This window comes from Lepisma saccharinum, chromosome 3 (genome assembly GCF_977018435.1).
Source record: "Lepisma saccharinum chromosome 3, izLepSacc3.1, whole genome shotgun sequence".
Taxonomy (NCBI): Eukaryota; Metazoa; Arthropoda; class Insecta; order Zygentoma; family Lepismatidae; genus Lepisma; species Lepisma saccharinum.
Window position 1 is genome coordinate 27577156 of NC_139231.1, and position 144179 is coordinate 27721334.

At 37.8% G+C, this 144179-nt stretch overlaps 1 protein-coding gene across 8 annotated transcripts; it reads right to left on the minus strand.

Annotated features, from left to right (window-relative positions):
• Positions 1-51392: 51392 nt before the first annotated feature.
• Positions 51393-121160, minus strand: LOC145984945 (poly(A) RNA polymerase gld-2 homolog A-like). Of its 8 annotated transcripts, none has more exons than XM_083118374.1 (11): positions 120840-121160; positions 102047-102872; positions 100286-100462; positions 96691-97039; positions 81845-81946; positions 75587-75755; positions 68369-68512; positions 64345-64473; positions 57918-58098; positions 54679-54794; positions 51393-52276 (listed from the first exon to the last, which is right to left on the minus strand). In XM_083118374.1, the coding sequence occupies exons 2-11, from the start codon at positions 102376-102378 to the stop codon at positions 52134-52136; spliced, it is 1842 nt and encodes a 613-aa protein (XP_082974500.1). In that variant the 5' UTR covers positions 102379-102872; positions 120840-121160; the 3' UTR covers positions 51393-52133. The 8 variants fall into 8 exon arrangements, with proteins under 8 accessions (XP_082974500.1, XP_082974498.1, XP_082974493.1 ...); XM_083118372.1 differs by having other exon boundaries at positions 96691-97042; positions 102047-102868; positions 120840-121159; XM_083118367.1 differs by having other exon boundaries at positions 96691-97042; positions 120840-121159.
• Positions 121161-144179: the final 23019 nt, after the last annotated feature.

The following is a 144179-nucleotide window of genomic DNA, read 5'->3' on the forward strand; positions in this document are numbered from 1 at the left end:
TGTATGCTATGTCATGGTCTCTACAAGCAGCATCTAGGGGATTAACACCAGGATCCCCTCTGTTTAATCTATGATCTAATTTTGTACCGGGACCACAATACTGATAGCCTGGAATGTGTAGTTCAAATGGCAGCTTGTTTATAATGTCATTAACAAGGCCCCGACCCTCAGAAATATTCCAAAATTTAGGTGGTAGAGTATTAATAATTTTTATGAGATATCCAATCCCCTTAGTGTCATTCACTATAAAATTAGACAATTTGGTGCTTATCATGTCCATAATTCCAACCTTTTCATTGTAAAAATTGTGGTTGCCAGCATTTTCCTCCCCAGCTATCACCAGCAACCTATCTACAAGTTTCCTGACATCATCAACCCACACAAATTCTTTGGGCAGGGTGTTGTATTGTTTGATTCCACTGCCAGTCTTGATTTGTGACCATATGGGCTTGATTAAATTATTGTATTTTGCTCCACTCTTTTTTGTGTGGGATCATTGTTCTGGTATAGAGCATCTGATTTTATTAATATTTCTTTGTAATCCTCATAATCTTGATCTGTATAGCTGCCAGGTCTTTTCCTAGTCATCAATTCCCACAATCCAGGTGTTCCAGGATACTTAACAAAAGCACCTTTTTCTCCGAGACGAGATTCTGAATATACAATTATATCATCTCCCATAAATGTCACTCTGAAATTGCCAATTCTATGTATGATGCTCCCGTCACGCTCTGTGTCAGCATATAAGCCAAACACCTCATCTTTGTTGTCTTTAGGTGTGGTTAAATATTTTTGAGCAAGAAGACCCAATTCAATAGGATCCTGAGTAGCTTCAATTCTTCTAGGAGCAATAGGACTAGGTGTATGAATACTGGAAAGTGGGGTGAATGGATAATCTAATATGTTCCTTGCAGCTACAGGTACAAGCTCTGTGATCAAGTTTTGATTTTGTTCTGTAACAGTTTTGATATTTTTACCTAAATTATTAATAGCATCAATTATGGGCTGTTCTTTTTGTTTGTGTTTTTCATAAATTCCACGGTTCTCTGATTTCCATCCCTTAAATCTTTTTACAAGATAATCTCTTAATTTAAGATCATCAATTATTGGCCTTTTCATGGTTATTTATATACGTTTCAACGTCTAGAAAATTGTTGATTTTATTTCTGTATTTGCCACTATTGGGTGTTCTTGTCATATCAATTGTGACAAACCCATAACTGTCCTGGTTCCAGCACCTGCTGCAAAACTTAGAAAAATCATTGTAGCTCAAGTCCCCACCTACATATTCATCATGTATGTGTTTGAGGTTGGTATGATCTTGATGAAACACACATATAAAATTGCTATTGTCTCGGATCAGTTGCTTCGGTATTTTTGAAAAAGTCTGTGCCAGGTAGAAGCAATCAATATTTTTGTGCCGGCCCTGTGTAAAGAAATTCCTAACCTTGTTTTGATTATCCAGTATAATATCATCAAACACAACAACAGAATTATCGAGACATTCATCAAGTGGCTTAACATCTGGTTCAAAAGTGGCAATATCCAATCCATCATATAGCTTCATTAACTGCTGATATTTTAATTGTTCCAAGCTCTTAGAGAAGATATACAAGTGCCTGTTTTTCCAGTCTAACCAGTTGGGGGCCAATAAAAAATTATCAACCATTAGTGTAGTTTTACCACAAGCAGATGTCCCAACAATAAGACACCTAATATTATCAGGTAGCAATTTGCCATTTCTCTTATTCTGTTGTTCAGGTTCTGGCAGCCTTTTTATAACATCCCAGGTGCTCATATTATTATTTTGTTTGCATCGATCCAGCTGTGTTCTGGGAGTCCTAGCCATTTGACAAATAACTTGTTGCCTTTTCTGCGGATAATTTTTTCTATGAGATATGTGTCAGGCTGTTTAGTTTTGCTGAGCTCTTGTTCATAGAACCTGCCTTTGAGAATTTCTCCTCGGTGATCCTTTATTATATATGTGTTAAGGGTCCCAGGCTTAACTTGAACCACTGTAAATAATTCTGTGCTCCAGTTTCTTGTAAAGCCTCTTTTGAATAAGTGCTTATATTTGCTGATTCTTACTTGATCACCAATCTTGTATTTGGCTTTTCTTATTGTTGGCTGATATTTAGGATAATAAACAGTGCTGATCAATTTTTGCTCATCAGATGAAGTTACTTCAGAGGGTTTCATGTTGATTGTGGAATGGACCGAGTTATTATATTTATGTAGAAGTTCTGGAAGAATATTAATCCATTTATAATTACCTTGCAGGGTAAATTGTTTATACATAAGATTTTTTAAGGTTCTGTTGAATCTCTCTACAATTGAGGCTTTGAGATCACTGTAACTTGAATAATGTTGTATTGCCTGGCTTTTAATAAATTGTTGAAACACTGAATTATAAAATTCTTTGCCATTATCTGTTTGCAAATAGCGCGGGGATCTTCCACTCTGATTGATGATTGTCCTAAAAGCTTCTGTAACACATTTTCCAGTCTTGGATTTGAGTGGCACAGCCCAGGCAAATTTTGAAAATGTGTCTATTACAGTGAGTAGATACTTGTAGCCCTTGTTGATTTTGTCTAAGTTTTTCAACTGGCCACTTGCTATTTCAATCAAGTCGCTTTGCCATAAATCATCTATGCCCTTTGTGACTACTGCCAGTCTCTTAAAATTATGTCTGGCCTGTCTGTGTAATTCATCAACAATAATTTGTCTAGACATAATATGTAAACAAGAATATTGCAACTATAGGGTGTTCAGCAGCTGAGACTGCAGGATTTTCTAAATATAATTTGTCTCCAATATGTATTTTAAATTCCAAAAAGCCATCATCTTCAGTATAGGCTGCTTCTAATGTATTGGGGTCTGTAAAATCCTCCAATTCTACACTGGTGATTTTCACTTTGTTATCAGCACTTGTTATTGATAAGGTAGGGTAGTGGTGTGCCTGTGGTTGAAGCCAATATTTGATCTTGATTGGTCTCAATGTGCCCCCAACAAAAAATTGGTAATAAAATTGTGCAGGGGACAGCATATATATTTTCCCACCTGGTGTAAATGGAGAATCATATTCTTTGTTGGGGATGCTGTACAATTCAAGAATTGCTGTATGTTTAGGATTTTCAATTATGCCTGTTATTTCTTTTTCTGCTGTGAGCAATCTGCTTGTTACAGATTCAAGGTGCTCATTGATAGTTCTAACAACATCATCATAGCCTGGCTTAATTTTTATGTCCACAGCAAGTTTCTTGTATTGTTGCACAATTTCTTGTAGCTGGGTGGCAAAAACAGACAGAGCATTTGCTTGATTGGATTCCATGGTCCCTAGCTGTTGCTTGATATTAGCTACAATTTGTTGCAAATTTTCAACAATTGCCAATTTTGAATTTTGAGCAGTAAGATCATGGACCTGTCTTCTGATATCCTCAAACAGGGCATGCAATTCATTAATATGTTGATTGGTTGGTAGAGTGGCCACTGTCTGAGTGAGATGTTTGATCTCTGCTTGGATATTCTTGATATCTTCTGATTTCAATATGCGATTCACTGCCCTCTTTATATTTTTAAGTTCCTGTGATGTGGGCAGATTTGACACTGTATTTTGTAAAAACTCAAGTGCCAATTTCACATTGTTTAATTCAGAAGCATCAGCCACATTTTGCATAGCATTTTGGAGCAGGGCTATATCTGCCTGAGTGGGTGTGGATTGTTGTAAAATTTCAAGTTTTGTTTGGATATCATCTATCAAGTGATGAAAATGAGATAGTTCAGATTCAGTGTTGAGGTTTTCAAGCTTTGTGATTTGTTGCTGGACACTAACAAGGGTATCTACAATACCGGGCAGGTGAGATTCTAGTACATTTGCCAAATTACTTTGCACTGCTGCTATTGTACCTTCAAGATGGGTTATGGAACTTTGAATTTTACCAAAATCTTCATATGTTTCAAGTTGCAGCTTAATATTTGCTACACTCCGAGTTATTGCATTCAAAGCATCAGAAGATGGCAAGTTGTTCATAAAATTTTCAAGTGTCTCAATTTTTTCTTTAACCTCGGCTATGGCATTGTTCAGAGGGTCCAGATTAGGTATTTGGAGTGACTGAATCTGTTCCTTTAGAGTGGAAATCACTAGATCAAAATCTTCTTGTGATTTTATGCTTTTGACAATTGTTTGGAGCTGTGTCTGGATATTATTTATCTGCTCTTCCAATTGTTGTTTCAATTGCTCAGAGTTGTTAGCCTGGGTCTTAAATTTGGCTTGAAGAGCTGCTACAGCTTCTTCTAAACTTTGAAAATTATCCAATGTGGCCAGGTCAGTATATTTCTGAAGCAATAATTTGAGTTCAGAATCAATTTTAAGAAGAGGGTCCATGCATTGTGATTGCAAATTTGTAATTTCTAATTGAAGACTGGCATTCAGTGTGGTTTGTAAAGCTTGTAAATCACTTCTTAATTTCTTGACTCTGACATCAAGCATCAGAATCTCATCACTGTGATCTTCATGTCTTGTATGGCCAAAAATATCATTAGGCATTTTGATTTATTGGTTATTTATTATAGAGTATCTGATTCTTAATTCTATAAAAAAGGGTATAAGCTTATCATATGATCCCGGGACCTCAATATATAAGCAGTCACCAGCAGAAACAGTATAAACAGTGCCAGAAACCATGTTTGAGTGCTTAATTCTGTAAATATTTCTCCCTACTGAAATTTTAACATCACCCTCAGGAGTTGTAATAAATTGCAATTGCCCACCTACAGGTAATTGGTAATGATTTAAATTATTGTTAAATATGTACAATGTTTTGCCTGTTTCATCATCAACATCTGTAAGTATGCTGTTCAGATGAATAATTAACAAGCCACTCAGCTTAGACAGCATATCAGGAGAGGCTTGTGGTGTTGGCAGCTCCATAATAGCCTGTTTTTTGAACCCAAATAAGTTCATAGGCATGTTTATTTATTCCAAATCATGCTCTGTAATTGGGCATTGATTCCCATTTTTCAAATCACAATGACCCCATGGTAAAGTATGTATGCTACATGATAAAATGCATCTCTTATCATCATGTGGGTCCAGAGCCACTTTTCTTACAATATTGCTAGTCAGCAAGTGATCCACACTCTGAATTCTGGATTCTGATGTTTTGGTTGTGCTACATGATTTGAGGCAATTTTTATAATCTTCAAATTGGAGCTCTTTTTCCACAGTTACTTTGCCAATGCCCTTGGCCTTTTTGACAACAGCACTACATGTTTTAAAACTGTACATCTTGGCACTTAACCCAGCAAATTCCACAATAACATCACCAAGTGTCTCATCTTTTAACTTGCCAGGCACTTTTTTGTTGTGGTGGTGTTGAATCTTTGTATGTTCACTGGTGTCAAAATATTTAAACAATTCAGGCTGGGTCATATCTTGATAAACATCTTCTGTTTTAATATCAAGAATAAAACTATCCGTGTCCATGTACATCAATTTTACACGATCCTTATAAAAAGGTTTCAACACATCATAATAGAGCTTTAACATATGTAATTTGTCCAATTCCAATATCGCAGCCCCTACATAAATAGGTTTATCAAACTTGATCTTTGTTTTTTTCATGTTGAAAAGTGCCATGTGCTCATCATAAATTCTTCTGTAATTGAAATTAGGCTTTGCAACCAATTTTTTGCTCAGACTGGGGTCAGTAATTATTTTAACATCGGTATGTTTTCTGACATTTTCAATTGTTTTGCCATATACAGAATTGACCATCAATTTAAACAAGCCCTTATCAAATTGGCTCTTTGCAGATGTTCGAAGCTCCGTGTTTGTATTAATATATGGTTTCAACCATTCTGAGTGCCTGAACCTCAAAACTTTTCTAACTTTGGTTACTTGAACACCATGTTTCATCAGGAACTGGAGGTTTTTGTAATATGTGACATAGCCTTGTTTTGGCTCCAGTGTCATCATGAGCTTCTTCTGTTTAGAGCCAGGTGAGCACTGAACCTCAGGAATTGGGGGCAGATCAGAAAATTTGTTGTGCAAATCATCAGGAATTCTCACATCAACCTCTAAGAAGAGGCCATAATTACTGTCATCAAAATTCTTAAAACCTTCAATATTGAAATCTTCGAGCCATTCAAGCCCTGCATATGGCAGTTTTTGCATCATGGCAGAACCATAGAGGCTGTTTGCATCCACATACACTATATAATTTGATGGCAATTCTGGATCATAATCATGCATATATTTGTTATTTGCTCTGGCATATCTCTGAGAACATTGCACCATCCCTCCTCTTATACATTGCTCCATAAACAAGTACATATCGTGATCTTGGATCAGATCCAATTGCTTTTTGGTGTTTAAAAACATTGCAGCCCATGCTAGGCCTGGGGCACTGTAAAAATACACTGGGTCCAGTCCATAATTTTGCATAGAAGATTTTCTGAATGCCTGCAATATATCAGCTAAGAGAGTGACATCAAGTTTCAAATATGCCATGTGATAATCACCAAATGTCTGGCATTTTAAATTGTTCCACATCAACTGAGCATGGTGATAATCTTCATCAGTGATTCCAGATCCTCTGATTTTGCTGTAAAACTCTTCTTGTGGTGGCAGAGAACACTCATCAAATTTAGAAAAATCTGTAACATAGTCATATGGATATACACCCTTCCGCCTAATTAATTTCAGGTCCTGATTTGGAAACAAGGCACATGTGATTTTGAATTGATCATCAGATAATTGAGTGGCCAGTGTAGCCAGGCTAGCAGATAAAATTCTGTAAGAATCAAGAAATCTTATGTGAATAGAAACACCATTAACTTTAATTATCTTGCTAATAGATATATATTTCTCATCATTTTCAGCTAAAATATTTAAATTCTGCTTGTCGAACCCCTCGTACCTGATCAAATGATGGAAATCATAATTGGATGCTCCATGGCAAAATATGGGGACAAATTTTGGTCTCTTGATCTTAATATTACAGCTATTACACAGGGCCATTAAGAATTTACCATCTGTATGAGAATGGTGTTTCACCTTGATATTTGTATCTGAAAATTCAGAATCACATACCGGGCATTTTTCTGCATTGTTGAAATCTTCAATCTGTTTCTCTGTTAAAGGCAACATGGGTTTTGATTTTAATAAGATGTTAGATGCTATGTCACGGCACTCATTTTCTATTCTATGTGCAAATATTTTGATGGCATCTGGTCCCATGTATGAATCTTTTTTAGTAACAACACCATCCTGTACAATCGCATAACAAAAGCTGGAAGGTTCATGTAGCTGGTATGGTGTAATTGAAGATTCTTCAGGATCTGGATTGCAGAATGCAAGATGTTTGAGGATTGATTCAAAATCACAGACAATATATGCTGGGTGTTCCAACAAGGCTTCAAACTTTTTGAATTTGCAATTTTCACTTGGATTAGGCATCACCATATGAACAGGTTTATGGTTCCCACAGTATTTCAGATGCTCAATTAACTTGTTTTTTGCAATTTCTGCACTCTCTTCCCGAACCCCATTCACCATTTTTTGACCATAAAATACAGTTAAACATCTTCTGCACAACTTGAATATTGTATTGGATTTGTCTAATTGTGTTCTGACTAAGGCTTCAAGATTATGTATCAGAGTGTAATGATATGTGCCATCCCCTTCAATTAAGAGCAGATCAATCGGAACAGCAGAATCATCATCAAATGTACTGATTCTGAGAGGTGCTATCAAGCAATTGCCAGTGGAACAAATAAATACATTAATAGATAATTGTTTGCCATTGATATCCCGGGCCCTTTTTTCAAATTTATCAATATTCTGAACTAACATTGGATATTCCAAACCCTCCATTGCATCGTCAAAAAGATGTTCATGTTGTTTGTAATAAGTTATTCTCTCGGGATGTCTTGAAACTAGAAACAAAGCAGCTAATATACACCACAAAAAGCATTTCTGGTCGGTATTTTCTATATTAACCACGGCTCTTCTGTTTTTAATATTATCAGGTAATGGCAGATATGTAGATCCTTGTAATGGGCTGAATTCAGAAATATTAACATAGAGCCTGTGTGGAGAGCCGCATAGGCTCCATCCAGACTCTTTTGCCGCAAATTCAGAGTGTTTAATATTCAATTGATCTATCAACCTGCTTATTATTCTGTCTGAATTTGCATTTGAATATACCGGTACAGTTTCTGTTATGTGGGGCTGTGTAAATTTTGTGCCGTTTGGTTTCTTATATTGAGTATACAATTTGAGGGACAGCTTATAAGAGCCATTTTGTGCATTTAGAATTGCCTGCAGATCAGAATTTATACTGTTCAAAAAATTCTCAATGCCACATCTTGGCTCTGATACAAACCGATAATCCCTAAGTTGGGCATTAAAACTGCTATGGATGGGTGCATGGCGTGGCTGCTTTGCAGGTCCAGCATTAAGAGGTGTTTCATGCTTTCTTTTCAGACCAGATGTGGATGGTTGTGGGGGCAATGTTGATGACTGTGCAGAGCAAGTATCTTTATGTTTATATGTGAAATATTCCATGTTATATTTTCTATTGCATTTGGGGCATATTTTTGTGGGAGTTCTGTATTTGTCCGGATTACAAATCTTTTGGTGCTTAGCCCAATTGGGGCTGGATATATTTTTATTACACTGATTGCAATATTTTTGATTCGGCATTTTTGTTGTTGTTTATTATATACAATTTCCTGGGATTCAATTCAAAACTCTATGCTGGATAAAATATATCAGTTGGGTTCAGCACTATACTGTCTGTATGTGTATGTGTATATGTGTGTATACACTTAATATTTTTGGCTTTGGTATTTATATACAATTTCTTGGGAATCAAACCAAAACTCTCATACTGGATAAAAAATATCAGTTGGGTTCAGTGCAGACAAAAAAACTGCATAGCTCTATGTCAATTAGTTCTTGAGATTTTGTATTTAGGAACCACTTTGACCCCCCTGCCAAAAATTGGCTTTTATTGTATCAGTGTATATTGTTTCTATGATCAAAATTCTATGCTTAATAAAAAATATTAGTTGGGTTTAGTACAGACAAAAAAACTGCATAGCTCTATGTCAATTAGTTCTTGAGATATTAATTATTTTGTATTTAGGAACCACTTTGGGCTTTCCCCCCCTGCCAAAAATTGGCTTTTATTGTATTAGTGTATATTGTTTCTATGACCTTACTTGGGTTATTCCGCCAAATTATATGCTTCAAGTCTCCTATACTTTGGTGGAGCCTGTTCAGGTTCTATCCCCCGCGATGTGGGTTCCACTGCCGATCCAGCAATGGTGAAGAATCTGCACTGTGCCCTGGCTTATATAGTCTTTTTGGACCAATCAATACCTTGCTTGCTTTAGCTAATTAGAAAACACCACATTAGCACATTATGTCATAACCATTTAATCAATTAATATTGCACAACATGATGCAATAGAAGTGTGCCGGGAAGTAAATATGTATGGATGTGGGTGGGTGGGGGTGGGTAGGTGTGGGTGGGGGTGGGTGTGGGTGGGGGTGGGTAGGTGTGGGTGGGGGTGGGTGGGGTGGGGGTGGGTAGGGGTGGGGGTGGGTGGGGGTGGTGGGGGTGCATCTTGGCTTAGTTTTAAGTGCTGTGTTCAAAATAAAAATATAATGGCTGGTAGCTATATCCAAGCCCTATTATAATTTTTGTTTCTCTATTCTGTCACTAATTTTGATCCTAGGATAATTATATTTATGGGGGTGATTCTGCATAGCTGGAGTATTTTCTCCTGTGCGTACCTCCCATTTTTCTGCTAGGTGTACATGCAATCAACACGCAGCGCCATGCCCCCGGGACTCTCAGGAACTAATCCATCAAGGCAATAAAACTGCAGGAGCTGCTAATAAGAATTGCTGGAAGTCAATATATTGATCCGATGCTCACAGCGATCCGATGCTCATAGCTCCATGCGGGAATTTGAGGAATTAATGTATTGACCCGATGCTCACAGCTCCAGCGGGAATTTGAGGAACTAATGTATTGAACCGATGCTGATAGCTCCATGCGGGAATCTGAGGAACTGCTCCTCCAAGTATTGATCTGGCAATAAAACTGCTAATAAGACTGCAGGAGCTGCTAATAGAATTGCTGAAGGCAATAGAACAAAATCAATATATTGATTTCCAGAAGCTTGAGAACTGGGTCAGTTGAGAATCAATATATTGATTCTCAGGCCGGTTGAGAACTGCCCGGCTTGGATTAATATGAGCCGAAGCTAAGTTTTTCCCATATGCATGACAACTGCTTGGCCCCCTGAGCAACATACTCAAATTTTGGAAAAAAATCAATAATTTTGTTTCTCTGATATCTTCGGAACCATGAACCCTAGAGACATGGGGTTTGTTGCTTTGGCCTGGGCATAGCAAGATGCAACTTTTTGATCTCTATAAATTTTTCAAAATATCTTGTTGTTCTCTAGATCTTGAATAACTTGCCTATTTTTCAAGATAGAAGCATGGGGGTTGCATATTTGAAATCTAGAGGCTGTTTAGAAGTTTTGTTAAAAAATCGATAATTTCTTTAAATTTGAGATTTTTCAGAAACTATCAATACTGGAGACTTGAAATTTTGTAGACATATTCTAGGCATAATTCTCTATATTTTATGTCTCTATAATTTTCCTGTTATATGCAATATTTAAGCTGCAAATCTCTGATTTATGTCTGTTCTATAAATAGAATTTTCTGAAAAGTGCAATATTAACAAAATTGTTAATATCTTCGGAACCATGAATGCTAGAGACATGGGGCTTGGTGATTTCTCATGGGCATTTCAAGATGCAACTTTTGATCTCTATAATTTTTCAAAAATCTCTTGCCATTCTCTAGATCTTGAATAACTTGCCTATTTTTCTTGAATAACTCGCCTATATCATACAATATCATGAAGAGCATATTTTTAACAAATTTATGGACAACAATCTCACAGAAGTGCCTTTTATAAGTGTAGGCACATCAATCTGAGGGGGTTCATACTTTCTGAGAAATTCCCGAGGGCATTTTTTACAAAACTCTTGGATTAGGCAGGGTTCCACACTTGAGCAAAAAGCTCATATGCTCATGTTGAGCTTGTTTTAAGTGTAGGTAAATCTGCTTGAGGGGGGTTCATACTTTCTCGGGTTTATAATACAGTCAATACCACTACTGACATGTCACGTCATTCACATCAATACAATTACAAGGGTTCGTTCTAGGTCTAATTTGTGACCAGATGAACTAATCGGGACTGAACCTTCAATGTATAATCCATCCTAGAATGTACCTCCGCCAGGAAACGAACCCAGCGCCCTTCGATTCTAAGGGGATAGTATTAGCAGAATTTCCGTCGTCGCATTATAATCAAGTGATTCAGGGTTCGATACCTGCTGGAGGCACATAGTAGTTCGTATCTCTCATAAAATTGTAGGTCCAGTCCCAATTAACCTATCTGTGCATAAAAGTGGACTTAAACTCAATCAATCAATTATTAGTAGAGGTGTGAAATTAAAGGAGTTCTGTTGTATTGGTACTCATATGAAGAATAATTACAGAAAAAAGGAGACTGGCATTCTTGTAACTATCTAGGGAAAACGGCTCAATCATTTTTTTTATATTTTAATATGATGCTATCAATACTTTTCATAATACTTAGTCATCATTTTGGGAGGGGCAAGTGAACCTCCTCCCGAAAAATCCGCCAATGTATTATATACGTACAATGTGCCTGGGACTTCTCGCCGCACATCGCCTCGTATAAAAGTAATATTCGAGGTCTTTGGATTTTGCGTACCTGTTGTTTCTTGACGTTTTTCTGCTAGTTTGGTGTTGCAAGAGGACCTTTAATCGCTTCCCTATTAATTTTGTAAACAGTTTTGAACGAAATTCCAGTCGTTTCAACATTTTCGCTTGCAGTCCAACTAACACTTTTACCAGGATTTTTCTGATATAAGTATACAATAATATTCATTACAACTTGACTCTCTTTACTTGTAAGACTCTGGACACTTTTATGCTTAATAATACCACCCCTTGCCATTTTGCTGTTGTAGAATAATTATAATAATAAATTCCTTCAAGAAATGTCCAAAATGAGAAAGCGCGCACGCAAAAAACAAACAACTTGACCCCGACAGAAGCCTATTCACGAACTTTTGCCCAGTGACGTGCGGTGACGTCGACACTTGGGGTAGCAACCAGTGGCGTGCTCAGGGGGGCGGGGGGGGGGGGGGTTGGTGTGGCTCATACCCCTCCCTCCCTTTAGGGCTCAGAATTCCTAAGAATAGAACGTCAATAACAGGAAAAGATTGCAAAATGATGAATGAGTACTAAAAAAAGTACACGTAACCCCCACCCCCATTCGAAAATAAAAAAGATTTGATTTGACTACTAAGCGAGAGATCCTGGGTTCGAATCTCGGCTTGGTCATGGGTATTCTTTGAGTGTGTCCCTTTATCAATTATATTGTATCATCTTCGCGATTAGACAAAAGTGGCGGAAAAGCGAAGCAAAATAAACCAAATTAAGCAATCAATCAATGATTTGACTTGATTTTTGTTACTTAGCGTCGCTTTTTTCTCACATTTGGTTAATTGCGAAGATGATACGATAAAATTAATGAAGGGACAAACACAAAGAACACCCATGCCCAGGTCGGGGTTCGAACCCGGAACTCCTAGTGTCGTAGCGCGCTGTGATAACCACTCCCCCACGGGTGGTTGATTTGGTGTTTTAAGTACACTTTGTGCACAGAAACAAAACAGGTAAAAAACACTTTCTTGTAGTTTCTTTAATAATATTCATCTGGCTTTTTGAGTTCTGAGATACATTTTTCATTCCAAATTATTTCATTATTCACTGCAGAGTACAACACAGGCAGTGGCGTACGCAAGGGGGGGGGGGGGTTACGGGGTTTAAACCCCCCCCCCTTGAGCTTGTGAAATATTATGAAAAATGCTGTGGAAAAAATTTTAAATGGCCAATTTACCACAGTCAAAGATCTGGGACAATACTATTACTATTACTACATCTACTACTACTACTACTACCACCACTAATAATAATAATAATAATTTGAATTATTATTTCCATGTAGCATGGAGAAAAGCACAGCATTCCAAGCACACGCGTCTTTCAGAGTGATGCCTTGAAAATAAGCACAAGTTCTTGAAAGTGAAATATGAGGGTAACTATGATTTAAAAGAGAAATAAAATGTTTTGTATTTCAGTTGCAACAATGTTCAATACTCTGGGGTACGCAGTTTTTTTTGGGGGGGGGAGGGGCCGGAATAGTAAATGTGGATAACACATGGCTTCGTTTTGGAGGGCAGGATGCATAATAAAATATTTCGTATTTTTGGAGCTTTTCAGTCTATTAAAATTGTATTCAAACACAAAAATGGTAATCGGGACTCACTTTAAAGGAGGTTTCGTAATAAGTTAGCAGCCTCCCCTTAATATTATACCTTTGATTTTTTAAAGTTCCTAACGGATTTTTATTTAAAAATTCTGATTTTCTCAAAATTTTTGTAGGGGCTGTAGCATCATCGGTAGAGGCATGCATATTTCGTTTTTGAGAAAAAGAAAATGAAATTTGAAATAACACATTGCAATGTTAATTTTAAAGGTTTCTGAAAGGTGTGAGGTGCATTTTCCTACCCTGTTTTGTCACGAAATGATGCGAAATGAACTGCAAAATGCGAAATAGACTGTTAAACACGAAATTTACCGTTTATATACCGACGCGACACTTTCTGAAGTTTGAAGTATCCTGTGTGTTATGCAATTCACGGAAAATTGATTAATTTTGCTGTAAATATTTGAAAAGCAAAAATGGACTCCTCTATACAGGAATAAACTTAATATTCTGGTAATGATTTAATGTGCTATTAGAAGGGATATGTTTATTTTGTGTAATAGTGCGATTATATTCACATTTTTAAAACCAAAATGTAATTTTATATACCGCTTTTTCACCGCTATAACAGCGAAATTTCATTTCATTTACAGCTTTTGAACCCGAAATTGACTCTGTTTTTATACTGAAATTTTGCTTTTTTATTTACCAAAAGTATGTGCCTCTAACCATCGGCCATGCCTCTACGTACGCCAGTGTTCAACGAACATGTATTTTTTTTTGTGTGTGAACAATGAGAATTAACTAAAGAAAGTTCTTGGTTCGTTGTTAGAGGCTAATGTATAGACAAAGGCTAGGTGGACAAGAATACAGTCACCAGTCTGCCTTCCCATTGTATTATTTACCGCAGCACGTTTGAATGTATCTCTTTAAAATGTCTCACCTTGTTGACTAGACAATTATTCAAACGACAATAAGCTTAACTATTGCAAAATGTTTTGTTTGTAAGAACAGTGAGACAATCCAGATGTGAATTATCGGGGACATTTATGCGGGGAAGAAGCCGGAAAAATTCCAACCAATTTCGGGAATCGATTCCGGATCTCCCGCGTGATTGTCAGATGCTCTACCGACCAGACCACCGCAGCTTCTTGGATGAGTTCCATACTTTAATTATTTCAATTTATTTTAATATATTTTCTTGTTTTATGGATTTTCTTCACCCTTAAAATGTCTCACCTCGTTGACCAGACAAAAAACAAAAACAAAAAAAATGCTCCCAGGATTTGATAAAAATTGAATGATTAGAAAGTAATTTCTTCCTATTGTTTTCATAAATGGTATATTTATGTAGATCTCTACTACATAATAGTAGTAGTGGTATTAGTAGTATTATTAGTAGTAATTCAGCTAATTAATTAATTATAAATATTATTAATTAATTGTGATTATTATTATTTAATTAAAGTATAATAAATTAAAGGTAATGTGAATTTGGAGAAAGTTTGAGAAATAACCCCCCCCCCCCCCTTGACGAAATCCTGCGTACGCTACTGAACACAGGAACAAGAATGCACGCTCATCACGGGTTCGAATCCCGGCCTGGATTGTTCGAGGTCCCTTCATTAATTTCAACACATCATCCTCATTTTCGCGATAACCAAATATGGTAGAAAAGCGAAGTAAAATAAACCAAACCAACAACAATATGAATATGCGTTTTCTTGCCCAAATAAATACATCCGTCGGAGGCCAAGAGATTAGTATATTTAAAAAAAACACTACTAAAACGAGAGCGATAGAGAGCCTGAGCAAATATTTGTAATTTAATCATTATTTATTCCATATTTGAAAAAAAAATAATAAAAAATAAAGAAAGCATAACATTATTGTCAGCACATAACACGTTCCCATTTCATAAATAATAAAACTACATCCATATTATACATACATATTGTACAACGTGTAAAATGTTGTGTAAATACAGAGAACATAAGTACTGCAGAAAATTTTCCCTTGAGTTCTTTAGAGGATTTACAAAGGAATCGAATGGGAACCAATCCCCTATCTGTCCTATAGGAGATAGACTGGGGGACCTGAAAGCATGGGCTTTCAACCATTGCAGCGGGGGCAAGGGAGGTAAAGCCAGAAATTTTCCCTTTTCCTTCGGGCGGCCGTTTATACCTGGAACTGCTAAGGCGGAACAAGAGGGAGCTAGGCCAGTTTTGTCCGCGGACCACACCGAGGGACGAGAAGCGCTTAGAGATGTGAGATTGATTAATCTATCTCTGCTAGACTAGCTACTCCTCAGGCACGTCACTGCTTTTGCCTGAACATTCCCCGCCCCCTTCCCTCAATCCCTCTTCCAAACACGTGTTTGCAGCAAGTGCCAACCGCCGGACGGCTGTTCGTTTTAACTCCCCAAATCGGGGTAAACACAAGAAAGAGAAACGTCTTGTTTTGATGGTCCGAATTGCAAGAGAAGGTGTAAACCATCAAAGCCTTACATTTCCTCTGGTTTTTGCTTATTTATTATTTTCTCTTCGAATGTTAACGACTTTTGTTTCTGACAGAAACACTCTTGTTTAGGGGTGGTGATCTCAAAAGTAAAAGCCCATAAGAGCCCATACTGAACTCTTAACTTGGGCTCCACTATAATAACAAGTATTTTCATCTTCATTTTGCTTGTTTACTTTTCCCCTTACATGTTGCCAACCCTGAACGATATTTTGTCCTTTCTCGCATATTAAGAACATTTATATGTTTTTACACATAATATTAATATTAATTTGTACTATTTTAACCATATCACACCAGCACAATTGTGTCAATTAATTTGTGTATTCTTGTGTATTTGTTTTCAATCGTTTTTATTATTATTATTATTATTATCTTTAGTATGTAGACGAGCCTTTGTTCTCAATTTTGTATTTGTTCCTTTTGTGTCTTCTTAATGTTTAGTAGGTAGAATGTATTTAGTATGTTTATGTATCCATCGGGGTTAGGTGGTAGAACAGCCGCAGGCTGAACGTCGCCCTTTAATAAAGGAAAATTGAATTGAATATTTTCAGAGGGAATGATTGACTTGGGTTTAGAATCTCAATAAGCGCATAGATATTTGCCAATAGTTCCCCAGAAACACAGTTTTCGATTAATTTAAAATGTTAAACCTTGCATACACCATTTTTTTTACCTATGTAGTAAGTGTGCTTATAATTGAACGTTAATAGTTTCAAATCTAATTTTGACATTGAATTGAATACAAATCAACATTATTACAAGTTGTAATGTGGCCGTGAGAAGAGGCGGCCGTAAGAGATAAAAAAAAGTCGCCCCCAGTAAAACGTATTGATGACTTATTATTGTTATTGTGAGATTGCGAAGAAAGTATCCAATTTTTTTTACTACTCTTTCTGTAATAGTTCCATGATGTTTATATTTATTGTGTAAAAGCAGTTCTTGTGAATGAAATGCTCACGATGATGCGATAGACGACTACAAGGTACCGAGTACTCAAACCCATATGTACACCATATGACGCTGCACCAAGAAACACATGAGAACAAAACAGCAATCGTCAAGTATGGGAACGGATTTACGACAAGCACTGTATCTCATAACCGCGGAATAATCACGTTTTGTTTACATGGTTATATTTCGCACGTTCATGAAACGAAACCAACTGAGATGAACAATCTAGAAACGTTCTTCATTTTTGGTGTGAAACTGAGTTATGTTAGTCAGTTGTTAAGGCCGCTTTGTGTGCTTAATACTATACTTCTTAAACATATTGTTACTTTGCTACATCTAAATAATTTAAATATTTATTCTATTTGGGTGGCAGGCGGGACTGAGACTATTTTAGGGAGGCTAGAGCCCACCCTCGCCCAACCAGTGGCGACGCCCCTGGCCTTGATCCATCTCCGATTCAGTATTGTCACTCTCCGGAAGGCTTCTTTTTGCGATATTTTGCAAATTCATCTTTCATTATGTTTGCCAGTGGAGGAAAGGAGTAGGTTTAAGGTTCTGTGCTCTTCTAGATTTTGTTTTGGACGCGTCAAGTATCTTGAACGCTCAGCAAATTGACGGGTTTAAGGCACAGAATATGACGTTCTTGTGTTTCGATCTCGTGAGATTTATTTATTTAAAGACATGACACTACAGGTAAATGTCCATTTACAGTGTCTTGTATCACATTGTTTGGTACATAGAATATGCACCGATAAAAATATATGTACAATAATATGTGTGAAAGTAACATAAAAATTAATAATAAAATGTAATATGAAAGAGGAATAGAAAGTAGCAACCTGTCAAGCGAGGTTAGATCTTACACAGGATATGACAAGAATAGTAACAGAGAAAAACAAAACAACCAAAGAAGAAACATATTAGCTACGTATTACATATAAATGATGAGGTATAAAAATAATGAAAGTAACTAGCAAAAACTGGTCCTTAGCATTATTTTTTTCACCTGAACAAACCTTAGGGGGCTCGAGCCCCAGCAGAAAGTTTTCGGTTAACACTAGATAAAATTAGGTTTTTGGTTTCTTGTGGTGTGAAATAAAATAATGTGACGATAATTTAAGGAGAGTTATCGAGGCAAGACGGAGAATGTTCTGTAACCCTGTTATTGATAATAGCAAGTATCCAAGGTAATGTAGAGCGGTCTCGACCCCTCCCCAGGAAATTGTTCAGTTTACAAGATAAACTTAGGTGTTTGGCTTCTTGAATAATGTGACAATAATTTAAGAAGAGAAATAATTATCGAGGCAAGACGGAAAATGTTCTATAACCCTGTTATTGTTAATAGCACGTATCCAAGGTGGAAATCAGGCGGCTCGAGCTCAGTGGCACAGGAACGTGGAGCGCAAAGGTACATTGTACCCCCAAAATTTTTTGAGAGGTACAGTACCCCCTATATCCGTAGATCACGTTGCACCCCCTGTACCCCCCTAGAATAATGTGACAGGCGCAAGGTACTGCTGTCAAAATAACCTACTTTCCAATAGTTCAACACAAAAATATTTATCAACATTATCTTCCTTTGGAATATATCTGTAGATGCCTTCCATGTATCACCATGAAAGAAAACTAGCACCACTGGGGATGACGCCATATTGAATACCTTACCATAGAGCTGGAACAACGGACACAGCAACAAATGTGTATATGATACAAGTCCTTTAATTCACTTGGCATTATACAATAATTAAATGCATTTGCACACTGATAAAATACACTAAAGCCCACATCCGACAGGCTAGCTGAAAAATGTCCTTCTCGCTGCCGCGAGCCGACATGCACCTTGCCGCTGTATTACAATATCACGCTCCCAGAATTCCGCATTCTTACTAGAAGCTCCCAGCGGGAGTAAAATAAAAACAAATGAGAAGCAGAAAGCAATACTATAGGCTATACAATCTTCAACATCCCCCCTTCCCTCGTTGGAATGCGCAGCATCCAAACTAAATCATGAAAGTTCAATTGATCTTCCCATCTGGAAGAGGCACAATCTTACTGAGAGCCCTTCGGTACACTCCATCCTTGGTGCGAAGGCTACGCGAACTAAATTGTCTTTCCCTGGAAACACTTCTTCTATAATGCCCATTTTTTCAGGATAATGGGGGTAGGTTGTCTTCTTTCAAAAGCACAAGTAGTCCTGGTTGCAGGTTGGGTTGCGTGGTTGTCCACTTCTGACGCTGTTGCATACCATGAAGATAATCTCGGGACCAGTTTCTCCAAATCCTTTGTTGAAACTGTTGAACTCGTTGCCACCTGGAAAGTCTATTTTCCTTGAGATCAGTTAAGTCTGGTTGAGGAAAGGAAGTTAGGGGACCACCAATAAGAAAGTGGCCTGGAGTGAGGTAATTAAATTCTTCATGAGAGTCAGGTAAGGATGTAAGAGGTCGAGAGTTTAAGCAAGCTTCGATTTGGCACAAAAGAGTTGACAGCTTTTCGTATGTCAGTACATCATTCTTGGCGACTCTACGAAGATGGTACTTCATGGATTTTATGGCGCTTTCCCAGACACCACCGAATGATGGGCTACGTGGAGGTGAATTTTTCCACTGAAAGTTTTCTTGTGCTGCATACCTTTGAATGTTTTCACTGAATCCTTGCGATTGAAATAGCAATTGAAGCTTCTGAAGTTCGTTCTTCGCCCCATGAAATGTTGTAGCATTATCGCTGATAATGATGGAACACAATCCTCGCCTTGCTGTAAAGCGTCGCAATGCTGCTATGAAAGCTTCAGAAGTAAGGCCTGTTACTAGCTCAAGATGTATTGCTCTCGTGGCTAGGCACGTAAAAAGAGCGATGTAGCATTTCTTTGTGATTTTACTCCTGATTGACCCTACTTTGATGACGTATGGTCCGGGATAGTCTATGCCTACATGATTAAATGCCTTGCTAGGTGTAACTCTGATGGATGGGAGCTGTCCCATTAGCTGTTGTGCTTCGGATGCATTCAAACTATAACAAGTTTAATACTGATGAATTATTTGCTTAATAACTTGTCGTATTCTAGGTATCCAGTACCTTTCTCGAATGGATGAGATTAACAATTGAGGTGCTGCGTGCATCAATCGTTCATGCTCTGATGCAATTAGTAGACGGGTGAAGTGACTCTTTGGATGCAAAATGATTTGATGCTTGCTGCTGAATTCCAAGTTGCTATTTTCTAGTCTACGTCCGACACGAAGAATTCCCTGATTATCCAGAAAGGGGTGTAAGTCCTTGAGGATACTCTTGTTGGATACTTGCCCTTTGGCAGTGAGATCATTTATCTCTTGATGAAAGAACGAAATTTGTGTCATAACGACGCATGTTTGAGTGGCATCTTCAATGTCAATTGAATTAAGTGGATCGCATTGTTTGTTACTTGCATTTTTACAATTGCGAATTAATCTTTCACAGAGCGCTACAATCCTTAACAATTTGAAAAATGTAGAAAAAATGTTTGTTATTGCCTCTGATTGCAGATGAGACACCAGTGTGGTTACAGGAAGCTTTCGTTGTTCAGGAACATCTTTCTTGTTAAGACTTGTGTCAGATGATGATGATGGCCAGTACGTTTCATTTTCTTGCAACAAATCTGAACCATGAAACCATAGCGAATGATGATGAAGATCTTGAGGTTTAACTCTACGGGAGATTAAATCCGCTGGATTATCCTTGGACGAAACATGTCTCCATTGATAAGTTTGAGTAAATTCCTGAATTTGCGCTACTCTGTTGGATACAAAAGGCTTCCATCTGCTTGCTGACGTTCTGAGCCATGCCAGAACTATTTGTGAATCTGTCCACAAACAAACATTGTAAAAAAATACTTATACATTACAGTTACTGGTGAAAGTAGTCCAATTGGATCAAATATCTGGGCAATAACTCTGGCTACATGACGTTTGGTTGGTTTGTGTGACATCATGTTTCGGAAATCTGAGATTTGGAAAGTGTTTTCTCACTGTGTCTATGCAACTTGTTATAGTTCAAATCACCTCTCACCTCCGCTTCTTCTTAAATTGGGAAACACTTCCTTCTCCCCTTTTACGGCGTTTTTTTAGGTACATCCATTATTCAAGCTCCACAACACACGTTATACACTGAACTAAGGCCAAAACGCAGCACACAATAACCTCCAAGACGTCCAAGTAACCACAAAGCCAGTCACATGGCGCTTGGCACATAGCCCGTATTTTGATACACAGTAAGTGGCACTTAGACCAAGGTGCATTCTTGTGGCTAAAGTTTGAACTACTTGCAGACTGCATATCACATAGCCCGGTTTTTACGATACTGGCATAGCCACATAGCCCATATTTTAGCAAAAAAATGGAAAAAGATTGTTGTGGCACTTAGCCCGGTTTTTATTTTCAGTCTACAATTGTGCTTGACGTTGAAGCCTCGTTTGTAATTGGTGAAATCGAGTCAATGCAGAGTGTGAGGAATCACCTAACACTGAACGATCCTTACATAATGACAGCCTGACCGTATAACGGCCACTTTCATTTCGTATTACATTTCGCTGAAAATGTTGCTCGTAAGCAATTTCTTCTGGTGATTGCAGTTTCGTGTGGATCTCCTCGGTGATCCAGAACTGTTGCAGTTGCGAGCTGAGAGAATCTTCCTTTCTCGTAAAAAATGACCTAGTAATACTGTTGCTAGAAGATGTTGCTGGAATCTTCCCTGCAATAATCCATCCAAACTCTGTATCTTGAATAATGGGGAAATTTCGTGGTTTTGTTTTCTTTTCAGGATTAATGACGGTAAAGAAAACGTCTGCACCAAGCATAATTTATATTTTGCCCGCGAACAAAAGTTTGGGTCTGCCAAACAAATATCTGTTGGAATGTTCCATTCAGATGCATCAACCTTTTCTGAAGGCATTAGTCATGTGATGGTTGGCAACACTGAGCACGAAATACTTGTCGTAAAATTGCTATTATTAGATCTCAGACGGATCTCTACTGAATGACTCGATTCAGCTGACGAATTGTTGATTCCCTGAATGGGAACTCGATGCTTTACCTTTCGAAGACGATTACCTTGAACTACATCTTCAACAATGAAATTATTCGGACTCGCCGAGTCCACGAGAGCACGACAATTGACCCAATTGCTCGCTATATCTTGTACTTGAACAATTGCCGTAGCAAGTAACCCCTGTGACGCGCTTTTCTGCTTAATTGAACAATAAGAAACTTGAGGTGCTTGATCTGAATGCTGTGAAGAATCGCTTGTATTATTTACCATTGATTGGTTCATTGACCCCCAGATGACGTTTCACGCTGCTGGTTACATTGAATTTACCTTCATCTACGTGAAGTAAAGTACTATGCTTCTGTTTACATCGCTTGCACACTCCATATTTACACTGCGCCGAAACGTGATTATTGCTGCTAAGACAGTTAAAACATAGGCGATTCTCACGTAAAAATTTATATCTACTTCTGTGAAATAGAAGCTTTCTTAAAGGCTTCACACGAAAATAAGCGATGTTCGTTTGCTCTACAAAACATGCACAATGAAGAATCTGTTGTAACATATGACTTCGAGGATTGTTAAAATTTAGCACTGTACTGTTTGTGCATATTTGTAGATGATTTTGTTGCTACCTTGTTACCTTCACTCGTAATTGGATTAATCTTTTCAAGAGCCTGGCATCTGTGCTCTAGAAAACTAAAGAGCTGATCTAATGTGCTAAATTCAGTATCATTACTTTCTAGCTCAAATGCTTTTCTCGTTGCAGGATCGAGATTTGAAACAAAATGCTGAACTAAAATTATATCAGTTAACGACGTGTCCTCAGCTATCATTTTGAGCACTGAAATAGAACTAACTGCAGTGTTTGTAAATGCACGAAATTCCTGACAATTCTCCCTTACAAATGGATTGATATGTAAAATATCATTTACATGTGAGACTGCAATCAACCTTTTATTGTCGTATCGCTCATTGAGTTGCTCCAAAGCAATAGCGTAATTTGCTTCTCTCATTGGCAAATTCTGAATTAGATGTAAGGCCTCGTCTTTCAACGATACATGCAAATACTGAAACTTCTTAACATTTGAAATATCTACATTGTCGTGTATCAGCGACACGAACGTGTCCTTGAAAGATACCCACTGCGTGTAATTACCGCTAAAATGTGAAAATGCAATTGCCGGAAGTTTCACCTGCGTACTTCCTCGTGATGCAGATTGTGTAGTTTCAGGGGAAACTGGCTTTGTGACATGCTTGTCAATCAAAATTTGCATTCTGGTTTTCAAATCAAAGTACATGCGTTCAATTTCTTATTTTGCCGCGTCATGTTCACCTTCGACTGATTGTAGTTCAATGCTGTCTTGAATTTCTTCTAATTTTAGCCAAACCTCGTTTACATGCTCCAAGCGAGTCTTGATTGTTAGAATGTTGCTTGATGCTTCATCGTAAGTATCAACATACGAGGCTATACGTTTGAGTTTGCGCTTGCATGCATTTCTTTCTTTGATAAGACGCTGAATGTCGGCCATGGTTGCAAGGTAAGGAAAATACAAGGAAGGAAATTTAAAATGAACCAGACTTACTCACCGATTTGCTTCTTTGATGCTCGCGTAGAAAGTCAATCTTTCCTCCCACGACGGTGGTGAAGAAACAGAGAATGCATTACCTTACGACGAAACAAGAGTTCCTGAAACAGCTGATTCCACCGTACCGTGACGATTGATGCTACTGTAATTGCAACCGAGTTCAAGGTCACTGCAAAATGCGTTGAAACAATGTTCGTTACGAAAGCGCGGAAAACTTGCATGCGTGCAAACCAAAAACACTGTTTGTTCGGTAACACTATCACAATTAGCCCTACCACAACTCTTGATCACTGACCTCACGAAACAAACTGTCACTATATCCGGAATGCGGAGGACCATAAATGTCTGTAGATTCCAGGTATCACCATGAAAGAAAACTAGCACCTCTGGGGATGACGCCATATTGAATACCTTGCCATAGAGCTGGAACAACGGATACAGCAACAAATTTGTATATGATACAAGTCCTTTAATTCACTTGGCATTATACAGTAATTAAATGCATTTGCACACTGATAAAATACACTAAAGCCCACATCCGATAGGCTAGCTGAAAAATGTCCTTCCCGTTGCCGCGAGCCGACATGCACCATACCGCTGTATTACAATATCACTTCTTCTTCTTCTTCTTCTTCTTCTTCGTGACCCTTACCGCCGGGTATATGGCAGTTTTGGTCAAAGGTCTGCAATGTAGTACACTTGTGAGCAGAAGTACCATTGAATCGAAGTCATAGTAAGTTGTGGTCGTAAAGATATTGTAATATTACACTTCAATGTATTTTAGCACTGATTAGAAGCTTGAACATACACACAAATTTCAAAATTGAATACCATTCTGTCTGGCAAAACTATATAATATCCACATCGTACGAGGTGAAGGAGACGATAATAGGGATGGTATGGATATGGGAAATGGTATTTTGGCTCTGTGTAAACTGTTAAAAAAGAGCGTGTCTGTATTTGCTCCTTAACGGGCAATGGAAGAAGAGATGAACTGGCGTTTGTTTGTTTTCTCCGCAATCACAAGCAGGGGAGGGATTTTGATGCAGTCTTGCTAGGTGTTCGTTTGTGCAAACATGTCCCGTTCGTAGGCGAAGTGTGAAAGCTATCACTTCACGAGGAAGTTTCAGTTTATGAAACCAGGGTCGACTTTCTACTTTTTCTGCGTAACAATTATAAGTGGTCGTATTTGCAATTTGATTAAGTGCCCGAGCTTCCCATTGGGAATTAAGTTTCATTTTAACTCGGGGTAGAAGATCAGTATAGGATAAACGAAGGGGAGTAGGAAAAGGAGTGTTCTTCGCCTTTTTTGCATATTGGTCCACTAAATCCTGATATATATTAAGATTGCTATGAGCTTTTACGTACGTAAATTTAACTCGTTGATCATTTTGGCGGAGATTTAATGTAGTTTGTAAGATCAGGGACTGGAGAATGGGCATGCGGTATGCATCTTTCCCACAACGATCGAGTGTAAATAAAACACTCATTGCGTCAGTTAGAATTAGAGTTTTTTTAAATCCCGCTCCACGGGCATAGAGCAATGCCTGGTGTATGGCATAACATTCTGCCGAAAATATGGAGATGTCTTGCGGTAAGGAGAATTGTCTGATTATGTTTTGGCAGGGTGCGTAGAATGCGCAGCCGACATGTTCGTCATCTTTTGATCCGTTAGTGTATATGAAGTCATAGTCTGGCCAAATTTCTTTATAATATTCATGTCGACCGAAATCAACATAATTGACATTGACAGGTGACTCAGTAGGAATCCTCAAAGTGTAAATCGCCCGACCCTGTGGCCGAGTGGTTAGCACATCGCGCTGCGACGCCAAGGGCCCCGGGTTCGAATCCCGGTCGGGCTAGGTTGTTTTTGAATGTCCATCATCAATTTCATCAATTTCATCATTTCATCACTCATCCCCATCTTCGCAAATTAGCCAAGAGGCACAAAACGCGAAGTAAAATAAACTAAATCAATCAATCAATCAATCAAAGCGTAAATCAAGTGATTTTGTATAGTGTAACTTAAGTGATATGCTTCTCTATCTATGTTGTAACAATAAAAAGAGTAATATCTAGAACATGATCTATCCAAGGGTAAAGTTTCACCCAGTTGCCGTTGTATTGCAAATGCTTTATTGAAAGGATGGGTGTGTCTTTCCCATATTTTAAATAGAAATTTCGTAGTAGAATATTGGCGTCTAAATGAAAGGGCCTGTTCAGCGCTCTTGCTGTAGACACTAATATTTGGACTAGATTTCATTAATCCTAGACAAAAACGGAGTGCCTGTCTCTGTAAAATGTCTATTTTATCGGTCCAAGTATCAATCGTCCCACCATAAACGGGTGCCGAATACTCGAATAAAGAGCGAAAGTAATTTTTGTAGAACAAAGTCATAATGGAGGGGTTTCCACCCCATTTCGTGTTCGCCAAGCCTTTTAGAAGATTGATTATTTGTTTTCCTTTTGCTAGCAGTGTGTTAATATGGACTTTCCAATCTAATTTTCTATCAAAGGAAACCCCCAGGTAAGTACAGGAAGATACTACCGGAATCTGTAGTATATGTGGCAGATTGTTAGGGTGTCGGTTTGATGTATAAGGGTTAAATATTATAATTTTTGATTTCTCGGCAGAAAAAGATAAACCGTGAGATAATAATTGAACACGTAGAGTATGAATCAGGTTGCGCAATTCTAAAATTCCTTGTGCGGTGTCTGATGTACTTTGATAACAACAAAAATCGTCAGCATATTGAATGATGTTGTGAGTGGCCCTTGGTATTTGATGTATATATTTGGTGTAATTGTTAAAGAGGAGGGGACTCAGAGGGGAGCCCTGTGATATTCCGCTCCGAACCAGTCTCGGATATCACGCTCCCAAAATTCCGCATTCTTACTAGAAGCTCCCAGCGGGAGTAAAATAAAAACAAATGAGGAGAGGCTATACAATCTTCAACAGAATATAATTCAAATAAATATAAACTTATCTACATTGTCGTACTAGTTTGCTTTAATTGTGTTCTTGGAATTTTTTAAGGAGATAGAAATATTTAAAACAGAATGAGAAACGATGGAATAAGATAAAGTTTAGTTTCAGGAAATCACGCTGCATGCTAACTCGCCTTTTGTGTGGGGGAGGGGGATACACCTTCCTAAAGAGGTAGTCGATTGATTGATAAGATAAATGCTGTTTCAGAAGAGTATACGATGACCTTCTTTTCCTCCTATTTTTCAAATAGGTTTTCCTACGCTAAATACTTTAAAAAAATGTGGGAATTTTTGTAACACATGAAATTATATAATTATATAAACTTGTTATATTCCATCACTACAAACATAATTTATATTTTTCCCATTTTATACATACATAAATGCATTGAAAATGCTAAATAATTTTATCATATAAATTGTTTGTAAAATACTTCTATTTATATTTAAGCTGTAGATCAAGTTCCGATCACCATATTTGAGCTTAAACTGAATCTAAGACAAGTTTGGACAAACTTCTGAATCGAGACTAAAACAAGAACAAGTACAAACAAGAACGAGAAGAACCTGCTCATACAGGAGACAAGCGGAGACTGTGACTTCATTCGACTTGTCTCATCTCTCTATACCATTCGTAGTTGAAATGAAACTAATGTTTCCGTTTCCTAGGCATTAAAACTGGGCGCGACTTGTAATGTTATCAGGGGAATGGATAAACTTACTGTCTCAATAAGCGTGTAGATGTTTCAAAATAGTTATCCAGAAACACAGATTTCCATTATTTTAAACCTCGCATGCACTATCATTTTAATTTTTATATTAAGTACGGATTGAAATGCCAGCTGTAAAGTTCACGTTAGAACAAATAATTTTTATGTATGACACGTGGAAACAGACTCGTGTCGAGACGTGTGTAAGCCATTTGCACATAAATTCTCTGGCGTTTCACCTCCAGGTAGTGAGACGGTTAGACGTCTTGTACTTACATTACGAGAAACTGGATAGTCAAACCCTTTACTATTGACGAAGTAAAAGACAATTTAAGGGCAGAACTTTTAAGAAATACGGAAGATCTTTTGCACGTGAATCAAAATCTCATCAAACGATGTCAGGAATGTGTGAATGTAGGTGGACATCACTTTGAACAACCCTTATGACACAGGCTAGTGCTCGTCTTGCAATATTAATATAAATATCTGCATGTTAAAGATATGTCCATTGAAATAAGCGAAACGTTACTGGTCGAAAATGTCGACATCTCCGCTAGCGCTGCCCGCCACACTCCTCAGATCTCTTGGCCTTGCAAGGAATTGGACGCAAATGCAAATATGTATATAACACATTTTAATATTATAATTTTAATTTAATTGAACATTTATTATTTGTGCTTAAAACGAGTAAAATTTATTATATTAGTGCAGTGAATTTCTCGTTTATTTTTAGTGTATTTCATTATAAAATTCGTTCATATTATTCTTCGAGTCAGTCCATTTATCACACTAGATTTGATATATTTTTTAATAACAGCAAACGCTCATACGTGCCAGTAGATACAAATATATATATATATATATATATATATATATATATATATATATATATATGCTACTAAATAAGTAGAAGAATAATAGGTTTATGAGTTTATTTTAGAGTGGCACAGCATGTTAACTGATATGAGTACAAGTTATCAATCAATAAAGACAATTTATTATTTTCTGGAAGAATGGACAACATGTATATGCACGTATGGCTATACGTAATGATATTTTTTTGTATTTCTTTTGTTTAAAAAATAGATATCGTGGTATATGTATTCCATATAGCTTGAATGATGCCAAGTATATGTACAGCAAGTCATACTACTACTCAGAATAATTACCAATGTGTTGGTCACTATGGACCATAATGAATTCTCTCCTAGGAATATTTAGTTATATGATGATTTACGTCAGAAGAAGATTTCCTTCAAGAGATCAACAGCTGTCAATAGTCAAGTTCTTGTTTATAGCAGATAATATGATGATAGAGAAGCAAGGAAACAAACCTGCATATTTTCATTTTCTTGGTGCATAATATTTTTATTTATTTGTAATTAATATTCTTCAGAAATATTAATCAAGAAAAACTTAATGTAAATTCTAATTGTATTATGTGTACAAATTAAGGTAAACCGGGGTATTAAGGACCACCAAATTGCTATTTCATTGAAGAAATTCATCAGGAGCTGTTCAAGAAAATACAAAGAGAATGCATTCTGGAATGTATATTTTCTAGTTTACATTAATGGCAACACAAACGAGAAGGAATATAATGCAAATGGATAAACAACAATGAATTGAAAGGTAGGTTGTATGGTCCCAATGCCCCTTTGCTGGGGCAATTAGGACCAGCCAATGGTGTATCAAGGACCGGTCCGCTTTTGAATGGTACGTCCTTCTTTTTCGAAACACAATAATCTTGAACTACGTCACACAAGTCTTGTTTGTTCATTCAAAAACCTCACTGAGGAAATAGAATGAAGCACTCCTCTAATTGTAATTCTTCTGCAGCTGTTAGTGCAGTAGACGTTCCAGGATACGCTTTTAACTTCATACAGCCGCTCAGCAGTTCTTTATGGCGTTTTCGCGCGTCTGCCTTTTGGCTGGTTCCGTTTCCCGGTCTTAAGGCTCCTTCATACCGCGACGAAAACGCGCAGTGCAGACGTTCCGTTTTAAACAGATTTTTCAGTTACGAGCAAAGATAGGACCTCCGGGTTTGTTTTCTATCCTTCAGAAAATATGGCTGCGTAATTCCTACAAAGCAGAAATTCAAAAAAAGACCCTGCTTAATAAGTAAATTGGGCATAAAAATGGGGAAAACCGTAATTTTCACATGCAATTATCTCGTTAACCACACAAGCTTATGGAAAACTGTTTTGTTGGGGTCATGCAATGTTCATTGTACTTGACATTAACATCATCACTGTAGAAGTCAGTTTTCCTATTTTGAGACTGTTTGAGGAAAACGAAACCCTTGCAATACGTAAAAGTGTCCCTGCACTGTGGCGACACCTCGTGCAGATAGTTAGAAGCGTTCTAAACTCCACCCACAGTAGAACGCGGAGGTATACAACAAAATAGCTCGAAGACAAAACACGATCGCAAGAGACAGGGGGAAGTGTGCGTGCGTCAACTGGACGTGTTCAATTGCAAAATATGGGTGACGGGAGCAAGTGTGTTTGACGTAAAATGTAGGCTCCGAGAAAATCGTCTGCTGCAGAAACAACAATGAAGTTTCAAGCGCTACAAAATCGCCGGCAAAATAACTACACAGACTTTCACGTATTGTGGAAAGGTTCAGAATGAAATATAAATAATACCTATCCGTTTACTACATCATCAAATGGGGAAGTGTTTATCGCTTTCCATTACACGTTTACATTGTACGTACGTAAACCAGTAACGTTATTTTGAGTAATTCAATTAAACCGGTCTCCTTGGCAAATATTACGCTATAATACGTAGAACAAGTTAGCTGGGGGTCCGGACCTCCCCCGAAAGGATTATGAAGTACTAAAATTAAATAATGTAAATATAATCCTTTAGCAATTTTTGCATATTCGATGGATAATTTCCTCTGAACGCGTATTGGAAGGAAAGGATTATAGCAATAAATATAATACGGCTTTGAAGTATAGCATCCGAAATACTTATCAAGTACAACTATTTTTACTCTGAATATATTGGAAGGCAATGATTAGGATTCACATCATACGGCTTTGAAAGACATAAGGGATTTATTTGGGGCGTCTGGACCCCCTTCCCCAAACGAAAAGATTACCAAGTAATAAAATAATAACAATACTCGTTTAGCATTAGTGAATTTATTGGAACGCAAGGATTATATTGGGATAGCACGGCTTTGAATGATATTACAAAAGAAGGTTTATGCATACTACAACTCATAACAATATGTATACAATATTAATCAGAAACTTCACTGTATCTAACATTTATTTCGTTATGCAATAGTATTCAATTCTTCTTCTATTTGACATTAATTTCTAAACGAGGTAACCTTTGTATGTAACGTATGCACTGTTTGTGGCATAGTTGGAAGTGGATATTTCTGGGAGGCCTACACATAACGCACAGTAACAGATTTCACTTTTGTAAGTGTTTAGAAGCTAATTTCTTCATGAATTTGATCGTATTTATGTATTGCAATGAACAGGAGGCGTTTTTTATAGCAACAGAGAATATGTTTATCTTTGAGACTGATTTTGTCATATAAATTGTTCGTAAAGTATTATTAGCTTATGTAACGTAATGTACTGAAACGCAGGTCGCTTTCCAATTATTGTGAGAGTTTCGTTGTCATGTATTTGTTTTTATTGTATTACATAGTGTATCTACGTGCACTGCTGTTCATGAATTTTTAAGAAACTCATTGTTTGTGTCCGTATATGATTTTTTTGTAGCCCACTAATTTTTTTACCTGTTTGTCAGAATTTTTTCTTTTCTTGTTATTTGTACTTCAAATAAGCAACAATTGGAATAATATACAGGGTGGCCAGACTCAATTGGGCACTTTTCGAACATTAGTAACCAATAAATCCAACAGCACACGGAAAAATTGGAAAGTACATTTTGTTGTCGATAGATGGCTGCATCATACGGTATGCTGTGAACGAGGTTGATCGCTGGATTGGCCGTCGAGGGCCTGTGGAGTGGCCAGCCCGATCACCCGACATCAACCCACCAGACTTTTTCCTTTGGGGTTACCTCAAACACAACGTGTACGCTAATCCCATTGACAGTGAGCAACATATGCGTGAGGTGATTGTTGCTTTGCGTCTACAAGCCTGTGTTGACTTAGATGGTGCCCAGGTCGACCACTATCTTGAAAATCAATGACTTATGTGTATGTGATTCCATTTTTGTAACAATTTTGTAGCCATTGAAATTGTTAACATTTGTCAATAAAAATAAAATAAAGAAAAAAATAAAAATAACATCTAATCAAAAACTGCATAATTGAGTCTGGCCCACCCGGTATATATACATAAGAAACTGTTACTTAAGCAAGAAAAATAAATGTACCTCGAGAAAAAACAGTCTACTCCGTTCCCTGCGGTGTAGATGGCAATGTATGTTCTCATCATCCCATTCATTACTCTTCACCACGAAATAAACTTTATCTGCAGATAATAATACAGAAAGACTACTAATTCAGTAGCGCACAACTTTGCTCTTCCCGTGTGGGCGTTGTAAAAACAAAGTTGTAAAACTACAATTTTAGCATACGTGTAGTTAATTGTACATGATCAGAATGATATGCGTATATCTTATGGAACACTGCCCATTCAATGAACCTGTTGTGATCACTGACTGGGCAAACGGAAGAAATGTATAATTCGTGGTCTGTTTTAAACTAATTAGTGTCACATCCAGCGAAAATATAAACAGTTCATATTACTAGATTACTATTGTTAATAAATGTTATAATAAAAACAATGTATTGCCGGCCCGCGTGGCGGAGTGGTTAGCACATCAGGTTACGACGCCAGGGGTCCCGGGCTGGAATCCTGGCCTGGTGATGGTTGTATGTGAGTGTTCATTCATCAATTTCATCATATCATCACTCATCACCATCTTCGCAAATTAGCCAAAAGTGGCACAAAAAGCAAAGTAAAATAAAGCAAATCAATCAATCAATCAAAAAACAATATATTGTTATTATTACTATAAATACTAAAATCTAAACAATCTTCAAACACCTCGCGACAAAATTCTGCTTAAGCCAATTATAATTACAAAAATTGTAATTTCTATTTAGGAAATGTAGGTACAAAATAGGAATAGTTTTTGGTTTTCCTTTCATTGCTCTTTATGGAAGATTAAAAAGAGAAAGAGAGAGAGAGAGAAAGTGCCTTTTCACCTCCCTGCCTCTCCCACATAATGATATATCCAAGATTCAAGACAGATGAAAGCGCGGCTGTGTTTACTATCTTCCATTTCATAAATGTTTGAGAATCTTTTGTCATCAAATTACGGTTTTACTATCCATGAAAAATTCGTTACGTGTTAAAAGAACGATAATTCATGTTTGCTTTCTTCGCTCGCCTGCGCGCCAGATGGTCAACTGCTTCACAACAAACAAATTTTCGTCCTTCCACCCTTGCAAGCGATTGTTTTGTTTCCCCTCAGGTACCCACCCCACCCCAACTTCTCTCCCGTCAGCCGTGAACAGTAAACAGCGAATGCCTACCTTCAACTATCTCATATGAAGATCCGTTTCCATGTGTAGGTAATCTTTTATACCTTTTTAAAATGATTTCGCTGTTTCTTTAACATAACTTGTGTAGGTTCGTCAGGGACTATTTACTGTGTCGGAGCTCTACGAGGCAGTACAAACTGAGACCCAAGAGAACTGTGAAGACTGCCAATCTCGTGACGTATTCTGTTACGTCAGAGATACGTTATAGAGTAAGCCACACAAAAACCAACCCACATGGCCCTCCTTTTTTTCCCTTCTTCCTCAGATTCGACTTTCGTCAAATGTATGAAGGAGCCTTAACTACGCAGCTTACACGCCATTTGTACAGCGCCTTGAATAACGTAGTGTGGAAAACGGCACGGTTCTGCGCTCTCCGGCTGGTTCCACTCGAAAATGATACCGCTAGAGGCGCTGGTGTTGTACCCGGTGCTTGGTATTCTTCTGCTTATAATGGAAGTAAATGGAGTTTTCGCTGCAACGCCAGATTCTTTTACATGAAGCATTTCTATGAATGTGATAATTGCTATGATATTTGGTACAGTGGTCGCGAAGATATTAACGAACATTCTAGACAATCGACCACGTCCTGTTATCGTCATACTTTCGTTAATAATACGGGAGAAAAAATACGCGTGGAATGCTCTTGGCAACTAAATTTTTGTGTATCAATTAGGTTCATTATTATTATCATCATCATCATTTCTTCTAAAGATATACACACTGAAGCATTTGTATTTTGGATATTTACTGTCTCTTTTCTTCCGCTTTAAACTAATCGCGGCGATGATGATAATGATGATTGCATGAAACGACAAGGGGAACCCCACAAAACTTTCTTAGTGCCCTCGACATGAGTGTAAGGAAACTTTCTAACCAATGGGACAAGCGACACGGGATGTTCACACTTTCACACTAGTGACACACACTTCCAGACTGTAAAATAGCATTCATTGCACATGAGGGTCCAAACAGCAAACGATACGTTCATATGGCGTATTCGCGTACTACTTGTTAATTCGGTCGGAAAGCTCTTTAAAGGAAGGGTGCTGAGACCGAAGCGACGCGCTAGAGGGGGAGTTCCCAACTAAGTGACAAGCGACATGGTGCCTTCAGTCTATTAGCAAGCGTTGCTTGCGAACAACAGATAGGCGACACTATAAACCGCACATTACAACAGATCTAGGCGACACGATAAGCCACACGAGTCGCTTTGTCCCTCAAACTGGACCATTTCCTCAATAGCTTGCAACATGTTGCCGTGGTTTGTTGTTTGCGCGTACGCGATGCAATGAGTGTCTTGCTTTAGTGAGATTGCGCACCAAAGCGGCACGCGACACTTGTCGCTTGAGGATTTCACCAACCGAACGCTGGCCTGTGCTTTCCGTCATGCCGCTACGATGTGAAATGTTGCTCTTGATTGGCTCCTTTCCAAGCAACATGTGTCACTTCGGTATGAAAGTTTCCTTGGACCGAATGACCCGTGTCGCTTTGGTGTGAAATCCTCGTATCGTTTGTAGCGTGTCGCTTTGGTGTAAAATCTCCTTGAGGAAACGGTGCAGTCAGAGCTTGTGTCACTACGGTTCGAAAGGCTGCATTGATTGCCGACTGCTCGCTTTCAAGCGACACTTGTGGTTTGTCGCCTCGGTATGAAAAATCTCTCTGGATACTATTTATATTCTAATAACATAGAAAAATAAACTCTAATACACAGTCCAAGACCTAATGTCCGGAATCACATTGCGATGTTTCTTCTTGTGTTGCGCACGCATGTTATTTATTAATTTTATTTTACTTTTCTTTCCAAATTAATGTCATTTCGTGACTGCAAATCACTCCACAAATATAACTGTTTCCATCAATTCACGCACCGCCTTTCAAGACAAACAAATCTACATAATATATTCCAAAAACTAACAAAGCCGCATTACTTTCATAAGAAAATTAGCACCGATTCTGATCGCACTGCCATCTATATTCTCATCAGTCGCGGGAACCAGTTTCTTGGGTCGTTTTCCACACTACGTTATTCAAGGCGCTGTACCATTTGTGTGCAGAGTACTATTTACACAAACAAAAAAGGATCACAGGCCGTGCACACGGTTGGTGTGCCTGCCGCTTCGCATTTCTTCGCGCTTTTTACGAAATTGTAGCACACGGTCCTTAATGCCCCGTGGTCCTTAATACCCAGGTTTACCTTACATCTGGTATATAAAAATAAAAATCAAGTAGTTGAGTAAAATGTGCTAACTGTAACATATGCACATATGTAAAAAACTCAATATAATATTACAATTTCAAGTTAATTGAACATTTATTATTAATGCTAAAAACGAATAAAATTTATTATATTAGTGCAGTGAATTTCTCGTTTTTTGTTAGTGCATCTCATTAAGAAATCTTTCAAATCATTCTTCCAATCATTATCACTATAAAATTCTTTCATATTATATTTCTATTCTGCAAACTACGTAATGTCAACATATCACACTAAATTTGATATTTTTTTATAACAGCCTACGCCTGTGAGTAGATGCAAATATTTATGCTACTAAATAAGTAAAAGAATAACAGGTTTATGAGCATAGGCGTGCGCAGACCCTCTGATTAGGGGGGGGGGCAAAAGACTTGATGAAAGTTCAGTCGGGAAAGAAAAACCTAATTCTATCTCACTGTTTTTAGTTTCATTGCATTGATGGGTATATATTACATAGGCCTATATAATGCGACAACATAGAGGCACCATAACGAATTAATAAATTGTCTCTGAAATGTGCCGTACTCCTTTCTCTCCAAACAATTGTGTTCATGAATTTAAAACAAAACAGCTTATCAGCAACAGTCTGAAGTACTTAGTAGCTATAACTTCTCTCTGGTAATTTACAACGCATTACAGAAACCGAACCGAATATTTGCAAACTGAAAATAATATTGATTTAATATGGCACAAAAAAATTCATGGGACGCATTCTCTTTTACAATTATCTTTAATTTAGATCGTTCGGCGCCCAGGGCCAACTCCCGCCGCCCCCTAGCTACGGCTCTGAACTTGACAGAACTGCAAGGAAGGAAGAAGATGCGAGCGAAGCGAGCAAGAAAATTTTCTATCGAGGGTGGCAATTGCCTCTTTATGCCCCCTGCAGCTGCTCTTGGCCGTCTGGAAGAAATAATGCATGAAAGACGTGAAAACTAATTTCATCTTGAGTATCCTTTTGTCCTGCTACTCTTAGATTCTACTAGTTTTGCTTTCTTTTACCTCAATGTTAAACCCCCTTGCCCCCCTAGAATTGATTTCCGTCCAAGGTTGGGGAGGCAAAATGCCTATTGCCCCCCTGTGGTTGCGCCACTGCACCCCCTTTCCCGTAGTTGTTTTGAAATGTAATCCGCTTGAAAATACTTGATTCTCTTTAAGAGTATAATATCTTTTAATAACGGTGATAAAATGCCTCTACACTAAATTTCTAGGTGAAAGTATAATAATGTAGGGACATGGACCTCTGGAAGGGGGCAAGGATGGCCATACCTTCCCCTTAGAAATCGAATGTCAAAATAAAAGTATATATTTCACACGTATAATTTGATTTCAGTCATAGTAATATACGTTTATCCGATAATTTCAACTTCAAGTGGTGCTTTTGAGGGGGCAACACTATTATCGGGGTAATATTACCCATGGAAAAATACCTTGCTTGTCCGTTCGCGGAAAAAATTGCCACTCCACCATGGGAGCAGACGTAAGAGAAAATAGATCGTGGTACAGTGGGATCCATGAGTATTGCTGTGGAAATTGTCCATCACCATTTTCATTAATTTTTTTCTTACATTCTAATGATTTTAAGCTACACATTTTTTTGTGTACTGGTGCAGAAGTTGGAAAGATGAACAACAATAGAATACATTACAAGAGGATGAAGAAAAGATATAAAAACAATAAATTAATGTAAACACTTAATAAATTAAATTGGTGCTCGTATGTACTGTAAATATACCGGAAAACTAAAGAAGTGAAAACACTGATACAAAACCGTGTCTTTTAACAGATCTCGAATCTGTTAGCTTGATTTACCATCCCCTTGGTGGAAATTTTGATTTATACCAGTGGCGGCGCGTTCCAGTCGCGAACCACATTACCTTTGGTTGCGCGTCCCAGCCGTTGTACTTACTTGGATGCGCGTTTCAGTCGTCCGGCACCAAGTATACGCTTTGTTGAACTTTTAGTGTTGGCGCGTTCCAGCCGTTGCCTCAAGGGAGGAGAATAACATCTTTTCCTACATTTGATGTCTTTTTTTTTTTTAGGAGTACTGAGCCAAAGGGGGGTTATAACCCCACCAACCCTTCCCCCCATTGGGCACGCCACTGCACTCAAGATGGGATTAGTCTTTACGTCTATCTTGCATTACTTCTTCCAGACGGTCAAGAGAACCTGCAGTGGGGCACAGAGGGGTAATTGCCCACTCAATCTAAAATTTTACCGGGAGTTGGCCCTCAGCGCTAAACAATCTAAATGAAAGAAATGTAGATGGAATGCCATGGCGCCCCATGATTTTTTTTGTGCCCTACTAAATCAATATTGTTTTCAGTTTGCAAAATTTGGATCAGAAATTTTTCTTGCTCGCTTCGCTCGCATTTCCCTTCTTTTCTGTACTGCATTATAAATTACTAGAAAGAGAGAGAGAGAGAAATAATAACAACCAAGAACTTCAGACTGTTGCTGCTAACAGTATTGTCGTAAATGCAGGAACAATTGATCGGAGGCCAGCACACGTGGTTAGTCGACCTCCGTGGCGAAGTGGTTAGCAGAGCGCGCTACAACGCCAGGGGTTCTGGGTTCGAGTCCCGGGTAAGACATGGGTATTTGTGTTCGTCCAGTTGATGAGAAACAAAGAAAAGTTTAAGAATTGAAAAGTGTAAAAGTGAGAAAAAGAGTGAATGGTGGGGGATACCTCCGTGTAGGGGGTATTTCCTTTAAAAAAAAAAAAAAGTGGTTAGCGCATCGTACTACGACGCTAGGGGTCCCGGGTTCGAATCCTACCCTGGGCATGGATGTTTGTGAGTGTCTATTCATCAATTTCATCATATCATCACTCATCCCCATCTTCGCAAATTAGCCAAAAGTGGCAGAAAAAAGCGAAGTAAAATAAAACAAATCAATCAATCAATTGTTCGGAGGTAAAGGTGCATGCACATTTCAGAGACAATTTATATCACTTTTGCTGTTGATTTGTTATGGGGAGGATGAACTGATTATGTAATGTATTTAAATAATATGTATAATATTTATATATATATATAAATATTTTACATTATATATAATATTATATACACATACACCCTCAATGTAATAAAACTAAAAGAGTGAGATAAAATTAGGTCTTTCTTCCCAGACTGAACTTTTATCACGGCTCTTGTTCCCCCTAATCAGAGGGTCTGCCCACGCCTATGTCAATGATATACTTCGAAATAGATTTCTGTTTTTTTAAAAAAAGAAGTGTAAAGAATATGATAATGGATATGTACATACACCAACAAGCTTCAGGTCAGCTCCTTCCCGGATGTTCACTTATGAAATATAGCAACTTCTAATAATCCCAAAAGTTGGACCCCCCTTACGTGAACCATATATACGCCCATGCATAAGGCTCATTTTCAAATTAATGTTGCTCAAGTGCCTTTTACTTTTATATACATGTGAAAAATTGAAAATATGAACTACACAAGTATAGTACAACCTTAGTGACAATGAAGTTCGACCAGTCACAAATATAGGAGTGCGTTGCGAAACAAGGAGAACACATGCATATGCTGAACATATTTTATTCAGCAGGCTACATGGAACAAAGGAAAACATAAATTTCCGCTGCAACGCAGCAATGTATGGTGTCCACACAAAATAAAACATTTTCGTCCATCTACACGTGACATTGAAGTTCGACCACTGTTAAGCCCCTATCACACGGAACTGGATTTCTAGTTGGAATGCTCTAGTTGACGCTGGACTGGCTACCCATTTGCTAGTTTTCGCCTCACACGGTACTTGTTATACCGTACTTGTCGATAGTCTTTCGTTCCCATAATGGCGGCCGCGCGAGATGTAAACAACGTATCACTTCACACTTTTAAAATACGATAACTATTCAACCGAGAGGAACATCGCATCGCATTAAATGGTTTTAGGTAGAGAAGAACGGCGCTGATAAAATACATACTTTACAACGTTTACTATACACGTATGGAAGAATATTTTAGCTTTTTCAATTGTAAACATGCCTTTCGTGCTGTATGCATTCGGAAACCACAGACAAAAAAAGGCTACTTTGCAAACTCACAGATTATCTTCACATGGCCAAACTTTGCTCTGATTGGCTGTTCCACAGAATCTAGTCGATAAGTTAGTAGCAATTAGAACATGTCCTATTCCTCAAAACCAGTCAAGCAGTCAGCCAGGCGGCCATGATTACTACCTAGAAAGTCAGTTCATCGCCAACAAGGGCATTCCAACTAGAAATCCAGTTCCGTGTGATAGGGGCTTAAGAGGGGATCCTGTTTACCATGGTGTGACGCCGCCCCGTCGGCGAATAACTGTGGCAATGCGTCGGGGCATGCTGCGGACGAGTCGTTCAAGGTATTCCACATCGATGCGGTGCCATTCCTCCTGCAGGAAGGCGATAAGAGCAGCCACTGTCGTGGGTCCCCTCTGTTGCACACGTCGCTTAAGAACACGCCACACGTTCTCAATGGGCGAGAGGTCGGGACTCGATGGTGGCCATGGCAGAGTTCGCACGTGATGGCGAGTCAACCATTCTCTTGTCAGCCGCGCTGTATGAGGCCTGGCATTGTCGTGTTGAAAGATGAGACGCCGCCTGTGGAACAGGTGCCTTCGCACTGTGGGAAGATGCCGCTCCAGTATGCGTGTATAGGCGTGTGCATTCACAATGCCCTCACAGACGTGTAGTGGGCCAACCCCATATGCCGTCGTGCATCCCCATACCATCACTGACGCAGGTTTCTGTACCCGACGTGCATAACATTTTGCTTCATTCTGTTCCTCCTTCCGACAAATGACTGTTTTCCGTATTTTCCCGTACACAACATTGAAAATGGATTCGTCCGTCCACAAAACCCTGTTTCACTGCCGAAATGTTCATCCCCGGTACATTCGTGCCCACCGTAGTCGATAGCCTTTGTTCAACATGGAAAGGAAGTTTTTACGTTTCGCCTTGTACACTCGGTAACCGCATCGCTGTAGGTAACGGCGAATGGTTCTGGTTAACACTTCAATGTGAAAGCGTTCTCGAGTCCACAGTCGTAATTCGGCCACAGAAACATGATTGTTGGTCTGGATATAGCGCCTAAATATCCGTAGGTCACGCACGCTCAGCAGGCGTTTTCGACCGGGGGCCTAACCTGGCTCTGTAGTACCCGTATCTTGGTGGTGTTTGATGATGCAGTGGACGGTTGACTTGGGTAAGTTCAGTTGGCGCCCTATTTCCCGTTCACTGAGTCCATCCAGTTGCAACTCCACCACTCTTCTCCTCACGGTGTTGTCAATAGGTTTGCCCCTGGCCATGGTGATGATGCACTGCTGTTACTCGGTGCACAGCACGCGCTTATATACGGCGGACTCCCTTATCGTGTCCGTGACGTCATGCTTCCGTCGAATGCGCCACTATCTGGAATTTTCCGTATTTGTCTGGTGCCTGGTCGAAGTTCAATGTCACGCGTATAGTTCCCCGTTTTCGTTCTTTACGTGACCTTGGGTGCAACATGCTGGGATCACGATTCTTGCCTGCTCACACGCCTCCTCTTACACACATGCGTCACTTCTGCGGGTCACCCATTCCACCGCCTATGCCTCTGTGCATTTAATCACGTATTCCTTTCTGGTCGAACTTCATTGTCACCAAGGTTGTATATCTATTTGTAGATTACAGCAATTTTATCCATAGTATGCATAGGGTTGGACCCCATGTAATACTTGAAATTTCAAGTGCAAGATATGGAAAACAGTGAGTAATGATACTCTCTAATTTCAGTTCGAGACTTGGTCACATGTGGTAGACTCTACTGTAATTCCTTATAATTCCTGCAGAGGGGCCACCTTGGACCCTCTCTCATCAGTGCATTCTTGTTTCGAAAAATGTTAAAAGTTGTTGGAATACTTGTTTAGTAGTTCTCAATATAAAATAAATTAATACAAACTTATTTAAATTCACTCTAATAAGTTCACGTTTCATTTTTCTGTGCAATTTTTGTTCGCCGTCGATTTCGTCACCTGTCTGGTGACTTTGTCAGCCATGTACTGTCTTTCCATGGGTGGGGTGGTTCCTTTTTCTTCTGCTCGCATTTCTGGCAGCACTAGCTGACGTGGGCTTTCCCGTTTCTGCTCCTCTGGTGTGGATGTGGTACTTCCTTCTTTTGATACGCATCAGGATTTTGGCGCTATCAGTTCCTGGCATCGTTGTCTGCATCCATGTGAAGGTGCTCGTTTTCACTCCCATGTGCAGGCAAGCTTTTTCACAGGCACTTATGGTTCGTCGTTGGTTTTATGAGGTTGGCATTCAGGGAAAATGGTTGGGCGGGTATGCATATTTCTGATGACAGGAATCCAGGTTTTATTGAGAGCCCTGGGCCCCTCATTGAACTTATTAATGTGAATTACCTGTCTCCACATAACCACCAAACAGATACATATATTTAGATACAATGTAAACTTATTTCATTCCATATTACCTTAAATGCTTTGTCTTTAAGCATAATTGTAAACATCTCACAAAAAAATATCAAATAAAAAATTACAAATTAATGTAGTCTGAGAGGACTCCTATCTATGCACTTATGATGAACAATTTCACCTGTTTTTTTCCAACAATTAGTTCTGCAGTTTCTGAATATGGCAAAAGTATTCCATTTAAGATGGTGACACTAATGTGCAATGTGGTTAAAATAAGCTCATCACAAAATGAAGGAACGTTCTGATTTTTAGGGTACTTTGGATGAAAGAAAAGATAAGGAAAAAGAAAATAATAATTAAAATGTATTACTGGCCAAATAATATTATATGTGTGTGTGGAGGGGGGGGTGTAGTGTATAAATGCCTTAATGGAAGAAATATTTTGCTGCTAACTGCTAGTTTGAGGGTTCTGAATGTGCCTCGTATAAATGTTACGTTAATCACTGTAAAAGTATATATTTTGAAGTTTGTTTAAGAAAGTAAAGAAGGAATGAGCAAAACAACGTATAAAAGTTTAAAGGCCCTTTTTCACTTTGTAATGCGATGTTCTGCGACACCAAGACAAGCAGTGCCGTTCTGGCAGAATTCGAGCATGTACCTCCCGTCACATGAAATGTACACTTGCCTCATCAAGTACTACGTTACCCTCCTCCTCCCGAACCGAGCCTCAGCTAAACGAAAAACCACGGTTAAGGTCTCAAGACAGGCAACACTGATTGGAGCAACAGACACAGGTTCTCATCGAACTACTGTAAGGTGGACGTCCTTGAGGTGAAGACTCCTATTGAGAGCAAATTAGCTTTTATTCTCTTTTTTCCTTGCATTGGATGATATCCTATAATAAGTTGCAATTCAATACGAAATACGTTTGCTTTACTTGAGAGCGTGAGCAGTACCAATGCCCGACCCGTGATAGCTATGAAATTATCAGGTGTGTGAATGCGTCAGCGTGGTGTGTTGTGTGCACGCGAGAGGGGCGGGGGTTGAGGTAGGGAGGAGAGAGACATGCACGCGTTCATCGAAATTTCAGATTCGCATATCTAACTCTTAACCAACACTGCTGACATACGTGGAAAAATGGTTAGCAGAAAACACTACGTCGCCAAAGACACGGGTTCGATTCCCAGCCACCTGGGAATGGGTGTTCTTTAAAAGAGTGTCCCTTCATCAATTTCACCATATTGTCACTCATCTTAATCTTCGTGGTTAGCCAATAGTGGCAGAAAAGCGACACAAACAAACAAAAGCAATCAGTCTTAATCCCCACCGACCCTTTTTTCATATGTAGCACCGAAAAACTGTCGACATGAAACCCTCCCGCTAATTGTTAAGCATAACTCAGGTCTTCTAATGGCTGTTAATATATTTTTAAAAAGAGAAGAAGAAAGCACTAATGATTTCTCAATTACATTCGTTTCATGACGAAAAATTTGTAAAAAGTTTATCAAACAACTAACATGCAGTTGTAATATCGTCCCTCGTAAACAAGGAGTTCGGTTTTGATATGTGGAGGCACATAGCAATTCGGTTCCCACTTTAACCTGTAGGTGCAGCCCCGATTAGTCTGTCAGCATAAGAAGTAGACTTAAACAACATCCAAACAAACGAATTTAGCTGCTGTAATTATTAAAATTAATATGTGGTTAAAATTTCAATGAAGAACATTTTAAAATTTCATAACATAAACGAAGTAACACTAATAATGGAATATAATGCAACTCAACATAAAAAAACCAATTTTGATTTGATTTCGTTATTTAGCGTAAAATAAACTAAATCAAGATCAACCAAGTCGATGCCTTCTTACATTTCTGGGGGGAAAAAAAACAGCCTAAAATTTCCAACAGTCCTCCGCGACAGTGCTATCTAAGGTGCTGCATGACGGCATGGGTTCGAGTCTGTCTAGGTTCAGTCTCTGGGTTCTCGGCCGGTGGCAACCCACCATCGTGAAGAAATTGGGGAGCTACGAGTGAATAGTGTAACATAAAAATCTCCTCTAAAGGCTGAGGGTTCGACATGCCGACTCCTCGTCACCCCATTACCGGTTGAAGATCTCCAAACTTCTAAGTAGGATTGTGGGAAGGAGACTGGCAGTCAGAAGATAGACCAAAGCCCTTCCACAGCTGTAGAGCTATGGAATATGTTAAAGTTTCCAACATTTTGTTTTGAATTCATTTTCCGTTTGATTGGTTACCTAGGTATATATTTAAAATTTACAATGACACACACTACTACTATTTACCGTTGACCAGGCTTTGAGATGCCTTCTCTCTCTCTCTCTCTCTCTCTCTCTCTCTAGAAAATGACATTTTTCTTATTTAACGTCGCATCTCTCTGCCAGCCACTCTTGCCCAGTCACAAGAATAAAAATGAACGATTGATGGGTGAGATTTGTGAAAGGACACTCACAATGGACATGCCTATGTGCAAGCTGAGACTCAAACCCAGAACCTTTGACGACAAGATCGTGAAGAGACAACTAAGGCAGCAAAAGTTTTTGTTATTTTATCGTCGCTTTTCTATCTCTCATGTTAATCTCGACTATGAAAAGGGTGAATTGATGAAATGACGATGCACAAAAACATTCATGACTGACCAGGGTTCGAACCTGGGACCTCTGGCTTTGCAACGCATTACATTGTCCATTTGTTTTCAGATGTCTTTATTTGGTTCTAATTCTCCTACATTAGTTGTAATAAACATATTTTTTTATAACAAGATCAACATGTCAAGTGCTGTTTTTGAACTGACACAATTCATCTAAAAGATTACGTGTGTGAGCGAATGCACACTAAAACACCAGACACACACATTTGTCACTATCATATGTAAATCCTAACTCCCACAGATACACGTAGATTCATCGCACTTCTTTTCCTAGTATGGTGACATTACAGTGAAATGATCCTGTAATTAACTGTAGATAAGTCGCCATTAGTAGATCGAATGAAGTTGATGTATTGTTGCCTGCACACATAAATAAAATCAGAACACATTTACGGGTGGGCACACGCAAACTGATATTTATATATGTGAATATATCTGCAACCGCATCGCTAATGTATTTGTGCTTTTGGTTATATAGTCACTTTTCTACCACTTCTGGCTAACGCGACAATCAGGATGGATAATAATTAAATGAAATTGACGAAGGGAACTTTACAAAAAACATCCATGTGCAGGCCGTGAATCGAACCCGGGAACTTCGGTGGCAAGATCGAAAATCAACTACGTAATGCCTTCGGCTGTCGATGGGAAATCCACGCTTCTCAGTGAATATCAGCAAATCTAAACACCCTCTCTCCCCTGTAGGTTGTGTCTATCGAGTTCGTTCAAGGTCTTGTTTGAATCATGTTCAAGCGATAAGCAGGTGGGCAGTGTGGATGGAAATGAGGCCTCGGACATGTTTTCTTACTAGCCAGGATTGCCTTGCGTAGTAGATTAGATGCAGTAGTTTTTTCTGAGCTGGCTGTACAAGGTGCATTCAATATATAACCAGAATTTTGTAATAGCGTCACTCACTGTTGAACAGAGTTGCTACATTCATGTTATTTTTTGAAGTAGTCCCCTTCTCTATCGATACACTTCTGCCAACGGGCCACCAGCGAGTTAATGCCCTTGTAAAAAAAAATATTTTGGTTGACCTTGTAGCGGTATACTTTGTGCTTTTAAGCTGATTCTCTGCAACATACACAATATACACAACCATACATTTTTGAATCCTTGTCCCGAGGTTCAAAACTTGCAGTACCTGAAGTTCTGTGGATGCTAGTTTAGGCAATAGACACGTACCTCTTCAAATTACAACTTAACGCCCATTTCCTTTTAGATATATATAGGTTTATTCATATTATAGTTACAGAAGTTAATTCTTGGCCGTTATTCGCAAAATTACATTCCGGTGTACCCTGTCCCCCTTCCCGAAGAGAGTGTGTAGACTCGCGTAGCCACTGGCTCCACGAGTAAAAAAAAATATAACCTTCAGTACCAAAAAAGGTGGCTGAAGGTATGTGTGTTGTGTACCCGGTTTCCCACATGAAATGAACTATTGGAATAATGTGAAGAGAGCAAGTGTGTGTATTAAAAGAAAGAAAGTTAACATCCCCGCCGTCGGTTCACATAATAAGGAAAGAAAGCTCGCCCAGCCGCTCCCCTCAGAGAAAAAGATACCTCTTACATTGCTGTACTCCGCCAAACATCTGAGGTCGACTGCTCCCCTGGCCTTCCTATTTATAGGCCCCGCTAATGACATAAACCGTTACTGGAAACTTACCGCTCCCCAACGGCAAAGAACCCAAACGTACAGGAATACATAGACATACACAATTTATAGCATTAAAAAGGATCCAGTAATGATCGCATCATTACAACCTGTCAACCAAGAATGTGTGTCACCCTTTGAACTTCTTGATCAGATACAGTGCTGCCTGGAAAGAGCCTCCTTGAGAGGTCCAAAGAGCCAATAATCGCTGGGTGCTAAGTCCCATGAATAAGAGGGATGTGCTATAACTTCCATATGTACGTCCTCAATGGTTTGAACAGTCGCAGCAACAGTATGTGGCGGGCGTTGTCATGTTGCAAGCAAATTCTTATCAAGACAAGTCCAGGATGTTTTCAACTTATTGCTGGCTTCAAACGATCCCGCAGTAAAGCACTATATAATTCACTGTTCAGTCGTACCTTTGGTAAGGTAATCTTCAAGAACGACACCATTCCTGTCCCAAAAAACAGTCAACATATCTTTTCTAGCAGACAGCTGTGATCTCGCTTTCTTGGGCCTAGGAGAGTATGGATGGCGGTATTCCACGCTGACTCTCTTCCTTTCAGGGTGAAAGAAATGGATCCAAGAGCCATCCCCAGTAACTATCCAACCAATGAAGTCATCCCCCTCAGCTCTATAGCGTTCCAGAAGGTGTTGACAGGCATCCAAACATGTGTTTTTCAAATCTTGCGTCAGATGACGTGGGACCCATCTTGTGGAGACTTTCCTGAATCCCAGCCTGTCGTGGATGATCTTGTGTACTGAAACACTAATCTCCATTGCTCTTGATATCTCAGCTATGGTGATGCGGCGATCTTCACAAATAACTGTTTTAAAGGCATTCTGCATGCCTTCAGTCATAACCGTGACCGATCGGCCAACACGTGGTTTGTCTTCTACACTTGTCACACAGCTTTTGAACATATTCATCCACTCACACATTTTGCATTTAGTCAAACACTTATCACCGTAAATTATAGTCATTCGTCGATAAATTTCAGCTGGGCATACACCCTCAAAATGCCTAAAACCTATCACTGATTTTATCTCCGCTTTCGGCTTTCGTACACTCTGTGATGGGCACCATGATGCTAATCTATGGGGATTCCGCAGTTAATGCAGGGATTTTGCATCATGCACTACGGGGCTTCCACGGTTAATAAAGGGGTACTTCTAGAACAAGCGTATGAAGTTTCGTGATTGTGGACCTATTACAGGAGATTATATTCAAATTCTGGTTATATATTGAATGCTCCTTGTATATCAGCGGTATTTGTTGGGCAAGAAATAATAGAAAATAACTTCCTGAGCACTGCAAATCCATAAGGTAATTTTGAGTTCGCTTTCTACTATTACATAATAAATAAGGTGGTTACAGAGTTAAAGCTTTGGGATGTTAAACACAGTGGAGAGAGAGGGAGGAGGTGGAATGGGTTCTTGAATTATTGTTTTCACAAGAAGATATTCTCCTCTGTCCACATAGCAACAGGTGACTTACTGAATATATGATGTCACTCACTCTTGATTGGCACAGCAACAGGTTTTACAACCTACGATAAGAAAGCCATTTCTTGATTGTCACTTTTCTCCATCAAAAACCAGGGTGCCCATTATACACGCGTAAGTATGGTAATTATCATTATAAAGTCTGTCAGTTTTCCAACATCCAATTTATACAGTATTATGCATAACACTGTTGGCTTCCACAACTCCATGCTCAGTCACATAGACACTGTTGCTTGCAAGGACCTTGTTCTATTTGCTTTTGCACATTCACCATCATGTTCCTCACATCCGAACATAAAACTCTCTCACGGAGAAAACCTCCTACACACACTACAAGCACGAGTATTCTCTTTTTAACCACGCAGCACCAGTAGCAGAAAAAGCAGTAGAGGACATTGAGCATTTTAACAGGGATGCAGTAACCTTTGGTAATGGTTGCAACTGGAGAGGTAGTTTCCTCCATGGAACATGAGGAGCTGAACAAGAGGGTTGGGTGGAAGATAGAATTTTACATGGGCACTTGCTTCTTTATTAACTGTGAAAGGTAAAGGTAAAGTTCCCCGTGCATATAGCATCGTGCCATGAAGGCACATTTAGGGGATGTGGGGGTAGGGCCCCACACGTTCTCAATCTCTGCAATTTTGGACGTGATGTGATCAGCACCATGCTCTGGCCACCTTTACCCTCCCGCCACTCCACCCCAGGGTACCCATTGATTTGAGGCTGGGTGAGCCCCAGGGCAGTTTTTTGCAGGGACAAGGGAAACATTTATATAATAGAGTTGCAAAGTACATAAATTGAAAGGAGTCAAGTCAAAGAAATAATGTCAAGACTTGAAATGCCAAAATGTGGCTTTCAATGGTGTAAACATTAAGTTAAAGAGAGAGCATTTTCACTCTCCACAAGAAATACTCAGAGTGTCTAAACACTTTTATGTTATTATTTTTAATAGCCATTTTCTAGCTTAATAATCAACATGAAGAGCTGCTTGCATCTACCACACGAGGGAGAAATCACTAGAATAAGTCAGATGATTTTTACAGTATTCAAGTGCAGTTTGACAATTGAAATAAATGTACACTTTATACAAAACTGTATCTCATGCCCTTAAATCAACCAATTCATCATGCAATATCTTTCCAAAGTTTCGTATAGAGGATTGAATCAAGTAGCACAGACCTTTACTCCCCTTGGTTCATAGCCAGCTGTATGTTGTCGATACAAAGTTTGTGCTCTAAAATTAGGTTATGCATGATGACATAATAAGAGGATGATGAAAAGGAAGTGGGAGAAATAATCTGAGATTTTCAATAAGGGTGGTATCGTAAAGAACATACATGCCAACAGAACTCACAAATGAGATTAAAATGTCTTGTTCGCTATTTTACACAATTATCTCTACAATGAAAAACAATCTCTTTTCTTGTTTCTTTATTGAACTTTTAACTCAGTCATACACCAAAAATATTTATGTTAAGTATTCATTGACATTGTGTCATACACAATATTATCATTTGTTACATTTCAGAACTTTTCTCAATTGTAACATAATATGTATTACGTAATAGATTTTCTCTTAATGCTATATGTAAATTTAAAGGCTTGTTTATTTCAGCCAATAAAAAATGTCACAAACTTTTATGAAACATTTTACCTAACTCAAATTTTACTCAAAGCAACAAACAATTTACATACATACACATGCATGTGTTACTTAAGTAAGTATGCATAACAATGCATGGAAATGTAGATGCTATGAAAGTTATTTGATGTTCACTATTTTGGCTGAGACCAGAATTTTGTAACTAACAAATTCTTCAGAAAGTAATTTTAATTTTTTCTACGCTCGAAATACTCCTACCAAAGACTGGAGGAATTGTGTATTCACATATGGCCACATTTTCAAGAATACTAGGTTTTTTTTTTAACAAATAGTTTATATATAGAAAATGCACATGCACAAGACACGCAAACATGCATATTCTCTTATGCACGCACACTTTATTTCAAATAATCACCCACACAGCAGTCAACTTATGACAGATTATACAGCATACATACATACATACACCATTCATCCGGCATTTAACTTATATAACACACACATGCCTCACTCTTCCGCCATAAAATAAAAATTCATAATAAAATAATTAACCAAGTCATCGTACGAAAAAAATAGTAGCAATGCAACACATTATCAAACAGTTCATTCCGTTTGTTTTGATCATCTCAATGACATTTGTAGCAAAATGATGGAAAAAATTCTATGAATACTGTTACGAATGATAGTAATGAAAAAATGCTACTGTCATGCAAGAGACCACGTCCACTTTGTTTTTATATCTTATTGTTTCTTGTTTGTTCGCTTCTCATAAAGAGTAGCTTTCATATCGATCTTCACTTTAACTATCACATGACTTTGGCACTGAGTTTAAGTTTTTCTCGCACGTACTAACATCTCCAATGGCGACTCTCAATCTGAACTTCAACAATTTCTTTCGAAATCAGTAAACCTCCATTATAAACTATAACAATTGCAATCTGAGATTAACATGTTTTATCATCTCTGATACTTCTGAAAGACAAAATCAAATTAACTTAATTCATCACGTAGTCCTAAGCTGAACCAAATTTAATACTTTTCCTAAACTTCTGCAACATGAACACATTTTACGGTGTGGAAGTTCAATTTTATTAAATAACCAGATGACAAAAAAATATAGAAAAGTTTAAATACAACAACAAACAACTATTATATTACCTATGCCAGTAATATACAAAGCATTTATCTAACTTTTATTTCCCAAATTTGAAGATTTTTTTTTTATATTTTATTTTTTAATTTTCAAATCATAGCCCATTCCAGCACACAACAATGTTTGAGAGCAATTTGCATCAATTTCAAGCCTGTTGAAATTTTAGGTGAAAATCTCAATTTGTGAAAATAAATAACTTAATAAATAAATAAAACCCCTCAAAATATACATCTTCCTACTTTCCTTTTTTAGCATCAGACTTTTTAATAAGCAAATAAAAAAGGGGGGCAAAGGACAAAATATTCATCAAAATAATAACACACATTGAAGTACCCAAAAAATGAATGAAATTTGAAAATAAGTTACAATCTCGATATTACTGTTAAGGTAACTGAATAGATAAGTTCCTCAAAAAATTCAGATGCTGAAAACACACTCCAAATTTGTTTCACTTACAAATTTTCATCCTATAGTGCATTTTAAAGAAAACTAAAATTTCGACAGATCTATGACGAGGGAAAGAAAAAGATTCCCACAAAATCATATGGTTACATACAACATTCATTTTCCAAAAATACCATAGTACATTTAAATAGTAATAATGATATGTTCATGAGTATTCATTGTTTTAGACATACAGACATCATATACATTGAAATTTCAATAGGGTTCTTTCCAAAATAAATAAAAAAAGTGGAAAAGAAAAATAGTAATTTGCCATATACACTCAACAAGTACGACATGCCTGAAAGCATACTTATTGCTGTACTTTTCTCCACAAGAACAAACATGAGGTACAGTTATATTGTCTACATCAAAAAACGTTCAGTACATTTTTATTGACCTTCTATTGTCTTAGGAAGGAAAACACACACATACAAGAAACCTATGCTCTGAACAATTTTTCTTGACTTGCAATGTCTTCCAGAAACAACTACAAACACTTACAAAACTAAATGACACAAAGTTTTTTTGGTGCTTTTTTGTTTTTAATGCTGTATATACAGTACTTCATTCAACAGATTTTAAGAATGATGTACCCTAAAGAATTTGATTCCATTATTAGATTCGGGGTTTGTTAAAAATGTTTTTTTTTCCTTTCTTTTTATACCTACAAATTTATATGGAATATCAGAAATATATGTACAAAACAATAAAATGACTATGATAATGATACCTACATAGAGAGAGAGATAAAGAGAGACAAACATACATGTCCATTGCCCCACCCCTTCCTGAAAAAAAATTGCAATAAATTTTACATCCTTCCGAATAACAACAAAGATAGAGCACAATACGTAAATACTGACAATTAGCTATTTATTTGTTTCGTCAGCATGTACTGCTGGAAGTCACTATGAGCTATAAATTTATATTGCATGATATGTACAGATTATGTCTAGAAATTACATTACTTTTGTATGAAAAAAAAAAGGAAAAATACAACCAATATACTGCAAACATCATAATTTTTTAAAGTATTTTTCTATCCTCAAAAAAATTAATAACCATACAAAGAAAGCTAAAACTAAAAACCAACTCCTTCCTCAATGTTTAAAAAGTAAAATTGTTTTCATAACCAAATTAATTCAGAGACTGATACATGTTCAAAAATGTTTTTCCTCACAAGAATACATAGTCGTTCACATGCTTCAAAGTGAAATGATACATATGAAAAAACGAAATTTCTTTTAAAGCTTGATCAGGTCAACGTCCATCACAGTCAGTTACCACTTTTTTGTATGACTAGTTAAAGAGACTATTTCCTATTCGAGTTCACCTACTACAAGATCTATCTACATTCACAATCCCTCCTTATCTTTACTCCTCCTCCCACTCACACATTCACACAATCATTCACACGCAAGCACTCATTCAAATACAGGAGAGGTTGTACTGGTCATAACTTTGAGAGATTTTCTCTCCACAGCAAATACTTGGATGTTAATATAATGCAGAAAGCATTGCCAATGTCATTTTTTTGTTTGTTTTTAATCTGGAATGAAGATAGCTGCATTTTCCAAAAAACCCCACGGTATAAAACCAACCTGCAAGAAAAAATCTTACAGAACAATCTGCAGCATATTCTCTTTTCTTGAGAATTATGGCCCCCTTTCCATTGGAAATTTCTCTTCATTCGTGAACTCCAACTTTCACTTCAAAATGCTAATCCTTTTCATCCAAAAATATGCTTTCAAGGTCTCGTGCCTGCTTCAGTTTGTGCCAAGAGGAATGGAACACTGCCTTGACTCTTTCGAACACACCTCTGTCATAGACTGATCTAGCAGTGTTGGTTAGGTCAAATGGCTCTACAATAAAAGTAAACACAGAGTTAGCTCAAACTCTACAAACTCAAATTTAACTCATCACTCGTGTACTGTCACTTCCAGTACACAAAACAAGCCATACAACTTCCTTCTGGATTGTTAGGGTGTCTAGCAAAATAACAAATCCAGAATTCTCAACTTTTTCTTGACCTTTTTTCTCCCAGTTTTTCTTAAACCTATATTTATGCAATCCCTACTTAGGAAAAGTTGGAAATTAGCAATTAAGAAAATAAATACAGTGAAACCTCGATTTTACTATTTTGAGAGGACTGACCTGTAAAAACTTTAAAATGCGGGAAAATGTAAAATCTAGGAAAATTTTATGACATTTTGCTATATGTTGGGACCATTAAGATTGAATGTATTAAAATGCAGGAAAATGTAAGATTGAGGAGTGTAAAATTGGGGTTTCACTGTATATATTTAATGAAAAATCCCTACAAAAAGACCAGTTAAGATGAAAACTGAAGCTCTATTTAACAAGAGAATTAAGACTTGCTTTATCTATTAATGCTTCCTGTTCTGCATTTGGACATTAGTGAGGTTTTGGTACCTGGACTCTCAGCCAGTATAATCTTATGTGGAGCTCATGTTGTTGTCCCTTCGTCCATATTATCTAATCACCATTCATCCACATGTTTACGATTACCCAAAGGGGCAGAAAAGTGAAGTAAAATAAACTAAATCAATCAATCAGTCAATGTGATAGCAAAATTTCTTGGCTTTTATTGACTTCTTGGCCTACTTGATGATTTCTTTACTTTTCTTGACTTTCACGACTGTCTTGACTGGTCGACACCCTGGTTGTAAAATAAAACTGATCACTTGTTCCAGTCACATGGACAAAAAAGGCTGAGAATCTCAGTGAGTGTGCGTCCCAGTGGAGAACACACCCTCCCATTTTGATGAGGATAAAATAAGAATGTTTTCCTCAGAGAAACCAAACCAGTGTTTACATGCACACGTCTTGACACACAGGAAAGTGTTTGCATGCCATAAAAACTGCGATGGACAGCTTTATTTATACAAAAGTCAACACCAAATTTGTGTAATGTAATTGTAAAATTTTACAATTCACTAATTGGTAAAAAAGGTGCATATATCAAGATAGCAGTCAAATACTCTAACGACTAGACCACCACCGAATTGGTAAATCTCATACATATTGTTATTTTATTGGTATCGGCTCACGATACCGATGTTGCCAAAACCAACATTTGTTTCTTTTCAAAGGTTCATTCACCTTTTCCAACTTACCTTTGCCTATGAAGAAAAATGTACATATGTATATATATTGAAGTGTGACTGCATCTATATATAAATTTAGCCTTTGTAGGCCTCCTTCCTTTCATCATATATATATATATATATAATATACACGTATATGTGTAATAACAAAGGTTAGTTACTGAAATTTGAATTATAGAAGTATTGGTTCAAAGTGTTATCGGCTTAGCCCTAGTATCAACCCATACCTAATGTACTTCCTTCAACATATTTAAAGAATTATGAATCCTAAACAATTTGATTGTACAGAAATATACAAGAACTTGGCTGTGGTTGCATTGCCTCCAATTTTTATGTTTATTTTTTCCCCAACAGCTATTGTATCAAATTCGGGTTTATATATATGTGTGTGTGAAAACCCCATATTAATGACAATACAGTCATTGAATTAATAATTACTAAAATATACACTAAAACTCCCATAATTTATACCCCTAATTGGCAGCAAATTGTATTTAGCTAACCAACATAATAACAAATTAAAAGATTTAAATATGGCATGTTGTATTTTAGAAAAAGTATACACTGGAGGAATTTGCATGTTTAGTAATTCCATACGAATGATAAATTTATTCCAGCTAAAACAGTTACACTGATTAAGAGTGCACGAATTTTGTTTTTAGTCAAAAGAAAATTAAATAATAATTTGCAAGTATGTTACACATAAGTTATAAGCAGTGGAACCCTGACTTGATTTTCCTGCAGTATACATTCATTCTTCATATTGCCAATGGAACAAAATGTTGTAAAAAATTTCCCAGATTCTACATTTTTCTGCATTTTAAAGTTTTTGTTTTCACCTTGGTACACTGGAAAGTAAAAATTAATGTTCTATTGTAATTATCAGTCTGAAATGTAAAAATTAATGTTCCATTGTAATTATCAGTAAATGTCAGTAGTGATAATACAATTTCCTCCTAGTTTGCTAGTAATGTGACGTTATATTTAAAAAAATGAAATTTGGCTGATAGAGCATCCTAATGTAAGCAATTCACCAATACTTCTTAGAATTACAATTACATAATATCATACTGATGAATTAAAAAAAACATTCAAGTGATATTTCACTGTCAACCCATTTAATGAAACTCACTAACCTTCAATGCAAAGATATTTCCATTGATGTGGATCATTTTTGAACGAGCGAGCTCTCCTGCATTCTTCAATAGGTAATCTAGATGCCAGGCGAACAGATATAGCATACAGATTGAAACTGAAAAGTGAAGACGTGCCATGTGTAAGTAGATATGAGAAGAAATAAATAGAGAGTAAGTTATTATTAATAATGCTAGATTAAATAATTACGAAGTGAAAAGAGAAAGTATCGGTTTTGAAATATTCTCACCTACTGTTATGCTGAATTAAGCAGGATAGTATATTACATGGAAAGGTTATTATTATTTTAGGATGTTACACAGTATTGAAACACTAAAGAAGAAGGAAGTTGAAAGGTGGATAATTTGCTACAGCTTACTTTCCACCCTCTCTGCCTGAGTGGCTTAGTGTTCACTGGTCAACTCACACTCTCACCACTAACAACTCCATGTTAGTCTTGCCTGGTGTTACAAGTTCAAACAAGGAGTCTACAGGTTTTTCTTTTTTAACGCATGGTGCAACAGCCCATAAGGGCCAGGGCCAACCTACCAACTCTCACATGCCTCAGCAGACGTGTAGGTAAGGGGTGGCATATGGTCAGCACAACCAACAATTAGTCATTATTGTAGGTTTTCTATGACCAGGTTACACTACTCATTCATAGCTCCCCAATTTCCTAACGATGGTGGGTTGCCACCGGTCCCATACACTGGCCAAAGTCTCAAGAGGAGTAGTTGTTACACTTCCCTCCAGGAGACTAGAACCAGCATGCATCCCATAGTCTATAGTTACTAGCAAAAATAATGGATGATGCTAAGTGAAGGTAGGTCCTCCGCCATGGCCATACAGTTTAAAGTGCTGTGCTTTGGACTGACTGCAGGATGGCATGGGTTCGAGTCTGCCTGGTTTCAGTCTTGCCCTGTGTACAGGACCGGTGGCAACCCACCATGGTGAGAAAATTAAGGAGCTGAGAGTGACTAGCGTAATCCGGTCTATGAAATCTCCTACAACAGTTGAGGGTTCGACATGCTGACCCCACGTCACCCCATTAACGGTTGAAGAACTCCACACCTCTAGGTAGAAATGTGGGAGGGATACTGGCAGTCAGGAGATAGGCCAAGGCCTTCCAGGGCTGTTGAGCCGCGGATTATATATAGAGGGAAGAAAAGTTTTAAAGATATTTTAAGTTGCAACAAATTTGATGATGATCTATTAATGTGAAATACAAAGATTTGTGGAAAACGCAAAATTACAATCATTCAAGAAAGGGGGAAGTTGAAAGGGAGAAAGGAATTTACCAATTTATTCAAAGAGAGTCTCAAGAAAACCGAGAAAGGGTTTTAGCATGCAATCTACAATGCTATTTTAAGAAAACATGATAGGATGTGTTTGTGTAAGGAGTGATACATCTGCATATTAAGAGCACTCTGGTTAAGTATCCAGTCTGACGGTTGAGCTTCTGCTAAAACTGTCACAACTGTGCAACTAATCGTACTCAACACCACTATTTGTTAAAAACACTAAAAACACACCCAAACAGTATGATAAAAGTTCTTCCGAGCTTTTGATTCCATCTCGGAATCATCATCAGGGCTGGTCGAGAGGCGACAAAAGGGACACAGTTGAAGTTTCGCTGGTGCTACTCACTACTTGTTGAAGTTCCGCTGGTGTTACTTACTACTTGTTGAAGTTCAGCTGATCTCTCGGAAATGGACACACTGTACATATCAAATTGTTTGTCACCAAACAAATATAATGAATAAACGTGATTTCTTCTTTTAGAATTGAAAATCCAGTTGTCAAATTATTCCAAAGTTTATGCAACTTGGTAACAAGTAGGAAAAATATGGATAAGTTAAGGTAATTGCAAGGTGTGGAAATATAATGTTCAATTTGTGTAAAAGGGGAGTTGTGGGAGAGGTCGAATGTCAAGCCAGAAAGCCTCTGAAGTCAAGTCAAGTCTCATTTTAAGGTTTAATAATTCAATTAAACCAAAAGTGTCGCTCAGCTGGAGCTATGAAGTGATGTGACAAATGGATCAATACACTTCAAATTAGACTTTTGCGAGTGTTTGGTTGGTTTTACGGTCTCTAGCTAATGCTCCGTTTCCTTGCCAACACACCACATCACAGTGTGTAATGAGAAATTACACAAATATACAATAACTCTGTCTCTTTTTTGAGAAAAAAATATTTTATTTTCCTATTGATTTTGGTGACTCAATGGAATCATGATTTCGGTGACTCAATGGAATCATTCACAGAAGGCTAAGGGGCTTTCAATAAATATTATAACAGTTGAGTTATAAGACCAATTTTGACTGTGATCCCATTAGCCAGAAAAGGTCTGGGTACAGTTTTCTGTGATGCATCTGGCATCTTGCTGGTGAAATAGCTCAAACATGGGCACTTCAGCATTTGCAGGAGGCAATCAGAATGAACATATGTCTGGACACTACTTTCAGAGCAATGGAGATGCGAAAACCACTGACTTCAGATGGTATCAAAATCTTGATGCAAAATTTTAATTCATTATACTCCCTAACCACTTATTTCTCTTTCTGATGGTGTTTAATTTTTTTTGGAAAATCCCCATAAAGTTATTCTTTTCATGTGTAATGTAATGCGTTTCATAAAATTAATTATAAATTAATGTACATATGCAGAATCGTTAACACAGAAAGTTTTCATGGTTCTATGTATTTATTAACCATTCTATGCAAAATGGAACACACATGAAACCATTTTCAATCAACAATACACACAAGACCATCAAGCAACACCTTCCTGAATGAATGGTGGTAATGGGAATCACAATTAATAGAACTTTGATAAATCACTTTTGCAGATTAGTAAGTACTTATTTCCAGTATATTAATTTACTACCGCCATTCCTTGGAATAACTTACTGTGTGACCAGATTAGACTAAACTTCATTAAAAATGTTAAAAGAGATATATAGATATTACAAACTTCAATCCCAAAACAAACCTAGAGCTGTTAATGAGGAGGAACATTTGATTATAAAGAGAAAAAATTGTAGGCAAGGCATGTTTAAATATCTGGTAACACTGCTAAGGTAAGCTGATGGATGTCAGATATTCAATTCCTCAGAACTTCAGAAAAATGCAGCTCAGTAACATTTCTAAACCTGGGATCTAAATGATGAAATTTAAAGTGAATTCAAACTCACTTGGCCCACTTAAAGTATAACAAAGACTGAACATATTTACAATACTTACTCAAATTGTTGAGAATAATAGTGCAGGAACCCAAGCAACAATTCCCCCAAGGTCTGGGTGTTTTCTGACGTAACTGGGGGCAGTTCTTCATGCATGTCAATTCCATGGATATCTGATTGAGGCAAGAACTTTCCTTTGTACAGAATATGGAGACAAGGTAAAACTGGTGGAGATACACCACCTGCAAATAATAGAAACAATTTCTAATTAAATCTACGCACAAATTACTTAAAAGCAGAGATCGACTGACATGAAATTTTCAACACTAACAAAGTGCTGATGACACAGTATTTGTAAATACATATTTCTGCTAAACAAATTACAGAATTTTGATACTAAAAATTACCAAATTTGAAGTTCAAGTTGGATATATAAAATTTACATTTTGGAATAATAAACCATGTGGCCCAATAGCCCTTTGAATGTGGGAACTCTTTGGTATTGTTATGATAATTCAAATCTCAAATTTGGTTTCAAAATTTTAAACTTGCCACACACAAAAAAAATTAATCGAAAATCATAACACCCTGTATATTCCTGTTAAGAGAATTCTATTTAACATTCCATATTTTAGATAAGACATAACTTACACCAAATGCCACCATTTCACTAACTAGCTGAAGTCCAGTTCAGGCATGTACTTACTTTCTAAGTTCTTGTCACATCATTCCCACTGGATTTAAACACCAGGTAAATGTTCGAGGATTGTACCATAATTACTAATCACTAAGCAATCAACAGGTGGAGCTAGATCACCAGTTCTGTTAGGGGCTTTTCATATAGCCTCCACGCACAACCAGCAGCATTGTTGTAGCAAATCTCTGAGGCTCAAATTTCAGGGAGACAAGTCAGATGAATGCAACATATGTCCGGGGACTTCCCAATTTCATCACCACCGTCACATTCTTCACTGAATTTGACATGTCTCCCACGAACAGTGTGGTCACTAATATCACTGGTCACAACCTTTTTAAATGCAGAGATCCATCTTACAGCTGTTGAATATGGCAGAACATGAAGACCACATGTCTAATGCCTTAGGTTGGTATGAGGCATAGAAAAGAGTATCCTTGACATTCATAGAGATGTCTATGAATACCAGAATATGCATAGTGATAGAAGGTATTTTGTGTATGCTGATGTGATGGAAACATTGTTGACAATTACCATTATATTAATAATTCATAGAGGCACATATTTTTTTGGTAAATAAAAAAAGCAAAATTTCGGTACAAAAACAGTAAAGCAAAATTTCGGTACAAAAACAGTCAATTTTGGGTTCAAAAGTGGTAAATAAAATTTTGCTGTTATAGCTGTGAAAAAGCAGTACATAAAATTACATTTTGGTTTTAAAAATGTGAATATAACCCAAATTTGATTTAAAAACTGCACTAACTACACAAAATAAACATATCCCTTCTAATAACTAACTCCCTCGCCTTCTTAAACCTGAAGGTTTATGGCTGTAGCAACACAGGCCTTCCATCTGTCCCTATCCTGAGCAAGATCTATATCCCTTCTAATAGCACATTTATGTCATTACAAGAACATTAAGTTTATTCCTGTGTAAAGGGGTCCATATTTGCTTGTCAAATATCCACAGCAGAATTAATCAATTTTCCGTGAATTTCATAACTCTCAGAATAATTCTGACTTTGCAAAGTGTTGCAGTGATAAATAAACTCTAAATTTCGTATTTAAGAGTCTTATTTCACATTTTGCAGTTAATTTCGCATTATTTCGTGACAAAACAGGATAGGAAAATGGACCTCACACCTTTCAGAAACATGAAAAATTAACATTACATTTCGTCAAAAACGAAATATGCATGCCTCTAATAATTCATGATCACTAATTAGGGCAGTCTTCGTCAAACATTTCCCTGAATGAAATTCTTGACAAGTTTTAAGTTATGGCATGGAGGAAGATTCTTTTGGAAAGTTCCTCCCTCATCTACAGAAGTCTGAAGAGATGATACTACTTACCTTTCAAGTACCTCGAGGTTAATTTTTGAGTTCATCTTTCCATCAGTGGGAACAAGACTTCCTGGCCCCCTAAATAGAAAATATCCCTAAAACATTTCAAGGGGGTGTTTTACCAACTGTTGAATATGTTGCTATCTCAATGACTCGTTACTGCTTTGCATCACCACAGCCCTTCTAACAACCTTGAACAATAAAATGGGTTTCATCCGAAAACATGATATCAATTATCGAATACTTATAATTGTTGGCCCATTCCAAACATATTTTTCTTCACTGTGCAGGTTCGTAATGGCTTTTTTAAACACTCTCTCCTTCCAGTTTGTAGCAGTTCAGTTAATGAATCAACATAACCTTGAATAAGTGTGTAGAACCAGACTTGTCTTTCAGAGAAGAAAAACAGAAAGGAGAATATTACTGTACTGTTTCCAAGCATGAGTTTATCTGCTGTAGGTGAAAATTTCTGTTTTTCTGATACTGCTTCCTTTGTACTTGATAATGAAACATGCAGATTCACTGTGATTACTGGCAACTATTTGTATTGTATTTTTCAGAACCAATTCTTGAATCAATTGGTTGACAATTGCTAGGGAACAAACACATTTTCAGCCATAAGTTTTCTGAACAAAGTCAGGGTACAGTAAGTGACAAATATACGAGTATTAGGGCTGAGCCGATAACGATACTGATGTATTGGTATCGGCCGATAATGGGAGTATTGGTAAGTATCGGTTCATATTTTTGCACTGAAACTAGCTGATACCATTGTTTTTGAGTCCCTAGAGGTGCAGCCAAAACCAATTGTACATTTGCATTTCAAAGTTTCGTTCAACTTTTCCAACTTACCTTTGGTTTTGAAAAAGAAAGAAAAATAGTTTTGCATTTGTTAAATGAACCTGTACTTAAGTTTCCGGGAACAGCAAGTGCATGACACAAAGATCTGTACGTAGATAAGACTCGTGGTCAAGTATCTTGCGAATCAAGCATAACATGAAATTATCCCCATAGGGGTTCGCTGCTTCTGTTTAGTTCTCCCCGAAGTCTACCAGGCTTTGTTCGTACAGATGCAGTCTCGAATAGCAATAACCCCAATGAGGTCCCAAAAGTTAATGATGCACCTGTTGGTAATCCTTCCACTTTCTTTGGTGTTTGCGGACATCCCTCTCTTTAGTGACCTCCCGCAGCCCATGAAAGTGCTGGACGTGTCTCAGACATAGTACATAGCATTTTCATGGAAATTCAAATACCTGGGCTAACCCCCGATTTTCCTTTCCAACTTTAGACTTTTCTTTGTCACAACTGGGTTTCAGCAGGCATGTTTCAGCACAAGGAACATGGCAGGGGAATAATTTTCTTTGATAACAGATGACTGCAGTTAGTTTCTGGAAAGTGTAGCGATGGGTTTGGATCTCCTACCACGCCAAGCGATAGAACTATGCATTTAATTTTTCATAGAAATCATTTGCTGAAAGTATATCGAAAGCAAAGTCACTTCTGAATATCACTGTACTGAAGTCAATTGCCTGATATAGAAGCAAGAGACTGGTAAGTTTTCATTCTCCCCTTACATTTTGTTTACTAATTATTATTCTCTTTGTTAAAGGACAAAAAAGAGAAGAGATTGGTTTCACATTACAGCTTTACTGTTAGTTTTAGACATCGTGTCGCCAATTATTCTTGTGTTCACGGATGATTTAATGTTAGTTTGGGAAGAAAGAGTGATCCTTTAGTTTTAGAGGAGGTTGAAGAGGTAAGATCTCATATTTCAACATTGGGGGAGAGGAGGACGACGACCACACGATTGCCTAGCAATTAGCTTACTCAATACGTATTTCTATAATATTTGAAACGTCTGATCGATTGTCACTTTAAAAAAAAAATGTAAAGTTGAAATGCATTGTTGCAACAGAGCATCGTTTGGTGGGTTAGTTTATTCATTGCCCCTCGTCAGAAATGCATATGTATAAAATGTAATAATAATAATTACACAGACACAAACATATAATATATTATATGTATGTATATGTATGTACATGTATATATATAATATAACCTTTGTTATTTTACATTTGGAATTATACAAGTACCGGTATTGGCATCGGTATCGGTGGGTTTCAATGAGAGTATCGGCATAGTTATCGGTATCCTTTCAAAGTGGTATCGACTCAGCCCTAATGAGTACAGATATTATGCCCGCTTTATTGACAAAAAATGGCAGGAATTCGCCATCATGGAAAGAAACAGGTTGTGAAAATCAAAAGAAACACATGGAGAGCAATATTGAGTGATGACATGAAATGTCCGCTGTCATGAATACAGAGTTCTGAGCAAATCAGTAAGGTGTATAACCACCTCGGGCACCAATGCATGCTGCACATCTGTTTGCCATGCTGTCCATGAGTTCCAAGGGTATGTTGTCCCATTATTCCCTTAGGGCAGTTTTCAGGTCCTGAAGGGTCAGATCTGGTGGATTCCTCTGTGCAACTCATCCTCCGAGAACATCCCAGGCATGCTCGATCGGACAGATCCGGGGAATATGGTAGTCAGTCCATGCGGTAGATATTCTCACGCTCCAGTGTCTCTAAACTTGGGCGGTTCTGTGTGGACGTGGATTGTCATCCATGAACACAAAATCAGGGCCCACTGCACCATGGAAAAGATGAAGATATCCTGTCAGGATCTCATTACAATACTGTTCTCCAGTGACGGATCCAGCTGCAAAGATGTGCTGTGGTGTTCGTCCATTTTTCATGATGCCTGTCCATACCATAACACTAGGACCACCATACCTATCACATTCACGGATGTTCGGTGAATGGTAACATGTTCCTCATTCTCGCCTCACCAATTGATGACCAGAATCACTGGATACACAGAACTGTGACTCATCTGAGAACATGAAATTGGACCAGTTCCCTTCCTCCCAGTCACGATGTGTCCTACACCACTGTATTCTGGCACGGTGGTGGATGGAGGATAGTGGGACACACTTAACGGGCTTCCGAGCATACAAGCCGACACTATTGATTCGTCGTGAAATTGTTCAGGGGGAACACACAAACACCTGATGCCCCGGCAAACTCACCAGCAATTTGCACAGGAGTGGCATGTCTATTCCTTCTGGCCAACTGGCCAACTCCTACTACGACCTCCACTATGCACACGTGCAGCTGTTCCTCTGGTAGCGGCGGCTATCTTCAGTCGGGAAAAACACCTTTTGCTACTCACATCACACATGCAACCTCTGTGACACTTTGACCTGCCTCAAAGACGACTGACAGCTCTTCCACAATCATAATCACTGAGATGAACCCTTTTCGTCATTTTCCAACTGACTAATCAGTTTGCACTACAGTATTGCACTCATAGCAGTGGCTATCGTGCTTGACCCGTGTCTCTTGGGTGCAACCTTCTGACTCAGTCTGGTGTTTGTCCTTGATCAGGAACCTCACATAGCCAGGTTGCCTCTCCTCTTGGACGCAATTCATCCCTAGTGCCCTCTACTGATATATTTATGCCGCTACACAGCCACGTTCTCAAAAGTTATGGCTGAAAATGTGTTTGTTTCCTTGCAATTGTCAACCAGTGTATAAGTGCAACAATCTTTCCTTTCTTCCTTGGAGAGAGATCCATAATTTAAAAAAAAACAACACAAAATACAAAAAAACATCCTGTAGCTCACAAACATACGTTCTGGTTCCGAAGCAACAGGCTCTAGCTCACAACTATTCTGCCACCACAAGGGGTAGGTATCATCCAGTTAAAATAAGTGTACCCATTCAAAATCAACAAGGTAGTTACATAAATGTGCCTTAAATTGAACTGTGTGTGTAAAAAATTAGACTTGTCCCAATTAATTTGCACAATAATGTATTTATAAAAATATCAGGTTGGAATCTGCAATTTAATGACAAACTGACACACTAATATAGTACCAATTATCAATCCCACAGGTCCTAAGTTCGATACTCAGCACTCTTGATTCCATTTTGCATTCTAAACTGTAGGTCCAATTTAGATCACCTTACACAAGCATGCCTGTTTATACTAAAAATAATATATTGTTTATAAAGCCATCTACAAACTATATATATATATATAAAAAAGTGAAAGAGGAGAGAGGAAACACTCACCGGACAAAGAAAAAATTCAAATTTTCGTGATGGTATATCACATCTTCAGGAGTAGAGAGACGTTGTATATTATAATGTATATATGTATATTATAATGTGTGTGTGTGTATATATATATATATATATATATATATATATATATATATATATATATATATATATATATACACACACACACACACATTATTAATAAAAATGTGATGCTGGGGGTGAAAAGGCTACGTTTTATGTTTTTTTTTTTAAAAAAAAAACCTCTAACACTCACAAGCAGCAGCAGATATTTTGATGACAAATACAGAAACCAATACTCACATTGCAAATAATGAATAACCATCAGGACAAGAGAGTAGCTTGAGATTGTCATGTTTTTGGCATCATTTATATTATGTGCATGTGCCCACAATTTGATGATAAGAACTAATGGCCGCACCCTCCAATCCACTGAAATGAACAAACAGAATAGTGCAAGAATTTAGGTAATTAAATTTAGTATCTATTCTTGCATTGTAAAAGTGTAAAGTGTCTGCCATAACATTATAATGAATAATATGTCATGACCACCTTCCTGAAAAGCACAAACAGAATCACAAATTTACAAAGTATGTTTTTACACACTAATCATTGATAGAAAGGTTTAGATATGCAGTGGAAACTCGATTTTACGTCTTTCAGGGGACCAGTTGAAACAAATTTAAAATGTGGGAAAATGTAAAATTGAGGAAAATTTTACAACATTTTGTTATGTAGTTACAATGAAGAGTGAATGTATAATGCAGGTAAATATAAAATCTGGGAATGTAAAATTGAAGTTCCACTGTATAGCAATTAATATGAATGTCAAAAAATGAATAAAGTCAACCAACAGACTGTTTTTCTAACACAGAAGAGAAACTGGATATATGTCTACATGTGAGTACAGGAAATATAATCTCTTACAAAACATTAAACTCTCTAGTAAGAATGGACTGGCATGTTTTGTTTGTTTTTTGCTGATACCGATAAGGTATTACGAACTTGAATAGTTTATTCAAGTCAAGAAAAAACACAGCATGTGCATGTGACAAAATCACGAGTAAATGGCAGAATTTTGCATTGTCAGAGGCTCATTACAGAAATATTAGATCGACAAAATTATTGGTAATGTTACTGATAAGCAGAGGCAGGTATTTATGAGAGATCTCAATATTCACATGATAAACACTGGATTCCACTTAATATTTACAAACTAGGATGTTTTAACTAATAATCAGCTGATGCGTAACAATTGTTGAATGGGATCCTAAATGCAAAATGTGAACACAATTGCAAGTTATCAAGAATATTTCATTTGATGGTGAATTTCATATGCTGAAAGTTTTTCTTCTATGTTATCGATTAAGGTATGTGGACAAAAGGCAACTTTTAAATAAAGTTTTCTGCAAAGTAAGGAAGCTAAATTTCTGTAATTTATTTTAAATTGGTTTGATCCAGACTTGGCTCCTTCAACAATCACCAATCATGCTGGAGTGAAAGATATGCTGATTCAGATTCCTTCCTTTAAATACTTGTGAAGAAACTACTTTGTTGTCTAACATTCATAAATGCCTTCAAAAAACAAACTGAAAGAGTAAGAATGTACTGTATTCATGCACCTATAATGCACTTGCATGTATAATGCACACCTGGTTTATGATGGGGGGAAAGCAACAATCAATTATATCTCATATATCGGGTGGTCAATTTATAATGATAGTATGGAATATTGCATGCAGAATGCATCCAATCGAAAAATTGCACAGAATAAAAGTTTGATACTATTGAGGGGGTAAGTCAATGCCGCAAAAATTTTGTCGTCACCACCCACCCCTTAGGGGGGGTGGGGGTAAATGTAAAATTTCAAATGGAACACCCCCATTCATTTTACATATTTGGATTCCGTGTTGAAAAAGAAGTATTTTTTGTTCGAAAAATTTTGTAAAAAAATTGCAAACTTCGAACATTTATAAACATTTGGTAGTTTCAGATTCATTTTGTTCCCTTCATGTAATAACAGTTTTGGTTTCCGTTGAGAACATTGCATAAATGAATTTTATTCAAAAAATGTGTGCAAAGAATTCGGCAAAAGAAAATTGTTTGCAATTTATGTTTTTGTGTACCAATAAATAATATTAATTTGTTCCAACTCTTTGGTTTCAAGGAACAATTTCATATGAAAAACAAAATTAAGTATGTTACTACAAATTAGTTATCATTTGAGGTACACAAATAAATGTTTAAGGGAGCAAATGTTCAAAATGATGACCATTCTCTTCAATGCATTTCAAAACACAGTGTCTGAAGCTCCACACAGTTCGTCCCAAAATGTCAGGAGTGATAGAGGCACAAGAATCAATAATTCGTTGCCTCATGTTTTCTGGCGTATTTGGAATTTCGTGGTAGCACTTTTCTTTAAGTAGTCCCCAAAGGTAGAAATCAGGCGACGTGAGATTGGATGAACGAGCTGGCCAAGACACGGGTCCTCCACGTCTCATCCATCGACCAGGAAACTTTGCGTTCAACATGGCTCGAGCCTGAATGGAGTAGTGAGTAGTGTTGTTACACAAAAACATAAATTGCAAACAATTTTCTTTTGCCGAATTCTTTGCACACATTTTTTTAAATAAAATTTGTTTATGCAAAGTTCTCAATGGAAACCAAAACTGTTATTACATTAAGGGAACAAAATGAATCTGAAACTACCAAATGTTTATAAATGTTCGAAGTTTGCAATTTTTTTACAAAATTTTTCGAACAAAAAATACTTCTTTTTCAACACGGAATCCAAATATGTAAAACAAATGGGCGTGTTCCATTTGAAATTTCACATTTACCCCCCAGCCCCCTAAGGGGTGGGTGGTGGCGACGAAATTTTTGCGGCATTGACTTACCCCCTCAATAGTATCAAACTTTTCTTCTGTGCAATTTTTCGATTGGATGCATTCTGCATGCGATATTCCATACTATCATTATAAATGGACCACCCAGTATAATGCACAGTACAATTCAGGTTCAAGTCGTCAATACCTGTTGCTATGTGGACCAAGATAATATTGTCTTGTGTACACACTGAGTCACCAACCCACGCCACCTGCACCCTCTCCCTCCACTGTGTTTAACATCTCAAAACTTTCACTTCTGCAACTGCCTTGTTTATTCTTTAGTAGAAGAAAGTGAGATCACAATTATGTTATGGATTTGCAGCGCTCTGGAAGTTATTTCCTATTATTTCTCGCCCAACAAATACCCTTCACACAACACATCCAGTGTGACAGGATGTACATGCTCAAATTCTGCTTTTCTCCAGGTCGCAAAATTTCACAAGTATAGTGTTTTTTTAAAAAAATATTATTACTAATGAAATCCAACCTGGTAATTTGTATTTGCACCTGTTGATATAATGTGTTACATGCAGTGACATGGTAAAAACATGAGTGCTTTTAATGTTGGCTGTCCAAATTATTCTGTGCATAATATGCACATTTTTGGGGCAAAAAATTTGAAAAAACGTGTGCATTATACATGAGTAAATATGGTATATATTGTAGAAGATTTAATGCTTCTAAAACACAAAATTTGAGGGTTTGCCAAAATGTACAGACTGTGAAAGATTTTTTTTTGGAAGATATAATTTGATTGCAACAGATAAGTGCCTTGGGATGCCAGGGAAGAAAAAAAACACTGAAATGTGTGCAATGCTGCAGATTGGGGATGTAATTTACCAAACAACAAAAAAAAAGTTCTGTATCAACTTCATCTGCAGTATGAACATAAACACAAACAATATTGGCAGAAATAAGAGTGTTAATTTATAGCTGTGATTATTGTCAACTGTCATCGTAATATATTTTAAGTAGTGCAGGCAATCATTCTTTCATTCAATACAACACCTTTACCAGATGTATTGAATCTTTAATACTAATTATTGTATTAGTGATTGAAAATATTGTTTATTGATTGTAATGTTCATATGAGTAAATACATCAATTGTAGAAGAATTCTATTTTTAGCAATTCCAATCAATCTCTTCCAGGAGTGTACAACAATCTCTGATGGCAGCAATATTAAAAACACAAGTAGTAAAATTATGAATACCTGCCTTTGTTAATAAGCCAACACAATGACATACTAACATAAGCCGACAATGATAAGTGTGTCTACTTAAGGTAGCCCATCCCAAATAAGCAGCAATAATGTGATGTATGCATATTTGACAGTTGCATCACATTCAAATTGCAGATAGTCACATACGTATTGAAAGCAAAATGCTACAGTTTATCATTCATGATAGATAATTTCACATTTTGATGCCCATACTTACTTTGTGAATAGCAATACAGAAGATGTGTGTTGCGAATTCCAACTGCATTATTGCAATTTAGGTCCACCTCCAAATATCTCTCAGAATCATGGAACTTCAAAATAGGCACTTTTGCTTGGATCAGTTCAGGTTTCGTGACGAAGTCTGCAAATAGGTAATTAATAAAGACCATACTTCCTCCCTATTACTGTGACCACCTTAGACATATTTGCTAACAGAAGCACAGAGCATGATGCTTATTATATTTTTCAGGAGCATGTGAATATGGTTTAAAATAGGAATGAACCAATATTATATTTTCCCTGATACTGATATAGTATCAGCATAAAAATTTGCTAATACAGGAAAACCTCGTTAATACGATATTGTTTAATACAAAGTACCCTTTAATCTGAAGTTCTTCCCATCCCCCAGCAGATAAGATAGGATTTTTAATGTATTTCGGTACGGATAAATCGAAATACGGATAATTTTTAATACGAAGCTGTTTACAAGATGCTTTGGCAAAACTGGTTTCGCTTAATTCGAAGTAGACACCTGCGTAAGTAGACAAGAGAAGATCGAATTATCTTGACAGTTAGTCCTGTAACAGACAATGCTCTAGTAAACCCATATAAAATCCAACGTTCATTCTGTTCGATATCTCCCGACTTTTCCTGGTGCCTGTGTGATTGCTGTAAAGATTCTTCGACTTTTGCTTGCAATAAATGAGAGATTGTTTTCCTTTCCGTAGGTCTCAGTGCAAATGGGTTTCTCATGAACCAGAATTGTAAGAATTTCATGGAAGAGCAACGTGTGTGCACAATTAAAATAAAAGAAGTTTTTTTTTTCCAATTTTTTTTGGTGAAAACTTTTCATGTTCACACGTGCATCCTGTGCATAACAGGTTGCATAACTATACAGGATAAATGGTGTTACAGTCTCCTACAGTCCCGCAGAATTAACTTGAGAGATATGGCCGCTCTGTGAGTGATGCAACTGTGCTCGAATTGGCTAGAGCGGGGGACTTCCCGCTGTAACGGGCCAATGGAAACTCTAATGTTCGGGCACGCGAAATGTTACCAACTGTTGAAAGGACTTACGTGCAGTGACTGGTGAAACAAGCGAAGCAGTAGTGCATAGAGCCTCGGTGTTTTCAAATTACGGATTAAAGGTAAAAGAATAAACTGTTTATCCATTTATTGTGTAAAATACTTATAATGCTTATAATTTTCTTAGCATGTCCTCTTAATACAGTGATATTTCCGTTACACAATGTAATTATTTTTCAAATCTCCCATCTCCCGTTGTCAGCTGATTGCCCGTGATTCCGTGAGAGTCAAGCGTTCACTGTAGGTTGGTACTCCTGCAGTGGCGCCGGCAGCTGGCAGCCATTTGTCTGAAGTTAATTCTGCCAGACTGTAGGAATCTTTGTGTCTGCATTAAACTCCATGCCCTCATTTTGTGTAACATTTTTTAGAATTTCTTTAAAACTTACAATATTATTATACAGTACATACAAAGCTTATTTTGTAAGCTATTACCAAGTATAAAACATCAGTTGTGGGGGTAATTCACTTACACGTAAAAAACAGGCGCCATCTTGAAAAGTTTGGATAACTCGAAGTCGTTTAATTCGAAGTTGACAAGGTTTTCCTGTACTGATATCATATATTTTATCAATCCAATATAAAAACTCTTAAATGTTCCTTGAATAACATACATGGTTAATTAGCCTCACTTAACATATTTAACAGTCGACTCCAATGAATTTTATCTTTGTAAAAGGAATTGCATATTCGGTAGGGCAGATAAAATACTACTTTGAACATAGGTATACCAATACTAATACTCTTGCTGATACTGAAACTTGAAAAATGTAACAATTCAAAGCAGATCAGAACATAATTTTGCTTTAAAAAATTCAGTCACATTGGATAATCATTTAATCACACGATCCATTTCTTCCCACAGTGTAGTGAAAGTGAAGAAAATAATGCATTTTGCAAATTTCCAGGATACCTTAGATTCCATAAAGGTGTTGTGCAGCATTTTTGTAGACTCCATGAAACACCCCGTATCAATATCGGCTCAGCTCTAATATTTAACTTTCAAAAAACCAGGGCATGTTATTTATATGTTTATGTTGAGGGCTGAGTTGCTACCAATGACAAATACCAGTAGCATTGGTACCAGAAAGTAATGGTTGGAAAATATTCACCAATGCAAGCTGATACTATTTCCGTCTGAATAATATTTTTTCTTGTATGTACGCATTGCTTGCATTTGAGAATTATTTCTCTTGTAGTCTACGGTTATTACAAGCATAAAAACACAGTTTTTCGCTGTGACATTTCAGGAGAACACACGCTCCCTTCTTCAGACATTTATTTATAGTTTGACTAAAGATACAGTTATAACAATGGTTAACAATTTTTTAAACAAAAAAGAATTAGTTATACAGTGGATGTTGTCAATGATACATTGTTGTAATAGAGCAACTTAACTGTGAAAACAAGCAGTCTGTTATACAGGGAGGTTATTTCAGTCGTTTACCGCGAGCCCGTCGGCCGCACCTTCATGCAACAGGTCCCGGCAATTTGCGTTACAGGAAGTCCGTAACAGAAACCACTTGTTTTGTAATGTTTCCACTTTTCACAATTACAGTTACAATTACAATTGAAATAAGCACGTGACTTGTCGCAAGGATGCTGGAAAAGGTGGCCTCCCAAATACAAATATTTCTGGCCCCTTATTTCTGACATCTAATCTTAGATTAGACATCGTTTACTTTATCCTCAGTTGACAGAAAGGGCAGACAGCATCCCGTCGCATTAAGCAAACCGAAAGCGTAAAATTATATTTAAAAGTAATAATAATGATCACTAACCTCGTGTGTTATAAGAGATATTGAAAATAACCTCCTTCAACAGCAATACAACACGTTTCTTAGGTTCAAAAGATCCGGTCTCTCGTAATTGCAAATTTTTCCTATCACGTCAGGTTTTCGAGAAAATCAGGAATTTGTGTTTCATGAAAGTCCCGTTTATATACCATAGGTGGGCATGGAGAGCATTTAGAGTTAAATTGTGATTACACCTTTGTATGTGGTCTGGCAACACTAATTCGACTGTTTTTTGTTTCACAGTTTGTCGAGTGTGTTGTATTCTTAGTGCTGAACGGTTGCATGAAGTGACAAATTGTGTATATTCGGACAACAATGTCTTCATGTGGCTGCAAAAATGACCCGAACACTTTCTGTTACATATGTGGGAAGTACATGTTGTGTAAACAAAGACTAAAGATAACGCCATTCGTCAAAGAAGCCTACCTTGCGTATTTTGGACTTGTGGCGATGAAAATAAACCATAGGCACCCCAGAAAGCATGTAAGACTTGTGTGGAAGGTTTGAGGTTCTGGATGAGCGGACAAAGAGAGAAATTCTATTTTGCTCTGCCAATGGTATGGAGGGAACAATTAAACCATACTGATGACTGTTATTTTTGTCAGGTTAAAGTGCAAGGTTTCAGTGCCAAGAACAAAAATGACATAGTGTATCCACATTTGCGATCTGCAATGAGACCAATCAAACATGACAAAAGTCTACCTATTCCTTCTCGTCCATCTTCAAGCTGTACATCCCCTCGAAAGGAAGTTGTAAGTGATACAACAGACATCAGTGGATCAGAAGATGACTTTGTACCCAGTACAAGTGACAATACTCCACACTTATTTAGACCGCACTGAATGACTTGGTATGTGATCTTGCATTACCAAAGAAAAGTTCTGAACTGTTAGCTTCCGTACTGAAAGACAGATATTTATTGTTACCTGGCACTAAAATTACATGTTACAGATCCCGGGAACAAGAAATAGTTTCTTCATTATCAGAAGAAAGGTCTATGATCTTCTGCAATGACATACCGAAACTCGTAACATGGCTTGGTGTGAAGTATGCAACTCCTGAATGGAGGCTGTTCATAGATTCTTCTGTAACCAGCTTGAAAGGTGTTTTACTCCACAATGGAAATGTTCTTGGATCTGTACTAGTTGCTTATTCTATTACTTTGAAAGAATCATAGGATACACAAAAATTAGCTGTTTCCTGTGCAAGTGGGATAGTCGAGACAGACAAAATCACTGGCAAAGGCGGGAGTGGCCAACCAGAGGACCCTTGACACCCGGAACAAAGAATGTTATGCATGTGCCCCTTGTGGAACCCACAAAAGTTCTTCTCCCTCCTCTACACATTAAATTGGGTATCATGAGCCAGTTTGTACATGCCCCAGATAAGGACAGTGAGTGTTTCAAGTACATATGTAGTGTTTATCAGAGAATGACCATAGATAAGCTGAAAGCAGGACCTCAGATCAGGAAATTAATGTGTGATCCCAATTTTGAGGATACAATGAGCCAAACAGAAAAGCAAGCCTGGGAGAGCTACAAAGATGTAAAGAACTTCCTAGGAAACAGGAGTCCAACTTACAAAACCACTGTGAACACCATGGAAAATTTGAGAAAACTAGGTTGTAACATGAGTTTGAAGTTACATTGTTCACATTGACTATTTTCCAGATACCTGTCTTGGATTTTACAGTAAGGAACAGGGTGAACGTTTCCATCAGGATTTGAAAGATATGGAAAGAAAATACCATGGTGGTTGGACTGTGAACATGATGGCAGACTACTGTTGGTCCCTGAAAAGGGAAAGTACTTCTCATGCATACAGAAGAAGTTCAAAAAGATGAAAATTCCTGCCTGTAAAATAAGTTAGGTTACTGTAAATAATATCAGTTGTTGGTAGTTCTTGTGAACTGTACGTACATTGTGTTTACAATTACATAATTATAATATACACCACATTTTTAAGCATGGCAATGATCTTGTAGAAGGGTATAAATATATGTCGGAAATGGTTCAATATGCAAATTTTGGGCAATTCAAAATCATCATTGCTTTCACAGTTTCTTGATGTTTTCCTTTACATTAAATTTTAAAGATGGTGGGGTGGCTTACCCCACTTGTGAAAAAGAAAACTCCATAGTGGGTCTACGTTAACATTTTCATTATTTAAGTTATTCCAGTGTTTGTCTGCAATGAACAAAGCTTCCCAGACATTCAAATCTATGTCTCCAGTCACTCTTTTTAAAACCCATCTCTTTTTAATCAAATGCTTCTTTTCGATGATGTGAGCTGACAAGCCTGTTCTTGGGTTTACATTTATAATGTCCAAATCGTGTTCATGCTATCTTATTGTCATTTTCCTTGCTGTTTGTCCTACGTTATTCTTTGAACATGAACAACATATATTATATATATATTCCTGTGGTTTCCACATCTGGTAGAGATTTTCTCATTTTGTACTCATTAAATGTACATTCCAAACTTCTTGGTGATCTAACAACAATTTTGAAATTAAAACTTCTAAGTTTTTGTAATTTTATGTGAGAATCCCTTGTGGAATGGAATGCAAACAAAATTATTTTCAACAGATTTCTCATCTTTGTCCGTATTTCTCTTCTTTAGTTTTCTTGTGACTTGTTTACTGATTAGGTTTATTCTGTTAGTGTGAAACCATTTTCTTTTGCTATATTAAAAAGCTTTTCTTCATTTTTTATAGCTTTATTATTATAACATAAGTTTTAGTGCTCTCAGGAAAATATATTTAAAAATATATTATCCATTGTTATACGAGAATGTTCTGAATTGGCATGGATGCAGTCTGAATATCCTAGAAATTATGAAAAATGCAATAAAGCAATGGTATAGTTCTATTGGAATGCTTATATATTAAAATTAATAATATTCTGATTCCGTGTACGGGAAACCAGGTTCAGGCACCCAGTACATCCATGCCAAATCCAACCCCCCCCCCCAAAAAAAAATAACAGAAAGCTGGAGTATGGATGAACTTCCACAGAAAAGACTTCACACATACACATAGCTGCACGGAAGAGAAGACTACATCCATGATGAAATGGCATGCGTAACTGAAATAGGACTAAACAACTGTTACACCAAATGCCAGCTATCCACGTGGTGTACAAAAGCAGCTCAGCTCTGACACTCACGAGACAGAGATAACCTGAACTAAAATCCCAAACCCAAATGGATCACTTTTCCATACCACCCCACCACATCAGGCAAATTATCCAAGACCCTCAAACCCTTCAACATCAGACTGGCACACAAACCTGTATCTCAACTTGGAAGAGCACTACCCAACTTCAAGAGATACTACCTACCCAAAGTTCCATCACCTGGTGTCTATAAGGCCACATGCAAATGCCACAACAGCTACATTGGCAAAACCATCTGCACTGTTTGAGAACGGATTGATGAACACGTAAAAGATGCCAAAAAAGACACATCAAAATCAGGCCTTTCTCAACACCCCCACTCCTCAGACCACACCATATCCTCCACATCAATACTTCACCCAACCGGCTCTGTAATAGAAAACACCATCAAAGAAATCCATGCTATTATCCAACAGAAACCAGCGCTGAACCTGGACAATGGACAGGAACACCCGACTTGGCACCCTGTCCTTTAACAAGATCCCAGACCAGAAAAAGAAAAGATGCAGTGCACAGCACATACTCGACCCCATCCCCCAGCCACACGAGGAACAGTAACTGCAGCACACCAAGCAGCACGACCCAGCAAACATTCCAGCCCCCAACCACTACCTGGCAAAACCACCTGATAACCGAAAGCAGAAAGCACAGCAGACGACACAAGCCAGGATACACATGCCAGTGCCACCAAACGGGAAAATATGCAACTACCGCCACCCAGGAACAAACAAAGCAGTGACACGGTACCATCTCCACTCCAGATGTCGTACCCTTAGTGAATTAACCCTTAGTTAATTTCGAAATTAATCGGAAATATCCATTACATTGTGCAAATACGAAATTTCACGAGAGTAACTTTGAACTGCTACTATTTTCAAGTATCAATATTGGTGGGAAACTGCAAGAGTATCGGCACTGGTATCAGTATCAGCTGGAAGTGGTATCGGGTCAGCCCTATTTATGTTCATTAAAAATAGTAATGAAATGGCAAAAGTTTGAAGTAAATTGGATCAGTAAAATCATGGGTAAATTTACCAATATGATCAGATTGGCATATTCTGATCACACTACTGATTAATCTGCCCCATTCCTAGTTTAGAGATACACAAATTTAAGAAAAGTATTCAGAGAATTTTTTTCTTCTTCTTCTTCTTCTTACCGCACTTTTTTAAATGATTAAGGATCACTTCCAGATGTTTAACAGCCTCATTTCGTTGGTCCATCTCAGTGTGGCGCACCAGAAGGCACATGTCTACATCGCTCTTATCACTGCCAAAACCACTCATGGTGGAGCCAACCAAGAACAGACCGTACCTAGGGAAGCAGTCCTGAAAATACAAGAAGTACATAATAAGGGTTTTTAAAACTTCGTAAAAACAAAATTCCCTGACTCTTCCAGGTTTTCCCTACCAAGATGCAAAAAATTCTCAGAGCAAGTCATTAGGGCAATTCATGTATTTAAATGTGTGTGTAAGAATGTCACTACATTTTAGATTCTTTTACAGTAAAAAAAGTAAAAAACTTACGTGAGTGAGTATAATGGTTGCAGACGACATTTCGCGAAGCTACGCTTTGCTTCTTCAGGTCTCTTTTCAGTATATAAAATACTTCGTCATATAAGTAAAAAATCCAGGATTAGGTAAAAGAAGGTGATTGGATATGGAATTTAAAAATACATGAAGTTAAAAATGCCATGAAGGCTAAGAGATAATTCTAAAAGACTTAGAATTATCTCAATACTCATAGCTGCTACGATTCAGTTTCTTTCTTTCATCTCTTACCCTCTTTCTCCACCTTTCTTTGTCTATTTCTCCTCTGTTCTTTCGTCATCTTTCTATTTTTCTTGTTATCTCTCTCTTTGTTTCTTTCTTTTTTCTTCACTTTTATCTCAATCTTTCTTCACCTCTCTTATTCCATCTTTCAATCTTTCTCTTCCCCTCTATGCACATCGCGCTACAACGCCAGGGGTGCCGGGTTCGAAAAGATACATAAGTACTTACAATACTGTAAAAAGTGTACCAACATGTTGTGTAGTTACATAATTGTAATCTTTGCAATGCTTATTGCGACTGTATCGCATTTTTATTCATGTACGTACATGCATTAGTAGTCTACATTATAAGTAATGCGAAATGTAAATCTGTTATTTCATTATTTCCTGCAGCGCTCTATACTGTATTTAAAGTCAACCCTGTATAAGAAGGAAAACTGTTAAGATGGAAAATTTTGCTCGGAACCATCATGTTCCGGGATAGACAGGTTTTACTGTATGTTGATATTTTCACTGAGGTTTGGAACCCTCTGCTTGCAAAAACTATGAGTGCGGACTCATTTTTCAATGCATAAAGCTACTTCTCTCTTCTCTGTAAAGCAAACAACTTAACTCTTGCATATAAGTGAAACAATTGAATCGAACAAAATAAAGTGTCATATTTCCTTACATTATCGATGGGATCTCTGCTTCAGTACAGTATATTCAAGTGAAGTGCTGTGAAACTGACAACATACAGTTATACCATTCATGCTGACGAAAAGGGTATGTAAGTTTTAGAAATTTAACGCAAGGAATTTATAGAATTGCATTGTATAGGTACTTCATTTAGCTAACCAACACATTAAAACAGGAACACACTAATAATAAAAGCTTCTGAAAGTTCATATACGAGGGGCATCCTGAAAAAGCTCCAATGGTGCCTATACGCAGCACTAGTTGTCGGAGAACGACACACACACACACATGCAGGCAGGAAGAAGTGGCATGTAGCTGTAATCTGGTACAGTTGCAATGCAGCAGTTTTAGGACAATTCTAGGTTAAAGATTGCAGCTCTCAGAGTCTCCCACCGACTGCGATGTAGCCTACGTGTAGTAATCAGATTTTTGCACGCTCAGAATTTGGCACAGAGCCACCAGCAATCGTGAGAGTTGTGCAGACCGGACGTCGTGAGTGATAGTATGGTCAGACGATGGTGCAGACAATTCACGGAAGGCCAATCGAATGTGCACAACCCCATACAGCTGAGTACACATGGGCCCTTTGCATCACTTCAGGTGAGAGATCTTGGGCCACTCCCTGTACAGCCCTGGCCTTGAATATACCGACTTTCATGTCTTTGATTAACTGAAGAGGTTTCTGGCAGGGCAAGGATTTGACAGCTACACTGCGGTAGAGATAGTTCCAGTCTTTGCTGTCAGACATATATTCCATGGGCATACAACATTTAGTGCCATGCTACGACACATGGCAGAACAACGGTGGTGATTATGCCGAAAATTAGGTTAGGACTCACTGTTACTAATGCAATAAATTACAACTGATATTCTTGTTTTATTTATGCCTAATCGGTAGGGACCTTGATATTTTGTTATTTTTTTTTTCAAATTTGTGTATTTTCTTATTTTTTTATTTTTTACTATACGGTGTTATTTTAACCAAAATTCCCATTTTCATTTTAGCGCATTTTCTGGTAAATATCTGGTGTATTATACCTTCATTGTGTTTTTAAACTACAAATTGTAAGTCACATGGCTTACGCCTCTTTGAGTTTGAAATCTTGAAAGTTATTTTGGGAAAGTTATTTTCCATACCCATTTATTAATTTTAAGGTAAGGATTTTAGATAATGGAATTTTGGTGTGGAGTTAGGGCCCCACACTTTCTTGATCACGGCTGAAGGTGGGGGTGATGTCATCAGCACCACACTCCTGGCTACCTTTATCCCTCAAAGTTTCCTGAAGGTACCAGCTTCATATGATGCTGGGTGGGCACCGGAGCAGTTTGAATAGGTGGAAAACATCCCGGTTCTCCCCCGCAGGGGATCGACCCCGGGTCTCTCGCATAGTAGTCAGATGCCCTAACGACTGAGCTCCATTATTACTCGCTCGACAACTGCCGATAGTGCGCACTTAGCTTGGTAATTCAAAACATATCTCGTGCGACAAATACGAAGATGTGGCTCCCGTGTGACGGTACATTTAAGACCATCTCTCCCGAGATTAAACAGACAGGACAGAGAGTGGTGTTAATTTCATTGCAATACTAGTGTTGCAGTAAATTTGAGGTTGGGAGCATGCACTTGCCAATTTTTATAACGTTCACCAATGCAGATTTATGTTTCACTTTTTCGTGATAGTATTCAATATATATCCCGTTTGGTTGGATTCTTCTTGATATCTAAGAATATTGCAATGTCATTGTATGTCATTGTAAACGTATGTTAACTTGTGCGAAACCAGTAATACGTCAGGATGATAAAAGAAAGCCTTCGTAAGCACTGCTACATTCAATAAGGTGAAGTGAGCCAGAAGAATAATAAAATTCCAGCAGCATATTTGCAGTCTAAAGCTCTTCTTGTTTATGCATGCGATTTTTGTTGAATGTTGCAGTCCATGCAATTTCTGTCGCATGTTGTAGTGAGATACTTTGTCGGGTGGCGATATTAGACAAAAATCGTATGTATCAATGGAACATATTTGTTTCCATGTTCCTCCAGTTTGCCCAACAAAATGCCTTACTACGATGTCCGACAACTATCGGACGGCGCCACACGCTCTTATCCCCTCCATCTGTTGACAAGTCCCCTTACTACTCCTATACGGACAAGAAAAAATTATAATTCAATGCATTTTCCACGTAATATTTAGAGGCTTAACCTTATTCCTCCGATGATACCAACCATATGGTATCATCAGAGTAAGGTCGTACTGGCCCGATGATACCATATGGTATCATGGTGCCGATTACGAAATGAATGTGCTTTTTGGACCTTCATACTCTTATGTTTGGGTGGAAACTCTGACACAGGTCTCGAGAAAGGCTGGGAAATTCATATTGATGACCAACCTCGCCTCTCTCCCCATCTCCACAACATATCCATGCCACATTTCCGAACAGAGTTTCACATTTTGGCTCATTATTCAACTTGTATGGCACCCAGGAACATGAAACATGTTTCAATCTCTTTGGAAACGTCTATTCTTTGAAGAGAATACTAAGGTATGTCTCTTCTCCCCAAAATAGCGGGAGAAGAGGAGGTAAACTCCAGATTTTTATGTTTCTTTTATTGAAATTCGGTGGTCGAGCCCCAAAATCCCCCTTCCTCGGTTCGGTGTTCTGAATTGTACACGGTTGCATGCTGTGATGTTTTAGCTGCAAACTAAAACTTATCCGAAGTAGATTGCTCCCATAGTACCCGAGTTATAACAATTTTCCTCCAAACATGCAAATTACCTATTTTTCGTAAAAAAAAAAAAAAAAAAAAAAAAAAATTTGCATATTATTCAACTTGTATGGCACCAAAGAACATGAAACATGTTTCATTCTCTTGAGAAATGTCCATTCTTTGAAAAGAATATTAAAGTTCGCGCCTTCTTCCCAAAAAGCGGGGGAAGAGGGGGTAACCTCCAGATTTTTATGTTTTTTTTTTCATTGAAATTCGGTAGCCGTTCCCCCCAAACCCCCTTTCCTCGGTTCGGCATTCTGAATTGTACACGGTTGCATGCTCTGATGTTTTAGCTGCAAAACAAAACTTGTTCGAAGTAGATGGCTCCCATAGTGCCCAACTTATAACAATTTTCCTCCAAAAATGCAAATTACCTATTTTTCGTAAAAAACAGTTTCACATTTTGGCTTATTAGTCAACTTGTATGGCACCCAAGAACATGAAACATGTTTCATTCTCTTGAGAAATGTCCATTCTTTGAAAAGAATGTAGCAAACTCCAGATTTTTGTTTCTTCCATTGAAATTCGGGGGTCGCACCCCCCAAACCCCCCTTCCTCGGTTCGGCGCTGCAAAACAAAAGTTATCCGAAGTAGATTGCTCCCATAGTGCCAGAGTTATAACAATTTTCGTCAAAAGAGTGTTCGAAGTCAATGAAGACGAAATTCCCTGACATTTCCCTGACTTTTCCCGGTTTTCCAGGTCTGTCGCCACCATGCTTTCACACTAAAAGCTATGCAGGCACATTTCTTCCATGTTAAGTCAATGAAATTTGTTTATTGTTATATCTACGAGGAATGAAACTTTGGAGGTGTAAAAAGAAAACTTACCAATTTTATAAATTATACATAACTGAAAAGTGAAAACTATGAACTTTAAGGAAATAATGCTTATAATGGCCTCTTCCTTACATTTTTAGTATAAAATGAACCTGAAACTTGACATACTTTCTATTTCGTATCTTCACACAAAATGTACATCTCAGTATTTGCCAAGTCTTTGGAAGATTTTACAGTAAAACTTGGCATAATTTTTTTGTTATATTACTCAAAATAAACAAATCTTTATAGAAGATTCAATACCCGTACTGTTGTCAATATTCTTAACAATTTCTACCATTACCGATATGATGCTTGAAAATTGTAACAATTAAAAGTTGTCCAAAATAGTGATTAATATTATGAGTGATAATAATACTGCATAGTGATAGTAACAGTAATACTAATTATAAGCATCAATTTATCATAGTTTTGATTAAAAATTTCAACAATTATAACACAATATTAACATACTTGCTATTTAATCACAAAAAACAATAATTCACACAATATTGGTGCAAAATAAGCTTAAACTTCTAATTTTGCATAATTTTCAGGATAATTCTCTGTGAAAATGTCACATGATATTTTTACATGATATTATTGCAGACCCCGCGAAAGACGAAAATGCTGGAAAAGTATCAGTAAATAGAATCCAACTTATACTTTCTGATACCAATACATCGGCATCGGCTCAGCCCTAATTAATACTACACTGGAACTCAGATTTTACATTCCCCAGTTTCACCTTTTTCTGCATTATACATTTAATCTACATGGTCCGAACAGAGCAAAATACTGTAAAATTTTCCCACATTTTAAGTTATTTCAACCTGGACCCCTTAAAAATGTAAAATCGAGGTTCCAGTGTATTTAGCAAACAGTTCTTTAACATGAAGATTTTGATCTTATAGTAAAAACTTTGCTGAATAACAATTTATTCAAGTCCTATGGGGTTCAAGTGTAACTTTATGACACAAGTTACAAATTGTCTCTGATGGTCGCAAGAGTAACGGTGGACATGCTATTATAAATATTTTAAAACAAAAGCAAGATGTAACACACTAGTCCTTCCTTAGCCACAAATATAATACTTTTCAGTCACCTTTAGCACTGCTCAGTGCTCCCACTTCTATTGCCTGAATAAATTCCCTGTTTTTTCCACATTTTCCAGACCAGTCTAATGCTTTAACTTACTATAACTCAATTTCCACCAATCACACTCTTCAAGGAAATCTCTTATCTGAAACAACTACCCAAGGCTAAAAAAATAAGGTCATAGATGAGCTAAACTTTAATAAATATATAGTTCTGAGATTCTTAGTTTGCATATTCTGCTTCTTAAGCTTCATTAATAATATTTCATGACAATGAATACTTACCCGTATGTGAACATAAAGGTCCTTCCACAACATCATTTTTTTCCTAAATGTTTCTTCAGTCTGTTGGTTTTCCATAAATCTATTCCATATTGCTTCAGACAACTGAAAGTACCAAAAAGTAACAAATATACATTTGAACATCTACTAATCAGATAAAATAAATACATTCTTATCTGGTACACTATTGGTTTCAAACCTTTTTCCAGTTCAGGAGTCTATTAATGCTTGGGAGCTCAACATCTAGGAAAAAGTACATAGGGTTTCTGAGGAAAAGTAACTAGACGTTTAGAAATGTGGCTATGGCAAAGAATGGCAAATGTGAAATTGACAGACACAGTACAAAAGAGCTGGTGAAAGAAGAGCAATGCTGGAAGTGATCAAGAAGAGAAAAATAAATTAACTGGAACACTGCCTGTTAAAATATGCACTGGTAAGGAAAGGGTCCAAGAAGATATTAGATGAAAGATAAAATTAAATCAAGTGAATCCTAAGCTGGCATAAAGTGTAAGATGCAAGATTAGAAAGCCTGGAAGTTGCACTGAAAAACCTGTCCACTAAGAAAGAGAAAGATGAATGAAAATGTATATTGTAAAATAGGTAAGTATACTTTAAAATACAGCACGAGACACGTAAGACACTGTAAAAAGTACTGTTCAATCAACCTGCAATTTACTTAGTAGTACATAACTTATTAATAAATTAACAGTGCATAATTGTTATTGTCCTTATTGCAGTCTCCTGAGGTCACTAGACTGCGAGATGGGAGATTATTGTTGCAAACCATTTACATAAACATAAACTATCAAAACTATTGATTACTACCTCTACATTACAAATACAAGTAATGTTTCTTGGGAGTTTCAGGGAAAAATACAGAAGAAACAAATGTGAAATATTCTATCTGGATACATGTGCGATAGATATACTGAGACCTCAATTTTTACTACATTTTATTAGGGTGGATCAAATGAAAACTGAACAGTGGATGTATTGGGTTATGTGTGTGGCGACTACTCTGTGTAGAAGTAGAGCGGAAGGTAAGAATGGAAACCCCTACTGCATAATCGACTCGCTTTAGATAGTCGCATGTGAGCACGTGAAATTCATAGGCGGTCGGGAAGCAGTATCATCCGAGAAGGTGAGCAGGCAGGCAAGCAGTAAGTCAGTCAGTCAGTGCTTTGCCTGTGGTAATGGAATGTTTGCCAGCAAAGAAGAGCAACGTGGTGTTATTCGTTTTTGAGTAGCAGAAGGGGTTGAAGTTCACGAAGTGCAGCAGCGAATGAAGGCAGTCTATGAAGAACATGCTCTGTCAGTATCCTCCACCGTTTCCACGCAGCAATCAAGGCCAAATGGCAAAGCCTGTTGTCCTCTGGAGTGGTTTTCCTGCATGACAACGTGTGACCACATACGCCAGCTGTTACAAAGAACAAGATGGCAACATTTGGGTGGGCAGTGTTGGAACACTCACCATATAGCGCTGATCTATTCCATATCTTTGGTCCATTGAAAAACGCATGAAGGGTCGGCACTTCCACTCAGAGAATGAAGTCATGGACAATGTTCCCAACTGGTTCCGATCTTAGCCGAAGGAGTTCTACGAGCAGGATATTCACCGCTTGGTGAAACAGTGGGACAGTCGAAAGCGTTGCCACATCTTATTGTCTATCAGCAGCTAGTCCTCCTTTGAGATGGTCACTGCATCGCCCAGCAGCATATATATGAGGGAGGGATGAAGATGCGAGCGTTAAAACAGAAATAGACTGAACTGAACCTTCTGCGATTCTCGTAAAATGTTCAAAGGAGCAAGAGAAGAATGTTCACCTGTGCCACCCCTGTCCTGTTTTAGGGGCTGGGGTAGCAAGATGCTTGGCAACTCAGAACTAGCCATCCTTTGTCAGTGTGTACTACACTCCTAGATTTATGGCTGTGTTTTTCTCTTGTATTGGGGAAACGTAGGACATTATACCTTGGCGAAGCGTGTATATGGTATTTTCCTACATTTTAAGTCCTCTTGTCTTGGTGCCCTGAAAAACATTTGAGGTTCCACTGCAAATATATCTACAAACTGAATGTTTGGGGAGCTTTCAGACTAGAGATATGTGTGCCACTTGGAAAAGAACCTTCAGAAATAAGTTCAACTTTTCGTACGAAGTGACGCCACAAGCTGCACATGTTGCTTGCATTCCACTAAGACTGGACTATTGTCTCTATAGCAGGCATTGTGTTGCCTTAGTCTGGTGGGAGCACATGAACGATCAATGGTTTTTTTACACACTGAAGGGGCTTGGTATGAAACATGCTCCATGTCCAGTGTCATAACTAGCAATTTCCAGGCTCTCCTTCAGTTTGTCCATCATCTTCCTAATTCATTATTTAAATACAGCATTTTAATATATTTATTTATTTTTAATTTATTTGTGGTATTTGTATATATAATTAGACAGTGGTATTGGTGCATCAATACTGAGGCTATTTGCACCTATGTAACACTTTGGCGAGACATCCGTATAAGAATGGGGACAATATTTGCATTTGTCGCCTTTACACTATTTTCACCAATATAACCCTCTGCCCACAAATGTACTAAATGTGCTGGTAACACTGCAACTGATGTCATGCCTGGATTTGATTGGCTGTTATGCTCAGAGCTGCCAGGAGGAAACGAGAACGTTTGTCTTGAGGCAACGGTCACGGGGGAAAGAGGAGTGTAGCTCTGACTGTAAACGTGTATGGTAAGTGTGGCAATATGATGGGGAATTTACATAGTGTGGTTCCTTTAAATTCTATAGTTTATTTGTTCATTTCTTTACCCTATATTAGGTTTTTGTTATTCTAACTTCTAATTAAATTAATATTAGTTTGGGTATTGAGGAACCTATTCTTAGAATTCTCGGTCGTATGGCTGCATTCACTACTCACGTATTATCCCCCAATTATTAATCAATTAAGTTGTAGAATATAAATTTAAGTTGCATATCATACAGTTGTCTGATTATGGATTTATAAAGAAAGGGAATATATTTACTTTTTGATTGTTACCATTCTATAAAAGTACCTTTGCACTGTTAAAATAAAAAGGAAAAGATCTAAGTTTCTGGTTTTGAATTCGTAACTAATTTCCTAGAATAATGGACTCTGATAACAGCTTGCTTTCACTGTCCCTCTGTATGGTAGATCCTGCTTTATGCAGTTGAGGTTGAGCGTGTCGAATATGAGTAAATGGGCCCTTTTTTACAGTTAAGTTGCACCAATTATGTGAAATATGGGTTTCATTTTATTTTTTTAATATTTTATTTATATTTTATATTTTTTATAATATGCACCAACTTACGAGATAATCTTTAGCATACATTTCAAATATGTATTCATACAATGGCATATATTTTGGGAACAGGAAAAAATATAATACAGCACATACAGTACATGATATTCATATTTTTGTAAACGAAATGAGTTACACTACTGCATTGAAAAATTTTGAAAAGTTTCAGTCAACACTTGAAAACTGTGATCACTCCACGTGAACGTTATTGAAGCAAGGAATACACATATGTGGTTTACCTTCACACCCTTCACAAAAAGTAACAACCATCTTCACTTTATTCGCTGTTCTTTTTCGGCCTTCTTTTTCAGAGACCAATTTGTTTAGAATACTTCTAACTAAGCAGGTCAAATATAAAGCTCAAAGTAAAGAATGCATTTTCGTGAAATTGATTGTTGCTTTTCAATCGCCAGTGGAGCACTGAATGAATGTATTCCTTTTGTCGCCGCGTTGGTTCCCATGGGAACGACACACTGTAATTTTGATTTATCGGTATAATAAAAACCAAATTCGAAATTTGATAACATGAAGTTATTTTACAACAGAAACACTACCCAATGGCATTAACGGTGCTGTCAGTGAATATTGAAAATTTCATCCGGCAGTTAACGTGTTAAAATTGCTTGCATGGTTTTTGGCATCATGCACATAGATATATGATTTTTTATAGAAAAGCTTTTTTTAGTAAACAGCCCTGTAAAATATTAAAGCAAATAAAAAATATATGTAAACATACATTTTTCTGATACTGTAACTACTATGGAAATGTTTGTTGAGTGTGTTAATGAAACTAATAATAATTTCAGTAACTTTTCTTCCAGTGAAAATAAAACATTCTGGATGTACAATATAATTGTAACTTAAAATATTAACTTAAATATTTTTAGTCTCAGGGTGTCTATTTTGTGAAAACAAAATTCCCTGACTTTTCCAGGTTCTCCAGACCAAGAACAAAAATTTTCCTGACCAAGTCATTAGGGGAATTAATGTACATGAACATGTATAGTAGCAGCGATTAGGGGAGTGTGTGTGGGGGATGTCCCCCTACTTTTTGCCCCACCAGTATGGTCTCTTAATGTTATCCCTTATCTACCAAGAAAAAATTAACTGTCCTTGCCCCAACCCCAAAGTTTTGGCACCTAGTCAAAGGTGATATATGTAAGAAAATCAGAGCACCGAGATGAAAATTCACACTTAGTCACATTCATGTTTAAAACCGTAAACTGTAGTACATCAGATTAATCTTTTCACCACAAAGCATACTTTATCCTCATGTACCTGTATATTTATGGGAATTTACCAATATAGTAGCAAGCTTTCATTATCACATTATGTAAAATTATTCACCCCTTATAGCCATCCAATCCACCCACACATTATAAAATAATTGTTTTACCAATTTTTGCAGTTAATTTATTTCCATAACAATTCAGTAGTCATAAGAAAAATAATATATATGTTTATAAACTGAATGTAATTTTGTACAACAGTTTTCTTACTTTAAAATAAATGCACAATTTGAATACTTGCAATGTTTTTTCTAACATATAGAATTGGAGTTCAAAAGATTACATTACTCGAAAAAAAACAAAAACAACTACAGTACTTTCTTCTTTAATGCTCTCATCTTTTCATCAACTTCTTGGATTTCCTTTGCAGATCTCTCGAGATCTCTTTGTACTCAGTTCTTTCAGTTCTGCCATACTTCTCTTTCTCTCTTCTAAATGAGTCTTCTGAGTTTCTGTTGTATCATGGTTCCTTCTACTTTCCATTTGCATTCCTTGTTGCATGGATTAAAGATTTTGTTATAGGGACTTTTTCAACCCCTAAATAACTTACAATTGCATCATGTATACATCGTTGGGCAATAAGTGAGTCCTCAAGATTATCCACAAGGCATTGCTTATTTATAGGGAAACTTCGCTCAACAGAAGCATTTCCATGTAAAAGCATTAAAATCTTCTGGACAAACAGTATAAAGGCACTGTTGTTACAATCTTCAAGAACTGTCATCCACATCTGATCCAGCCGATCAACAGCAAAGTCAAAATTTTTCATTCTTGCAATCACATTGTAATTACCACATATGTCAGAATAGAACTGTTTTATATAATCTGCAGCAGGGCCAGAAAAATGGCACTTTTCAACTAGGACTTGTAATGCCACATTTACTTGGTCTTCACCTACTTTCCCATCCAAAACAGATGCTGGAGAGAGACATGATGCACCATATGTGAGCCTGTATTTCAATGGTGATCTCATACATATCTTCTTACACAAACATTGTAATATTTTCAGACGATCTTCACGAAAATGTAACACCTGCAGATAGTTTCACAGATCTAAATGCTGCTCGGATTGCAAATCCAATGTCAACTTCTTTTGCAGAACACACACATTCTGGATCAGTTAGATTTAGTTTCAAAAGATCATCAGAACTTACAGCTTCAAGCAGAATGGACTTCTTTATAAACCTGAGCTTGATGTTCATAAAGGAAAGGCACCATTGGTGAATCAGACTGAAACCTGACAAGAAGGGTTCTATATTAGCTGCAATAGTCTGAAAGAAAGCTATCCTGACTGGTAACAGAGGACAGAGGTGCAACCAGGAATTTTTGTCTGGGGGGGGGGGCAAGTACCAGGATAAACGTACCAATAATAAAATAATAATAATAATGATGTTATCAGATGTGCCGGTTAATAATTCTTAATTGATCCGAAAGAAAACAAGTGTATCTGAGGAGGAAGGTAACAAATGCTTTATTCAAAGTATGCACCATCGCTAGCTATACATTGTGCCCATCTGTCAGTCAAATTGTGGATGACCTTCCAGAAAAATCATTCACATTTTGAGGTGATCCAGTCAGCAAGCCATTCTTTGACATCTTCATAATTGTTGAAGTGTTGCTGGGAAAGTGAGTGAGACATCGATGAAAACAAGTGGTAGTCCAAAGGGGCTAAGTCTGGTGAGTATGGTGGGTGGGGCAAGAATTTCCACCCAAGTGCAGAAATGGTGTCTCTGACGCCTTTCGCTGTGTGATGAGGCATTGTCGTACTGCGAAATCCCTTTTACGTGTCTTGTCGCCCAATCTGGGTGCTTTTCGATCAATGTATGGTTCAAATTGATGAGTTGTTGACGGTAGCGAATGCCATTCACTGTTTCACCTGGTTTCAGAAGCTCATGGTACACCACACCCTTCTGATCCCACCAAATGCACAGCATTGTCTTCCTTCCGAAGCGATTCGGTTTTGCGGTTGATGTTGAAGGTTGTCCTGGGTGAACCCATGACTTTTTGCATTTTGAGTTCTCGAAGTAGATCCATTTTTCGTCCCCAGTCACTATCCGATGTAACAAAGACTTTCTTTCATGCCGACAAAGCAACACTTCACACACAATTTTTCGCTTTTCCATTTGTCTGTTGTTCAGATGATGTGGGACCCATTTTCCTGCCTTCTGGATCTTTTCCATGGCATGAAGACGATCAGATATGGTTTGGCGATCAACATTTAACTTCTCTGCCAGTTGTTGTTGCGTTTGCGTATCGTCTTCGTCCAACAGTGCTTGCAATTCGGCATCCTAAAATTTTTTCGACTGGCCTGGGCGATTTTTGTCTTTCAAGTCGAAATCAACACTTTTGAATTGTTGAAACCAATGCACACATGCATCTTGCATTAGGACATTGTCACCATACGTTTCCACAAGGATATGATGGCTTTCACTCGAGTTTTTCTTTTGATTGAACAAGAAAAGCAGGATGTGCCGCACATGCTCCTTATTTGGTTTGAAGGTCAACATGTTTCCCACACAAACCCAATATCACGAACACTCGCACTCGGTTGCACATCCACGGTGTTTTGACAGGTACTGTCCTGGCAACACAGTGATGTAACAGTTGAGACTGTGCACCAACCCTTGCTTCCAGCGCTATCCAGCGACGAAATTAAGAATTATTAACCGGCACACCTGGTAATAAAAATAATGTTAATAATAATGTTATTATTATTATTGTTATTTTTATTGTTATTGATTTTCTTTATTTTACTTCGCTTCTTGTGCCACTTTTGGCTAATTAGCAAAAATGGGGGTGTGTGATGGTATGATGAATATGATGAATGTATACTCGCAAACATCCATGCCTAAGCTGGGATTTGAACCCAGGACCAACATTATTATTACTATTAGTAGTGTTAAAAAAGGTAAAGTGCTCCCCTGTGCTTAGCACCACACCACGAAGGTGTATAGGGGGTGTGGGGGTAACGCCCTACACTTTCTTGATATGGTCATGAGTGGGGGTGATGTGATCAGCATCATGCCCCTGACCGCCTTTACCCCTCAGGGTTTCCCCCATGTACCCATGTCATTCGATGCTGGGTGGGCGCCGGGGCCACTTCCAATGTTAGAAAAGTTCCCGGATTTGAACCGGCTGGGGATCGAACACGGGACCTTGAGCATGGTAGTCAGACGCATTACCGACTGAGCCACCCCGGTAATTAATATTAGTGGTAATATCAAATAAGTTATTATCCTCGTAAATTACACCAAAAGGGGGTAGAAGTTTGTGCTAAAGCATTTGTATTCGAACAAACGATCTCAATTATTTTTTTAACACCTTCAATTTTACATTAATAACGGAAAACAAGCACATAAAACTATTTTTGAAAGACAGAAAATGCTTGATATATGCATTCCAAATAATTATTTTTTACATTAACATAATTTTAATGCACGATATATGTTTCACCAGTGGCGGGGCGTGGGATTTTTAAAAGTGTTACCGGTTATCAGTAGGCCATTTAAGGAAGAAGCCGTAAGACTTGGGCACCTCCCCACCTCATGCCCCCCCCCCATTACCCAAGCAGTTCATATATTATTCTGGTACGACTGCAATTCGATACTAGATTTTGGTAAAGTTATTAATGAGGAAAAAAAATGTTGGCTTAAGCACTGAAGTGAAATTGCAAACATTGGTTGTTGACAATAAACATTAGCCTAATAAAGAAATACGTAATTTGATTACTTACAGAAATATCTTCTAGCGCACAATTACACACACTGTTCAGATAGGACGAACCCGCCACCTTGGAACTCGAAACAATCTCCATTCTGCTTGTTAATTAATTGACAATGCCCGAAAACGACACAAAGACGAAAGACACCACTCACAAAACTCGCCCTGCACAGTTCCTCCTGCCAACGGTTGTTTACTTTTGTAACACATGAAGCACCCCATCTTACTTGGGTCCTCCCTTCTCAGCATCAGCGATTTCCTTCGGAACCTTACACTGCAAAAAGTCAAGTTGTACTACTGTTGCCATCTTAGTTCTCTTGAAACCAGATTTGCCCAAATCGTGAAACTTTTCGTTTCAAATAAGACTTATGTAGAGTAGATATAGTCTTCATCTGTTTCCTAACTACTCCTACTCCCATGTTTCGCTAAATCCACAGAAATCCCATTTCTGACACCACTACTATCGTGACGATGAGGATGCATGGTGAATTATTGAAATAAAATTATTATTTCTTTGTGTATGTAATTATTAATTTTTATAATTATGTAAGTAAAATAATAACAACAAACATTGAAATAACCATTTCTTGCTGAGCATTCAAACCTGCGACCCCAGAGCGTGCTAAGATAACAATCGGGAAATTATGCTTCTAAGTAAGGTTTTCACCCAAAAACAGTGCTGCCACCTCAAAAACATTGCTTCAATCCGAAATTATCGCATTCCTGCGACAACGTATGTCAATCTCAATCGGCCCTTTCAACAATTATCTCAAATTCCTGTAACCGAAATAATATTATAATGTGAAATATAGAATTTAAGGGTGACATTTTTAGAAGGACAGCGGACCCCTTGACCAACCCCATCCCTCTCCTCTCCTTCTCGCCCATGATGTCGAAAAAGGACAAAGAGGACTTTCGTAATGGCTGATATTTAGTGGAAATACAAAATATCACTTGCTAGTTTGCTTTTCTCCAGTTTGATATGACTTTTTTTATTTTGATTTGGCATTTTATGTCTACTTTATGCACAGTAAGGCTAATCAGGACTGGATCTACAGTTTAAAGTGGGATCCAAACCACTTGTGCTTCCACCGGATATCGAACCCAGGACCCCTTGATTACAAGGCGGCGACGCTACCACTGCGCCATCGTTTCCCGGTGTGAGTGGACACCTTCAAAGTAAGATAGACCGATTAGGCGACTTAGCTCTTTTCTGTCAATTGGATATGGCAACACTGATCTGTATCCGGTAAGGATCACCGGCAACTGTGGCGGCTAAACAGGCATGGCAATAACCCGCCTCCTCCTGCTACCGTCAGTCTTTACCGCAACGCGAAGTCTTCCTTGTGTGGGCTCAGGGCCCTTTTCTCATGTTGCTTCAGGAGGATACCGGAACAGTCCTTCTCTTTGCTTTTGCCGGAACAGAAAAAATTGTCAGTCTGCAATATTTACTTTATGACAATATTACCAGTTTATGTATGTTATAATATTTTAAGAGAGGTTCTTCAATTCTTTATATTTTGCTGTTACCGTAACAGCGGTCACATGCACGCCACGCCTCTGTGTTTCGCATATATGCAACGTGGAGTGACGTGTGGACACTAAATTGTGTATGTATTCAAGCTGTTCACGGCAGTGTAAACAAATTTATATAAATAAATTAATAAATATTATATACAGCATATATTATTTAAATACATTACACAGCCAATTCATCCATCTCACAATAAACCAACAGCAAAAATTACATAAATTGTCTCTCAAATGTGCATGTTCCCTTCCTCAAAAAAATTGTTCATGCATTTAAAACAAAATCAATTAAGACAAGTCTTATTTCTCTGTCTGGTGATTTACAATGCATGACAGCGAACAAAGATAAATTGCGAGCGAAGCGAGCAAGAAAATGTTTGGATCCAATTTTTTTGCAGGCTGAAATCAATATTAATTGAATAGGGTGCAAATCATTTCACAGAACGCCATGGCATTATATCATTTAAAACTTTTGTGCCTCCTCGGTGGTGTAGTGGTAACATCGTCACCTTGTGATCAAGGGGTCCTGGGTTCGATACCACCCAGTGGAGACACGTAGTGGTTCGGAACACACTTTATAAGCTCTAGGACGTGTCTCAATATGCCTTTCTGTGCATAAAGTAGACTTAAAAACACAAATCAATGAATACGTTTTACAACTTCTTATCATTAAGATTGTTCGGCACCCAGGGCTACGATTCTGAACTTGATAAGAATAAGAAAAGCAGGAATTGCAAGCGAAGCGCGCAAGAAAATTTTACGAAAAGTGTTTTTATTTGTATAAAATTTAAAGTTGTGGCCAATAATGGCCCCCTGCAGGTACACTTGATTGTCAATGTTTGCCCGCCGTGCCCCCCTCCCCCTGTGGTTATGCCACTGACAGTGGATTGCTCACTTGTGAGTTAATAGTTTCAAAGCTTCCACACCTTGGTTGTTCCTTGGTACCAGAAACTCTGTCAGCAAAGGTTTTCAGAAATGGTAAAAGGTACTGTGCTTTTTCCACCGCACTTCCATTGTCTAACCACCGAATTGGACAAAACCTTTTTTGAAAAACTTTTCATCCTGTAATTCTTGTGAAATCTGCTCTCAGAGATGGAACATTTTAAAATAAATTGTACACTGGTCTTAAGAATACCACTACGTTCCAACCAGAACTCTGAAAAGATGCTTTGAAAGCACCATGAAGAACATGAAGTCCGCAGCTTTCTATTTCCAGCAATGTTGTAATTTCTGGTTCATTAATAATCAGGTTTTCCTTGAAAAAGGTGAGAAATTTCCAGTTAACTGCTGGTCCATCAATGGATATTTGCACTATGGTTTTCAAATCGATACAGTTTACACCTTCTTGAAATGCCAGTAGCAAGTCACTAGCTTTGGTATGGCCCAGAAACAAAAATACAAATTTTTCCAGAAAAATAGTAAATTTCCCTGACTTTACCAGAAAAATAAAATTCCTGACTTTTCCACGTTTTCCAGACTGGTAGACACCCTGAGTCTTTGTATCTGAATTTTGGAGATTTTTTAATGATAGTTTGAAAAAATATCAGCTGCCATGTTTATTTACAGTTTAATGACATTGACACTATTTATGATTTAACAAAATAAAATATGCTCTTATTACCTAAAATTGTACACAATATGCACTATAATTTGAAAAACATGCCCTTATAACTGGACTGTTTCAAACATAAATATCATAATGCTGATATTATCACATATGTACTATTTTTAGTTCACTTTATGGGCACAGAGTTGCAATGCGCAATGAACACTTTCTGTAAATTATCAAAAATGAAAAAAGATTTTGCTGAAGTAAAAAAAAAAACATCTTGAGTGAACATGGGAGTAAGAACGAATCCACTTCGAAAATGACTATATTTCTTGAAAAAGCAAAAATATGTTGAATATGAGCGAAAATCCATCAAAATATGCTCTATCATGCAGAAGTGGCCAAATATGCCCTTAAGAAGCACCTTAATTTGTTTCTTAATAATATGAATTTCTATATGTTTAGGGAACACATCACCCTTACTTATATATAAAAAAAAAACCTAAGCCTTAAAAATCCTAGTCCTAATGATTACTAATTGCACATGAAATGTGAAATAACACACTGTAATGTTCATTGTTCAAGTCTCTGAAATGTGAGAGGTGTATTTTCCTACCATGTCTTGTCACGAAATGATGCAAAACAAACTGCAAAGTAACTCTTAAACACGAAATTTAGATTATATTTACCGACATGACACTTTGCGAAGTCTGAATTATCCTGTGAGTTATGCAAAATTATGGAAAATTTATAAATTCTGCAGTCAATACAGAAGGTCGATCCGCGTATGTGTGTCCGATTTTGGACTACCACTTACCTTATGAAAATCCACGAGACCACCATCTGTTGGCCTCAATGTGATCACCGTGTGTCTTGGCAATAGCCCTGCACCATAACTTCCATTGTAGGAGGCTACGATGAAGTACAGGAAGTGGAATCTTCTGCCATTCCTCCTGACAGACTTTCCACAGGCCTCGGAGAGTGGTGACACAATGAGAGGAAAGTGCCCGTTTCAGTAGACCAAACTAACAAAAATCCATGGGACTCGCATCCGGTTGACTTCACCAGTATATCGTTAAATGGAATAGCCAAATGCCGGTGTCTGTCGCCATCTGTTGCAGAAAATTCTAGGTAGAACGAGATGTATGTAATGATACCTTACACCGATAGGCCTCACTGAGGTAATGTTCACGACTTTTAAAAACCTGTCAGAGGTTTAATTTCTCACACAGGGTGCGGTTCACAGTTGACTGGGCTGCGTGGAGTCGTGTGGCCAATACACGTTGCGTCGGGGAGTTTTCCTGTAGTGCCATTCGATGCAACTTCCGAGACATGGGTGGAATCACTACAGTGCATGCTCACTTCCTCGTCCCCCTGGTGGGTGACTGAATAGCTGAAACCTCTTGGTTTTTATGCCACTTGATTATGTTCTTGATGGTCGTCGAACCCAAGGTGCATCCATGTTCTTTGCACAGTTTCTGAATTTTTGACACCGAATATTTGGTGCGGAAAAGTGCAACTACGTAGCCCTCCCAAAAACGGTTCACCTTAGGAGCCATGATGCACACAACACACACTCACAATAGTGCCATGATACTACTGGCTCTAACCGTCCTCCCACGCTTTTAACCGCTTGTATCGGTCGATTCTCTGCGCAGGGGTGATGGTTCAAAATCGGACACATATATGCGGATCAACCTTCTGTATTTGAGAAGAAAAAATGGACTCCTTTACACAGGAGTCTCTGTGTACTCTGACAGTTGCATAAACGTGCTATTAGAAGGGAAAAGCTTATTTTGCACAATAAGTAGAGTTTCTAAATAAAATTTAGGGTTATATTCACCATTTTAACACCAAAATGCCATTTTGTATACTGCTTTGTTCCCAAAATGTGCCATTTTTGTACCTAAATCCTGACCTTTTATTCACCACAAGCATGCGATTCTAATGACTAGATGAAGCAAGCAGAGCAATAGAACACCCAGGCTCAGACCAGACTCAGGACAAGTCAATCAAGTAACGTGTTCAGCCACTGAAGCACCTGGGAACTCAAGATCAAGATTCTACAGAGGTTGTTCGCTTTATATCCGATCATTTTCGATTTGGTGCTGCCACCTGGCATATCATGCTGGAACTATGGGTCTGCTGGCGGGAGCAGTTTTGTGTCTGACCTTGTAGGTGCGTGAGTGTTGGTAGTGAATGTTATCAAATGGCATAGAAAATCAACCGGTATTGGGAGGGTTACGTAATGGCCCTTTTCCATGCTAAGTTTTCATACGTACGCATTGTGAAACAGTGTCGGGAGAATGGGTTAACACTCGGGGTGACTACTGCGAAAGCTATTGTGGCCCGTTACACACAACAGGCTCTCCTTGCGAAACATTCACCCACGAAAACCACCAGGAGAAGGGCTGCAAGCAAAGTGTCACCTGTAGTGCGAAGGGGGATCTGTCGATTGGTGTGCCTAGAAAATACCCCGACTCAACGTGATATGGCCCACAGATTTCACCTCGCACAGTCAACTGTGAAAAAAACAATTCGCAAGCACCTCAGGTTGAAGTGTGTGCGGAAGGCCCGTGTACACCACCTTCTACCACGTCACATTGCCGAACGTAAGACGAACTGCGGGAAACTGTATGAAAAGTACCTGGTGGGTTCCAAATGGAAGAAAGTTGTCACAATGGATGAATCATATGTCCATCTCACTGCTGGTGGTCACATTCGGGCGATCACATACCGTGACATTGACAACTTTGTTCGTCAGTGCAGAGAAAGTTTCCCTCGTGGCTTTATGGTTGTGACGGAATTCGGATATGAGGGTAAGTTGATGATACGTAAGGTGGACAAAAACGTGAAGGTGAATGCCAGATACTTCCAAGACTCCATTCTAACACCTATCGATCGGAGAGACATCCCACACTTGTATGGAATGGACACGAACCAGGTGATGATCCATATGGACAAGGTTTCGAGTCATACCACCAGAACATCACTAAGTCTTTATCGGGAAATGGCAGAGGAATTAGGAATTTGTGTCATTCCGTTTGAAGACATTCCTGTGAAAAGCCCAGATGCCAGTCCAATGGATTTTTGCGCATTTGGACTGTTGAAACGACGTCTTCAACATCCCCGCCCGCGCACCCTGGATGGTCTATGGAAAGCTTGCAGGGAGGAGTGGGACAGAATTCCCATGCCTGTCCTGCGCCGGAGCTTGCTGCAATGGACACTGCGATGCCGGGCGATAGTCCACAATGCTTGGGATATAATAGAACATGATCAGTGGCGGCAGCGCGGTATCTCTTAAGGTGAGTACCCGTCAGAAATGGTCGGATATAAAGCGAACAACCTTCTGTACTTATTAAACACACAACAATTAAAAACATAATAAACATTTTCTTTTAGCCCACTGTGTGCACATCCAAAAAAGAATCCTTACCTTATCCCACTCTCCACCGGTGACTACTTCCGGAGGTCGAGAAGTGACTTGCATCTGATTAGCTCTGGCTAAAAATCTATCAGGAGGAGTAGTATTGGGAGAATATCTTGTTGGCGTGCCATTTAGCCTTCGCCCTCTCGGGGCTCGATGGGGTGGTGAGTGGCGACCAGAGTGATAGCGGCGCTTGTTCTGATGACTCTGGTGGCCGCCACCACAACTTCCTTGGCTACTTAGTGAAGAACCACTTGGACTTTTACTTCGCTGATACATTCCTTGGCCTCGATAATACTGAACTCCATTATGCTGTGCATGGTTGTTGTTGTTATTATTGTTGTACATTTCGTGCTGCCTTCTGAAAATCAATGTTGTGTCTATTTACTAACTTATTAGGCAGAATCAATACAAAAATAAAATAATACATGTGGTGGATATGCTAAGCCCAATCACAACACTGAGAAGGAAACAAAAAAGTCCATGAAATTCAAAAACTATGATTTTATGTTTCCAGGCATGAAACAGATTAAGCAGCTCTCTATTGACATTTGCCAACATAGATTTAATTGTTTAAAAAAATGACAATAATTTTACAAATCTGATATGCCTATAAATAGTCTCTAATTTTTGCAAATTTTGCTTTTGTTATGATATTTATGAATATATACATATATTTCACATCTTGTTGTTTTCATAAAGTAAGTGTCGAAATACACATTCCTCTTTTGATGACAAAACACATTGCAGTCTCATGGTTACATACATTAATTAAAGAGATTAATGAACTGCTCAAGTTCTTCAAGGAACATTTGCATTTTTACATCAGATTGGTAAATTTTATATCTGTAGTTTATTGGTACTACACAAAATTTTCAATTTCCTATCAGTCCACCCATTTCATGGAATCAAGACAAAAAAAACTTATAATGTAGGGAAAATGTACCAATTGGATATGTAAATTTGGAGTTCTACAGTACTGAGGTTCACCCAGCTGCTTATCAGCGAGTATCTGGGAGTACTCGAGTAAAGCTGACTGGAGCATAGTATTGATAGCATCACTTCAACTATGCCCTAAGCCTCAGGTGTCTTCACAGGATCAGGAAGAGGGGGCTTCTAAAAGGTGAAGTGGGAGGGGGCAAATGCAATGACTGTTTAACAGCCGTAATGCTTCTTAGCATGAATGAATGTGGCACAATCTAATATACATCATGCAAAAGAACTGTAACATTATGTTCATTTTGAACATGCAGTTCACTTCACTTCTGTAAGGGTAATTATGCAACCTAACCAACTAATGATAATAGTCACTTTCCGTGTTACGATCTACTGATTTTCAGGTTGTGCAATTATCATTACCACTATAATGAAGCTATCATTTTAGTTCTAAGCCTAACAATAGAATATTGGAACAATTAAACAACTACATTATACAATGATACTCAATTTTATATTTTCAGATTTTAACACTTTCTTCCACAATACACTTAATGTTACACTTTCACCACTTCAATCTTTGAAATTTCAGTTCCAGATTTCTGAAAAATATGTAATCAAGGTTTCATTGTATGAACTTGCTACAATTCATAATGAACATTGATTATTAAGAGACATTTTGATTATTTCTCATAGCTAACGTAAAAAAACTTCATAGACAACTAGGTTAAACAATAGAAACCAGAGCTGAACTCATACTGATAGAGTAGAACTGGTATCGGCAAGTATCACTCAAAATTTGATCACAGACATCAGGTAATACTTTACTGGAGCCTGCAAAAAATGCTGCGCAACGCTTTCACAGAGTCTAAATATCTTTTTTTGCAACAACATTGTCAGAACAAATGGATTTTGTGATTAAATTATTCTCATGTGAAATTGTGAATATTTAAAAGTGAAACACTGGTAGATTGCTATTGTATAGTTCCAATGGAATCAGTAAAAGGTGTCAGCAATGATATTGGCTCACTCATTATAAAAACTTATAAAAACAATCACAGTGCATGATGGATGCATTAACACGGTTTTAATATTGCATTCTGTTTCCATGTTGAGAATTGGATTGTTTTTTCAGATTAATATCGAAGAACCACTGACGTTGTATCCTCAGTTAATGAAGGCATTGGTCCTTCGAAATTAATCAGAAAAACAATCCAATTCGCAACGTGGAAACACAAAACTTTACTTATGCAATAATCACAATGTTTGAAGACCATGCATGAATAAAAAGATGGGTAAGGTAAAGGTAAAGTTCCCTGTGCATGTAGTACCGTGCCATGAAAGCACACTTCGGGGATGAGGGAGTAGGGCCCTATGCATTCCCGATTTCAGCCACTTTGCAGGTGATGTGATTAGCACCATGCTCAGGTTGCCTTCTCCCACCCCCAATTAGCCATTGATTTGAGTCTGGGTGAGCCCCAGAGCTGCTTTATGCGGGGACAAGGCTGAAAAAATTTTGACCTTAGATTGCCCACCCTGTGAATCGAACCCGGGTCTCCCACGTGGCAGTCAGAAGCCCTACCAACTAGACCACTGGGGCTACCAATATAAAAATGGGGGCCAATAATAATAAAAAAATTCCAGCTGCAATTTATTTCCAACATATAAAATATTACTTTTAAAAACATCCCTGTCCCATTTTTGGAGTTGACTTTTGCAAGTGTTGCCATGTTAGATAAATTGATCTGCTTTCTATGGGCAATGTTCAGCATCATTTCTAAGGCAAAGAACAAAACTCATTTCTTCAAAAGTGTTGCAATAATGATCATACTTGTTGTTTCAATTTGTAATAAATTTCCACAATGAGGGCACAGATCATGCAAGGGAACAAAGGGATAGCATCTACCTATGCCACTCTCCACCCTGTCTTAGTTAGTGGAGGGGTGGACCTAGCAGGAACTGATGATGTCTGTTGTAAATGCAGTGAAAGTATTGCATACTGGACCAAACCGGCCTCCTCGCCAAGAGTACAGTAGAGTCTCGCTTATCCAACATAAACGGACCGGCAGAAAGTCGGATAAGCAAAAATGTCTGATAATAGGAAGGTGTTAAGAAAAAGCCCATTAAACGTCAAACTAATGTTATAATTTTACACATTACAAACCTAATACAGTAAACATGTTTTACAACAATACAGAAAAAATTAACTGGAAAAATGAACTTACAGTTACAGAATTGTCTGAAGTTAAACACAGTACGTACGTACAGTACTTCAATAGTTCAGTCCTGTGATGACTGAAAGAAATTTTTGATCGTAGTCTGCTTTCCTGACGATTGCAGTTTCTAGAGCCTTAACTCAGTCGTTATGCAAAATTCTCATGCAGTAGAGTCGGAAGAAACTAAAAATAGACTACACTCACACTCGCAACTTGCAGTTCTTGTTGCCAATTGATGATTTTTTTCAGGTGGTATGTCGGATAATACTGAATGTTGGATAAGCAAAGGTCGGATAAACAAGACTGTATTACCAAAGAAACCCATGGCATAATCCAGCAGAAACTGCCACTAAATTTAAGATACGAGTTTGTATAAAGACAACAGAATACTTTATCCAAGCAAATTTCCAAAAGTAATTCAATTTAAGGCAAAGAATAAAACTGCTACTTACTTGACACCCTTGCTATCAGATCTTGCAGAGTCTAATGATGGATCTTCTAGATCATCCCCAGAATTTTGCTCTGCTATTGGATGCTTATTGGGAGTTGGAGATCTTGACGAGAAACCACTATCAGAACTGTAAGAGGCTTCGGCATTGCTGGGGTCTCGTGTTATACATCGAGGTGCTCTGAGGGGGAAAATTAAAGACTATATTAATACAGGAGCAAAACATCAACAATAAATGAATTTCAATATATACCTAATAAAATTTTATGGCAGCATAGCAGCTTCTGATTTCACTAATGGGGCTTTCAGATCAAAGTAACAATTAAGAAGTGTCATGTAACAAACATTTCTCCCTGGAAAATGAAGCTTCAGATATAAGTGAAACTTTTTGTACCAAAGTGTAATGAAAAGCTGCACATGTCACTTGGTTGTGGCAGTTTTTCTCAATAGTGTACTTGGTGTCACCTTGGACTGATAGTTCTTCCTGTGCAGTGAATGTTTATTTAAAGGATGGAGGGGAAGTGCTTATTCTGGCATGTGCAATTTGTGGTCATGTTGAAAAACTTGTGTTGCATGTTACTTGAAACTCCCTTACAATTAACCCTTTTGGATCTATTGTATACACCAAGAATGAAGCACATTTATCAGCACTTGATCAGATCTTGCCAATATAGCATTAAGGATGGGACAGGTTAATTGGCAAACTATAAGGATCTGTTGATCTAAGCATATTCTAATGAGAAAAAATTGTGATTGAGAGCATAATTCTACCACTTTCTTTCTGTGTGTGTGTGTATATATGTATATACATGTATAACAGTATAATTCATGTACCGTGATTTTGCAAAGTAAATTTCTGAACAGGCAGTTCCCTTTCACAAGGCAAAACTTCTTTCAGCCACCTGGTTAAATACATTACTGAAGGAGGTGACTAAACTGTTCAAGTTCTAAGTACTTGAGAACATGTTTGTCAACGTAAGATTAATATACTACTGTTTATCAGTACTGACAACTTTTATATCGGTAATGTATCAGTATAGTCAAAGCTTCACGTTGGGCTTCGTTTCTTAGGGGAAAGCAAAAAAAATTCGACAGGGGAAAAAATCAGGTTTGCATCCTGAAATTGGATAAATTGAAGTTTGCTTGAAGCTATGTCTTCGAGTAATTATTAGTTTCTGGCTTAAGTCATGGAGGTATTAGTTTAATTATTCATACATAAAAACAAAGAAGATGGAACAATCATATTTGTTGGTTCATCTAGAAAGGTCAGTAACATGGACACAAAAATAAGAGATAGAGAAAAGAACAGAAGAAATGCACAGACAAAAAGATAAAAGCAAGAGAAAATAGGTGATGGGAAGCGAGAAACAATGCCATAGAGATATAGAAACAGAAAAATAAACACAAACAAGGAAAAACGCAAGTCTGTAAAATGAAAAGGGAAATCAAATAAGGGAACTAAAAGGAAGAGAAGAAATGGAAAAATATAAGACCATAAAGACTGAAAGAAAAGTACACAACACATAAAATCAAACATGAAGTAAAACATTTGCTTTGTCCAAGGAGGGTAAATTACCCCTTCTCTCCAAATGTAATAATAATAATATAAAAACTACCAAAATTCTGTCATGAACACAAAATAGTGACTCTACTGACCAATGTTTTAGGAAAACTGATAAATTACAGACTCAAGATTAAATTTACTGACACTACTGACCATTCTCCACCCCTGTGCACACAATCAACAAGAATTCATAATACTTACCTTGATGCATTTTTATTCCCCCAGTAGTTCCTCTTCATAGGACAGTTCACAGGTGGATACCCATTTAGATGCATTGGGGGAGGCATCAGTGAATTGTTTCCACAATAGCTTCCCCTCCCTCGAGATCCACCCCCTCCACGATGGCCATGGAACCCTCGATTCCTGACCGGTGGAAGATCCACACCCATCAACTGCAACAGTTCGATTGGCCACCTCTGCTGCATCTGGTTATGGCCATAACTGTATCGCTGGCTTGCACTGTCCGGCAGATGAGGCTGGCCCATCAGATGCACAAGCAACTGTGGAGGGAACATTGCATGATACATTGTCATGCACCAGTCTAACTTGAACACAACTGTGAGGTATATCAATTATCAGGCAAAAACACACCTGAGGAGCATATTACGCTGATCTTCACTTATCCAAATGCTCTGCTTTGTTAGGAAACACTCCTATGCACCATATTGCTGTATACTTCAGTACGCCCTGCTAGATGCTATGAATGACAAAACTGAATGCTGCGTGATCCTCTATCAAGCAGTACATCCACATCTCTTACCAAAGTGACTGCTGTGGTTCAACTGCTCTTTTGTGCATGTGTATATTCTTCCAAAGTCTAAAGATCTGTGCACTTCAGTTTCCACGAAGAGGTGCACTTTTTTATTTATTAGTGTTGATCATATGTTGTCAGCAGTTGAGCTGTGCAACATATGTGGCCCACATTCCAGATACCCGTAAATATCACAGCCAAATACAATGAGGATTGAGGATATGGCCCACTCTTTGATGATATGGTGTTGTTAATTTAATGCACTTTCAAATCTGCCTGAAATCAAGAAAAAATTGTTACTTATAATGTATTAAAAACTGTTAGTTATTTATACAGAAAATTATGTGCCAAGTTTTTTCTATCTTACCTCAGTCAGGGAACAACTTGAAGCCCAAATATGCACAACATCAACCTGCCATATTTGTGGAAGAGCACTCTCATATGCATGTGTGGACTGCAGAACGAGCAGCTGTACTGTAGCATTGCAAGAGAAAGGAGGAAGTGAGCAAGAAACCAAGCAGGTGCTTATTCACACACATGTATATGTATATCACAGTCATAAAAATGTTATCTGTGAGAAGATGATGGATTTGAAACTATGCGAGGGAGATTAATCACATGAAAATGTAGCATGTGCTCACTTCTTGATCACCCACTCAGTTTCCACTGGAACATGTACTCACGAGATCTCTAACTGATGTGTGTCCACGACTCTCAGTCTTTCTCTTCCTATTTCAGTTATTTTACAATGCATTTCAATCACCTTTGTTAATCATAATAATGAACATGAATAATGGGCTGCATGAGGGACAAAACAATGGCATATATGTGCTTTAGCTCTGTAATGCATTACCGACCATTCTGCTGTCAAGACTCTTGTTCAAAACTTCAGTAACTATAATTACTTTAATATGCGAGTATATCAGTCATAAACAGACCACTCCATTGAGAATCATTTGTGTTTGCTTCAACAGCATTATCATTCATTCATATTATCAAAGCTCACTACAGATAACCTGTATAAAAGGAAACCTCTTCAGCATATTCAAAATGTTTATTTGTAATGTTCCCTAAATTAAAAACAATCATATTCTGCACCATATAAATTTAGTAAACATAAAGCATATCTTTGCATTGTAGGTTTTCTTAAAGTGCTCTTGCATGAATAAACTGTAGCATGGCTGTCACCAACAATAGCCAATCTAAAAAAACTGTAGCATGGCTGTCACCAACAATAGCCAATCTAAAATGATGATAGGACTGCACTAGTATATCTCCCTGGTGGCCTTTACCCATAAAAGTTGCCTTTGGTACCCATTCGCAAGAGGTTGTGTGCACCCCAGAGCAGTTATGCACGGACATTGACATAAAATCTCCCACCCAAGATCAACCATCCTCGGAATTGAACCCAGGCTCCTGCATGGTAACCAAGGTGACCTTTTACAACAAAATCTTGTGATAAAAATTTCAGACAAATCCAAAAAATATTGATAATGGATAATACTGAAAGAACCATAAAACAATTAACCCAGAGAGTTCAACCACCACCTCTACATAAATAAAAAAAAAAGTAACCTTAACAAAAACTTCCAGTTTCGGTAATTTTCTGGGCTATGATGCCAGTGCAGCATGAGTGGAAGTGAAGACACTAACAACAGAAAGTGTGGGGAGGTGGGGGAAAGGGCCAACCTAGTACAGGTCTCTATGCATTTTTATGTATATTATATGTTGAGGACATACTTAACACTGCACTGGTCATGTGGATCACAATACTGATCCACTTGTTTATATTTATATGCTACTGCCATTTGGAAACACTGTTGACCTTTGCACCCAGTGTACCTTTCTGGAACAGTGCAGGAACTCTGTTCCTTCAGCATCTATTTGAAAAAGATCCATTCTTGACTTGTTATAGAGATCACATTTCAGTGGAGCACAATAGTGATCCATGCGACTTGATGGGAGCATTTTTGGACATGTGATATTTTCATACAAGTACATGTTACTACAAATCTGTTTTAAATGCATGAATTGGGTGTCCAGACCACACGAAACTTGTTTGGAAAGAATAATAAAAGTAGCATTCTAATTACTCAATGTATTTTTGTTTTGTTTCATCACATTCAAACATAATTAACTAGATTTAATATTCCCCACCCCCCCATAATGTGTTGAGTGAAATCACTTGTAATTTTTTTAAGTGAACCAGAATACTTTAAAAAGGATATTATCACTATAAAACCAGATAAATTTTGGAAAATAATGGGTAAAAACAGTAATGTTTCATGGCTCACAATAGTGATCCACTACCAATGAGGAGTATTTTTTTCCATGAGACCATCGCAGCTTGCCCCATGAAATCTACTCTAAACTCATCTGCATTTTCTTCTGAAAAGAATATCCAACTGCTTGTGAACAATAATCGCAACCTCAAAATAGTACAGGTCTGTATGCATAATGTCATCTAACTATCATATTTTAACTAATATATAATACTGCATTTTTTTGTTAAGGACATGCTCAAGGGCTTGTGAACAAAGATCACAAATACTTTATCAAGTATTAAGCTGCAATCAAGTAAAAAAAAAGTTAAAATGATTTAATGATAAAAATTAACAAATTAACCTAACAGTCAGATGTCATACAAACTGGACCACTGCAGCTCTCAAGCATAAAATAAAGTTCATAATTCTCTAATTTCAAATTAATTTTACTATATACCTCCCACATTTGACTACATCACCAGGTTTATAAAAGCTTCATGTTGTTGATAAATGATATACACAGATTTGGATTTAACTTAAATCTAGAGCCCATATTGAGTTGAAAGTGGTTTGAGACTTGCCCAAGATCAAATTAAAATTTAAAAAATATTATTGATATTTCTGTGAAAGAGTTCCATTTTTCTTACAAACTGAACACCAATAGTTTCATTCATGCATTTCCAATCTATATTTGAATAAAACAAAATTATGCCAGAAACTTAACTCATATTGCATAGTAGAAAGTTACAGAGGTCCAAACTATCTCACCAAATACCATCTATCACCCAAAGATAGCAAAATAGAGATTGGAGGTTCGTACAGCAGTAGATTTTCCATATTGCATTACTGTTCATAACAGTGTCGTGCTACAGAGCTTACTTTTCATCTTCATGTATTGATCTTTTAATATTTTACTAGTACATAGGTGACACAAAGCCTTTCATTATTTGCATACATACAAATACACTGGATAAAGGAGAGGGTCCAAGTTCAAACTGTTTAATTCCGAATTAGGTATTCAGCATACGAAGATAATTCATACATGGTTTAGTTTTTATTTATGTTTGATAATGCATATTTCAGAGTCTTAGTGATTACTTACATCTTGTCTGGAGAATGACTTTCGTCTTACATACACTCAAATATGATTTTTGTCTGGGAGCAGCCATTCATTTATTGTCGTCTTGGATAAAAACTACTGCTGCTACTGACTTCATGTATGTGGGGTGAAAAGAGGTATTATGCTGCTAAATGCTCTCATTGTTAGGTTAGGCAGATCAGATTTAGGACACTTAGCATAAATAAAATAAAAAAAAACAATGCTTTCGTTGTTATGTTTGTGGACAGGTTTAGAGCTCTTAGGATTAAATAACGTCCCTAAATGCTTCCAACGCCTAATCACATAACATTTGGTTTCAAGCAAAAAAAAAAAAAAAAAACAGTCTCACATGAAGATCTGCTAAAACTCTGTATCTTGATATAACCAGAATGTCTGTTTGCTGCAAGGAGCAGTTGCTCACATCAGCTACTTTTCAAATAAAAAAAAATTCAGTAGCTACTACATAGTAGTAGTAGTAGTAGTAGTGCTAATTAGTTTCTCCAAGCTTCCAATTTCCTTCCACAACATTTACCAGTATTCTAAAGCCTTCCAAATACTCCTATAAAACTTGCAAAAAATCATGAAACATTCAGAACTGTAACCAAGGAGAGGAGCAATATTTGATAATAATATCAATAGCAATTCCCACTTGAAACATACATTTGTGGTACCATTGAGTCAATAGTAATAAGTACTATCATATTTCGAACATTGAAAGTGTTCTATACAAACCTCCAATCTCTATTTTGTTGGCAAGTGATATTTGGCATTTTAGTTACAGCATTTAGATCTCTATAACTTCTAAAGTATGCAACAATAATGCAAGTATCTGGCACCATTTTTTTTTATTCAAATGCAGATTTTAAAACTCTAATCAATCAATACATGGTCCATGTAAAAATAAATAACTTTGTTCTCAAGTAGAAACACACTTTACATTGTGTTCCTCATATCATTATAATCATCTTACCAAAACAGAACATGAACATCTTAGTTTGCTCTCAAATATTTCCACTGTGGATTTCTAGCTACTCATTTTGTGTCTGGCTGTGGGTGATATATAGCTTAGTTAAAGTTTCATGAACACAAAACTAATCCTCAAAATTGTCCCTCCTGAATGATATTTTCCACAACCTCTGAGAACATATGTAACTCATAAGACAGAGAGACTTTGGGTTGCAAAATCTTATTATTATTATTATTATCTATTGAGTTAACACCACCAATATTATCTCTTCTCTTTACTAACTTATACTAGGTAGTATACCAACCAAAATACTTCTTACCTGTACTTGGTTCAATAAAATCCACTTTAGATGTAAATTTGTCATGCATACTCTTATAAACAACATTGCCCACAGATTTACACATACAAAAATGTTGTTAAACTGTTAACTAACATATTCAACATTAGGACAGTTTTCTTTCGAAAATTTAACTGACAACCTTCAGAATGAGCATTAATAATTTTAAAAAAGGCATGTTGCATTTGTGACACTATAGCTGTGTTCTTGTGACAAATTTCATTTTGGTATAGTTGTGTTCCTTGGTAAGCAGTTTAAATTATTCTAATAGTAAAATGTTGCTAAGGATACCTTCTAAGACGTTTGAGAAGATCAACTTGATACACATATTTGTATACATGAATATTTTACTTCTTTCATGTTTGTTACTTTATTAATTATTAATTTTATTAATTATTTTCCAGCTGTATAACATTATTGTTTCTATAAAGATTCATATTTTCTGATCAATATAACAAAGTATCCTGAAATTTACTTTATAATCATCCAAAGACTTGGTCGATACTGAGGTGTATGTTTTAAGATAATGCAAGAAATGGAAAGTATCTCAAGTTTCAGGACATTTTACACTAAATATATAAACAAGAGGTCATTATAAATATCATCCTTAAGTCTATAGTTTTCACTTTTTGGTTATGTATAATTTATAAACTTTGCTGAATTGTCTTTTTACACCACCAAAAGTTACATTCCTCATGGACATGCCAATATACACACTCACATAACGAGAGTAGTGTTTTATATGTATTTTGTGAACAGAATATATAAAAAGTTCTAACTTTTTACACATTCAACTCATTTCCAGATATGAGGGTGGATCAAATGAAAATGAAACAGGGTGTCCAAAAAGTCTTTCCCTGATTACAAACTTTATTCATATCCGCTATATGTAGGGTAGAGATGTGAAAGTGGTGCCAAAATGTTGGAAAACTAACCAAGTTCTTTTTTATGGAGGTTTCAGTAACGTGGCTGTAGTGTAGTAATGTCAGTGCCCAGGAAACCAGAAATGTTCACAAATCAGGAAAAAGCTCAGTGTGTCCCCTGGCATCAGGAGACCTGGTCACCAATAACAGTGCAAAGGAACTTTCAAACAACGTAAGGAAAGATGCCACCTGATGTCAAGAGCATTAAGTCGTGGTATGACAAGTTCAAGACCACAGGATCTGTTGCTGACTTACTGAGAAGTAGCCGACCATCAACTTCAGCTGAAAGGGTGGAAGCAGTGAGACAGTCTCTTGTGCGAAGTACCATTGGGGACACCTCATTGGGGTCGGGCAGTTCATGCCGATCTTGATACGACTATTCCTGGAAGCAGGATTGGTCGTGACAGGCTGACAGCTTGGCCTGCATGCTCTCCTGACACAACCCCATTATATGTTTTCTATGGTGTTATGTCAAGGACAATGTTTACATAACTCCTCAATCAGATGTTGCAACTCTGCAACAATGAATAACCACAGTCATTACATCGATCCCTCCTGTGATGTTGGCTACTGTATGGACAGAAATTGAATATCGACTAGATGTGCTACGAAGGGTGCTCACGTGGAGATTTATTGATGTGTTCCCTGTTGCTCATTAAACTTGGTTAGTTTTCCAACTTTTTGGTCCCACTTTCACATCTCTACCTTACCAGGGTGGCCACTCCAGTACCATAACAAAATTCAAGTATAATTCCCGGTTTTCAAGTGAACTTTCCAAAAATTCAATGGTACAAGCTGGTGTTTCCTCTAGTTCAAACTTACCGTCTCTCAGCACCCACACACCCAAATATATGAACAATATAAAGGGTATGTGCGATTCTAAATCAATCCAATTGTACGATACATATATTTAATTTAAGGTACAGAGTTTAAATTTGCCAAATAAATCTACAAACCCAAGACACAAATGTTACGGGATATAGTAATCTATGAAAAATTGATAATTGTATATGAATTTCAAATTTACCTAATCAATATCAAGATATCTTGCAATAATCTTCCGCCTGTCAGATATAATTGTACATTGTTCTGGAAAGAACACTAACAAAGCAAACAGATTGAGAGAAATCTCTTTCATTTTTCATGGAGCTTTTCTCTTCTCCTTCCTCGATAAAAATAAAAACTAACTGCCTGACGGCATTAATAAATATGTATAGATTCAATGGAATTGAGAATTTAAAAAGTTGCAGCTTTTCACGTCTACGAAGAAAAATTCAAAGCAGAATTCACACATAATTCCCGGAATTCAAGGAATTCCCGGTGAGTAACCACCCTGCTTACATATAGCAGATATGAAAAAAGTTCCCAGCGGTAGAAGACTCTATGAAGCTTTTTTCCGATGCGAGCCTCAGCAACTGGTCGGGTCGCAGGTGGCGGATAGCGAACGGCCACCAGATATGGTAGTTAGCTGCGAATAAGGCAATGCCAAATAAGCAGTCCCGGACCGAGGCAACAATGCTAACAGGGCCTGGGGAGGATGGTCTTTGGCAAGTCCATACTCAATAAAAACCCAGAAAAGCCCAATGACAGCATTGTGACATGGCGAGGAAGTGCCGCCATTAAATAAGCACTGCCCCTACTGCCTTGTAGGGAGGGGAGGGATCCCCAAAGGCTAAGGGAAGGAACCCTAACAGAAAACCGGCCAACGGCTCTAGAGATGGTAAAAGTTTTTTGAGACCCAACATCCTAAGAGGCGGAAGAGCTACAACCCCACTGCCTTGTGGTAAGGGTTTTGACCCGAAGGCTATGGGAATAAATCCAGAAAGAAAACCCAGCAAGGGCAGGCTTAAAGGGAGCACTCCTCCCACTGCCCTACCTTCATCGTAGGGCTAATAACCCACATGAAGTGAAATAATACATATTCAGAAAAACACAGGAATAGAAGCCGAACAGAGTAAACAATGACGACAATGCAAGGTAAAACGGACTATGAGATTTGGAACCTGGAACATCACCTCCCTCTCAGGAAAGGAAGTGGAGATTGTAAAGGAAATGGAGAAATACAAACTAGAAATATTAGGAATTAGTGAAGTCAAAAAGAAAGGATCAGGAGAGGTTGACATGGAAAAAGGATATGTTCTCAGGTATTCAGGAGTAGAGCCAAAGAAGGTGTGGGAATTAATATTAGCGAAAGACTGAACACTAGAGTAACTGCCTGGAAAGCAGTTAACTCTAGGATAATAAGACTGAATTTGTAATTGGAATCAAACCGTAGGATTGCCATTATACAAGTATACGCTCCTACAGAGGATAAAGATGAACTAGAAAAAGAACTATATTACAACTCCCTCCAACAAATATTAGATGAGGCTAGAAATGTAACGGAAAACGTTATTATAATGGGAGATTGGAATGCTAGAGTGGGAAATGAAATTAGACGAGGACATGGAAGTTTGGGAAGGTATGGTGCTGAAAACACCCGAAACAGCAATGGAGATAAAATGCTGAAGTTCTGTATTGATAATGAGCTCTGCATCGGAAACTCCTTCTTCCCGCATAAAAGAATACATCAAATTACCTTTGAAGCAATTAGCAGAGGAGCACAGAGCACAATAGATTACTGCGTATATACAAAAAACACCCATTATGATGTAATGGATGTACGAGTTTTTCGCAGCGCCGAGCTCAGTACTCAACATAGACTACTAGTAATGACGACCCGATTCAAACCACTACCTGCACCAATTAAGATAAACCTTACTAAACTTAAAATATCAACATTAGAAACCCAAAATAAAAGAAAGGAGTTTCAGAGGAAACTGAAAGAAAAACTTAGAGAAAAAGAACAAAACCATGGACAAGAATGGAATGTGGAAAATAAATGGAAAGTAATGAAAGAAAGCCTCAATGAAGTTGCAACAGAAATATGTGGAATAGTAAAGATAACAAATAAAAAGAAGCAGACAAGATGGTGGAGCGATAATGTGAAAGAAAAAGTTGCAATTAAAAAGAAAGCATGGCTAAAATACTTAAAAGACCAAAAGAAGGGAGGACAAAGAAGCTTATATACAGGCAAGAGATACAGCACAACAGATAGTGAGAACAGCGAAGAAGGAAACCTGGGAACAATTTGGAAAGGAAATAGAAGAAAATCATAAAAATAATCCAAGAAAATTTTGGCATGTGTTGAAAAATCTGAAAGGAAAACGAGGAAAGAAAATAAGGAATACCAAAAACAAGAATAACGAGGTGAAAACCAATATGAAGGAAATTTTAGATACGTGGAATGAATATTATGCGGAAACCTTTAGAGAAGAAGAAGAGGAATTCTATGAGGAAAGACCCATGAGGGAAGAAAATGAGAACGTGGAAGCTGAGGAAGAAATCCAACTAAAAGAAGTACAAGAGGCAATTAAATCCTTAAAAACTGGTAAAGCACCCGATTGGGATAATATACATCCAGAATTTATAAAATATGAAGGAAAGGAAATGGAAAAATGGATATGGGACTTACACAGACTAATATGGGCAACAGAGACAATACCAAAAGATTGGGAACAGAATGTAATAATTCCTATACATAAAAAAGGAAGTACCCTCGATTGCTCAAACTATAGAGCAATATGCTTAGCGCCAGTGGCCCAGAAACTATATTCACACATTATAGAAAAAAAGATTAAGGCAACAAGTGGAAGATAAATTGGAAGAAGAGCAAGCAGATTTCAGGCCTCATCGTCAAACTCAAGATCTAATCTTCTCCCTGAGGAACGCAATAGAGAAGATACTAAGCAGAGGAGGGGAAATATTTACAGCTTTTATTGACTTAAAGTCTGCCTTCGACAGAGTACCAAGAGGACAAATATGGAAGGCCCTTCATCAGTTCCAAGTAACGTCAAAACTGACTAGAATAATTCAAAGTCTATATAAGAACGTTAAAGGAACTGTTAGAATAAATGGACAATCCTCCAAGGAATTTAATATGGGAAAAGGTGTAAAACAAGGTGATGGACTTAGTCCTCTTCTTTTCATATTATTCATGGATCAAATTATAAAGCAATGCAAAAGAAGAACAAGAAAATGTAAAATTGGAAATTATAAGATGAAACCGGTATGGGTACAAACATTAGTATACGCTGATGATATTGTTCTCCTAGCAAAAGATAGCAACAGCCTACAAAATGCTGTCCTAGAGTGGGGCCGAGCATTCAAAGAATGAAAGATGGAAATCAATGTTAGCAAGACGAAAGTCATGCACTTCACTAAACAAGAACCAGCAAGGATGCGCATTCATTGGAATAATAAGACCTTAGAACAAGTAGAACAGTTTAAATATCTAGGAACCATACTAACTGCGGACGGGAAAATGGACTCTGAAATTAATCACAGAATTCAGAAAGCAAATAATCTGTACTATAATATTAGTAACACCATTATAGGTAAAAAGGAGATTAGTAAAGAAACAAAAATGAAAATATATAAAACAGTCTATCTCCCCACGCTATTATATGGATCAGAAAGCTGGATAATGCAAACTAAAGTGGAGAGCAGACTTACTGCTACTGAAATGAAATTCTTAAGAAAAACTGTAGGAAAGACAAGGAGAGATATGATACGAAACAACAATAAGAAGAGAATGCCTGAATCAGGAACCACTGATTGAAATCATCAAGAAGAGGGAATTAGGATGGCTGGGACATCTTATTAGGATGGAGGAAGAGTGTAAACCGAAACAAATACTTGAGGCCCGACCAGAAGGAGAGGAAGGGGACGACCCAGGTTGAACTGGAACCAGTACATTTATGGACTGGCACAGAAGAGAGGGAAGACACCGGACGAAGTGAAACGACTGGCACAGGATAGAACTTCTTTCAAGAAGTGGCTGAAAGGACCCGACGCCTAAGTGGGCATAAGGGAGAAGAAGAAGAAAAAAGTTTGTAATCAGGGAAATACTTTTCGGACATCCTGTATTTATGTATGTGCATGGTAACAACCCTGTGTAGAGGTAGAGCGGGAGGTAAGGAAGGAAACCCCTACTGCAATGAACTTGCCCCAGATTGTCGCACGTGAGAACATGATATGCGTAGGCGGTCGGCAGTATCGTCCAAGCAGTAATCAAGGCCAAACAGCCTGGTCTATTGTCCTCTGGAGTGGTTTTGCTGCATGACAACGAACGGCCACATACGTTAGCTGTTACAAAGAACACGGCAATGTTTGGGTGGACAGTGTTGGAACACCCATCATATAGCCCTGATCTATCACCATGCATCCATATCTTTGGTCCGTTGAAAAAGGCACTGAATGGTTGGCGCTTCCACTTGGACAATGTTCGCAACTGGTTCTGATCAGCCAAAGGAGATCTATGAGCAGGGTATTCACCGCTTGGTGGAACAATCGGACAAGTGCTTGTGTAACTTTGGAGATTTAGTTTGAAATAAACCTTGTCGATTTCATTCTGTGGCCCCTGCTCAGTTTTCATTTGATCCACCCTTATACATAACTTGAACAGGAAAATGTCAACGAATTTTATAACGGACATTATTTTGCACAAGTTTTATGTTTCATATTTTCACATATTTTACAGGATATTATATATTTTGCATATTTGCTAATTTACATTACATAAAACAACACATTTCGGTAACTTTTCCTATCTTTATCCTTTATTTTCAATCTCTGAAACATAAAAAAAATTTGCAGCTCATGTGATGTCATATTTTCTAATCAATGAGATGTCTAGAGAGGCTGAAGACCTAAATAATAATACAGGAACTGTTATCGAAAGATGCTGGAGTTTCTCCCCTGTCCCCTTCTAGTTATCAAACGCTGGGTGGGCTTCTAACCTTAGAAAAGTTCCCGGATTTCAACCGGCCGCGGATCGAACCCAGGACATTTAGCATGGTAGTCAGATGCGTTACCGACTGAGCTACAGTGGCAACATATGTACTTTCGTGTACATAGCGAATTACACAATATGTTCCCTTGTACAAAAAGGACAAAAGTAGCTATGTATTTTCATTTGATTGTTCTATCTGTAGATTCTTCTTTTTACAATTGTTTCGAAAATTACAAAGAGCTCTCTTACACATTTACATATTATACAATAATTTTTGATGTGAAAAGTAATTAATAGTTGACAAAATTGTTTCTCAAGTATGTACACGTTGCTGTGATTTTTTGTTTATAAATTTGATGCAAATTTTACTTTGAACAACTTGTGACCTTAAAATTACGTTGAATATCTTCAAATAAAATAAATATCTAGTAGAATTCTTTAAATTGCTTGGATACTAGATTGTTATTAATGCTTCATCTTCTTTGATACTACAAATTTAGCTCATATCCTTTTGATAATACGTACTTAGGTACTTATTTTATCACTAATTGTTACATATTTAGGTACATATTTTGTACTTTGATATTACATAAAAATCTGGGGTCTACTAAGAGTATATAATTCTCAACATTTGAATTTGGCAAACGAACATGCACAAAATTAGAAGATATTGCTGCATGTTTTAACACATTTATCAATTGTACCCTAATTCATATTATTCCTCCTTTAACTATATCTAAAAGTGAACATTTAGTATCAAACCCCATTATATTTGCATTCAACAAATATAATAATTGTAATTTCACAATGATATGTTATCCATGTTGTGAGATGATCACAGTGTTTTAGCAAAATGTTTTCAGCTTATTGAGAAAAGCAAGCCTGTTACACTGTTTCTATCCTTGCTTTTATATTATTAATATTTAATGTGTTTGTCCTGTGCAAGTCATTCTACAAACTCTACTTTTAACATTTTTCAAGACGTTAAACTCATTTTTTTTAACTTTAAGGTAAGAGTTTTAGAGAAGAGGAGTTCCCCTCACATACTTCAAAGGGTGCAAAATGGTCATATGTGCTAATGCACCCAACAATTTTAACTCAATCAACCAATCAATGTACAATTTGAATTAATATCTACTAAACCTTGTCATGGAGCATGCCACGATGTATGTTGGCTGCCTAGTGCAGAATGGCCCTAAAACTGAAGCAAAAACTGAAATAGATTGGCTGCAAATGGCAAAGAAATACATTTCTAAAAAATTATCTGGATATATATATATTTTCCAGATTTTTTTTTTAATATTCAGACATGCTCATTGGGAATGGACCTACAGTGTAAAATGAAATCTGAACCACTATGCAATTGGGGATTAGATTGAACCTGGACCCATTGAATGCAAGATGACAGCAGTACTTTATGCTATCAGGGAGGTGGATTCTTATATTTACAAACCCATGAAAGTTTGACTTAAGTCTATTTTATGCTCAGATAATTTAACACTGCAGTGGTCATACGGAAAACACACTCGTCATTGGTTGCACAAGTGATCCACAGAATATTATTGTTCTTATGCATTATTTGGCAAAATTTATCTGGTTTTATAGCGAGAATGTCCTTTTTGAAGTGTTCTGGTTCACTTAACAAAAAATATGTTATTTCACTCGACACATTACAGGAGGGGAAAAAATCTAATTCTAGTGCATAACATTTGGATGTGATAAAACCAAACAAAAATACATATATATGAATCTTAGTTTAATTTTTTCCTGCCCCAAATATCACAAACAGGTTTCTGGCAGGCAGTCTGTCTGAACACACCCACTGCTTATATTTATAACAGATTTCACAGACACATACTTATACAGTGCGCTCTCTTTAATTCGAACTTGGATAATTCGAACAAAAGAACATTCCCCTTGAAAGTCCTATCTAAAACAATGTTAAAAATGACTACTTATGTGTCAACGGCAGACAAGAGGGGGGGGCAGCAGGAATCCCCAGAGCTTTTGTTTGTAGGAATGTGAGCTTCACCCTCTCAGAACCAAGTTGAGAGGGTAGCGGATAGCCGGACAGAAGACACTTGTTTGTTTTAGTGGAGTCACAATGTCGAAACATTGTGTGTACAGTAGCTTAACATTAAATAAGAAAGTTGAAGTCCTTAGAGAGGTAGAAAGACAATTAAATGACATTGAAGATTTTGTGTATCATGTATCATTTACAAAACCGAAGCAAACAAAAATAACAAAATTCTTCAAGTGAAAACTGGATTCGTCAGTACTTCTGGTAGTGATTTAATGTTTCATATGAAATACAACACGTGTGTTGTTAATTTAACTGCAATTAGCCTATGTTACATTTTACTTAGTTAATACAGTGTAGTGTAGTGTTCCTGGATGGAGGGTAAGGTGGGTACTACTTTACTATACCGGAGACACCTATCAATGATTTATTTCGCAATTTTTTACATTAACGTACTATTCTGCATTGCGGAACATTTCTTTAGGTGAAATAATGAATTTCTAACGAAAATAACGTCTATTTCTTGTTCCTTATTTCCAACAAACCATCCACGGGTAGCCCCAAAAACCATTGACGTTAGCCCAAAAATTCACGATAGCCCCACGAACCATCACGGGGACGAGGTATGCCTACTAGGTTAGGTTAGGTTCCATTAGCACTCCTTTAGTTTAATTTAGCATATACGGACAATACGAGAGCGTATTGTGCTCTCGTGCAGAAAGCAAATGGCAGCAGCAGCAATAGCACGTCGGAAATAGATTTTCGTAGAAAACCACATGGATTCGCATTAAAATGGATCAAAACTATATTCCCGAACATCAACAACGCTACAGAAAATGATTTGCGTAAGTATTTTCTCCTGTAAATTTGAAGAAATCTGTCTCCGGTATAGTAAAGTTTTACCGTAAGGTGTATTAATGCAGTTTTATATTTAATACAGTGTGTTATTTCATTGGTGTTTTTTTTTTTATTATATCCTGGTTAATTCAATTTTTTTTTCGTAGCCCCTTGGAGTTCGAATTAAAAAGAGTTTACTGTATATATATATATATATATATATATATATATATATATATATATATATATATATATATATATATAGAAATACCACATATCCGAAAATACTCCTGTCAATGATCGCATGTAACACTATTGTGCTCCACTGTAAATGAGCTTTAATAACAATTCAACAATGGATAATCTTCAAACAACAGCTAAACGAACATAGTGCCTGGACTATTCCAGGAGGGGATATGCTGGAAGTCTAGGTCAAGAGTGTTGTCAAACTCAAGTAGCATGTGAAAATATGTGAGTGGATCACTATCGTGATCCGCATGACCACTGCAATGTTAATCAGGACTGACCTGGAATCCAAACCAGTGAAAACCTGGTACACTGGGCTGTAGTTGAGGATAAACAGTGGTGTATATTCTGTAGTATGTAATTTGGTCATTACTCCAGTGAGCTCTTTAGGGTCAAATACTTCAGGTTTACTCTGATGTGGAACATAACATCGAGAAGAAGAGAGAATATGAATACACGATGAATGTCAGCATTTTATTGCCATCTTTAGACTGCTATAACGATTATGTAAAAATGTGCACAGTTAATTTAACAGAGCATTTGCTAGATTACTTGTTTTCTTTGTGCAGGTGTATTCACGTTTTTTTTGATCAAAGTAATTGCAATTTTTTTTTTTAAAAAAGTATTTTTGTAACTGAAGAACGTACGTTTCCGCAAATGGTTTGTGAGGCTATTCCGCAAATGGTTTGTGAGGCTGTGTGTCAATGGTTCGTGGGGCTATGCGAGAATGGTGTGTGGGGCTATGCATATTTTTTTCGAAACCAATTTTTAATTATTGTAACCTACATGTGACCCTACCTAACCTAACCTTACCGGAAATGGTTCGTGGGGCTATGCATCAATGGTTGAATTTCCGCTATGAAACATTCCCACATCACACAAAACACCTTCCAGATGTTAGACAATGCTACAGGAACTTATTACCGTAAGTAGTATCTTCGGTATAATTTAACAATACAGGGAATTTCTCCAATTTGTTTGAATTTTCGGTTACTTACTAATTTGGGTCTCCTAATCACGAATCTGCACTTAAAATTTGGCGCTCACGTATAAATTTGGCGCTTATTTGGGGGCAGGTGAATCCGGCCACTTTCTAACATGCCCTTAACAGGGAGTCTATAGATATAGGCGGGAAGCCGGAGCGGAGCGGAGGCAGGGCCGCGATAGCGGTTGGGGGCGGTAGGTCGATTACCCCAGGGGCGGAGCCCGGAACCGGCGGGAAATTCGGAAATCGAGGGAGTGGAAATAAGAACTTAATTTCGATTATTTTGCTATTTCCACGTGTGAGCGCCAAATTTTGACTGCAGATTCGTGATTAGGGGGCCAAAATTAGTGAGTATGCCGAATTTCAAACAAAATGGAGAAATTCCCTGTATTGTAAAATCGCTCCGTATCTTCTGTAAAAATGAAGAAATCTGTCCGGAGAATATCAGATTAGTACCTCAGTTTTATAAACTGAGGGAGTAAGAAAAGATAACTGTTGCTTTTCCTGTTCATTCTTTGCTTCTTTATATGTTTTACAAGTGCTTCATTTTCAGTGCAATTAGCAGTATTATTAAAGTTATTAACAGTTTAAAAACTGATAATTCACAAAAGTTATATCAATAGCATGCTGTATTATAGCCTACTCGTATAAAATACTAGTGTAGCCTTTATGCTTAAGTGCAATCATTAAAATACACTTTTTTTTCTTTCAAAGTTTTTTCTCTATTGTAGTATGCCTCTATTATGACAATCAAAACATGAATGTCATTTTTTGGTAAAGTTCATGGATTTCATTTATTGTAATTGAAACGAAGTTAATGAAAACATTGTTTCCACATAATATTTCACAAACTAAAGATATTTCACATCAAAGCAACAAGCAACATTTTGCTTGAGGATTCCACCAATTGAAGGCACGCATGTGCGGTCTGTCATGAAAATATGGTGTGAAATGTTGATATTGATTGACTCATCCTCAAGCGACATGTGTTGCATGTCACTTGTAGTTTCAGTCTGAAATATCACTTAGCATACCCTGTGAAAATTTTGGGATTATAGCACTGCTAGTAATCATTGATTACAAAACAGTGGCATCATCACTATGCCATTAGGTAGGCACACACAATGGTACTACTTTACTATACCGGAGACACCTATCAATGATTTATTTAGCCATTTTTTACATTGCTAAGGTACTATTCTGCATTGCGGAACATTTCTTTAGGTGAAATAATGAATTTCTAACGAAAATAATGTATATTTCTTACATTAACGAGTACTTACTGTTTCCCACAAACCATCCACGGGTAACCCCAAAAACCATTGACGTTAGCCCAAAAATTCACGATAGCCCCACGAACCATCACGGGGACGAGGTATGCCTACTAGGTTAGGTTAGGTTCCATTAGCACTCCTTTCGTTCAATTTAGCATATACGGACAATACGAGAGCGTATTGTGCTCTCGTGCAGAAAGCAAATGGCAGCAGCAGCAATAGCGCGTCGGAAATAGATTTTCGTAGAAAACCACATGCATTCGCATTAAAATGGATCACAACTACATTCCCGAACATCAACAACGCTACAAAAAATGATTTGGGTAAGTACTTTCTCCTGTAAATTTGAAGAAATCCGTCTCCGGTATAGTAAAGTGTTACCCACACAATACACATGTAAGGCAAAAACAAATCAGTAACCAGTAGTAATGGCTAATATCTGTCTCTTGGCTGCTACACCATGCAAGATTATTTACTTAGCTGCAAAGTATGGCATTACGTAACCCGAAACTCACAATTCAAACTGCAAATGAAACATGTTAGCCATAATTAGCAAAAAAAAAAATATAAAAAGGACACAATTTTAGATTTTTCTCAGTCTGTTTTTTCTCGGAAAAAATATCCTTTCAAAAAAGCCAGAATTTTTTGCAACTTCAAACAAGTGAGCAAACAGCAGTTGCACTTGATGATGCACACAGACAATAATATGGTTACACTGTGGGGTAGCTAGCTATAACTGTCACTGTCATGTAAACAGACACCACAATGCAGTAAGTTATTGATAATTTTCTCTATTACAGCTGAAGCCTTGAAGATAATGGTACGTTATGAGAATGTTAAACGAGGCTTTACAACAATAATGGTCATTACTTACGTGAATGTCGTCTTACCAATTTATATTTATCGATACACACTGGTCAATTTATTGCAACTCTTGGTAATAAAAAATCTGGCAGTTTCGTTTGGTCATAACAACTTATATTGACTTAGACGGAGCAAAGCAACATTGGTCCCCACAATTTTTTTTTATCTGCCAAATACATTACCCGACATCCGTCAAGTTTCCTTTTACCGGTAAAAGAAACATTTTAAATTTTGAAACAATGACAACAAAATGTTTTAAACGTTAAATTCTTTTCTATAAAGGTTGCTATGCACCCACAAGGGGAAAAATTGACTGACTAGCAATGCACTATAAAGAAAATCATGAATAGTTTTATTCTTTAATCACTTCACAGAATACAATCCATGTTAGCATTTATTCAAAGGAATGTATCCTACCAATTGCCATTGATGAAGACTTTCCCAAACATTACATAAACATCACTAAAACTTGACACATGTTCCTCTATGCTTGCCGATGACCGGACTAAATATAGAGTTGTTTCTACGTTTCATTTTCTGGAATTATAAAAGTAATTATTACATGACAAGCATGGTACATATATATTCACAAACCTTATATGTTCATATACAGCAGACATCCAACGTCGTCTCTTCTATAGCGAAGTCATATCAATCCTTGCCGGCTAACACTCGAGATTTGTATTTTTGTTCCGTAAGACACTATAGCATGGTGTGAGCTTTAGGTTTCGATGTTACTTCGAACTATAAGCATTCTAGTTTAATTAGTTGAAGAAATTTTCATATCTCGATTTCGAAGTTTAAACCTTTGCAGTTAATGCCCGACCTAGCAAAGACTAACACACTGTCGCCATGTTGGGCTATCCTAGCGACGTGATTTCCGATTTTGACTTGAAGTAAAAATACGGAGGCTATAAAATTAGGATTGTTCCGGATGAACTTGTCTAATTCGACTACCAGATGTCAGGACAGATGTCAACAAAACCCAATGGCAATACAATCTGCTTTAGCTGCAAAACTGCAATCATGAAACAAAAATGATAAGCGAAAATTATATCTCAAATATGTAGGGGTGTGCGAACCGAAAATTTTTAAAATTTCGATGTTCAGGACAGGTTCGAAATTTTCCCGTCGGAAACCTCTAATTCTACAGAAATAGAATATTCCGCTTTCAAGTGTTTCATTTTGCATTTTTGGAATAAAAACTGCTACCTGTGCTGCTACCTTCAAGAAATTTCTCACACTTGAATTGCAGAAAACAGGGAATCAATCAATTATCTAGGGGGTGTGCGGGATACCGAAAAATCGGTAGAGTGGGATGAATAAGTATTTTCATTGCGATGTTTCTTTGATGTTCGTGTCTCTCGCGTGGTGGGCAACGTGATTGGTGGCCGGATTTTGAGTGGCAGCGCGCGTACCAGAAACAGGGGCGCGTCAAGTATCTGAGCGACACTCGCTGAGCAAGATTTTCGCTCGTTGAGCAGATAGATCAATTTACTTGACGCTGTGTGCTCATTGATCAAAATATCAGTCTTTGAATAATCTGTGATCAATGTGGCTGCGTCAAGTGGACAAGATTTCGGTGTTTGAAAAAGCTGTGGTAAAATTTTCGTATCACCAAAACGTATTTCTTCAATTTTACAGGAGAAAGTACTTACCGAAATGGGTTTATTTATACTTTAGGAAGGTCTTGGAAGTTTGTTTTCACCTCGTTGAAATTTTTTTGCCGGTAAATCATGTAATTTTCGACATTAATGTCACTCCAATGCACGAAAGCTGTTCCCTTGATGTCCGTCTACTACGTGAACCAAATATTTGCGAGCGTTTCATGACGTAACAACCGGTCAGTGTTTCCAAATACGCGGTTTTGTAACTGTGTAACAGTTCTAGAACGTAAATAAACGTGAGTTACTGTTCATCATTTCTGATTACGAACTTGCGACAACATGACGTGCACAGGATCAGTGGCGTGCTCAATGTGAGGTTGATGGGGGCTATAACCCCCCCTTTCGCCCAGTATCTCTAAGGCTATTTATGAATGGTTCGTGGGGCTATCCGTGAATGGTTCGTGGGGCTATCTGTGAATGGTTCATGGGGCTATCCGTGAATGGTTCGTGGGGCTATCCATGAATGGTTCGTGGGGCTATCCGTGAATGGTTTGTGGGGCTATCCGTGAATGGTTCGTGGGGCTATCCGTGAATGGTTCGTGGGGCTATCCGTGAATCGTTCGTGGGGCTAGCGCCAATGGTTCGTGGGGCTATCCGAGAATGGTGTGTGGGGCTACGAATATTTTTTTATAAACCAATTTTTAACTATTGAAACCTTTGCGTGGCCCTACTAACCTATCCACGCGCCAATGGTTCGTGGGGCTAGCGCCAATGGTTTGTGGGGCTAGCGCCAATGGTTCGTGGGGCTATCTTTTTCACTATTGAAATCTTTGCGTGGCCCTACTAACCTATCCACGCGCCAGTGGTTTGTGGGGCTAGCGCCAATGGTTCGTGGGGCTATATTTTTAACTATTGAAACCTTTGCGTGGCCCTACTAACCTATCCACGCGCCAATGGTTCGTGGGGCTATCTTTTTCACTATTGAAACCTTTGCGTGGCCCTACTAACCTATCCACGCGCCAGTGGTTTGTGGGGCTAGCGCCAATGGTTCGTGGGGCTAGCGCCAATGGTTCGTGGGGCTATATTTTTAACTATTGAAACCTTTGCGTGGCCCTACTAACCTATCCACGCGCCAATGGTTCGTGGGGCTATATCTTTATCTATTGAAACCTTTGCGTGGCCCTACTAACCTATCCACGCGCCAATGGTTCGTGGGGCTAGCGCCAATGGTCCGTGGGGCTATCTTTTTCACTATTGAAACCTTTGCGTGGCCCTATTTTCCACATTCATACTTACGTATTCTCCATACTAGTACCTAGATATTTTGCTATGAAGAAGGTCGCAACACTGCATAACCACTGATCATGGACTACGCTAGTCAAGATTTCTCCGCCATATCGCGTGTAACGCAAGCAAAAGCGAAGAAAATAAAAATACTCCATATTTCGAAAATTGAGATTATTTGCCTGCAAAAAACGAAACGCGAAATAGAAGAATCCTTACGAATGCAGAATATGTAAGTATCAATGTGAAAAATACGAAAATAAGGGAATTAGAGACGTTTGGTGGTTACCGAAATTTTAATAAAGCTGTTAAGTATGGAAATAGAATAGTTGATGTGTACAAAACTATCGAAATTTTCATTTTCACCAGGCCCGTAGCTAGATGGGGCAGGGGGCAACTGCCACATCCTGAGAGCCTCCTTTGCCCCCCTGTGAAAAACACAGAACACATTTCTACCTGAAATTCTCACTAATGTTTAAAATTATATCATGTGTTACTCTAGCAACATAACAAAGACACTAATTGATTTTGTGATTTATTAAGATGTATGGGATTTCGTATAATGTCGTATCAAGATTAGGGGGGAAATTCCCTTCCAGATTCAAACTTCGGGAAATGATTTCACAATTTTCAGTATCTAGAACAGTTGTGGCATTTTGAGTAGTCTTGTATTAATGGTGCCGAATGTGTTCGGATGTTTTTTCTTGGATGTGTTGATATGAACTTGGAACTGCTTTAATTTTTGTTAGCCAAGTCTACCTTTTGGCAATAGTGATTCATGTGGTAGAGGGAGGGAGTGGATATTTTAATTTTGTTACTTAGCGTTGCTTTTCTGCCACTTCTACTTAATCGCAACAATGAATGATGACGTGAAATTGATGAAGAGACACTCACAGACAGTGCCGCAAACACAGGGGCAGCGGCCATACCCCCCCCCTGACCTTGGACGGAAGTTCATTCGAGGGGAAGCAAACATTGAAGTAAAAAAACAAGACTAGGAAAAACTAAGAATAGCAGGACAATTGGATACTCATGATGGAATTAGTTTTTACGTGTTGCTTGCATTTTTCTTCCAGACGGCCCCCTAGATTTCAAATTTTATACAAATAAAAATACATTTCGTAAAATTTTCTTGTTCGCTCGCTTGGACTATTCTTATAGTCCAAGTTCAGAGCCATAGGTATATGGGGCGGCGGGAGTCGGCCCTGGAGGCAAAACGAACTATATGAAAAAAAAATGTTAAGGAGAATGCAATTGCGCACCGTAAAATTATTTGCGCCCTATTAAAACAATTTATTTCTATGAAACTTAATATCAAATATTAATGATGACACTATAATCCAAGAAGTCATTGATCAATCAAGGAATTCCTATTTGTTTGTCAGGTGTCGAAACATGTATTTCAACTATAATATAATATAATTCACACAATATTTTGCAAAATGGTTAACGTAACCAGTAGGCAAACATTGTCTGTAGTGATGCAAGAGTCTCCCCTTTGAAGGAAATCGAGTCCGTGGTGGACTAAGGGACCCATGTTTTAATGTTTTACAAAAGTATTACAATTTTTTACACAATTCATCAAAGTGCAGATAATATGTAACCATTATTATTTAATTAATTCGATTTTGCTTGTACAACACAACACAATGGTGTTGTTGGATTCTCGTTAGATTCCTTTGTGCGTAAAAATCGTGCATACTGGAAACTAGAGGGAATCATTTTCAAGATATCATCCCTTTTCTGTTACTTATAGCTTTTGGGGGAGGGGAGCAAGTGCCTCTGTGTACCAATGCGACACAATATATTAAAAAATTGCCCCCTCTAGGATTGACTTCGCCCCCCCCCCTCCCCCTACAAAGAATTCCTGGCTACGGGCCTGATTTTCACACCCTTGCAGAACTTTCCAAAACTACGGTGTGTATTTAATATTTATTATTTGGAATAAACAACACTGGAATATTACATATTGCATCACCTTCTGTTACTTGAACTTCCTCTGTAATGTACATTTCCTCTCATTTTTTTACAGCAATTTTAAAAACTACACCCTGGAAAAATGACCCCTGCAAGTTCTCGCGTTTTTCTGCGTTCACTTTAAGGCTCCTTCATACCGCGACAAAAACGCGCAGTGCAGACGTTCCGTTTTGAACAGATTTTTCAGTTACGAGCAAAGATAGGACCTCGGGGTTTGTTTTCTATCCTTCAGAAAATATGGCTGCGTAATTCCTACAAAGCCGAAATTTTAAAAAAGACCCTGCTTAATAAGTAAATTGGGCATAAAAATGGGGAAAACCGTAATTTTCACATGCAATTATCTCGTTAACCACACAAGCTTATGGAAAACTGTTTTGTTGGGGTCATGCAATGTTCATTGTACTTGACATTAACATCATCACTGTAGAAGTCAGTTTTCCTATTTTGAGACTGTTTGAGGAAAACGAAACCCTTGCAATACGTAAAAGTGTCCCTGCACTGTAGCGACACCTCGTGCAGATAGTTAGAAGCGTTCTAAACCCCACCCACAGTAGAACGCGGGGAGATACAACAAAATAGCTCGTGAAGACAAAACACGATCGCAAGAGACAGGGAAGTGTGCATGCGTCAAACTGGACGTGTTCAATTGCAAAATATGGGTGACGGCAGAGCAAGTGTGTTTGGCGTAAGATGTGGGCTCCGAGAAAATCGTCTGCTGGAGAAACAACAATGAAGTTTCAAGCGCTACAAGATCGCCGGCAAAATAACTACACAGACGTTCACGTATTGTGGAAGGGTTCAGAATGAAATATAAATAATACCTATCCGTTTACTACATCATCAAATGGGGAAGTATTTATCGCTTTCCATTAGACATTTACATTGTACGTACGTAAACCAGTAACGTTATTTTGAGTAATTCAATTAAATCGGTCTCCTTGGCAAATATTACGCTATAATAAGTAGGACCCCCCCCCCCCGAAAGGATTATGAAGTACTATAATTAAATAATGTAAATATACTCCTTTAGCAATTTTTGCATATTCGATGGATAATTTCCTCTGAACGCGTATTGGAAGGGAAGGATTATAGCTATAAATATAATACGGCTTTGAAGTATAGCACCCGAAATACTTATCAAGTACTACTATTTTTACTCTGAATATATTGGAAGGCGATGATTAGGATTGACATCATACGGCTTTGAAAGACATAAAGGATTTATTTAGGGCGTCTGGACCCCTCCCCCAAACGAAAAGATTACCAAGTAATAAAATAATAACAATACTCGTTTAGCATTAGTGAATTTATTGGAAGGCAAGGATTATATTGGGATCGTACGGCTTTGAATGATATTACAAAGAAGGTTTATGCATACTACAACTCATAACAATATGTATAGGATACAATATTAATCAGAAAATTAACTGTATCTAACAATTATTTTGTTATGCAATAGTATTCAATTCTTCTTCTATTTGACATTAATTTAATTGCCAGGCACTTGTTCTTATGTAAATGTTTCTACTTTTAACTACAGGTAAGCTACAGAATGAATATACATTGTTTGCCTCTTTACCTAGTCACGTAATAATAATATATTAATTTATATATTGAAATTAGTATTACTTTAATTCAATTAAAATATTATTATTATTACTATTATTATTATTAATAATATTATTATTATTCGTAGACATTTCGTTCATAGCCCCCCGAAACATTTCTGGATACGCCACTGATTGTGCAGAATTTTCTTTGTTCCACTTCGAAACGGTTTATTAGAAAGTACAACACACATAAATTTGCCGTTGCGTAGATACCAATTTTCGTTTCGTCTCCCTCTCTCTTAGTATCACGTGTTCTACCCTACTCGAAAACCTTCGCTATTGTTGCCATATTGTCATTCCATTCCTGGACACACTCGCGCAAACATCATTGAAAACAATTGAATAGCGCTCCAGCTCGCGGTTCACACCGTTCGGCAGGGACGGTAATGTGGCAATATAGGACGGCGTAGTGGTTGCTTCTTTTATGCAGTGCATGTTCATTGGCTAGCTAGTAACTAGTGTTGCCAACTGTAATAATGAAGCACTATTTCTGTCACGGAAGGGGAAAGGCAGGTAAAATGACGGTGAGTTTTGTTGGATTGGAAGCACCATATTTTTATTTCATACTAAGTATTTTACCGGTTTGACGTTGTGTGCGTGTATTGCGTGTGTGTATGTGAAAGTGTGTGTTTGTTAATGAACGTTAAATTCCATAATGCCTCCAGTTCTGTCAAAGTTGAAATCAAAAACCTTGCATAGCCAAGCTCGGGAAATTCTAAGCAACGTGCACGAGTTCATGAAGGAGGAAGCCAGTGAAGTTGTTAGCATCCCAATACAGCATTTTGGCAAGAGAGCAGCGGCTGCGACTGGAGTTCCTGAACGAACAATCAGGGCTATCATGAACGAAAGACAATCTCTTGAGATGTCAGAAGGCCCCTCCACATCATTCCACACTCCCGGGAAAGAACGACAAAGACCAGCGACCAAATCGTCAGTGGACACTTTCGATGAAAACGTTATCCGTAGGCGCATATACGACTACGCTCTGCGTGAAAATGAAGTGCCGACATTGAAAAAATTGCATGTCAAATTACAGCCGGACATACATTTTGCGGGAAGTCAAGAGAGTTTCCGACGTTTGCTGCGAAAGATGGGATTTAGGTGGAGGAAGAGGAGGCTGTCATTTTTGCTGCTTAATGCGATGCATATTGTTTTCTGTGTTAAAATTGCCATGCTTTGATGGGTGACCAAGCTCATAGCAGGGCCGGCGGAAGGGGAGGGCGAACCGTGCCAACGGCCAGGGCGGCAAAATTTGAAGAGAAGAAAAAAATAAGCCTATTGAAAACTGTGGTCGAGCGAGATATTCTTTTGCGCTTAATAGTATTGAAATAGCATAAGAAGTCTCATTATTTATTTTATATTTTGATGTTTTAATTAGGAATATATTGATTTTCAATTTCCCGTTGGGGGTTCGAAATGGAGCGGCATCTACCGCCACCGCACAGGGAGGCAAAATGACTAGCGCCAGCCCTGGTCCATAGCAAAAGAAAAAGCCGCGCAGCTTATCGTCTAGTGGCAGTATATGTACTTGTTATTTATTGTTGTGGAAGCCGGCATCGTTTGTAAATGTAGAACAAAGGCAACCGACTTTCGCCGATCACAGAGAGGAAATAATAATACTGCTTGAGGAGGAGTGTTGTGGTCCAATTGTCGCGGTTAACACGTTGGCATGTTGTTATCTGCCGTTGCAGTTCCGTACCAGTGTATACGGGTTTTGGGAGTGAACAGTTAGAACGCCACCAGTGCATTAATGCAATGAAAAATAATATTTTTTTTATTTTGTTTGAAATCACTCAAATAAGAATCGTATGAAGAAGTCTTTTTTGCAGCATTTTTGGTAATTTTACGTATGTGTTAGTTCATATTTTGCGAATTTTTAGTACATATGTATGTAGCTACATACAAAGCCACTTGTTGGTACATATTAATCCTAGTCCTGGTATAATGCATGACGTTTAAAACTCAACGTTAGATAGACCTGAATTCTCTAATTTCCTTGTTGTACGTAACAGCTGTGCATCGGCGCACTGCAGCGATTTTTCTATCTGCTCCATTAGCAACACTGCTTCTTTAGTTCTGTCGCGCATCGCACGGCAGAAATATCTGTGCTGGACTCTACGAGGTGCAAGAGCTCAAGACTATTAGAAGTAGAAGGCTGGGGCCATACCTGATCAAGTGGTCCTTGACGTCAGGCGTGACGTCAACGGGCGGACAGATCGGTCTGCGCTCCGGTTTCGCAGCCGAATCAGAGCAGTAATTATGAACAAAAAAGAGCCGTAATTATGCCCAAAAGCTAATTGGGAGTGAATACACAGACTTACTTAGGATCCGACAACGTATGTCCTTACAGTTGGATTACACAGCCATTTACAAACACATTTTACCGGTAGTTTATATGTCGTCACATTCCTCTATGAGACATTAGGTTTCATGTAAAATTGGTGTTAATACACCTAGTAATGAGTTTTGTTAGGGCAGAAAGAAAAATATATGTTGAATGCGTAAAATAATAAAAATAATAAATGATTCGGACTTACCTATTGTTATACTTATGAAGTCATCTGTTTTAGAGGTGAGGGAGGAGCTGTTTCACTTCAACTTTTTCAATTTGTTGACTTTGCTTCTGCTATTGATATTCGCTTCTTCGTTAAATTTCCTCATTCGAATTACAGTTCTGAGTCTTATGAATCTTTAAACAACACTTGGAGGAATGTGTGGAAGTTCTGTGTGTATTATATCACAAACACGTTTAACAACTTTCGACCTTAAACGAAAATTTTTAAGGCCATGGAATTGAAGAAAGTGGAGGTTCATTTTCTTTATGTCGGTAAAAAATGAATCAGTGGGATGTGAAAGTCCTCCTCTAGATAAGAAAGACAGCCAGTTATGTGTCTACTCAGACGAACTCTCTTCTTCTGCGTTCGCTGTTAATTCTGGGTGATTTCTATGCTCTTTGAACGCTATATACCCTGCTATGTAACGCAAACCTTCCTCTGGCATGTTTAAATAGTTTGTCAAACGCTTATCATTGACCCCTTCAACGTCTGCAGATTGACTGATTATTTGAAATTCTTCAGAATCTTCCTGAATTAATTCACACTCGTCCACATTGCTCAGGCTCTGTGCATTTTGAAGTAACTCACTGGAAAGCTCAGATGAAAGGAAGATGTCGTCATCTGCAACTGAAACATTGGCGTCTCGGTTTGCCTGAACACTGGCACTTAGCAGCAATTTTCTCATTCTGTATTTTACATCGAGCGCAGTTGGATGGTCATACTGCCTGCCTATGGAACGTATGTGGGAAAACAAATTTTCCAGACAGTCTTGATTAAGTCTGCTTGTCAGTATGTATCGCACACCGTACACATCTTTTACATGGCCAAATAAGCCGAATAATGACGTTACTGATATTACTATACCTTCCTGAAATGGGAGCAGATGGTTTGCATTAATTTTACTCATTCCCAATACGAGTAGCAGCATCTGTTGGAGAACCTGTGTCTGTTCACTTAAACGATTTCCGAAACCGCTTCTCAGTGGCTTTTTTAAATCAAAGGGGAGACAAGAATTCAAGACATCGAAAAATTTGTCTACAGCCAGGAGAAAATTTGCTACATTATTTTCTTGTGAAAATACAAAATGCACAGCTTTCGATACACTTTCAGAAAAAAGTTCAGTGGCGTATCTCACGCGTTGTTTGTTTGTTCCGCTTACATTTAAGTGGCTTTCACGCAACTTATGGCACATGCGAATTTCGTCGGAATCAATCTCCACAAGATTTACTAATGCCTGTTTTGTCACCGTGCACCCCGTTCCCAACACAAACCCCTTCGACAAAAAAATGTTCCTTAACAACTTTACCATATGAGGAATGTCTGCGAAGAAGTAAATATTTCTGCTCTTGTCACACGGTTGGTCACAACAAGTATTGTTAATAGTTATGCCAAATTCGTTCCACAATCTTCTATTTACACCAGAAAGATCACATACTGAGGCAACCACAATTAAACCAGCTCTTTCCAACTGCTGCACAAGATTAACAAATAAAGATTTGGTGAGCCGAACATCAAAATTATAATAAATAGGCTGCTTCCAGTTTCCCACAAGTCCTCTTGCCATCACAACTAACACCTGATCACACGGGCCATAAATGTTATCAGTTTGTTTATCGTAGCACGCCTTACGTAAAACTTTCATTTCATCGAACACAAGTACACAGAGCCTCTCCATGACATTCATTGACCCCACTTTCGCTTTAATATTCGGAGGACTTGCGTCAAAAGTCCTGGGTTGCACTTGATCGATCGAAACCACCGACGAAGAGTGCTTACACTGGGGAGCGGGTGATGTAGTTTCTCTCTAAGGAAAAGGTACGTTTTTTTACTTAAACTCCAGAGCGACAAAGCAATTGTCATGTCTTCTGGATTCCAGTGGGTTTTCGATTTGCAGTTGAGCAAACAGTCGATTTGGCCTGGTGAGAAACATTTCTGTAGGATTCCTCGAACTTGATTGAAGATGATTTTTCGTTGTTTAATGGGATTAAGTGTTTTCCGCAAAGTCGAAAGTTGTGCTGTAAGTTTTATGTTTCGTAACTTTTCTTCTTTCAGTTTCTCCTCCAAGTGTTGTACGCGCGCTCTTAATTGTTCATTCTCCTCCTGTACAAAATTGATGGGGGCATCATTGTGACACGTCTCCTCTGTCCGTCGCTTCTTCTTGGGATTCACATCGTCCACCAACTGCTTCACACGCTTCCTTGTCTCCCTGGCCTCCTGTCGATCATTCCGGGCGGACTTCCTGGGGGAGCTAACACGAGGTAAATTACGCGAAGGTAAAACGCCCGTTTTTAGTATTTTTCTAAGAGGAAGTCCCATCAATTCATTTTGCAGATCTCTTTCAAAATCTTCTTCACACAAATGTTCTGTACAAACCCTACTGTTTTCAGGTTTGAACCGGTCTTTTCGTTTACATCGCGCAACCCACGAAGCACAAACAACAGTATATTTTGGGAATTTGTGAAAACTAATATTCTTACTGTTTCTCCCGTTATTTTTGCACGTCGCGACACCGCACTCGGAAGGCATTATAAATGCAACATAAACTGCAACACTTCACATCCACACACAAGTAAGAATTACGAGAAAAAATAGCCTTTTAAAGCACAAAGAACAAAACAGATCAGCCTTTCAAAACAGTAAACACGTTTCTTTCGGTATGGGGTAAAAGCTCAGCTGGATTTTGTCCGCCCGTGACGTCACACCCTGGCCGGTCGCGGAAATGGGCGTGTCTGACCCCAACCTCTTCCTCTAGTAGTCTTGGCAAGAGCTATCACGAACACAACACAGCGAGCGAAAATAAAACTACACAAACAAACGCACACAGATGAAATATCACAGCATTGTTTACAGCGTGTTTCTACCTGCTTCCCTTCTCGCGTTTGGAATAGTCCTTCCAGATGGTTTTGTCTCCCGTGGCCAGACTATCCAGACTGTAACTGCTACTGAAGTGTCGTGTGCGTATCATCTTTTAGTGGAGTTTGCAACATGAAGCCGAATATAATTGTGGAGGGCTTTAAACGAAGTTTGGAGTTGTACGGTGTGAAGTTCGCTACTCTTGTGGCTGATGGGTATTCAAGCGTGTATGCAAAAATTCTAGAAGCCAGACCTTACACCGATGCCATAGTGGAAAAAATTGAGTGTACTAATCACTTACTGCGGAACTATTGTAAGAAACTGAGATTCATAAGCACTAATAGTAAACTGAAGTATGTTCACCTGAGAAAACGAATCGGATCCAGCATTCTGAGATTAGGAGGAGGAGTGACAAAGGCCGTGAAACATCGTATTAGTCAGGACGGTTTGACACCTGCTTGTCGACATACAGATTTGTATAAGGATATTATCAACGGGCCAAGCCATGTGTTCGGTGAACATTTGCATTGCTTTGAGCGTGGCTACTTCTGCTCTGGAAAATCTGCAGAAGAAATTAATATTGTTCCCGAACTTCAGGCAGCCAGTCTGTACCCGCTCATCATGGAAGCAGTGGGCCAACTCGCAATTCACTGCAGAAGTCTCTTCAAGAACTTAGACAACAACCCTGCGGAACAGTTCAACTCCATAATAGCAAAGTTTCTTGGTGGAAAACGAGTGAACTATGGGTTGAAGAGGTTTTACGGGGCTAGATGCTCCGCTGCTCTGGTTTCTCATAACACACACACTCCATTATACAGCCTACACAAAGAAATGTGCGCCGAGAACAGCCCAGGATTTTTCACAAAGTTGCTAGAGTCAAGGTGAAATCGTCGACTAAGCCTCTCCAAGAACCGGCAGCATCCCAGAACCAGAAAGAGGTTGCGACTTGAGCCTACGTCTGCATAATTGGTAATACGCATAACAAGGATTACGGTCAAAATGCCCAAAAACCAGACCTTTCGTCTGATATGCTATAGCAAAGATGTCAAGAGTTCCTGCAGTCGTTATCACGCACAGAACAGGAACGCCAAGAGCTCGAAAGGAGCACTGTAATGTAGAGGAACTGCGGACTTTGGAAGCAAGAGAGGCGTAAGTTACTCACAGCATCCCATTTCGGGGTAGTGTGCAAGAGAAAGCCCTACACTGGCTGCGAGAAACTAGTCAAAACCCTACTCTACAGTGACTGGGACTGTGAAGCAATGCGGTACGGTAGGGAAAAAGAACTCACTGCCATTGAACATGTGGAAAAGGAGGTTAACGTGACGGTAACACCGTGCGGCCTGTTTGTTGACCCCACCATTCCATATTTAGGAGCGTCCCCAGACGGCCTGGTAGGGGAGGATGGCATTATCGAAATTAAGTGTCCCTTTTCTGTCAAACATGTAACACCTGCACATGCCATCAAGACGAAGAAAGTAACTTTCTGGAAATTTGACGAAGAGCTTAACGGCAATATCGTGAACACCACACATAATTACTATTACCAAGTGTAGGGTAATAGTAATTATTACACGGAAAAGGTATTGTATCTTTGGTCTGTGGACAGAGAAAGGTGTTAAAATAGAATACATCCAAAGAGATGATCAATTCTGGAAGAAGAATATGGAAACGCAGCTACAACAATTCTTGCAGCTACAACAATTCTATGTTGAGTGTCTACTACCAGAACTTGTCCATCCACGGCACACTCGCTCAATGCAGATCCGAAATCCCACGAGAATAATCCAAGCCCAAAACAGAAGGAAGTCGAAGACGTCAGATGGGAAGGAAAAAAATCACCCACAAACTGATCATGATGGAGAATCTTTCTAAACGAGGTAACCTTTGTATGTAACGTATGCACTGTTTGTGGCATCGTTGGAAGTCGTTATTTCTGGGAGGCCTACACATAATACAGCAACAGATTTCACTTTTGTAAGTATTTAGAGCCTAATTTCTTCATGAATTTGAACTTATTTATGTATTGCAGTGCACAGGAGGCGTTTTGTATAGCAACAGAGAATATGTTTACCTTTGAGACTGATTTTGTCATATAAATTGTTCGCGAAGTATTATTAGCTTGTGTAACGTAATGTACAGAAACACAGCGCGCTTTCCAAATATTGTGAGAGTTTCGTTGTCGTGTATTTGTTCTTATTGCATTACATAGTGTATCTACGTGCACTGCTGTTCATAAATTTTTAAGAAGCTCATTGTTTGTGTCCGTGTATTACTTTTTGTAGCCCAGTAATTTTTTACCTGTTTGTCAGAATTTTTTCTTTTCTTGTTATTTGTACTTCAAATAAGCAAAAATTGGAATAGTATACAGGGAGGGCCAAACTCAATTGGGCAGTTTTAGAACATTAGTAACCAATAAATCCAACAGCACACGGAAGAATTGGAAAGTACATTTTGTTGTCGATAGATGGCTGTATCATACGGTATGCTGTGAACGAGGTTGATCGCTGGATTGGCCGTCGAGGGCCTGTGGAGTGGCCAGCCCGATCACCCGACATCAACCCACCATACTTTTTCCTTTGGCGTTACCTCAAACACAAGGTGTACGCTAATCCCATTGACAGTGAGCAACATATGCGTGAGGTGATTGTTCAGGAGTAAGGCGTGTGAAAATGTTGCTTTGCGTCTACAAGCCTGTGTTGACTTAGATGGTGCCCAGGTCGACCACTATCTTGAAAATCAATGACTTATATGTGTGTGATTCCATTTTTGTAACAATTTTGTAGCCATTGGAATTGTTAACATTTGTCAATAAAAATAAAATAAAGAAAAAATAAAAATAACATCTAATCAAAAACTGCATAATTGAGTCTGGCCCACCCGGTATATATACATAAGAAACTGTTACTTAAGCTAGAAAAAATAAATGTACCTCGAGAAAAACCAGTCTACTCCGTTCCCTGCGGTGTAGATGGCAATGTCTGTTCTCATCATCCCATTCATTACTCTTCACCACGAAATAAACTTTATCTGCAGAAAATAATACAGAAAGACTACTAATTCAGTAACGCACAACTTTGCTCTTCCAGTGTGAGCGTTGTTCGTTATAAAAGCAAAGTTGTAAAACCACAATTTTAGCATACGTGTAGTTAATTGTACATGATCAGAATGATATGTGTATATCTTATGGAACACTGTCCATTCAATGAACCTGTTGTGATCACTGACTGGGCAAACTGAAGAAATGTTTAATTCGTGCTCTGTTTTAAACTAATTAGTGTACTAATTACTATTGTTAATAAATGTTATAATAAAAACAATGTACTGCCGGCCCCCGTGGCGGAGTGGTTAGCACATCGCGCTACGACGCCAGGGGTCCCGGGTTGCAATCCTGGCCTGGGTATGGTTGTATGTGAGTGTTCATTCATCAATTTCATCATATCATCACTCATCACCATCTTCGCAAATTAGCCAAAAGTGGCACAAAAGGCGAAGTAAAATAAAGCAAATCAATCAATCAATCAAAAAACAATGTATTGTTATTATTACTATAAATACTAAAATCTAAACAAACTTGAAACATCTCGCGACAAAATTCTGCGTAAGACAATTATAGTTACAAAAATTGTAATTTCTATTTAGGAACTGTAGGTACAAAATAGGAACAGTTTTCGGATTTCCTTTCATTGCTCTTTATGAAAGATTAAAAAGAGAAAGAGAGAGAGAGAGAGAGAGAGAAAGTGTCTTTTCCCCTCCCTGCCTCTCCCACATAATGATATAGCCAAGATTCAAGACATGAAAGCGCGGCTGTGATTACTATCTTCCATAAATGTTTGAGAATCTTTTATCATCAAATTACGGGTTTACTATCCATGACAAAATCGTTACGTGTTAAAAGAACGATAATTCATGTTTGCTTTCTTCGCTCGCCTGCGCGCCAGATAGTCAACTGCTTCACAAGAAACAAATTTTCGTCCTTCCACCCTTGCAAGCGATTGTGTTTGTTTCCCCTCAGGTAACCACCCCACCCCAACTGCTCTCCCGTCAGCCGTGAACAGTAAACAGCGAATGCCTACCTTCAACGATCTCATATGAAGATCTGTTTCCATGTGTAGGTAATCTTTTATACTTTTTTAAAATCATTTCGCTGTTTCTTTAACATAACTTGTGTAGCTTCGATAGGGACTATTTACTGTGTCGGAGCTCTACGAGGCAGTTGAAGCTGAGACCCAAGAAAACTGTGAAGACTGCCAATCTCGTGACGTACTCTGTTACGTCAGAGATACGTACAGAGTAAGCCACACAAAAACCAACCCATATGACCCTCCTTTTTTTTCCTTCTTCCTCAGATTCGACTTTCGTCAAATGTATGAAGGAGCCTTAAGGTAGGGGTGTGCGGGATCCTGTACCGTGTCCTTCAAGGTCACCGGATCTAAATTCTTTGGATTTTTGTGTCTGGGGTTACCTCAAAGGCGTAGTGTACGTACAACACTCCCGTTGACACGGTTGCGGACAGGGACGTAGCTAGGTTGATCAGTTCGGGGGGGCCCAAAACTTAATTTTCTTTTCTATCAAACCATTAAAAACTAACAAACTATTAATATACCATATAGGCTTACATAAGTATATTATGTACAGTATATATATATAAATAAATAAATATATATAAAATCTTATTGGAAAAGAACATTATTTTCTCCTGTAGCCCCCAAACATTTACGGATATAGACTCGAGAAATCCACGGCTATTATTCGGGAATCTAAATGCAAAATGAACTTATTAACTTAATGGCATCTAGACAGTCTTTAAAAATCCATGTATTTTTTGAGACACCAAGAACAATGTCATTAGTCTTTACTCCTTAGATTTGTAAATTTGCTCGAAGAAAATTGAGAAGTAGAGAAAACCCTCTTCCGTCAGTTTAGACATAAAAAGGTGCTGGAATCAGGTGCACAAGTATGACAACGGTGCGAAAATGAAATGTTTGTGTAATGAGTTCAAGATAGGCATCCCATGTATATTGTTTATACCAGAATCGAATCCGGCGGCCTTTAGTGCAAGGCGACACCCTTAACCACTATTCTATGGGACATGCACGAGCCTTTTGTGGCGTCGTACTGTACACATTGGAGAATGATGACTATATATATATGAAATTTTATGCACACATCTAATGTCTTAAAAGTAATCTTTGCGCGTGCAAAACTGAAAGTGCTCAAATTATTGTGCTCTAGTCTTTCAATGTTCGATCCCTGGTAGGAACTCCAAAATTTCTGTGATGGCCTAACATCATGAGGACAATTGGGAACCTACTTCAAATCAATATGTAAGTGAATTCCACTCTCAAAACGAGATGGGACTCGATGTGATGACCACGCGTCACTGAATGGAAAAAGCACTTCGGAGGCTTTGTCCTTCAAAATTAATTTTACTGAATAACTGTAGTTATCTTTAGAGGACCTAAATATGGCTTTTTTTGCACAGTACAATGTTGTTTTCTTTCACCCTACTTTTATAGTTTTTCATTCAAAGGATTCCACTCCCGAAGCATGAGCATGACGCAGTACGAAACCAGAGGTCCAAGGTTCGGATCTTGGACAGGTGTGGTTGCATTATGTCTCGCATCGCTATTCCTTCGTATCATCATTCAATCTCATCGTCGCATTTAACCCAAGAGGTAGAAAAGCGGCGTAAAATAACGAAATAGAAATTATTGATTGTCTTGGTTCATTTTACTTCACCTATCTGACACTTTTTGGCTAATCGTGAAGATGAGAATGAGTTAAGATTAACTTGATGAAAGGACCATCACAAAGAAGACACATTCTCAGCCGGAATTCGAACATGGGACATTCTTCTTTGTAGCGTAGCCTGCCAATCACTCCACCACGGAGTTGTCGGCCCAAATAGAAATGAAAATTACAAAATGCCATCTTGAATTTGCAGGAACCGAGTTCACCAGCAAGGACAAAAGATTTTCGCTCCCACTAGGATAGACAAATAACAGGAAATGCTTGATTAGTAATTTGGCTCTCCATATTTCATGATATTATTATGGAAGTAACTATTATTCGTTATATAACTTTGGATTAATTTTATTTGTACGTATAGTCAACTTTCCCGCCTATGCAGCAGCCACAGCGTCTGCATTTGCGGGTGGAGGCCTAATATGTTAAAGGTCCAGGAATTTTAAACAAATTCAATTCCCATCCAGGAGAGAAAATTAGCAAGCATAAATGGGTTCTGGACCGTAAGGAACCTCTTCATCTGTAAAGTTTTCAATTCTGTCCATGAATTTTATTCCACATGAATTTAATTTCGGTCCAGGAACCTTATTTCCTGAAGAATTTAAATATGGTCAACGAACATTTTTTTCCGGATCAGTTTAAATAGGGTCAAAGTTCCGTATTGAAATGAAACAATTTGCAACTTGGTAAGAATTTAGGTTGTGCGAGAGAAAAGGTTCCGGTCCTATAACGGAATCCTATAGACCAAATAAGAATGTATGCGTTCCCTAATCTTTAACAATCCCAGGGTTGTTAATGGTCCAGGTATTGTCAATAAATTCATTTCACATCCGGGAGAGAAAATCAGCAAGTTAAATGGGTTCTAGGCCTCAATTCGGTCCAGGAACCTTTTTTCCGTATGAATTTAATTACGGTGCAGGAACTATTTTTTCGGTAAAATTTAAATACGCTCCAGAAAACTTGTTTTGCGGCTGAATTTAAACACTGTCCAAGAACCTTTTTTTCCAGGATCAATTAAAATTCGGTGCAGGAATATTTTCCGGATCAATTTAAATACGATCCAGTAACCTTTTTTTAATGGAACAATACACTACTAGGACCGAATTTAAATTGTGCGAGAAGAAAGGTTCCGGTCCTGCAACGGAACCCAATAAAACCCATAGAAGTTGTGGGTAGATGGACCTTTGACAACCCTGGTGAAGGCTAAATGAAGAAAAATCACAAAATATGCAGAATTTTGAAACATATTATTTCTAGAGCATGCACACAACTATATAAAGATAACTACATAAATGAAATGTGACTTATTCTTCATCACATGTGAGATCAACCGTCCTGGGAGTCAAACGCGGTCGCCTGTGTGGTAGTCGGACACCAATTTAGAAAGTCAATGTGTTGGACATTTGTTCGATCAGTCGATCCTACTTCAATTTTTTCGAGAGGAAAACGAGCTGGCAGCTTCACACTCGAAATTTCACTTCGCCTACCCCCGTGGCGGAGTGGTTAGCACATCGTTATACGATGCCAGGTGTACCGGGTTCGAATTCCGGACTGAGCATGGGTGTTTGTGAGTGGCCATTGATCAATTTAATCATATCATCACTCATCCCCATCTTCGCAATTAGCCAAATGTGGCAGAAGAGCAAAGAAAAATGAACCAAATCAATCGAAATTTCACTCGCAATGCATGAAAATGAGATCTCAAGCACTCCGTGATCCTTCAGGAATCTCACGTTTACAGAAGCTAACTATGAAACCACTTCTCGGATCAAACTCTTCTTCGAACTAGCTGACAGTCATCAATTGTCGACCAATCAACACAGTAGGACAAAAAGAAGCAGAAGAATATAAAGTTGGTACATTACAAAGGCTTGTTATGGCCTTTCCTTTCATTGCAGGTTATGAGCACAAGGGTTGAGTGTGGGAACCTGAAGGAACCGCGACATCTTTGTCATTCATCTCCCGCCAGAAAAGGGACAAACAGTAGAATTTTGTCTCTTGCAATTTGAAAAGCCTATGTCCATCCTGAACCATAAAGTAATTAACCCAGAAAGTCCTAGCTACCTGCAGTGAGTTTCGGCGCGGCCGATAACCAGAGCCAGATGAAGAGAAGATTTTGTGGGAAGGGGTGATCAGGCTTAGGCCCCCTAGTGTGCATGAAGGGAAAGGGTGTTTTCAAAAGGTCCCCGACTTCCCAGAAAGGGACGGCCCATAAAATCACTGCATTTCCTACCAATGCATCCGGTTGTGTTCAACCAAAGTGTATGTCACCATAGGATCCGAGCTCTTCGAGTTCTGTCGGTTGCGGGACTTCTTGAGTCTTTTGTCAACATGGTGCCAATCAGAGTTTCTTTCTGCCAAGGTCGTTGCACCTATGAATCGCCTCTTGAGCTTGAGTGGCAAAAGACATGTTGTACGGAGGAAAGTTGCACCGGAAAAATTACCTTCTTAAATACGATGAAACCTGTAAAACATCCAAGGATATTTATTCGGGGGGTGGTCCCTTTGACAAAACATCAATATTCTAAAAATTCTTCGAACGGACTGTGTAAAACATTGCAATACTCCAAAAACTGAACCTGCTCTGCAACACAAGGAAAATGTCTCATTTAGCAATCAATGTACCTTTGTTAAGTTGATAAGTTCAGTATGGCACTACATTTTAAATAATGCTGATGGAATAAATCAATAAAGTTTGTTAAATGACGACGACTCCTTACCTAACTCTAACTAACTCTCTAGCCTTCTTAAACCCGAAGGTTCATGGCTGCAGAAACACAGGCCTTCCATCTGTCCCTATCTTGAGCAAGATCTATATACTCTTTTCCATCCTTACCGATTTCCTTTAGGTCCATCTCAACGTTGTCCCTCCATCTTCGTCTTGGCCTTCCTACAGGTCTCGTACCATCTGGTTTCCCAACAAGAATCCTGTAAACTCCTCTTTCCTCTCCCATTCGTGCCACATGGCCTGCCCACCTAAGTCTTCTTGATTTAATTATTCTAATAATATCTGGACATGAGTACAAATTATGTAGTTCTAAATTATGTAACCTTCTCCACTCACCTGTCTCCTCATCCCTTTTAGGTCCAAAGATTTTCCTAAGGATCTTATTTTCAAATACTCTCAATTTATGTTCCTCTTTCAATGTAAGGGACCAAGTTTCACACCCATATAATACTACAGGCAAAATTACTGTTTTGTATATTTTAACTTTTAGTTTCTTAGATATTAAACGAGAAGACAAAAGTTTATGAAGAGAGAAGTAACATGCATTTCCTGAATTAAGCCTACTTTTGATTTCCTCTTTAATATAATTTTCATTTGTTAATATTACTCCTAAGTATTTGAATTTGGAAACTGGTTCAAACGAGTTGTTATCAATAATTAGATTTTGATTATTACCAAACACTTGGTTTCGGCCTGTAAGCATATATTTAGTTTTCTCTTTGTTAACTTCCAAACCTATCTCTTTAGCAGTTTTGAAAAATATTTTAGCATTATTCTTAATTGTATTCACATCATCCCCCAGTAAGTCTACATCATTTGCATATGCTAACAACTGAGTCACACCATTTAATTTTAGTCCCTCTTTAGTTTCTTTTACCTTCCTTACAGCATATTCTAAGGCAAAATTAAAGAGCAATGGAGATAATGCATCTCCTTGTTTTAACCCATCATGAATTGTAAATTTGTCAGACATATTATTACCTACACGAATTTTACTTTCTGTTTCACTGGTGCATATTTTTATCATACTAACAAGCTTCTTAGGTATTCCAAACTCTACTAATATATTATATAATTTATCTCTTTTGACCGAATCATATGCTTTTTTGAAATCAATGAATAGCTGATGGACATTTTGATTATATTCCCACTTTTTTTCAAGTGTCTGTCTGATGTGAAAAATTTGATCTGTAGTTGATCGGTTACGTTTAAATCCACATTGATAATCACCTATAATTTCATTAGCATATGGGGTTAGTCTTGTTAAAAGAATGTTAGACAATATTTTGTATGTTGTTGAGAGTAGAGAAATTCCACGGTAATTACTGCAGTTCATTTTATCACCTTTTTTAAACACAGGAACAATTATGGATTCTTTCCACTGTTGAGGGATTTCTTCTTTATTCCATATTAAACAAATTAATTTATGAATTTGACATATTAATGAATTTCCACCATATTTAATTAACTCAGCTGGTATTAAATCAATGCCAGGTGCTTTGTTATTCTTTAGCCTTTTAATAGCATCTTTAACTTCAGTCAAGTTAGGTTCTGGAACTAAAGGTTCTGCTGTGTGGACTTCATTTACTTCTGATTTATCTCCTACATTGACATTTAAAAGGTCATTAAAGTAGTTCTTCCATCTATTTAGGATATCGCTTGGGTCAGCTAGAAAATCACCGTCTTTATCTTTTATCAAGTTTACTTTAGGTTGCCACCCCTTTCTAAATTCATTTACACCTTTATATAAATCTCTGATATTTTTATTTTTGCTGTTTGTTTCAATTTCGTTAATTTTGCTTTTCAAGTAATCTCTTTTTTTACTTCTAAACGTGCGGTTAACTTCTCGCTTTATTCTATTATAATTGTTTAGATTTGTATCATCCGAGTTATTTAACCACCTAAGTCTAGCCTGATTTCTTATTTCTATTAGATTATGACATTCATTATCAAACCATGGCTTACTTTTTCTTGGTTTATGGTATCCTATACTTTCTTTAGCTGCTGATTCTATTGCATTACGTATGTGCTCCCAATTCTTATTTACGTCTGTCTCATTTATATTTTCATCATCATTTAAATCCTACAAAACATCAAATCTACTTGACAGTTTAATTTGGTAATCTTTCTTAATTCTTTCATCAGCAAACTTTCCTGTATCAAATTTTAGAACTTTTAGATTTTGTTGCTTATGATTTATCACTGAGAGTCTTTCTCTTAATTTAGCAATTACTAAATAATGGTCACTGGCACAGTCAGCACCTCTATGTGTACGAACGTCAATTATACTAGTATGCCTTCTCTTATCAATGAGAATATGATCTATCTGATTATGAGTTTTACCATCTGGAGAAGACCAGGTATATTTATGGATATCTTTATGTTTAAAAGTGGTACTTTTCACAATTAAATTCTTTGAGGTTGCAAAAGTAATCAATCTTATACCATTATCATTACTTAATTCATGAAGACTTTCTTTACCAATCGTGGGTTTAAATGTCTCTTCTTTGCCAATCTGTGCATTACAGTCACCTAAGAGAATTTTCATATCATACTGAGAAAATTTATCAAAGACCTGTTCTAACTCTGTATAAAAATCATCTTTAGTATTATCATCTTTATCTTCCGTTGGTGCATGTATGTTTATTAAAATAATTTTACACCACCTACCCTGTAAAACTGCATATGATATCCTATCATTAATAAATTCTACTGTTTTAAGAGCCGAGATAATTCTATTACTTATGAAAAAGCCTGTTCCAAAATTATGATTTTCAGTACCACCATAGAAAAAAGTATAATTTTTAGTTTTACAATTCCCTTCTCCTGGCCACCTAACTTCCTGGACAGCTACTACATCTAATTTATACTTCACTATCTCATTAACTGTACACTGAAATGCCCCAGGCCGGTAAAGGCTCAGAACATTCCAGGTGCCTAATTTTATATCCTTATTCCTAACGTAGATCTTATCCTTAGTCCAGGGACCTCCCAAAGTAGTCCCCACCCGGAGATCCGAACGGGGGACTATTTTAGACGACTCCTTACCACAAGAATATAATTATGCTTTACGGATATCCCCTATAACGGTTGTGGGTTCGACGTGCTGACCCCACGTCACCCCATTACTGGTTAAAGATCTCCACACCTCTAGGTAGGATTGTGGGAGGGACTGGCAGTCGGGAGATAGACCAAGGCCCTTGCAGGGCTGTCGAGCAACGGGTTATTATATAATTATAGATGCTTAAATATATGTGCAACCTCATATGTCTTTCCAGTGACTTATTGCAAGGGTTTGTTATTGTACTTGACTCGACAAAATAAGCTTACTGTGTGAGGCAGATTCATACGAACCAAAAGTACCCAAAATAATAACAGCAACAATAATAATTTACTTAAAAATTACAAAAATGTATTTACTTCTTCTTGTTTAAATTTTCGATTCTTCGAAAAGTTTGTTAAGGAGTTGAGTTGAGTTGGTGTTTTTAAGTCCACTTTATGCACAGTAAAGCAAATCGGGATTGGACCTACAGTTTAAAGTAAGATCCGGACCACTGTGTACCTCCACCCATGTA

Excerpts from the sequence above, each read along its gene's own strand:
- LOC145984945 (XM_083118372.1), bottom strand. The coding sequence starts at position 102,378 with ATGACAATGTATCATGCAATGTTCCCTCCACAGTTGCTTGTGCATCTG. Across the intron at positions 97,043-100,285 it reads TCTGATAGCAAGGGTGTCAA|AAGGCAGCACGAAATGTACA; the intron begins GTAAGTAGCAGT and ends ATTGATTTTCAG. Across the intron at positions 52,277-54,678 it reads GAAATATCTTTGCATTGAAG|AGCCATTTGACCTAACCAAC; the intron begins GTTAGTGAGTTT and ends CTTTTATTGTAG.